Source organism: Podarcis vaucheri (genome assembly GCF_965113315.1).
Source record: "Podarcis vaucheri genome assembly, chromosome: 13".
NCBI lineage: Eukaryota > Metazoa > Chordata > Lepidosauria > Squamata > Lacertidae > Podarcis > Podarcis vaucheri.
Window position 1 is genome coordinate 39,626,543 of NC_138751.1, and position 102,555 is coordinate 39,729,097.

At 46.2% G+C, this 102,555-nt stretch overlaps 3 protein-coding genes and 1 long non-coding RNA gene across 9 annotated transcripts; 3 read left to right on the forward strand and 1 right to left on the reverse strand.

The window, feature by feature from the left end:
- Positions 1 to 9,987: 9,987 nt before the first annotated feature.
- Positions 9,988 to 25,668, forward strand: ASPDH (aspartate dehydrogenase domain containing). 4 transcript variants are annotated; one of them, XM_082194499.1, is made up of 8 exons: positions 9,988 to 10,193; positions 14,793 to 14,857; positions 16,443 to 16,587; positions 18,812 to 18,896; positions 21,930 to 22,079; positions 23,144 to 23,370; positions 23,484 to 23,623; positions 25,458 to 25,668. In XM_082194499.1, exons 1-8 carry the CDS (start codon positions 10,180 to 10,182, stop codon positions 25,493 to 25,495), a joined length of 864 nt encoding a protein of 287 aa, XP_082050625.1. In that variant the 5' UTR covers positions 9,988 to 10,179; the 3' UTR covers positions 25,496 to 25,668. The 4 variants fall into 4 exon arrangements, with proteins under 4 accessions (XP_082050625.1, XP_082050624.1, XP_082050627.1 ...); XM_082194498.1 differs by lacking the exon at positions 9,988 to 10,193 and adding an exon at positions 10,589 to 10,635; XM_082194501.1 differs by lacking the exon at positions 9,988 to 10,193 and adding an exon at positions 12,823 to 12,892.
- A 3,953-nt stretch (positions 25,669 to 29,621) lies between these two features.
- On the forward strand, positions 29,622 to 45,623 carry JOSD2 (Josephin domain containing 2). The gene is made up of 5 exons (XM_082194559.1): positions 29,622 to 29,774; positions 31,948 to 32,132; positions 35,736 to 35,861; positions 37,530 to 37,724; positions 44,099 to 45,623. Exons 2-5 carry the CDS (start codon positions 31,993 to 31,995, stop codon positions 44,199 to 44,201), a joined length of 564 nt encoding a protein of 187 aa, XP_082050685.1. The 5' UTR covers positions 29,622 to 29,774; positions 31,948 to 31,992; the 3' UTR covers positions 44,202 to 45,623.
- LOC309516085 lies at positions 35,868 to 65,464 on the reverse strand. The gene is made up of 3 exons (XR_014212758.1): positions 65,318 to 65,464; positions 50,140 to 50,478; positions 35,868 to 36,111 (listed from the first exon to the last, which is right to left on the reverse strand). It is a non-coding gene; the product is annotated as an uncharacterized lncRNA (long non-coding RNA).
- LOC309516024 (RNA binding protein fox-1 homolog 1-like) lies at positions 55,873 to 98,020 on the forward strand. Of its 3 annotated transcripts, none has more exons than XM_082194492.1 (12): positions 55,873 to 56,061; positions 70,199 to 70,420; positions 80,945 to 81,085; positions 81,990 to 82,043; positions 83,059 to 83,151; positions 85,367 to 85,427; positions 86,624 to 86,677; positions 88,499 to 88,634; positions 89,715 to 89,754; positions 90,759 to 90,829; positions 91,706 to 91,778; positions 95,175 to 98,020. In XM_082194492.1, exons 1-12 carry the CDS (start codon positions 55,975 to 55,977, stop codon positions 95,217 to 95,219), a joined length of 1,077 nt encoding a protein of 358 aa, XP_082050618.1. In that variant the 5' UTR covers positions 55,873 to 55,974; the 3' UTR covers positions 95,220 to 98,020. The 3 variants fall into 3 exon arrangements, with proteins under 3 accessions (XP_082050618.1, XP_082050617.1, XP_082050619.1); XM_082194491.1 differs by having other exon boundaries at positions 55,877 to 56,061; positions 80,942 to 81,085; XM_082194493.1 differs by lacking the exon at positions 55,873 to 56,061 and adding an exon at positions 68,959 to 69,078 and having other exon boundaries at positions 80,942 to 81,085.
- The last annotated feature ends 4,535 nt before the right edge of the window (positions 98,021 to 102,555 follow it).

Consider the following 102,555-nt stretch of genomic DNA (forward strand, 5'->3'; position numbering starts at 1 on the left):
TACCTCGGGTTCCATACGCTTCAGGTTACATACACTTCAGGTTACAGACTCCGCTAACCCAGAAATAGTGCTTCAGGTTAAGAACTTTGCTTCAGGATGAGAACAGAAATTGCGCTGCGGTGGCAGCGGGAGGCCCCATTAGCTAAAGTGGTGCTTCAGGTTCAGAACAGTTTCAGGTTAAGTACAGACCTCCAGAACGAATTAAGTACTTAACCCAAAGTACCACTGTACACAGGATAAAGGACTCTAGCAGCAGCGTACACTGGTCAGTGGTGGAGGAACCCTCTCTGGCACACGGGGTGCGGCAGCCCATACAGACTGCATGTGCCCTCGGCTGCTCTACAGCTGGGGGGAGGCAGGGGCCATCTTGTCACCCCACCAGAGTGGCACCCGGGGCGACCCGCCCCCTCTGCCCCCCACTTCCTACGCCCCTGACAGTGGTACCTCTGGTTACATACTAACTTCATTCCAGATTTCCGTTCTTAACCTGAAACCGTTCTTAACCTGAGGCACCACTTTAGCTAATGGGGCCTCCCACTGCAACTGTGCCGCCGGCACACGATTTCTGTTCTCATCCTGAGGCAAAGTTCTTAACCCGAGGTACTACCGGGTTAGTGGAGTCTGTAATCCAAAGTGTTTGTAACCCGAGGTACCACGGTACTACATTAGCAACCAGAGGAGCTTCCAAACCAGGGGCACCCCTAGCCATGCTCTGCGTTGTAAGTTACACACAAAATTGCGACTGGCTTTCCACAAATTGGTGGGTAGGGCTCTTTGGATGTGTGCGAGCATCCCACTGTTTAACCACACCAGTGAGTATAGCAGATCCATATGATCGGAGAAGGGCAATGTACCTAAGCATGCTGATAAAAATGGCACGCTCATCTTTTAAAATCATTTTTTTAAAAAAAAATAAAAACAAAACAGTGCTAAAATGGGTGTTGCCCGCATTTCTTTTATTTATTTACTTTTTAAACATTAAAATATCTTCACAATAGTACGGATTTGTGGATGATCCTAGGTTTGGCTCATTTCTTTGCAAAAGGCTGGAAGCGATTTGCCAAGGGCTGGGAGCGTACGTCCCCCAACAGTCTTCTGTTTTGCAAATGAATTAAACTAACCTGCAATCACGCAATTCAGCATGATTGCACAATTTTTTTAAAAAATGATTTATTTAAAATATAGGTGAAAAGGCATTTCGGTGCACAGTTGGAAAATGGTTTTGTTTTTGTTTTGAGAGGTAGAAAAGGGAAGGGAAATAACACACTGCTAGAATGGAAAGGAGAAGCCAAGGTGCACCAAAACGCAGAGGTGTAGCGACAGGGCCTGAAATGTGGCTACCAACAAAACCTCCTCGAAAACTGAGAACCAAGATCTGCTGATAATGTGCTGCTGCTTTGTTCTTCCCAGAACAAAATAAAAAAAAAGTCACATTTGGGGAACTCCCAAAAGAAGCAGATATACTTAGGAACACAACGAATGGGTGAAGATGGCAACATGGAAATGCCCTGGAATAAAAGTGAGTGGAGAAAAATCTGTCAGTTCCAGAGTAAACACCTAGTTTGGAATTAGCCCAGGAGACACATACATGAGCCCCAGCAGCTGCGATGCAGGAATGCTATGGAAAAGCTTCAGAGCATCTCAACTGGCAAGAGGGAAGGTCAGTCCCGGAATGTTGTTAAACAGTCCAGCTGGTGCAAAGGAAGCGAAACAGTCAGCTTGGCTGGGAAACGCATTCTTCCTCCAAAGGAAATTTACACAGGTGAATTACAAAGGGTTGTGTGCTGTTGGGAAATAAGGAGACTGAGGGCTGGGAAAGCCGAATGTGAAGGATTTGCAGAGAAAACCCTGCTTGCCTTTCTTGAGATGGGGACCCATCAAGGAGATTTACTGTCTTAAGGCAATTTTTTAAAAATGTGGTATAAACACCAACAATTGGGAAGCACTTGCCTGCGAGTGCTCCAACTGGAGAACAGCCTTTACCATAGGTGTCATGGGCTTTGAAGACGCTCGAAATCAGGATGAAAGGGAGAAACGTGCTAAGAGGAAGGAACGCTTGGCAAACCCTCACCGTGATCAACTCCTGCCAGGAAACCAATGTCCCCACTGTGAAAGGATGTGTGGATCCAGAACTGGCCTCCACAGTCACTTACGGACTCACTGTTAAAACCATGTTTATGGAAAACAATCTTACTTGGCTATGAGCGATCACCAAAGAACTAACCCAATTGCAACCAGGGCTGGATCTAGACACATTCAAAAAGCATTTCAGGAAAACGCGTTGTAAGCTTCATTATGGGAAATCACGTTGGCGAAAGACAGGACTCCACAGCGCCGTCTGGTGTCACAGTGTTATAACGCATATAAAACACTTTTTCTTTACTTATGTAGCTGAGTCCCAGTGAAGGAGTCAACCAGACTGCAGAGCTCATCACCTGATGCTTTCCTGATGACTCTTCTGCAATCTCATTGCCCACCACTGCCTTAGGCAGAACTTTAGGACAAGGCTCTCCATATTTCATTAACAGGGAGCTATTGTGGTTTACTGAAAAAAGCATCAAACGATGTAGGACACCAAAGTTCCAGTTCTTGCTCAGGCAAAACCTCAGACCGGTCCCTCTCTCCCTCAGCCTTATACTTAATGTCTCAAGTGAAACAATAAGAGGAGAAACTACTTGTGTTTTTCCATAGCCATGTGGGCTAGAAACCTTTGAAGGTTTTTGTCAGGGAACTGCCATCAGAGGGAAGAGGAGAGGAAAGTTGCTCCAGTGATGCAGGGGAGGGAACTAGCAAGGAGAGAGAGAGAGAGCTTCCACGGGGGAAAGAAATCCAGGGGACACCAGGGAGAAAGGGGAAGCTGAGAGTAAGGCGGAGGCTCGGCTCCGAGACTCTTCCAGTGAAATCAGCGGAGAGAGCACAGGACCGCCGCTTGGCACGCCCATGCTGCGCAGAAGGCTTCCACGCCGGGAATCTAGGCGGAGACTTGGAGTCAAACAACTCCTATGTTGGCGCAAATTTAGGTCCCGCCCACTGACGGCTTCTGCCAGTGACTAAGACAGTCGCGTTTCAAGGGCTGTCAAACCAGGGAATGTTTTAGGTATACGGCTAGCTTGGAGCAGTTTGCAGTTTAAGCACAAGGAACCCCAATTCCCATTACAGTTTTATTTCTTTAAATATCAATATCTCCCACCTTTGGGCCCAGAAGATTCCTAGCAGTAACCATACCCTCCAACATTTCTCCAATGAAAATAGGGACATCCTATGCCATAATTTTATTATTTCTACCCCGCCCGTCTGACAGCCACTCTGGGCTGCTTCCAACATTTATAAAACATAATAAAGCATTAAACATTTTTTAAAAACCTTCCTTATACAGGGCTGCCTTCAATGTCTTCTAAAGGTTGTCTAGTTACTTATCTCCTCCGCTTGGGGGTCAGATAACTTCATACACTCCAATATTTCTCTGATGAAAATAGAGATGACCTAAGAGATCAGAAACCAAGACGGCTTCTGTAAATCTGGGACTGTCCCTTGGAAACAGGGACGCTTGGAGGGTCTGCAAAATCAATTTTAAAAGGCTGAAGAAAATGTTGAATTAATGGAAAACTGAGGTGGCAGCAAAAGTAACAATAGGAGTCAGTCAGGTCTACATGCACAGTGAAATAAAGTAGTCTTCATCAGGCACAAAAACCCCTCTATTAGAGAGGGATGATGATGAGAAGTAACTTTAGGAGCAAGGAGTTCCCTGTTCGTGCACATGTCATATTCCCTAAAGGTGCAATCATGCCAGTATTACTTTGCTGCCTATAGCTTTTAAGCCTGTGTCTATACAGTGGTACCTCAGGTTACATATGCTTCAGGTTACAGACTCTGCTAACCCAGAAATAGTGCTTCAGGTTAAGAACTTTGCTTCAGGATGAGAACAAAAATCGTGCTCCGGCGGCACGGTGGCAGCAGGAGGCCCCATTAGCTAAAGTGATACCTCAGGTTAAGAACAGTTTCAGGTTAAGAACGGACCTCCGGAACAAATTACCGTATTTTTTGCTCTATAAGACTCACTTTTTCCCTCCTAAAAAGTAAAGGGAAATGTGTGTGCGTCTTATGGAGCGAATGCAGGCTGCACAGCTATCCCAGAAGCCAGAACAGCAAGAGGGATCGCTGCTTTCGCTGCGCAGCGATCCCTCTTGCTGTTCTGGCTTCTGGGATTCAGAATTTTTTTTTTCTTGTTTTCCTCCTCCAAAAACTAGGTGTGTCTTATGGTCTGGTGCGTCTTATAGAACGAAAAATACGGTGAGTACTTAACCCGAGGTACCACTGTATAGCTTAATCAGAGAGAAGGATTTGAGGGCTAGACAGAGCCCGCCTCGGTGCAGGAAGTTAAAATCATTCAGCAGCCTTTTGCTGCCCCTTCTAAACCTGCAATTTGAACATTTGGAGCAAAGTGACTGCTCTGGTAAGCACAGCAGCACCTCCAGAAAACTCCATCTGTTTGTTGTTTTCTGCCTGTTTAAGCTGATGAGATCATGGTTTCATGAGGCCAGGAAAAGACAATTAGCATCTTTGAGGAGCCGGCAGCCAGGGCAAGGGAGGCTGGCTCTCTGAGCCGCACCTGTTTGTCCTCTGGCCTCCCCTCCAGTGGTGCTGTGGGAATACTGGGCAACATCTGGAGACAGTTGTTGTGGGCATGGGCTGGGAGCAAGAAGGGAGACTAGAGCTCCCCCTGGTGGCGGAAGGGTCAAGGGCGGGCAGGACAGGCTAGGAGGAAGCAACTCCCAGATGCATTGCTGCAGTTGGGAGAGAGAAAAGAAGGCGACAAAACCAGTTCAGGCACCTGCAAACACTTTGCAGATTATTATTATTATTAATAATAATAATAATACCACCTCGCCCATCTGGCTGGGCTTCCCCAGCCACTCTGGGCAGCTTCCAACAGAGGACTAAAAACAGAATAAAACATCAAACATTGAAAACTTCCCTAAACAGGGCTGCCTTCAGATGTCTTCTAAAAGCCAGACAGTTGTTTATTTCCTTGACATCTGATGGGAGGGCGTTCCACAGGGCCGGCGCCACCACCGAGAAGGCCCTCTACCTGGTTCCCTGTAACTTGGCTTCTCGCAGTAAAGGAACCGCCAGAAGGCCCTCGGCGCTGGACCTCAGTATCCGGGCTGAATGATGGGGGTGGAGATGCTCCTTCAGGTATACAGGACCATGGCCATTTAGGGCTTTAAAGGTCAGCACCAACACTTTGAATTGTGCTCGGAAACTTACTGGGAGCCACATGCATCCACCCACTTGCTCGCCCAGGCTGCAAATGGGAACATGCTTATAATGCCCCGGTTCTCATAGCAATGACCAATACCTCCTCTCTCTCCCATCATCCCTGACCATTGGCCAGGATTTCAGTCAATGGGAGCTGTGGTCCAACCACATCTAGAATGCACCAAGCTGGTGAATGCTGAACAATGTTTTACGCCACTACAGGCTGTCCTGGGCCTTTTTCAAAGCCAAGAGCTTCACAGTTTTCTGGATCAAGATGAGCTTGCAAAACACAAGTGTCCTTAAAATGTGTTATCAACCGTTCCAAAATAAGCCTCAGTGGTTGCAGACCCTCTAAGTGTCCCTCCGTATTTCCCAGGGACAGTCGCATATTTACAGAAAATGTCCTGATTTCTGATTTGATCCCAGAATGTCTCGCTTTTCGTTAAGGCATTCCTATTTTCATTAGTGAAATGCTGGCGGGTATGGAGTTATTTAGGGACGCGGGTGGCGCTGTGGGTTAAACCACAGAGCCTAGGGCTTGCCAATCAGAAGGTCAGCGGTTCGAATCCCCGCCATGGGGTGAGCTCCCGTTGCTTGGTCCCTGCTCCTGCCCACCTAGCAGTTCGAAAGCACGTCAAAGTGCAAGTAGATAAATAGGTAAGGAAGGAAGGTAGGAAGGTACCTTACCGGCAGGAAGGTAAACGGTGTTTCCGTGCGCTGCTCTGGTTTGCCAGAAGCGGCTTAGTCATGCTGGCCACATGACCCGGAAGCTGTACGCCGGCTCCCTCGGCCAGTAAAGCGAGATGAGCGCCGCAACCCCAGAGTCGGCCATGACTGGACCTAATGGTCAGGGGTCCCTTTACTTTTATGGAGTTATGTGACCCCCGAGGCATGGAGATAAGTAACTAGACAACCTTCAGAAGACATCTGAAGGCAGCCCTGTATAAGGAAGTTTTGTAATGTTTAATGTTTTATTGTATATGTTGGAAGTGGCCTCGAGTGCCTGGGGCAGCCCAGTCAGATGGGCGATGTATTATTATTATTATTATTATTATTATTATTATTATTATTATTATTACTGGATAAATATTGGAGGTATGCATCACTGATCCTAATTACCCCCTTCTCTGCCCACCCTCCACAGCTAACATCCTTTACATTTTTTTTAAAAAAACGTGCTCATGAAATGCAAATATGCATTTTAACGCCAAGTCTAGTCTGGCCATGGGATCCATGCTTTTTCAAGGGAAGTGCTGACAGGAGCACTTAAGAGAGGATTATAGCTCAGCAGCCGAGCGCATGCCTTGCATGCAAAAAAGTCCCAGGTTCGGTGTCTCCCCGCACACCCCCTAGAATCTTGAAGCAGGAGATCTGCATCGTACTGTGGTTCTGGGGGTTTGAGGCAGCTGTGTCGTACCCGGCCCTAAACAAGGATGCCAGGAATTGGATTGGGGAACTTCTGCATGCAAAGCATGTGCTCTGTTGCCGAACTCTAGACCTTCCCTAAGAAGTGTGATACAGGGCTGAACAGCTGATGCAGGCACTACTCTGGCACGGAATGGGAATCACCCTGCACCTTTAATGTGGTGCAGACACAGCTTTATAGGTCTCAGTGGGCCCATTTTTCAGATACCTGTCCCTGGCAATTCAATGCTCCTCATTATCCTTAGGGTTTCTTTATGCCTCTTGGGGTTGCCTTGTTAAAAAATCTTCTCGTGTGCTTTGTGAGCACTGTTGTTCAGAGTCTTGCTCCTTCCCCTGGGTCTGTTTCAGTTAAGGAACCACTAGCCCAATCCTGTGCATCTCTCTTATCAGAATCAGAGGGGGCCTCTGGAGGGCCCCTCGTCCCCACGGCCCTCAAGCTCAAAGGCGGCCCTCAAAATTGATAAGCTTCACAACTTGTTTTTTCAGCTTGGAGCTGCCAATTTCAGCAAGGGAGCGGTGTGATTTGGCGAAACACATCATTCCTTTGTGAACCGATATAGATTTTGTCCTACAAGAGCATTTAAAACCTTCATAAATATTAATAAAAACTTATCTGTTCTGAGGGCACAAGATTAGACTGTGATGAACATGTCTTCCAAGCTGATTATATAAGCAAACCACTTGCTCTCTCTTTCTGGTGCCTTTATTTTGTTTGCTCGGGTAGCAATTTTTAATTTTTGCCATGGCTAGGGGCCTCAAAAGCTAGAAGTTGATCTGTGGCCCCTGTGGATCTTGGAGAGGGCCCGTTTAGAGGGAAGCCCCATTGTATCGCATGGGACATACTCCCAGGTCAGTGCATATAGGATTCAAGGGGGACCTGTGACTTGGCAAAAGACACTGGACTACAACTCTCATCATCCCTGGCCATTGGCTAAGTTGGCTGGGGCCAATGGGAGTTGGAGTACAAAAGGTAAAGGTAAAAGGTAAAGGACCCCTGAACGGTTAAATCTAGTCAAAGGCGACTATGGGGTTGTAGCGCTCATCTCGCTTTCAGGCCGAGGGAGCTGGCATTTGTCTGCAAACAGCTTCCCGGGTCATGAGACCAGCATGACTAAACCGCTTCTGGCACAACGGGACACCGTGATGGGAAGCAGAGCGCGCGGAAACGCCGTTTGCCTTCCTGCTGCAGTGGTACCTATTTGTCTACTTGAGCCAGTTACCTATGGGAAGACCACAAGCAGGACCCAAGTGAATACTCTGCAATATTTCTCCGATGAAAATAGGGATGCCCTATCCTATTATTCTCCTGCCAACCTACCATTTTGAAAGCACGTCAAAGTGCAAGTAGATAAATAGGTACCACTCTGGCGGGAAGGTAAACAGCGTTTCCATGCGCTGCTCTGGTTCGCCAGAAGCAGCTTAGTCATGCTGGCCACATGACCCAGAAGCTGAACGCCGGCTCCCTCGGCCAATAAAGCGAGATGAGCACCGCAACCCCAGAGTCGTTCGTGACTGGACCTAATGGTCAGGGGTCCCTTTAACATTACCTGTCCTATTATTATTATTCCCTGCCCATTTGACTAGGTTGCCCCAGCCATTCTGGGTGGTTTCCAACATATATAAAAACTTAAACATAAAAACCTCCCCTATACAGCCTTCAGATATCTTCTAAAGGTTGTGTAGTTACTTATCTCCTTGGCTCGGGAGGGGTGTGTATAACATAACTCCATACCCGCCAACATTTCTCTGGTGAAAATAGTGACATCCTAAGGAAAAGTGGGACATTCCAGGATCAAATCAGAACAGCTTCCAAAAATCCTTGGAAAATAGGGGCACTTGGAGGGTTTAGGGTTGCAGGAGGAGAGCGGAGCAATGCCACTCAATGTCAGATGTACAAAAAAGCAGAGGGGACCAGCCTTTTGATGCTTGACTGACAGCCGCTTTCTAGGGTTTCAGACCAGGGACCGACACAGTCCTACCCAGAGACACCGAGGACTGAACCTGGGACCTTCTGCGTGCAAAGGAATTGCTTCCCTGATCCTCTTCTGCTGTATTTGTGGGGAAAATCCTGTGCTCTGAAGCCAGCATGCATATTGGACAGAAAAGCCCAATTGACACCAACAGGGGATTCCACCCCTCCTTCCCATCCCATTGCAAATAACTGAACAAAATTTTCCCAGGATTGCAGCAGATGAGGAAAGGGTTAACCCCCCCCCATCTGTGATCTCAATTATTATTAGCCCACCTCTGATTATTCTAGGAAGAAAAATAACATCAGCTGTGGTTGGGTCCTCCGTTTCAAATGGCATAGACTTCCCCTGGTCCCTTGTAACTGGAGGAGAAGAGAACGGCAACGATTTCATGCCAGCATCGCAAACCTTTGGCATCACCCTGTGTTCAGGTGCCACCATTACACCTATGGAATGTAAGCCCTTTGCAAGCATTATATATTAGTGTTTCTAGCCCGCCTTTCTCCCAGCGACCCCAAGGTGGCAAACATGGTTCTCTCCTGCTTCTCTCTACTTCATCCTGCCCTGAGATATAGGCTAGGCTGAGAGACAAGGAATGGCACAAGATCACCCAGTGAGCATCATGGCCGTGTTGGGATTTGAACTCTGCTCTTCCAGGCCTTGGTCCAACACTGTAACCACTACTCCACACTGCCTGGTGCCACGTATGGAGGAGCAGGCCAAACATGCTAGCCCTGTGCCCAGTGTCCCCATGGGTACCACCTGCAAATCTGAGCTTCCCACATGGAGCTTCCCACTCTGGAGACCGCAATTTAAGAAGGATGTTGACAAGCTGGAACATGTGCAGAGGAGGGCAACCAAGATGATCAAGGGTCTGGAAACCATGCCCTATGAGGAGCGGTTGAGGGATTTTGGTATGCTTAGCCTGGAAAAGAGGAGACTGGGAGGAGATCCGATAGCCACCTTCAAATACCTTAAAGGCTGTAACATGGAAGAGGGAACCAGCTTGTTTTCTCCTGCTCTAGAGGGTAGGATTCGAACCCATGGCTTCACATTACAAGAAAGCAGATTACAACTAAACATCAGGAAGGACCTTCTGATGGTAAGATCTGTTCAACAGTGGAACAGTCTCCCTAGGGAGGTTGCAGACTCTCCTTCCTTGTGTGGGATGTGAAACACAAGAGCAGTCAAGTACAACATTCCTAGAGTGAACATGTTTACACATGGGGAGGAATGTTTGTCCAGCCAGCAGGTAAACTTCCTGTTTCCTTCTGGGCTGGGACAGACTTTCTCCTTATGTGACTAGAGGTGGGTGTGGCCTCACCTGTGCAGGTAACGACAAAAGCACAGGGCAAGGCAGCCACCTCCCTCTCTCTATGACTACTTTCCTTGAAGAAGCAACATCTGCTTAGCCAAAGATGCTCTCTTGGCCTCCAGCCAAGAGAGGACAAAGGGACTGTCTCTTTATGGGATAGTTTCCAGGTGTATGTTACTTTTCTAAGCTAAGTCTGCCTTCTGGGATCTGATGGTGAACAGAATGTGAGTAAACTCTTTTTATACTTTTATAGAAGACTGTGCCTGTTATCTTTTATGAGGGAATAAGGGGGAAATACCAGAACAGTTATTATAGAGGTTTTAGCGAACCTGAACAAACGCATCCGCTGTGTGTTTAAAATGGGGAATGTTACTCTGCTAAAATGTGAACTTGTTAACACAAGTTGGAAAGGCTATAATCAAACAATATATCCTCTCCTGCATCCCTGAACATCCCCACACCTTGGAGGTTTTTCAGCAGAGGTTGTGTGGCCATCTGTCATGGATGCTTTAGCTGAGATTCCCGCATTGCAGCGCGTTGGACTAGATGACCACTGATGTCTCATCCAACTCGACGATTCTATGACTATGGACACAGGAATAATCTTCCCTGCACTTGGGAACCTTGATATTGCATGGAGGCTCCTAAATGTATTCAGCTGAACAGGTAAATACATTCCTGCTCAATATGGCAATGGTGGAATAGGAGCTGACATGCATAGTGGAGTTGAAGGGAGAGCTGGCATGTGCTTCTCCCTACGCAGGTATCATGGGAATTGGGGTTGCTTGTGTGTAAACCTCCAGCTGTTCCCAACTGCTTGGGGTGGTTGCGTCTTTCCCCGGCTGAGCAGCCCTTATGCGCTGCTGCTCAATCGCTGGCAGAATCTGTCAGTGGGTGTCTCCTAAATTTCCTCCAGCATAAGAATTCCTTAACGGACAACCTTCGCCTCGCCTCTCTGCGCGGAAGCCTTCTGCGCAGAGTGGGCGTGCCAAGTGGTGGTCCTCCACTCTCCTCACTGACTTCGCTGGAAGAGTCTCGGAGCCTCCCCTCCGAAGTGCTCTCTGCCTCTCCCTTCTTCCTGGTGTCACCTGGACTTCTTTCCCCAGAGGACGTCCTCTCTCTTCCCTTACTCGTTCCCTCTCCTGCAGAATCTGGGAGCCTAGCCTCTTCACTCTGCTCCGATGTCAGTTCCCTGACATCAGGTTTGGGCAAGGACACCTGAATAGGGTCCTGGATTCCCCGTTAATTTGTCCACTCATTCCTTTTCTCAGAAAGTTCAGTCTGCTTGATCCCATCCCACTTTCGGAGCAAACTTTTTCCGTGTGCTGCAGCCAATTTATCGGTTGTCTGTGAGTTCACCGGGGCAAATGTGCAAATTCAGCATTTGTCAAGCGTTTGGGCGGGGGATGAACAAGCAAAAACACAAGTTTGCAAGTGTAGGAGGAAGAGGGATAAATGAAGGGGAAGAAGGCCAAGGCTTATACCAGGACAGAGAGGGACAATAGTCAACAGAAACATTATTCATCTGAACTAGCAGTCATTCCAAGCATGACCTAAAACACAACGGGAACCTCGAACGACACAATCAACATCACATCTGGTTTGTCCCTTAGCTGAAACTGGAAGCGTTTGTGGATGTGAGCGAATGCTAGGGATGGATAGACATGTCAATTTCAGTTCCACTGTTTCTTATTTTTTTCAGTCTTCAGTTCAGCTTGCCCCATGTCCACATCACTTTGCAGAAAATAAAAATCCTCATGAGAACTCACCAGTGCTTTGGTGCATGTTTTTCCAAATAAACAGCTTAGCAAGCAATTTATCTTAATATAATGCATTTTTATATGCTATGCTCACTATTTTTTAAAAATGCAAACTTTCCCCCTGATATTCATTTGTGTACATGTTGTCAGGTCCAAGAAGTGCAGATTTTGAAGAATAGCTATGTTTTGGTTCATGTATTTTTTTTTGTGTGGAACTGCCAATTGAATAGGTAAAGGGACCCCTGACCATTAGATCCAGTCACGGCCAACTCTGGGGTTGCGGCACTCATCTCACTTTATTGGCCGAGGGAGCCGGCGTACAGCTTCCGGGTCATGTGGCCAGCATGACTAAGCCGCTTCTGGCGAACCAGAGCAGCGCACGGAAACACCATTTACCTTCCTGCCGGAGCGGTACCTATTTATCTACTTGCACTTTGACGTGCTTTCGAACTGCTAGGTTGGCAGGAGCAGGGACCGAGCAATGGAAGCTCACCCCATCGCGGGGATTTGAACCGCCGACTTTCTGATCAGCAAGTCCTAGGCTCTGTGGTTTAACCCACAGCGCCACCCGCGTCCCTTTGCTAATTGAATAGGTTCGCATTAAAATGTGAAATGAATGGTACTTCTCCCCCTGTCTTTAGTGAATACACAAGAAGCTGCTCCTCTTTTATAAATATAATTTTTATAAAGCCCCTAACAAAACACAAAGCTGAAATCCTACACATACATAGCTGGGAGCAAGTCCGACTGATCTCAGTGGGACTTCTTCCGAGCAGACATGAATAAGATTGCACTGCCAGCCCTAAAGTGATGCCCCTGGAACATTGCAGTACTTGGAAGTGCAAGGAGCGTGTAATGACAACATAAAAATGCTACCTGTGGCAATTAATCTGTGACGACGCATTCACATATCCAAGTCATTATTTGATGCTATATAGCCAAGAAGCAGCTCGGCAGAGTTTACGAGGGAATTTCACTAGCTGTCTTCTAACTAATGCCTGCCTGCCAGCAACCCATTCTCTGGGGAATTGCAGGCCCCAGGCTAATAATTAACATCCTCCAGGGATTAATTGACCAAAGGGCACCAATACAAATAAGTCCTCTGTTTTGTGCTGGTATCCTGCAGTTGCCTGAGTACCAGAGAATCAGTGCAACCGACTCAGGTGAGTCAGTTCAAAAAGTGGAGGGGTTTGGGGGCCTATAGGTATGCGGCTGGTGGAAGGTGAGATATAAAGTCTATTTCGGATGGTGAGTTATTAACTAACTGGAAGGATAAGACAAAGAAATAAAGAGAGAGGAGTGGTAGCTAATACAGACATTCCTAGACTACAACACCCATCATCTATGACAACATATGGATGGCAGATGGGTAAGGATGGAAGGATTAGTCAATTTCGCTCACATTTCCAATCTTAAACTCAGTTTTTCACATTTCTGCAGCAAGTGGTGGATTTTAGTATGGATTTCTTCTGATGAACACAAGTTTGCATGCAGTTTTGACTAATTTTTGCGAGCAATTTCCTGTAATATAATGAATTTCTATATGTTGTTTTAATGAATGCATTCATTTTAAACACACTTGCCCCCTTAATATATACATTTTTGTAAACCTTGGGTGGTTAGGGAAATGCATCACAACATTCAGATAAATGCAAATTTCGAAAGATGGGGGCGTTTCGGTTCTCATATTGTTTTGGAAAGTGTGATAGATTCAGTTTTAAATGCAAAGGCAATGTTTTAATGGAAAGAAGGAGAAGTCCCAATGAAAGAAGAATGGATACAAAAACGAAAATGGCAAAACTTACTGGAAAAATAAGAACTCAAGATAACAAACTTCTTATAAAAGAATGGAAATGGTTTATTGGATATTTACAAACAAACTGTGAACAGATAAGAACAGTGGCAGGCTTAATGTAATAACCTGCAGTTTCATAAGAGTATACATTTAAAGTAGATAAATAAATGTTTAAGTTAATTTGGAATATGCAGGAAATATAAAAAATAAATTTTAGGAACCACAGGAAGAGGAGAAAGGAAGTCGAGTTTAGAAATGTTAAAACTGTTGTAAAATTATTGAAATGTATAAAATTGAAAATATATATATTTTGAAATATATATAATGAAAACTGAATTAAAAATCTGCTCTACACCAAACCATAGGTTCCTCACCCTTGATATAGAGGCAGGCGGTGTCAATGGTGGCAGAAGTGGAACAAAATGTAAAAGAGAAGAAACAGGGATGCACTATTCAAAGGATGAACAGGGAAGGAAAGACAGGCATATTTTCTCAGGGCTCCTTCACATGCATGCCTATCACGTGATGAAGCAACATCCACTGATGTCTTGCAGGCGCTATCATACCATCTCAAAACATAAATGCTTTTCAGCGGAATCCATTCACACAGATCCAGCTGCGGCCGATCAATTAAATGAGTAATGAGAAATCTAGGGGGTGTGAAGGTGAAGAATCGGCTCTTAAATTCAAATAGCTGCTCACTCTGAAGTGTCAAATGGCACAGAAGCTCTTTCTCTCTTTGTACATCTTTTTATACGTGCGCACACAGAGAGCACTGCAGGCGGATGCTTAACCTGTACAAACATGCAATCCACTTTAAAATTTACAATGGTTTTCATATTTGCTTTATGCAAATATTATTGCTACAATTAATATTTTTCGCCTTGGGAATCAAAATGAAGATGGAGCAGTGAGTGTTTTGCCCAGTGGTGAATTTGGGGTGCAATCCTGCATATCAGCGATGGCCCTCAAATATTACTGGACTACAACTCCCATCGTCCCTGACCATTGGGCATGCTGACGGGGCCTGATGGGTGTTGGGATCCAGCAATGACTGGAGGGCCAGACGTTGCTCTGCTGTGTACACTTACGTACCTTCAAGTAAATACCACTAAACTCTAGGGGCCTCAAGTTTCTAGAAGACACATATAGGATTTCACTGTTAGATCTGTGGCATAAATATGGGTAGGCAGTCAAACCCTTTCAGTCCCTGATCCATGCTTCTCTGCAGTGAACAATATCACATATCTGTTGTTTTCTTAAACCAGGACAGGCAGAATGTCCGGGGATCAAAGGAGAAGACGGGTTGGAATTGTGGGCTATGGGCATCTAGGTAGGTGGTGTTTCTTGACAATTTCCCTCCTCTGTCCATCTGATTCTTAAGATGGCTTTCCTAGGCAATGTGTTTTCTCCCTTTGTTGAGTACCTTTTCTCACTGTCCAGTCCTCTATTGTGTCTTTTATTTCAAAATAAAATTTAAAACGCACACACACAATGTGTTTCATAAAACAATTTATCCTGTCTTGGTTTCGAAAAGACCTGATGATTCTCAGAATACTTGTTATATTGCCATGTCCATGTAACATTTGGAGGTGTGGCCCACAAACTTGATGATAAGAGTCCTCTGTACCAGTGAGTTTGTGGGCCAGAGTGGCTGAGAAACTGAGAGACCTGATGGATCCTTCCACCCATGCCTCACCATTGACTAGAATCATAGAGTTGGAAGAGACCACAAGGGCCATCGAGTCTAAACCCCCTGGCTGGGGCTGATGGCAGTCCGACAACATTGGGAAGGGTGCAAGTTCCTCATTCCTGCTAAATTATTTGTTTCTCTGTGTGGCCCTGCCATTGATTTGTGCTGGAGGTGAAAGCTATTGGGGAAGTTCTCTACTTCTAAATGTACAGATACGCAGGTGGCGCTGTGGTCTAAACCACTGAGCCTCTAGGGCTTGTCAATCGGAAGGTTGGTGGTTCGAATCCCTGCAATAGGGTGAGCGCCCATTGCTCTGTCCCAGCTCCTGCCAACCTAGCAAACACCAGTGCAAGTAGATAAACAGGTACTGCTGTGGTGGGAAGGTAAATGGAGTTTCTGTGCGCTCTGGTTTCCATCATGGTGTTCTGTTGTGTCAGAAGCGGTTTAGTCATGCTGGCCACATGACCCGGTAAGCTGTCTGTGGACAAATGCCCTTGGCCTGAAAACGAGATGGGCGCTGCAACCCCATAGTCGCCTTTGACTAGAGTTAACCATCCAGGGGTCCTTTACCTTTATAGTCATACCTCGGGTTGAATGTGCTTCAGGTTGAGCACTTTTGGGTTGCGTTCCACAGCAACCCAGAAGTAACGGAGCACGTTACTTCCGGGTTTCACCACACGCGCATGCGCAGACGCTCAAAATGACGGCATGCGCGGAAGCGGCAAAATGTGACCCGCGCAGACGCGCCATCGCGTGTTACATTCTATTCAGGATGCGAATGGGGCTCTGGAACGGATCCCATTCGCATCCCGAGGTACCACTGTACTTCTGAATGTATTACTTCTTTAAGAAGAAAATAATTGCTTTGCAGAATCAGAATAATATCTTTCTGTTTTCCCACTGTGGCCAGGCAGATCTTTCTTGGCACTCACAAAACAGGGCATGGAAACTGATTCCTTTACTGGGAACTCGAAAAGATGCCACCCAAAGGACAAAAATGAGCTCTGCATCCTAAGAGAACACCATTTCTCTCTCTCACTCTCTGTCTTTGTTGTGATGTTAGTCTGTGTCAGAGTTTGAGAAATCCTGGGAAATGATGCCAGAAATTAGTAGACGGGCATTCGTGCCTCTGCAAGAAACAGATTTGACGGGGCAGCAGGTGTTTGAGACACAGAGCCAAGTTCCTGGATCTGTGATACTTTTCTGTTCCACTTTCTGTCTCCAGGCCAGTACCTGGTGAAACGGCTACAAGATGACGGACTCCGACATGGGCTGGAGCTGGCCTTTGTTTGGAACCGGGATGCCAGGAAGCTGGTGGGGACAGTGCCAGAGGAGCTGCAGCTGGGGAAGCTGACGGACTTCTTGGAGCGGTGAGCAAACAAGCGCAGCCAGGATCTGGCTGCTTTCACACATGTGTGTAATGGTGAGGATAAAGAAAATGAACCACCATGAACCATGGGTGTAGCCAAGGAGGAGGAAGGGAGGGGCAGCTGCCCCCCAATAGATAAAAATACATAGCCGAGGTTCTGCCCCCCTAACAAAAGGCCTGCCCCCCCATACAAAAATCTTGGCTATTCCCATGCCACAATACTTTGAGATAAACACTCAGCCTGCATTCCCCTGCACGCCTACCTGGGAGTAAGTCTCATCGATCTCACTGGCACTCGCACCCAAGTAAGGGGGAATTTATCTGTCAATTTCACTTTTTGCAATCTTAAATTTTGGTTCCCCCACCTTTCTGCATCAGCCTGTGATATATGTACAGCCGTACCTTGGTTGTCAAACACCTTGGAACTTGGACGTTTTGGCTCCCAAATGATCGAAACCCGGAAGTGACTGCTTTCGAACGTTCTTTTGGAAGCTGAACATCTGGCCGGGCTTCCGATCGGCTGCAGGAGCTTCCTGCAGCCAATCAGAAACCACAATATGGAAGTCAAATGCTTTGGAAGTCCAACGGACTTCCGGAACAGATTCCATTTGACTTCCAAGATACTACTGTATATGTTTTAAGTCCTCATGAAAATTCACTGGCATTTTAGTGCAATTTCTTCTAATAGACAATATAATTTTTTGCATAATATATACATTTTTGCAACGAAGCATCCCCTAATATATTTTTATATGTTATTTTCATATTTTCATACACATCACTTACCTGGAGAACTGCATTGCAAAATTCAGAGGAGTGTGAATTTCAAAGGATATATTTCAGTTCATATATCATTTTGGAAAGTGTGAATTATGTAGGTTTACCTTAAAATGTGAATTGAGTCTCATTTCTCCCCCATCTCTGCATCCAAGTAAGCAGTCCTAGGATTGCACTGACCTTTCACAATGTTGCCATAGCTCATTGACAGAGCAGATACTTTGCATGCCAAAGGTTTTGTTGTTGTTGTTTTTGTACCCCACCCATCTGACTAGGTTACCCCAGACACTGGGTGGTTTCCAACATATATAAAAAATAAAACATTTAACATTAAAAAAAACTTCCTTATACAGGGCTGCTTTCAGATATCTTCTAAAGGTCGTATAGTTACTTATCTCCCTGACATCTGATGAGAGGGTGTTCCACGGGGTGGGTGCCACTACCAAGAAGGCCCTCTGCCTGGTTCCCTGTAACTTCACTTTTTGCAGTGAGGGAACTGCCAGAAGGCCCTCGGAGCTGGACCTCAGTGTGTGGGCTGAACGATGGGGGTGAAGACGTTCCTTCAGGTTTACAGGCCCAAGGCCTTTTAGGGCTTAAAAGGTCAGTAGCAACGCTTTGAATTGTGCTCGGAAACGTGCTGGGAGCCACTGTAGATCTTTCAGGACCAGTGTTATATGGTCTCACCAGTCTCGCTGCCGCATTCTGGATTAGTTATAGTTTCCAAGTCACCTTCAAAGGTAGAGCGCATTGCAGTAGTGCAAGCAGGAGATAACCTGGGCATGCACCACCCTGGCAAGACAGTGCGCAGGCAAGTTGGGTTCAATTCCCAGCTTCTCCAGGTAGGGCTAGGAAAACTCTGGAGAGCCACTGCAAATCAGTCGTCCAAAGATGGGGGACTTCAGAGTGGGGGACATAGCTGTCAACCGTCCCTTATTTGGCGGGAAAGTCCTTTATCCTAGCGCTGTGTCCCGCTGCTGTCCCTTATTGATGATGTCCCTTAAATTTCGCGGGTTTCAAAGGAAGCAGCTCCTCTCCCTCCCTCCCTGCTGGTCAGGGAGGAGGGAGGCTCCAACTGTGTTGCTTGGCTGCGTTGCTCACCCAATAAGGAGTCTAAGAATGACTGGGGGTGTAGCTTGCATGTCCTGGGGACTCGCCTTTGCTCAGCGCTTCCCAGCGGAGTGGTGAAAGTGGTTTTCCTTGCTGCATCCCCTTTGCCGGGTTGCTGCGCTGTGGGAACCACCATTTGAGGCTTTGTTTGGCTGCTGATCCCTTATTTTCGAGTCTGCTGGTCCCTTATTTTCAAATCTGTAAGTTGACAGCTATGGTGGGGGACCAGATTGCCATTCTCCACACTTGCCACTAAGGTTTGGCTTGGACCCTCATCCAGAGTGTCCTTGGCTCAATTACAAATCCAGCCATCTTACCATGCCTCTCTCCTCTCTCCAAAGGCGGGCTGACGTCATCATTGAAGTGGCCCATCCCTGCATTGTCCAAGATCACGGGGAGTCCTTTCTGAAAGCTGCAGATTTCATGGTAAGGGCTGCAGGTGCCTTCAGAAAGAGGCATCTGGCACCAGGACACCCCCTTCAAGGTGTGGTTAGTTAGATCGTCTTTCTGACCTTGGCTTGGTTCAATGAGAATCATTGTTTTCTCTCCCCCCCCCCACTTCTACCCTGCCCCAAACACATTTTTATTCTTCCCATCAACACAATCCCCTGGGTGATATACAAAACGTGTGTCCCCCCCCCCAAGGTAGAATAGAAAATAGAATCCAAATAAAGCAAAAGCCAGTATTAAACAAATATCTCCTCCGTCAACAAAATCAGCATAAAATCCATATGACATAGCCTAAAACCCAGAATCAAAAGATCTAAATTGCATGATACAGGTAGTATTGAAAGAGCTAGGAGAATAAAAAGGGTCTTCACTTGACACAGAAAAGGTGTTATTGCAGTTGCCAGGTGAGTCAGTCTGGGGGGAGTGTTCCATAACTTTCCCCCCGCCCCAGGGGCCACCTGCATCCAGAGAAGTGCTTCTTGCCTCAATCATAGAATCACGGGATTGTACGGCTGGAAGGGACCTCTAAGGGCCATCTAGTCCAACCCTCTGCAATGCAGGAATCACAGCTAAAGAATCTCTAACAGATGCCCACCCATCATATCAGACGACACAGCGATTCTTCAAACAGCTCTTGTTTATTCACAGGTCAGAACAGAACTGAAGTGTTCAGCCAGCCTGCTTATATAGAGCTCCAGTACAATGTAACTGTAACAACTTTCTGTAACTATCCAATCACTGAACGTCACTTTCGATCCCTTATTTGCATATGTGGACCTGAACTATGTACATTATCCCCCTGCTGGCCCAGGGTGAGAACTTCAGTACATAACACAACCTATCTCAAAACTTCCAAAGGAACAGCTGGCCTGTTCAGAATGTTCTCCCTAAAGTTTTCTCGGGATCTCCCTTCTTGTCATTTTCATCCATTGGTTTGGGTCCTCCCTTCCGGAGTAGCAGAAAACAAGCTTCCTCCATCTTCCATGGGACAGCCCTTCAGATATTGGAAGGTGGCTACCATGTCGCTTCTCAATCTTCTCTTCTTCAGGCTGAACACACCCAACTCCCTCAACCATTCCTCATCAGGCTTCCAGACCCTTTATCATGTTGGCTGCCTTCCCCTGCACACTTTCCAGCTTGTCAATATCCAAGTCACCTGGAAGCAAATGAACCTAGCCAATGTGTTGGCAGCTGGCTTCATTTTTATTTATTTTTTAATGTTCTGGGCTGGCAAATTGTAAGTGAGGCTGTTCTGATGCTGTTTGTATAACATAAACTGTCCTGCAGATTTTGCCCTTTCTTTACATTTGTCAATGGTTCTGCACTGTGCAATAGTGTTGTTGTGAACCAGTTTTACTGTGACCAGCCATTGGCAGTGTGTGTGTGTGTGTGTGTGTGTGTGTGAGAGAGAGAGAGAGAGAGAGAGAGAGAGAGAGAGATTTCTCTCACCTATTTATTTTGTAAAGCTTTGTTTTGTTCTGCTAACAGCATAGTTCTGGTCTAGAGCTCAGAAATTTATAAAAATAACCACAGGAGCATTTAAACATCACACAGTGTTATTTATAGGGACCAGACAAAACACAAGAACCTCCGAACACTCCAGATGATTTCTGGTGTCCAGACAGAAGGCCTGCAATAAACAGAGACAATTTGGGCTTGTCCTATTAAGGGAACATGCGTGTTCCTTTTCATTCAGCCTCCATCCACCCCTCGCCCACGATTCAAACCTCACAAATCTAGCATCTGTCTTTCTCCGCTTCTGCCGGAAAAGTTTCTCATCTCAGCCTTGACCGTGTTATGCAAATAGATTTTTCTTTTGTCTTCCTATATGCTCTTGTGATTAAAGCCTGCACAATCCAAAAAAACCTGAACAGTTCTGCAGCTGCTCCAAATCACTTAAAAATAAACAAACCCCCCAAATTAACTTTTGGCTCAATAGATGATGTTGATGGTTCTGTTGCCCTTGGGAGATGCCTGTGAAATGGGAGGCAGGAATCGAACCACACAACAGTCGCAGGTGGTGCTTCCTTGCCTCTTCAAAAGAGAGGGTGGAGAGTGATTTCAACTAGTACGCTTTGCATGGTTGTCCATCGCTTGGATGCTGAATCTCAACAGGTGGCAAATGGACCAGATCCGAGGTCCTGAGGGCTCCCCTTCCTGCTTTACATTTTCTTTCCACACCTAGGAAGCTGCCTGATGTTTAATCAGGGCACTCACTGATTCCCCCTTGCTCAATACTAACTAAACTGGGGGTGGCTAACGTGGTGTCTTCCAGACTTTGGTTATGCCACAGAAATATCTCTGTTCCCGCCTCTCTCCTCCTAAGACCCTCCCCTTCTTAAAACCCTTGCCCCTGTCAGGAGGTCCTACACACGAGTAGGAGTCCGGCAGAGACACATGCCCGACTGGCATGTTCTCTCCCTCCTGGTCGTTCGTTCGGGAGATTCAAAAGCTTTCTCCAGCCCGAACATCACAGCGACTGATACCTAAGGGACATCAGCACACTTTAGGCTCAGCAGAGTATAGTTAGTCAGCGTTCAGATTCAGTAGCGCAGCAATTTAGCTGAACTATGTTTATTTACATATATACACTTGGAGCATCATAACCCAGCTACTTCCTCTTCAGCATCAGACAGCAAAGAGAAAGGACAAAGGACAAACGTCCTACATCACGGAAACACAGTAATGCAAACATCCTGTCTCCGTCACTTCCCACAACGTGGAATGAAAACATACACTGTCATGTGGTATAAACAATCCCATGACTGCAACATGGGAAAAGAATCCTAACAGGCCCACCCCCCCTGCTTATCCCACTGAAAATGAACTTCCAACCCCACTGCTCTTGTCAGATGCTAATCTCTCCCACATCCTGTCTGTATCCAACAAAATAAATTATTTGCCATTAAATAAATGGGGAGGAGTAGCCAGTCTTCACCCAAATCAGCATTCTTCCTCTAGCTTCCCAACACCAGCAGCTGCAAAATAAATGTTTCTACATTCTCCTAGGTGGGATCGCCAACGGCCTTGGCAGATTTAGACACCGAGCTTAAATTACGCAAAGCTTCAAGAGAGGCCGGGCACACCCTCTATATCCCCAGTGGGGCTCTATGGGGTGGACAAGACATCCAGAGGTTGGATGATGGAGGGTTACTTCAGGTAAGATCCCAGAGGGGGGCATCACATTGGCAGTGCGGGTAGGTAAATGGGAAGACTGGAAAGAGGAAGGAGTGTGTGGCAGTATATTGACTACCAGAATTGATTTGATTGATTGCAGATTTATAAACTACTTCATCAAAAAAGGTCTTCAAGCAGTGTAAAAACATACGTTTTTTGTTTACATTGTAATCCTGGCTTTATTCCATGACAGAACTAGGTGGTGATGCCCAACTGCATCACATACTCTTAAATCATGCCCTATTATGAAATATTGCTAATCCAGAATTTAGCAAATAAATAAGCAACGATTTGACTTTTAGAAGACCTCTTCAGGGAAGTTTTTAATGGGTGATACTGTAGATAGCCGTGTTGGTCTGCCGTAGTTGAAACAAAATTTAAAAAATCCTTCCAGGTAGCTGAAGAAGTGTGCATGCACACGAAAGCTCATACCAATAACAAACTTAGTTGGTCTCTAAGGTATTACTGGAAGGAATTTTTATTTATTTATTTAATGGGTGATGTTTTATTGTGCTTTTAATATTTTGTTGGAAGCTGCCCAGAGTGGCTTGGGCAACCAAGTCAGATGGGCTGCATATTACTACTACTACTACTACTACTACTACTACTACTACTACTACAGTGGTACCTCAGGTTACATACGCTTCAGGTTACATACGCTTCAGGTTACATACGCTTCAGGTTACAGACTCCGCTAACTCAGAAATAGAGCTTCAGGTTAAGAACTTTGCTTTAGGATGAGAACAGAAATTGTGCTCCGGCGGCACGGCGGCAGAGGGAGGCCCCATTAGCTAAAGTGGTCCTTCAGGTTAAGAACAGCTTCAGGTTAAGAACGGACCTCTGGAACTAATTAAGTACTTAACCCGAGGTACCAATGTATTATTATTATTATTATCCACACTGAAATGTTTAACTGTTTCTGTGAAGGTTCCTTAAATCTTCCTGTCACACTTGCCATCCTCCTCTGTCACACCACACCCCTTGAAAACCTCTGTTATAAGTGGCTGGAAGGCAAATTCTCTGACTCTTATCCTTCCATCTTCTAGGCACTGACTGTTACAATGGTGAAACACCCCAGCAGCTTCCGACTAAGTGGGCACCTGGGGGAACTTGCGAAAGGTGCCCAGCAGGAACGCGTGGTCCTCTACGATGGCCCTGTGCGGAGATTGTGTCCCTTGGCTCCCAACAACGTCAACACCATGGCAGCAGCCTGCATGGCTGCCCCCAGCCTGGGCTTTGACGGTGTGAAAGGCTGTCTTATAGCTGACCCCAAGTGAGTCCCTGGTCTCTGCCTGCCAGGTGGGTGGGAATGTTGGCAAACTGATGGCGCCTGCCACCATCCTACTTTAAAGCTCCAGTCTAACTGACTGCTCTTCCCCACCACAGCCTCCCTGATTACCATGTGGTGGAAATTGAGGCCACTGGACAAGGCGGTTTCTCCATCAGCACAAAGCGCAAGAACCCAGCTGCCTGTGGGGCCGTCACAGGGGCAGCCACTTTTGCCGCTTTCTGGAGCAGCCTGTTAGGTGAGGATGAAACCCCCTGGTCCAGCATCCTCTTCTCGGGAAGGGGAGTCAAGCGTCAACGGGAAGCTTGCAAGCGAGATCTGAGTGCAACAGCAACCTCCCCACTTCCTAATTCTCCAATATGATGGCGCCACGTTTTGCTCTGATCATGACTCTTAATGCTAACTGCATCCTTCTACCCTCCAACACTTCTCCGATGAAAATAGGGATGTCTTAATCAATAATAAAAGGGACGCAGGTGGCACTGTGGATTAAACCACAGAGCCTAGGACTTCCCGATTAGAAGGTCGGTGGTTCGAATCCCCGCAACGGGGTGAGCTCCCGTTGCTCAGTCCCTGCTCCTGCCAACCTAGCAGTTCGAAAGCATGTCAAAGTGCAAGTAGATAAGTAGGTACTGCTCCAGCAGGAAGGTAAAGGGCGTTTCTGTGCGCTGCTCTGGTTCGCCAGAAGTGGCTTTGTCATGCTGGCCACATGACCCGGAAGCTGTACGCCGGCTCCCTCGGCCAATAAAGTGAGATGAGCGCCGCAACCCGAGAGTCGGCCACGATTGGACCTAATGGTCAGGGGTCCCTTAACCTTTACTTTAATCAATAATAATAATAATAATAATTTTACTATTTACACTATTGCATACTCTCCAACATTTCTCCAGTGAAAATAGGGAAGTCATATTCAAGAATAAGAATAATACCCCGCCCATCTGACTGTGTTGCCCCAGCCACGCTGGGTGGTTTCCAACATACATAAAAACCTAATAAAACACTAAACATTTAAAACAACTTCTCTTTGGGTGGCTCGGGCGTTGCGTAACTCCATACCCTCCAACATTTCTCTGGTGCAAATAGGAAAGTCCTAAGGAAAAGCAGGACATTGTGGGATCAAATCAGAAACCGGGATGGCATCTGTACATCCAGGACTGTCCCTGGAAAATAGGGACACTTGGAGCGTCTGCTCTTAATGCCAACTGCATCCTCAATCCATTGCTGTAGCATCGTACAGAGCCAGTTTCCGGCTCTTTCCGTTGCAGAGATCTAAGGGAAAGTATGCAGGTGGTATTCTATGTCCCGGGGTGGGGATCCTGGGACCTTGGAGGCCAAATGCTTGTCTGCACACCTCACTTGGTGCTCTCCCAGCCCACACCTCCTCCCCTGGCCACAGCTTGCATTGTCCCTGCTCCACAACCTCTAGAACAGCGGTTCTCAACCTGTAGGTCCCCAGAAGTTGTTGGACTACAAATCCCATCATCCCTGAGCTCTGGCCTTGCTAGGTAGGGGTGATGGGAGTTGTAGTTCATCCACATCAGGGGACACACAGGTTGAGAAAGGCTGCTCTAGAATGTCTTCTTCAACTGTGATGACACCCCTTCCTTGCCTGGATTGGAGGGCTTTGTGTTTAGAAACAGATGACTTCTGCATGGCTGGAAAACGTTCCCCACCCCTGTTATATACGAATAGCAAACTCATTCTCCATGTTGTGAAGCTTATGTAGCCAAAGCAGAACCCTCCGTGCACAAAAAAGGGAGGTATATGCAGGCTTGGGGGAACCCCAAGATTTGCAGCACCCATCATCATCATTTTTAGTGGAGGAAAGCCCTAAGGGGGGGGGGAATTCACCCTCAAAAGCAGCCCATAGAAGACTGAGCATGGGAACAGCGAACTCCATTCACTCACCTGGAAGCAAACTCCATTGAACACAATAGGACTTACTTCTGGGTAGAAGTGTATAGAATTGCCCGGTTCATCTTGTGTTGTCTATCGTGATGTCTTGAGTGGCCCTGTTGGGCGGTGGGGTTTGGCAGTTCTTTGGGCTCTGACTTTTCTTTTCCTTTCCACAGTGTGCCAGGGCCACGGAGGCCGAGTCTATCTGTGCTGAGCTTTATTGCATCTGTTCTCTAGAGGATTCACAGACGATCTCTGTGGGTGCCAGAGGTTCAGTTGTAGGGAGCTGAGAAGGCCGGGAAAGAAGAGACATACCAGCTTCAGACCCCGCTGCATGCCTTTAATCCATCAACTCTATAAACATCCATCTATCTCTGCCTCCTTCCATTTCCAGCAGCCTTCTTGTCTCGCACCCGCCGTCCACAAGCAATCTGGATTCTGCAGTCCTGTGTACACTTACTTAGGAGCAAGTCCCATTTGGCCTATTAGAGAGATGCCCTCAAGAGTCTTTCATATGATTCAAGGGTGTTTTAGAGGAACAGGGAAGGGCTCTTCCAAGTGCCACTCACGGCAATATTGCTGCAACACTGGCGAGTTAAAATATCCCCCGGTGATTGAGGAGCAGACGGAACACATATTATTGTCAATTAGAGAAAATGGAAGAGATGTGGGGAAAGACCAGGGGAGATAATCTGACTGGCCTTCCTCAACCGTTATACTAAATATCTAATTATAAGAATATATGAGGAAAGAAGCCTCTTAACCTGGCTCGTTTCCCCCCTCTTTCTCCTTCCCTTTAAAAAATACTCATTAATACTTCAATTTTTCTCTCTCTTTTACTTGGCACTGTTTATTATTGATTAGAGGCTACAACCCAGTGTAGGACGACTTGTATTACAACTCTAAACAGGCTTACAGAGGAATAAGTCCCACTGAATTCAATGGCACTAAGTAAAATATGCTTAGGCTCACGCTGTTAATTTATTGGCAGGGTCCAGGGTATCGTCTGAAGGCACATCAAGAGACCATCTTGTTGAAGATAAGTGGGTCTGGGTTTGATCAGTGGCTGGATGGGTCACTAGCAGGGAACCACACTTACAGGATCATGGAATCTTATGCTACCTTGGGTTCCATGATTGAAAAATAGTGGGATAGAACTGCGGTTAAATAAATATTATTAATAATATGGGATGTAACCTGATTCGTCAGTTAAAACTGCCTCACATTTGTAGAAGGATGAAACATGACATCTGAAGGGAAGACACTAAAACGAATGACTGAGAATAGTCATTGAAATATACTGGCTGCCCCTGAACAGCCACATCGGGGTACACTAAATTTCAGAATGGGCCTTTAGAATGCCATTGTTAAGAGTGCATTTTGAGGAGCGCTTGGCTGAATAGCTAGGAATGATGGGAGTTGTAGTCCAAAAATCAGAGACACCGTGTTGGCTGCCCCTGCTGTAAGACATATTATTATTCTGATAATACATATGTATGTTACATGCTATGCTAATGTGTTGAAAATTAAACAAATTGCAGTTGCCTAGAATGAAGAATTGGATTAACAGAGAAGATGCCAGAGGAAAAAAGTTAACGTAAGGACCCACAAAGGAGAGAAGTCCATGGGAAGTTAAGGAATTCCCTTTTTGTTTTGGTTATGTCGGACATTGCAGTGCACAGCCAAGAAGGAATGACTGCGGAAAGTAAGAAGTGTGCCTGCTAGTTCCTTCTTGCCAAATCCACACCATATAGTTGGCAGTAATGTCAGGTGTTAGGAAGATGTGCCTCAATTTTGGCCTTTCAGAGCTCTATGAAAGTTTTAAGTGTTGCCACCTTTCCGGACAGGCGCCCACCAACAGTCAGCTTCTGCTAACAAAGGTGCAGCGATAGCATGAGCTGTACCTGTGGAACTTCTGTCTGTCAGAGCTCTTGAAAAGCATGAGATTTCTGCTAAAAGGTAAAGGGACCCGTGACCATTAGGTCCAGTCGTGACTGACTCTGGGGTTGCGGCGCTCATCTCACTTTATTGGCCGAGGGAGCCGGCATACAGCTTCCGGGTCATGTGGCCAGCATGACTAAGCCCCTTCTGGCAAACCAGAGCAGCGCACGGAAACGCCGTTTACCTTCCCGCTGGAGTGATACCTATTTATCTACTTGCACTTTGACGTGCTTTCGAACTGCTAGGTTGGCAGGAGCAGGGACCGAACAACGGGAGCTCACCTCGTCGCGGGGATTTGAACCATCAACCTTCTGATCGGCAAGTCCTAGGCTCTGTGGTTTAACCCGCAGCACCACCCGCGCCCCCGAAATTTCTGCTAGTGGGCTGGAAACTGCACAAATGAAGACTCCGTTCCAGGAACGTGTTATTAGGATGGGCAGATGGGCAGGAGGACAAGGGCTCCTAATATACCCACAGCTGCATAGAAAAGGGAATTTAAGCAGGGGAGGCTCCAAGACTGCTACTGACAAACACCTTTATCTTGGAGACCAGTGTAAGCAGATGAAAACACTAGCGGGATTGAAATAACACTTGTAATGTTGCAAGTACTATGGAGATAATGGAGTTGTATTAAATATGGTCTATTGAAAAAAATATGCAGTTGAAAAGGTTAATAATAGGACCCACAGTGGGGAAGGTGGGAAGTCCAGAGGTTTGGAGGAATCTTTTATATATATATAATTTTTATTAAGTTCTGTTTTGCATACATCCATATACATTTTCCATCCTTAATTTGAGCTACACCTAGGAATAAACAGTTACATAAGAAAAGAGATAAAGAAAAAAATGCATAGCCACTAATTATCTTTCCCACCACCCGTTCCTCATACTTATTATATTTAATTATCAAACCTTAAATATTCTAATCTTTTGGGTTCGCTTCCGTCCACCACCTCAATTTGAGTCAATTTTTCCTTTTCCTTAATTGCCTTCTTTAGATGTTTTCCACTTCTTGGTATTAGATTGTTTGGTTATAATAACTGTTTTTGTCTTTTGCAAAAATTAATCAAAGCATAATAAAGGTTTTATTTGAGAACAATGTTTTTCTAGGTAAGTTTTTATAGCACTCCCATTCCTTAGTGAACTTTTGGCTTGTTTTGTTCCTAATTGTTACTGTCAGAGGCAGGGCCGGATTTAGGTTTGATGAGGCCCTAAGCTTCTGAAGGTAATGGGCTCTATATGTCCAGCTGTCCTTTGTCAACAACAAATTGACACTGTTTTTGTGTTGAATATATGCTATAGGTATCTAAAGCCATTTTGCACATAACAAAATATGTATTTTATCAAAGTAATTGTTGAACTGTAATAGAACTACAGTAGTACCTCTGGTTAAGAACTTAATTCGTTCTGGAGGTCTGTTCTTAACCTGAAACTGTTCTTAACATGAGGTACCACTTTAGTTAATGGGGCTTCCCGTTGCCGCCGCGCTGCCGGAGCACGATTTCTGTTCTCATCCTGAAGCAAAGTTCTTAACCTGAGGTACTGTTTCTGGGTTAGCAGAGTCTGTAACCTGAAGCGTCTGTAACCCAAGGTACTACTGTAAGAAGTATATTAATAGTGAAATAATGATTAAGCTCTAACTTAAAATATTTTATTCATAACAAACTTAATAATGCAAACCCACTGGCGTTTGGCAATAACAAAAGTTCCTTTAGAAACACAATTTACAAAGACTCCTAATTTTGCAGGGGGCCCCCCAAGAGAGTGGGGCCCTAAGCTATAGCTTCTTTATCTTATACGTAAATCCGGAATCTTTAAATGTGGATTTATATGGTCGTATTAAATCAAATAAAAATTATTTCAAACCTCCCCCCGTTTTATTGTTTTTAAACAAACACAATAACCCTTAAGCACTGATCCACCACATTCCTTTTTTAAAGGGAAATTCCCTTATTCCGAATAGGATTCCTTGCAAGAAAAGGGAAAAGTTGACAGCTAAGATCCAGCAGCGCACCTGACGCTTTGCACTATCCACTGTCTCTACAGACATGCACCTGCGCAAGCTATTTCCAAATGAGGAATTTGCAAGGTAAATTCAAAGTTGCTCGTTGCAGACGAGGCAGGAGCCCTGCCCTTCTGCCCCTGACCGGGCGTTAACTCTTTCTCTTCACTCTCCTAGACTATATGATTATTTATTAATTTTTATTTTCACATTTGCTTGGCCTTATTGGCCATTCCACTGCATTGCCATCCCGTTGCCATAGCGCGCTTTGTGGCTTCTGCCTGTACCGCGCCTGCAGTTCGCCTCCGCCCACACGACGCTACGTCACCGGCGCAGATCTGGGGGAAAAAGAGGTTTCGCCGCGTTCCTTCCGGCCGGCGCCGCGAGGCATGCCGGGAGCTGAAGTCCCGCCGCCCTCGCCCGATGCTCGCCGGGAATGGTAGTTCGCCGCCCACGCCCTTTGCACTGTCAGCCTGGCCTTCAAAGGAAGCGGGTCCCGGGGATGGGCACGGGGCGGAGTTTTAGTTGCTGGAGTCCCAGCTTCGCGAGGGTAAGATGCTTTTATTGTTATTATTATTGTTATTTTTCTCCTCCTGGGAAGTCTGGGTATTGTTGGCCAGGCTATTAAGCTGGCTGGGGAAGGGGATTTAAAAACAACAAGAACAACAACAGGGGAGGGTTTCTTTTAAGACTGGGGGCTTTACGATTAACAAAAACAACTGCGCTTTAGAGCATGTACAGAGTGCTGCCAGCCTGCCAGGGAAGGATCAGCAGCACCCCCCAGTGCAGCAACCTATTAAATTGCGATTAGGGAAAGTTTTCTAGCGAAAAGGAAAGGACTGTGAGCTGTAAGCTCTCTCTCTCTCTCTCTGGTTTTTAAAAATATATATACAAAAGTAATATGGTTGTATCTATGATTGGGATTAGGAAAAATTTCCTGGTGAAATAGAAGACTGTGAGCCGCCAGCTGTCATTTGGCCGCTAGACTTTTAAATAATATGTTTATAATTGCTTTTGGAAACACACTTTGGGCATGGGGAATTACCAGTAACTCTCCTGTCCAGGCGGTTCGAGGTTGTTTGTTTGTTTTATTCGTTTAGTTAGCTAAAAATCTATACGCTGCTTGCTTTCAAAGAAAAACAGCAGCCCTCAAAGTGCTTTGCAAGAAGATCAGGCGATAAAATCCAGGCGCTTTGAAACGTAACAAAGTTAAAATGCTAAAACAGGTTCGAATTATCTCAACTTCCTATTTATTTACTAAATTTGGATGCCGTCCTTCGTTCGTAGATCTCAGGGCGGTTTACAGCATAAAAATACAGGGTGGAAACACAAAACACACAACGAAATGAACCAATATACCTCCCTTCCCCATGCTAGTCTTCACTCAGAGTAGGACCACTGGAATTAAAAGGCAGGTGTAACTTGGGGGTTCCTTAGTTTCTGCGGATCTGCTTTCTCAGTCTTAATGCAGCAGCCCTGTGTCTTTCTTCTTAGCATGTAAATTGGTAGCTACTGTATTTTAGGGGACCTTTTTAAAAAGCCAGTACAGTTGTGACATGAATTGGCATTGCTTTGCTGGCATTACCTTGCTTGCCCGGGGAACTTAGCTAGTGAGGACTCGTTTGGGCAATTATAGTTTTAGCAAATTGCAGTAGAGCTGTTCTGTTCCTGTTAAAACAAAATAAAGCAGGGTGGAAGGGGGAAAACGGTTTTGATCTTTAAACGTTAAGTGCCTTTAGTCTGCAATCCTAACACTATTTACCCAGGAGTATTGAATTCAATACGACTTACATCAGAGTAGACAGAGTTCTGCTGTATATTGTGGAGGAATGACTGTTTTAGACCTAGTGGTTCAAAACGCTTTCGGTGAAGTCAGTTTTAATGCTACAGCTACATTAGTTGTGTGAATTTTATGTGAATTTTGATCGTAACAATTGTATCATGTATTATATTTTGTTGTATGTTATTTAGTTGTCCGCTGTCCTGTGACTGCTGCATTGAAGGGCGGTATAAAAATACATCAATAAATAATAAATTTCACCAATAAATGCATCTTGGTGGTGAATTCTTTAAGCACTCTTTTTTTTTTTTTTACTGCTCTAGTGGCTAAAATATTTGATTTCTGTGTGGTTTAGTAATATGCGTTTTCATTTGTTCTCTTCCATCTCTTAGACTTTAGGAGTATTCATTTTTGTGGGGGCATGTTATTTGTTGAATTCAGATACTGCCTTTCTGCCATGGAAGTTCACATTTGTCGTTATGCACTCGTGGCTTTTGTGGTGTTGTTGATGATGGTCGAAGTCTCAGCAGTGATTGGTTGGGACTTCCCTGATGCTGGAGTCGGGTGGGAGCAGGCAGGAGAGTCGCTGACTGCCATTGGCTGAGCTGCTGTGATGCAAGAGAGGGGGTGTGGCAGGTAGGAATGCCTTGGAGATGAGTAGAAGAGAAGGCAGGTGACTTGAGAAGGTGTTAGGCCTATGGCAACTTAAAAGAGGTTCAGAGTAGGTAAAGGGGTAGCCGAGAAGACCAAAGTAAGCCGCTTGAGAGGGTAAGGGAAATGATGAGACAGAACGGGCAAAGAGGAAAGGGGCCAATGTGAGAAAGGCCAGGGAACACATAGTTGATGTGAAACTACCAGCCAGGCAGTAGCTCACTAATGCAATTACATTGATTTGCCTGCCTTCTCTGTCTTCTGTGATTTCATCATTGGACTTTCTTTGCAGGGCTGATCTCTTGCAGGAAGAACTTCTTGGACCTGTGTAGATGTGATGTCCGGGTCCGGACGAAACGAAGCTCCTGGGGTTTACCATGAGCGGCAGCGGCTGGAGCTGTGTGCCGTCCATGCCCTCAACAACGTCTTGCAGGAACGAATTTTCACGCAAGAGGCGGCGGATGAGATCTGCAAGAAGTGAGTGGCTGGAACGTCTTGTGCTTTCGCCTCTCGCTAATACCTCTGTATCTGCTTTCAAGATTCCCAGAGGAGACTTTTCTCTGCATGCAGGATCCTTTTATCAATGCCCTAACAGCCTTTCAGCTCTGTAAATGGCTTATTACAGTCGCCTTTTAAAATTCCCCGACAGTCAATTGTTTTTTCAAGGAGGGAGGGGGAGAGGAAGGCGAAGGCTGTATCTCCTTCATATTTCCTGCTGTGCCCCCCAAATCTGGCAGCCTTGAGGATTAGCACCTCCAGGCTGGCTGCTGGAGAACCCCATAGACAGCCCCCACAGTACCATGAAATGCATGTGAGCAGTGTTAGAAACTCAGATATATAAGCTAGGTGCCAAACAGCTCTTTAAACCAAAGTTACAGTTGCCATAATGGAATGTCTCATTGCCATTTTGGGGCAAGACAGCTCTAAAGTCTTATTTTTCAAATGATGGACTCACTGTGGTTGATTCTCAGTTATAGATCTGGCTAGATCAGATGACAACCTTGAGCTAGGTTAAGAGCTTTGAGAACTTAAAGAAGAAAAGTGCCTTGATGCAGGGACAGTCCACACACACACACACACACACACACATATATAAGGTAAAGGGACCCCTGACCATTAGGTCCAGTCGTGACCGACTCTGGGGTTGCGGCGCTCAACTCGCTTCATTGGCCAAGGGAGCCGGCGTACAGCTTCCAGGTCATGTGGCCAACATGACTAAGCCACTTCTGGCGAACCAGAGCAGTGCACGAAAACACCGTTTACCTTCCCACCGGAGCGGTACCTATTTATCTACTTGCACTTTGATGTGCTTTCGAACTGCTAGGTTGGCAGGAGCAGGGACCGAGCAACGGGAGCTCACCCCGTCGTGGGGATTCGAACCGCCGACCTTCGAATCAGCAAGTCCTAGGCTCTGTGGTTTAACCCACAGCGCCACCCGTGTCCCTATATATATATATATATATATATAGGCTGATTCCAACCTCTTTCTTGATGGTAACTGCTCCTGCCCAGGCTGCCCAGAAAAAGCATTTTGGTTCCAGAAATCCATTCCTTGTGCGGATAAAAAACAACTGATGGAATTCTACAGGATGGGGCATTAGTGGGTGAAAGAAACAGTCCCGATCCAATGATCCCCAGGTATGCGCCTCCAGATGGTGGACATGTCAGGCATCATCCTGGGTCCCAGGCATCTTCTCCAAGTCAAAAGTGGTCGAAAGCCATGGCTGATTTTGAACACTGCGTGTGAGGTTTGGCATAACTTGTGCTTGACTTGCTTTCAGTGAATCATCTTTAAAACACAGTTCTGCATTGGCACATGGTGGCGCATCACCCCTTCCACTTGGCATGGACCTGCCAGTGCGCCTTTAAATTCAGGAGCGCTGGACTAGGGCAGGGCACTAATTCTGCATGCCTGTCACCGAAGGGATGGTCCACCTGTGTCCTTGACAGTTGATGGATGGACTGGGCAACTCCCAGGGTGTTTTGCGGGAGATGCTGTTTCCTTTAGTCACTTAAATCCACTGGTCATCGCCGTACTTTAATTAGCACAGTGCAGATATATATCTTGCACTCGGCAGCCACTCCAGCGGATGGAACAGGTGTAAATTCAGCATCTGAAATACTGCTTCTTTTGCCGTATAGATCTGTTGATTGATTGTTCATTTTTATACAACGTTGTTCGGGGCAAGCACTCCTCCCTGGGGTATAATATTTCTCTGGAAAAGCAGAGGAGGCAGTTGAATAGAAAGAAGTACACATCCTTTATTCTCGATATATTTTGAGGGTGACTCTCTCTGGGGACAAGTTTCTACAAACTTGAAATGGGCAGAAAGAGAACAGGATGTGTGAAACGCACATATTTTATTCGGCACAAACTTAGGAGAAGCAAAAATCTTCAGGTTGAGAATAAATGAGTAAATTTGCAGGATAATAAAAAAGAAATAACAACAGCTACATAGTAACATCATTGGGTTGGTGCTTTTACAGAATAGAAGAAAGAAAGGACTATCTCTTAGAGAATACAATATAGCATCTGACAGAGGAAGATGGAAATGGGGCTGGGGGAGTTTGCAATGCAATTCAGTAATGATGTACAGTGGTACCTGGGGTTAAGTACTTAATTCGTTCCGGAGATCCGTACTTAACCTGAAACTGTTCTTAACCTGAAGCACCACTTTAGCTAATGGGGCCTCCTGCTGCCGCCGCACCGCCGGAGTACGATTTCTGTTCTCATCCTGAAGCAAAGTTCTTAACCTGAAGCACTATTTCTGGGTTAGTGGAGTCTGTAACCTGAAGCGTATGTAACCCTAGGAACCACTGTACTTAGGTTAAATCATACATACGGACTAAGGGGTTGTGCTGACCACAGAAGGTGGGTATTGAGGAGAGACAACATGATGTGGTTAAAGCCCTAAATGCCCTCAGCCCTGTATACCTGAAGGAGCATCTCCACCCCCATCGCTCAACCCAGACACTAAGGTTCAGCTTCTAAGGCCTTCTGGCGGTTCCCTCACTGAGATAAGTGAAGTTACAGGGAACCAGACAGAGGGCCTTTGTTGTAGTGGCATCTGTCCGGTCGTGCCATCAGACGTTAAGGAGTTGAGTAATTACAGTGGTACCTCGGGTTACATACACTTCAGGTTACACACTCCGCTAACCCAGAAATAGTACAGTGGTGCCCCGCAAGACGAAATTAATTCGTTCCGCAATTTTTGCCGTCTAACGAATTTTTCTTCTTGCGAAGCACGGTTTAAACGGCTTAACAAAGTCGCAACACGTTTTCGTCTTGCGAAGCAAGCGCATAGGGGAATTCGTCTTGCGAGGCAAATCGCGAATGAAAAAACCTTTCGTCTAGCGAGTTTTTTGTCTTGCGAGGCATTCGTCTTGCGGGGCACCACTGTACCTCGGTTTAAGAACTTTGCTTCAGGATGAGAACAGAAATCGTGCGGCAGCAGCGGGAGGTCCCATTAGCTAAAGTGGTGCTTCAGGTTAAGAACAGTTTCAGGTTAAGAACGGACCTCCAGAACGAATTAAGTACATAACCAGAGGTACCACTGTACAGTGGTACCTCAGGATGCGAACGGGATCCGTTCCGGAGTCCCGTTCGCATCCCAAACGGAACGTAAGACGCGTGTGCGCGGGTCGCATTTTGCCGCTTCTGCGCATGCGCGTGACATCATTTTGACTGTCTGCACATGCGCGAGCGGTGAAACCTGGAAGTAACATGCTTTGTTACTTCCGGGTCGCCATGGAGCGCAACCCAAAAGCGCTCAACCTGAAGCGTATTTATCCCGAGGTATGACTGTATATAACATTTAGGAAAGATCTGAAGGCAACCCTGTGTAGGGAAGCTTTTTGAGGTTTAATGTTTTACTATGTTTTTATATATGCTGGAAGCCGCTCAGAGCAGGTGGGGCGACCCAGTCAGATGGGTGGGGTACACATTAATAATAATTCAAAACAGTAATTCTCTGATTGGGGTCCTACACTGATCCCAAGAATTTCCCTGTGCCTTATTCTTTCACTGGTATCCAGCCCTCTGATTCTTACAGTGAGTCCCTCCTTCCTTCCCTCCAACAGGCTGGCCCCAGATGCCAGGTGGAACCCGCACCGCAGCTTTCTGGGAACCGGTAACTATGATGTCAACGTCATCATGGCAGCTCTTCAGAGTGTGGGTCTAGAAGCCATCTGGTGGGACAAACGGAGGTGAGGAGAGCAGCAACCTTTGCCTGGTGTTGTGTATCTGCTTCCCCCTGGTGCAGGCGACTTTGCAGGCTCCCCATCATCTCCCGGCTTGCCATTGCTACGGTGGCCGACTTGCCACGCTCCCGTCCTTCTCCCTCCCATCGGCAGATCTTCTTCCACCTTCCTCCTTTAGCTTCTTTCTTTATTATGTTTAAGGGATGCCTTTCTGCCAAATTGCTGGGGGCCATGACTGCCAATCTAAGGTGCAATTCTATTATATGAAAGGAAAACAGAATGAGAAGTGAAGGGAGAGGCGGGGGAAAGGGAACTAAGCAGAGTTGCATAGCATCTTCAGGTCTAATAACCGGATGGAGTGGCCACTGCAGTGAGAGCGTTTGGAGAGAAAGAGGGCAGCCAATCGGCGTCTAGTCCCAGCTGAGCTCATGGAGGGGCTCTTGCTGGCTCAAGGCGGCAGGAAGTGTCCCTGTTTCACCTCCCCATGTTACCTGTGCGCATGGAGATGAATTGCAAGCACCCGAGGTAAGTTGGTCTGCGCTGCAATGTTGAGTAAGGAAGGCCAAAGTCTCATGGAACTAGAGGCAGCCGCTGAAATCTCCCACCATTTGCTCTTTTGATATGATTGCAGTCCCCATAGGGCAGGCATGTCCAACAGGTCAATCACAATCTACCAGTTGATTGCGGGGCACCCTTGGTCTTTCTCTCCACAAAAAGCTCAACAACTTTGGTCAATTCAAAGGGTAGATCACTGCCAGTTTTGTTATAGTGGGAATAGATTGCAGTCTCTTGGGAGTTGGACATGCCTGCCATAGGGTGTTTTTGTTGTTTCCCCCTACCGTGAATTGCTCCCCTTTAAAAATTTGGACCTGGAATTTTGGAGAAAGTGGAAGTGACTTTTATTTTGCTCCCAGATACTCTCCTCCTTTCCCAAGGACTGACTGTGTTGAGACCAGGGTGGATTAAAAATAAAAAATCAAAAATCAGATTTTTAAAATTTAAATCGGATTTTTAAAATAAAATGCTTTTGGAGGAAAAATCTTTCTAAAGATAGTTTTCTATTTAAGTTACATTATAGTCCAAAGGCTATTCATCAGGAAATAAGGATATGTTTTAAGTTTTTCATATGTGCTAAAACTCAGTCTAAGTTTTTTTAAAAAATTGTTTAACCACATCAGTTAACAAACATGGATACATGTGCTATAGTGTTATTGTTTTAGTGAAATAAATCATTTACATTGTTATTAAGGAAATGATTATTTTTCTTCTTCCAATAAAGTACGGCAGAAAAGTTGTCCAAATATAAACAGTTAATTTATTAAACCTCATAATAATTTTGTAATTGTCGGTCTATGTATTTCTAATCAGTAATTTTTGATATAACTGTAAAAACTACTCTGAAAAATTATTCTTCCAAAAACGAAACCTCCATTTGGTTGTAAATATTAAGATTATAATAGCAAGAATGAGTCTTTCTGTAAAAAAAAAAAAGAAAGAAAGATTTAAATCAAGTCTTACTGACTAGTGATTTAAATCAAATCCACCCTGGTTGAGACCTGCTTTAGCTTCTTAACAGCTCAACACCGTTGAGTTTCTACGAGTCACTTGAGAAATCTGTGTGTCTCTCTAGAATCATATCCTCTTTGACAAGTCTCATCTCCCTTTGTGCCTTAGGCCCCTAGAGCAGCTCTCCCTGGAAGGGGTTCTTGGCTTCATCATCAATGTCCCGTCCAACGTGTGTCTGGGCTTCCTGTCCCTCCCAGTGAGGCGCCGCCACTGGATCGCCGTGCGCCAGCTTGATGGCACCTACTACAACCTTGACTCCAAGCTGAAGGGTCCGGCTCCAATCGGTGGTGAATCTGACCTCAGGTACTGCTCCTGTGGCTGGTTTGGGGACGACTACTGTGTAGTCCCAGGGACGCAGGTGGCGCTGTGGGTTAAACCACAGAGCCTAGGACTTGCCGATCAGAAGGTCGGCGGTTCGAATCTCTGCGACGGGGTGAGCCCCCTTTGCTCGGTCCCTGCTCTTGCCCACCTAGCAGTCCAGAAGCACGTCAAAGTGCAAGTAGATAAATAGGTACCACTCCGGTGGGAAGGTAAACAGCGTCTCCGTGCGCTGCTCTGGTTCGCCAGAAGCGGCTTAGTCATGCTGGCCACATGACCTGGAAGCTGTATGCCGGCTCCCTCGGCCAATAAAGCGAGATAAGCGCTGCAACCCCAAAGTCGGTCACGACTGGACCTAATGGTCAGGGGTCCCTTTACCTTTACTGTGTAGTCCCAGTGATTTATTTTTAAATACTTTATATCCTGCCTCCTTTATCCTCCTCGCACCTCAAAGCGAATCAGAGTTGGCTTGCACCAAAGCAGATTGTGCAGTGGAATAGAATTTATAGTGTGAGAAAGACCTCAAAGCTCATTTTGCTGATTTAAAGGAATCCACTGCCATAGCATTCCTGCTAGGTGGCTATTCGGCAATAAATAAGAAATACATTATAACCTTACTGGAAAACCAAACACTACCAGTTTTGCAGGTAAACAAGAGCATCAGAAAACTCAGTTCAAAGACTTCTGGGATAGTCTTGTCTTCTCTTTGCCAGGCGTCTAGAAGAGTATGAAGTGTTGGGTCCTGACAAGCTTTCCTTGGAAAGTTATTCATAGAATCACAGAATTGTAGAGTTGGAAAGGGACCCCAAGGGTCATGCAGTCAAACCCCCTGCAATGCAGGGAACTTGGCTAAAGCCTCCATGGCAGATGCCCAACTAACCTATGTTTAAAAACCACCAACGAAGGAGAGTCCATAGGTTGGTGCTGTTATCAAAAAAGCCTGGCTTCTAGTAGCTGTTCATGGTATGTCATTCGGTGGTGGGAGAGAGCAAAGGTGGAGATGGAGATGGATATACAGGAGGAGGAGTCTGAAGATACACGGGTCCCAAGAATACTCGAGGTGGTAAAAAGAAGTTTGTGTAGTTTTAATCTCGCCACTGCCAACATGTAAAGGAGCGTCTCCACCCCCGTTCTGCCAGGACACTGAAATCCAGCTCCAAGGGCCTTCTGGCAGTTCCCTCACTGCGAGAAGTTACAGGGAACCAGGCAGAGGGCCTTCTTGGTAGTGGCGCCCGCTCTGTGGAACGCGCTCCCATCAGATGTCAAGGAAATAAACAACTACAGCGGACGCTCGGGTTGCGAACGTGATCCATGCGGGATGCACGTTCACAACCCACAGCATTCGCAACCCGTGTCTGCTTTTGTGCGGGTTGCGATTTTGTGCTTCTGTGCATGCGCAAAGTGTGATTTTGCGCTTCTGCGCATGCACGACCACTAAAACCCAGAAGTAACCCGTTCCGGTAATTCTGGGTTTCGACGGTCCGCAACCTAAAAAAAGCAACCTGAAGTGGCTGTAACCCGAGGTATGACTATATCTGACTTTTAGAAGACATCTGAAGGCAGCCCCGTTTAGGAAAGTTTTTAATATTTGATGTTTTATCGTGCTTTTAATCTTCTGTTGGGAGCCGCCCTGAGTGGCTGGGGAAACCCAGCCAGATGGGCGAGGTAGCAATAATACATTATATAATAAATTTATCATTACTATTATGGTTTTGTTACTCTGAGCTGACAGCATGAGAGACGTATTTGAGAGAGATACATTTGGGAGATGTTATTGCCACCACCCCTGTTTCCCCCCCGTTCCTGAGCTCAGAGGAAACAGACGTTGTTCTCTGGACATCTTTGGGATTCACAAAGACACGAGCCAACCAGCCCACTCGCTGCCTTTTGAGTCTCACAAGGGAACTCGGCAGCGTGTGACAAAGCAGGCAGGTATGGGATTCAGAACCAAGTTCAATTCAAGCAGCTGTGCAAGGATAAATGTAATGCTTTATTCAGAAGGTTGCAGGTGTTCCCCCTCCCACACACACACTTATGCGGGATTTATGTTCTGGGCCCCCGCACGCATAAGTGAAATTGCATAAAGTGGGGAACCACCCCACTTCAATAGGGAGGGCGTGTGGGGAGGTGAGAGAGAAAGAGACTCATATACGCCGCTGCAGCTGTTGCCTGGAAGTCGCTCGAGGTTGCTGAGCAGCCTGTCCCAAGTCTTCCCATATTGAGGGCCGCTCAGGGCTGAGCAGCAGCCCTGAGCAAGAGAGGACCAATTAATTTATTAATTACACGGTGACCCATGTAAACATGGTTGCTTGCAAGTGGAGTGTATAACATAAGCGTAAGAACCCTTTGCCGATAAAATACAGGCTTAACAGAATATGGTGTACAGTCATACCTCGGGTTACAGCCGCTTCAGGTTGCGTTTTATTGGGTTGCGGACCACCAAAAGCCGGAAGTACCGGAACAGGTTACTTCCGGGTTTCAGTGGTCATGCATGCGCAGAAGCGCTGAATCACAACCTGCGCATGCGCAGGTGCAAGTTTCGAATGCTGCGGGTTGCGAACGTGCATCCCGCACGGATCACGTTCACAACCCGAGTGTCCGCTGCATTTGGGAATTGGGAGTACAGAATAAAAAAATGGCAAAGCCAGCTTGCCTCACGCTAATACCAACCATTAGAGTCACACACCTCACTAGTAGATTTCATCCAGGCATGCATGGTTTTTGCAGTTTATGATGCTGCAGCCAAATTGAATTTGTTAGACCCAGGCCAAAAACCAGTTTGAAAAAATAAATAAATCAAAAACTGCCTGGATACAGAAGGGTAGATTTTCTGTCAGCTTGTTGGGTCCCGGGAACATATTACACCAGCTCTGGAGGGTTATGTGCTGGAATATGTGCTCTGTGGATTTCTGCACAGTCACTGTGACCTTGATGCAGTCTTGCATCAGACACACAGGTGGCAAGATGAACTGATTCAATGAAACATCTTCCTCGATGAAGACTGCGCCCAGAATCCTGAGCAAAAAGCCATTTTAAAATGAGGCTGAAAAGTAGGGTTCCTTTGCAGGATGGGTAGGCAGAAGCCAGCCCCGAGGTACTTTGCAAAGTCTTGCTCTGGAAAGCAGTCAGGTCTCTTCCACTTCCCATTTGTGTATCTGTCTGATGATACCCTTTGCATGATGGGTTAAGCCAGAGTTATACTGGGAAAATGGACCAGAGGGACCATAATGTTGCCCCATTTTTCTATTTGCAACTACTGATGCTGCAGAAGAGGTCTTCTGTTTCTGCCACTGGAGAGGCAATGCCTGAAACCAGCTCAGAATAGCTTAGGGCCAGAGTATCTGAAGAATGCTCCACCTCCATCATTCAGCCAGGACACGGAGGTCCAGCTCTGAGGACCTTCTGGTGCTTCTCTCATTGCGAGATGTGAAGCTACAGGGAACCAGGCAGAGGGCCTTCTTGGTAGTGGCACCTGCCCTGTGGAATGCCCAACTGACTGACTTTTAGAAGACGTCTGAAGACAGCCCTACTCCCGTTCAGGGAAGTTTTTAATGGCTTTTTTGAAGTTTTAATGAAGATTTTTTGTTGGGTGCCACCCAGAGTGGCTGGGACAACCCTGTCATATGGGCAGCATATGATGATGATGATGATGATGATGATGATGATGATGAACCACCTTCTCCTGTAGGAACTTGCCCTTTCCCTGAGGTCCTGAGGCTGTTTTCCAGCTTCCAGGGAGGATAGATGGGTGGTCACTGGAGATAAATTGTCTTCATGGTAGTGCCCCAGCTTAGGGGATATTCTTTCCAGCGAGTCTTTTGGCAACCATCCTCCCAGTTTGCAGACACCGTGTTAAAACTCAGGCTGCTAAAGAGTTCTGAGGGTGAAGTCCTTTTGCGTCGTTACTTGTGAGCAGCACCATCTGAGCACAGTGTTACTCGCTTCCGAGTAAGGGGCAGGCTAGCATATGGATTCCAGTTGCTCATGAGGAAATAGCAGCAGCCCTGGAGTGCTTCGTTTCACAAGGTGATGCATGGATGTGTCACAGAGCAGGCATTTACTCTTCTCAGACAGCAGGTAATTGCTTTAAAGGTGGCATTTGCCACCCACGACTTTTATACGTATTAAAAATGGTAAAGAAAAGAAATCCGATGGAGTGGGAGCCCTTGGCTTTTCAAGAGGATAAGATGTCAGTCCAGCAGCGACTTAAAAACAATTTCGTTCTGCTGAACTTTTGACAGGTAATAATAATGTGATAGGTCGTTTGTTTCCTACCTGTTACAATCACAGGCAGTTGCCTTGCACCAAATAAGTTGCCTTGCACCAAGACTTTGAAATTAGACCACTGAAGAAGCCCGGAAAACTATCTTGGGAGTGGGCTACCTGCAAGCCCCAGTTAAAGGGCCCCATTGGGGGTGAACAGTGGCCTTTTGATTACTTGGACTGCCAGGGCGAAACAGGTGCAAAACGCCGACACCCTGTCTCTATCTACAACTCTACTAGCATCTCTCGGTATTGTGAATATCACCGAACTTACCTTTTGTTGGTATCTTCATGAACTTATTCAAAAGGCTGAGTTAAGCATTTGAAAAATCTATTGAAACCAGACATTATAAGTTCATTTTATACTGGGTAGTTCGCAAGTCTTTGTGGCTTCGTTTAATGTTCTGTATTTTTCTCAGAAGCTTGATAAAGTATGTATCATTATTGTTCTGTGCATATTAATCGCCAACGTGTTGCGTGAGTCGCACTATTTCTATCAGCAGTACAGGTTGCATTTTTCTAGCATTATTGCACCAAATAAGAGCATTGGTCTATGTAACTAAGTACAGTGGTACCTCCGGTTGCGCATGGGATCTGTTCTGGAGCTCTAGTTGGATCCCGAGGAATTCGCAACCGGAGGTGCCTGTTCTGCACATGCACATGTGCAGTAGAGCGCTTCTGCGCATGCGTGCCTGGCAAAACCTGGAAAAATACTTCTGGGTTTGCCGCGTGCATAACCCGAAGAATACGCAACCAGAGGTGTGCGTATCCAGAGGTACCACTGTATCGTCTACACCAGGAATGGGGACACCGTGACCCTCCAAAATGTTGGACTTCAACTCCCATCAACCCAGTTGTCTGGAATCATGGGAGTTGTAGTCCAGCAACAATCTGGAGGGTACAGGTTCCCCCTTCCCGGCCTCCACTGACCACCAGAAGCTCTCCAGGATTTCAGAGAGAGATCTCTTCCAGTACTTACCTGGATATTCTGGGAATTGAACCTAAAAGCCCTTCTGCAAGCAGCACATGTGTTCTGTCCCTAGGCTGTGGCGCTGCTGGCTCTGTTGCTGTGTGTTCCACTTTCAGAATGTATGTGACTGACTTTGGGTTGTAAGTTGCGTGGAAAACCTGATGGTGCAAAGGCAAGTCATTAAAGAGGAACTAAATTGAGAAAACCAGACCGACTTCTTGTAGCCAGAGATCATGCAGGCAGTTTTTTCCCCCCATTCTTTCATCGGATTCATGAAATAAGAGTGTTAAAATTGAGGTGTGCACTGAGCAAAAGGGTCATTGCAGGATCAACCAAGCTAACCACGTGAGGAGGCACAAGATGGTAGGAACATGGAGAACACAGCCTGCTCATCTGGGGGTGTGAGACATGAATGTCATCCATAATCTAAACAGCTGCTACAGCATCAAAGCATATAACCTCTTGCCCTCAAAAGCCACGGTAAGCCAGCTACTCCCCAGAGACACTGCAGTGCCTTTTGGCTTTTGATAAAGACCAGCCCAGTAACTCTCCTGGAATTTTGTTCCTCCTCTTGAAACGCTACACCCCACTTGGAAGTCTTACTGGTGCCAGGCAAAATGAGCAATTTCCTTCTGGTGTGAGCGTCCATTTCGCCTAACGTCCGCGGCAAACCCGGAAGTAACCAGCAGGTTTGCCGCCATTCGCGCATGCACAGAAGTGCCGATCGTCGTTTGCGCATGCACAGAAGCGGGCAATTGCTGCCTGCGCACAACGGCACCCCTCCCAACAACCCGTTTTGACTTCCAGATGGGCCTCCAGAACGGATTGTGGTCGTGAGTAGAGGTTCCATCACAGTTGTTTGTTTCCTTGACATCTGATAGGAGGGCATTCCACAGGGCGGGCGCCACTACCGAGAAGACCCTCTGCCTGGTTCCCTGTAATCTCACTTCTCACAGCGAGGGAACCACTAGAAGGCCCTCGGAGCTGGACCTCAGTGTCCAGGCTGAACGATGGGGGTGGAGACGCTCCTTCAGGTATAGACAGTACTGAGCTAGAGAGACCAATGGCAGTTTTCTACATTCCTGTCCGTGACCTCTTCTTCCTCCTTCCCTCTTCTTCACCACAGGGTGTTCCTGCAGGAAATACTGTCCCAGGGCCCTTGCGAGCTGCTGCTCGTCGTGCCCCATGAGTCGAGCGAAGCTGGGAACTGGCTGAGCACAGTCAGGTGACCCCTGGCGCCTATGGATCCACGTTGGAGCCTGCCCTGAAGCACTCTGCCCCACCCTGTTGTGCTGGCTGCTGCATGCATTGTGGGGGAGGAAGAAGCTGCACGTCCTCCCGTTTCTACACTGCCAGTCTGGGAGTGACAGTACGAGATCCGTCCTCCTCCCCTCTCCGGGAAATAGGAGTCCCCAGCTTCCCCCTTGCTTTTTAAAGACTTGACCTGTCCTGGGACAGTGTGGAATAAAGGATGCAGTGCCCAAATGGTGGCAGGTCTCCTGGCGCGACCAGTTAAGACCTGTGAGATGAGTCATGCTATGTCTTCCAACAGCGACCAGCCAGATCTTTGAAGGGTGTGTGTGTGTGTATATATGTGTCTAGCTTTACAGGCAGGCTATGATGGTTCTGTCCAACCCTTGTGCGTTTCCTGGCATGTGGCAGTCGACGATATAAATGTGTCTGACTACCCGGTTCTGCTTCCGGCCGCTATGGCATAGCAGACCTCTCTTCTCTGCTTATACGTGATCCCTTTCGTGAAAAGCCATTTCTGCTAGTGCATCACAATGAGTTCCTTGGGCTAAGCGAGGACTTCCTTTGCCTTTTGCCTTAAATCTGCTACCTCTTCATTTTGGGGCGAGGTGCTGGGTGCCCCCAAAGGGAGGATATTGGGAGGGGCAATTTGCAGGACATCTCGTTTTCTTTTTTCCTGCAGAAGGCCGTAGGAATGATATCTGAGGTTAAGAACTCTTGAGTTGGCTGTCTTGATGAGCAAAGTTGGGAAAGAGGGAGAAAAGGAGTGTGAAAGTGCAATTTTGCTAGCACGTCCGGGGAACCGGGGTGAAGTTGGCTAGAGGAATTATTGGGCTGGAGTCGCAGATTGGCTTGCACAGAGATGCAGGGCTGCAAGCACTTAACTCCTGGGCCCGTAATTGCTGGCTAACATAAATTCAACCAGGAAGCTTCTCCCAAAAATGTTAGGTGTTGGGGACAATCTGTCTGTTGGATTTCTACCTGTTCCAAAGCACAGGTTGGATTGGGGTAGGGGGAAGAGGTAGGTTTTTGTTTTTGTGGGTGGAGGGAGTCTTCTTAAAGGAAAAGGTGTGTTTCTCATCCTCCGGGAGGAAAATTGCAAAGGGGTACATGGCGTCCCTTGCAGTAGGTCAGAAATGAGTGGGAGCTGCGCAGCTTTTCCGCAGCGGTCAGGAAGTGAGGCTAGTACCTTGCCCAGCTCTCTCTCGCCACCCCCCACCCCCAGTAATAATCCTTCCAGTCTTTATGCTTTGTTTAGCAACGTGTGCTGTCCTTTTCCTGACAAGGAAAATATTCCCCCTCTTCCAAAACACAAGAACCTTTTTAAGTTCTCGGAAAACCGAAAAAGAAGGAAAAACTAAGTGATGCAAAACCAATAAAACGTGTGCTGGAGTTTGTGATTGTTCTGCGTGGAATGTATTTTTCTTCTTCCCTGGAATGGGCGGAGGGAGTCACACCTGCTTGCATAGGGAGAGTCAGCCTCTTGTTTTGGAAGAGTCACTGTGACTGTGTCGGGGAATGCATGAGTGGAGTGGGAAAGGTTGCCTATTGCAGGTAAGAAACCAGTTCTGTGTTGCTAATTATATTAGTGAGTGAGTGTTTCTGTGTCCCCACCGCTTCACAGATGAAAACAGAGACATTCTCTTCGTATGCTGGTGCTAGCCCTCTTTTTTCATCAAAGTATATTTATTTATTCATGTACGTTTAGGGTTGCCATATTTCAAACAGTGAAAATCCGGGCAGAAAAGTTGTTGAGCTTTTTCTTTTTCTTTTTAGGGGGCGCAAAATCACTTTTTAAAAATGCCGTTTTTGAGCTATTTTTATGGATAAATGGCAAGATCGTCACCTCAGACATATGGCAACCCTATGTATATTTATTAAAATATCTATATCACTCTTCCTCTAAGGACGTCAGGCCAGTGTTCAATACAAAAACACAAAAACGCTTAAATATAAAAAACAACAACCCCACACCCCCATTTTAAAAGACCATTGATTGTTCAATTAGCCAAATGTCTAGAAGAAGAAGAATGTTTTTGCTTGGTGCCTAAATATCAGTAATGAAGGTGGCGGGCGAGCCTCCCTGGGGAGACAATTTCACAAGCAGGGAGCCACCACAGAAAAGGCCCGTTCTCCAGACCTGTTGTGGAAGAGGCACACGAGGAAGGGCCTCAGGTGATGATCGTGGGGTCCTGGTCGCTACCATTGGCTTAGCCCGTTCCTGCCCCCCCCACCTTACCTATTGCTTTTGTTTATTAAACTGAAGAGCTACTATACAGAAGAGGTCAAAGGCTGGGTCTCTGCTTTTCCAGAAGGCAAAGGTAGGGTCACATTCATGCCATGCATTTAAAGCACTGTGATATCACTTTATAAACAGTCATGGCTTCTCCTGAAGGATTGTGGGAGCTGTAGTTTGTTAAGGATGCTGAGAGTTGTTGCGTGGCCCCTATTCCTCTTCTAGAGCTTTGATTCCCAGAGAAGAATTGATTGTTATACCACCCTGGAATTTGGAGCTCTGCCAGGGGAATAAGGGTCACCCAACAACTCTTAAAGGGTAAAGGTAAAGGGACCCCTGACCATTAGGTCCAGTCGCAGATGACTCTGGGGTTGCGGTGCTCATCTCGCTTTACTGGCCGAGGGAGCCGGCGTACAGCTTCTGGGTCATGTGGCCAGCACGACTAAACCGCTTCTGGCGAACCAAAGCAGCGCATGGAAATGCCGTTTACCTTCCCGCCAGAGTGGTACCTATTTATCTACTTGCACTTTGTGCTTTTGAACTGCTAGGTTGGCAGGAGCAGGGACCGAGCAACGGGAGCTCACCCCGTCATGGGGATTCGAACCGCTGACCTTCCGACCGGCAAGCCCTAGCCTCTGTGGTTTAGACCACAGCGCCACCCGCGTCCTAGCAACTCTTAAGCACCTTGAACAAACTACATCTCACAAATGTAGGGCCATATCTTCCAACATTCCTCAGGTGAAAATAGGGGCATTTCTCAGTCTTCTCCCCGCCTGCTCTCCAGCACCTGTTACAACCTTCCCAAGGAAGGAGGCCGGCAGCAGAGGCTGTGTAATTCCAAGATAGTCCCTGGAAAATCGTGACACTTGGAGGGTATCCTGGCATGAATGTGGCCTAGATCTTATGGGCTTAAGTTACAGGAGTGCAGATTTTGAATGACCATTGGGAGAAATGCTCTTAACTGGGAAGAGCAGTTTTACAGTGAAACGAGAGGGGTGGCTGGAGGTGTTTTGGCAAAGTCTGGGCAGCTATATGTCCAGGAGGAGGTTTCAACTGGATGGCCCCCAATAAGGATGGGGACCTTTTTGGCGTCACAGGCCAGATATTTATGAGGCTAATCTCCTTCCACTGCCTATCAATCGCCTGGTGGCATCAGGGGATTTGGTGCTTTGAAGTCCCAAAGAGGTTTTGCCTTGAAACAGCTGCGAAAGCGAAGACCCTTTTTATTTTGCTGCCTCTGAGCCGCTTTGAAGTCCAAACTCACTTTAATCCCTCGGTTTTGGTAGGATTTAGTGCAAGCCCCTTGCCGATGGAGGAAGGGGTTTGTGCTGAAACTGCTTCTGAAATGGAAAGGCGGCGGGGAGGGAACTTTGCTCTAACAGGGGTTTCCATTCCGCTTAGACCCGGGTTTGGGTTTGTGAGAGTTCCACGCTTTATGTTGAGTGCCTGGTGAGTGGGCCTGCCTTGCCCGGGACAGCCTCACTGGCCAAATTTGGTGTGAGAGGCCAGAGTTTTTCCACTTTTTAAAAAAATGTTTAAAATATATATATTTTTTTACCAACACCCAACATTCCTCATGTGCGGCTGGTACATTGGGTATACATCATCAATAATAACATATTCAAATCAACCATATGTACAATTTTATATACGTTAACACTCCTCCATCCACAAGGTTTATTTAACTTTTAACATTTTAATTGCCCCAAATTGTTCAAACCTACCCAAATAATTCAATATCTTCTCAAGCGAAACTTCCTCTTTCTCACTGACCTTAAACCCTTTCATTCTGTGTATCTTTGCAGTTAGATATTCTAAAATTATAATATTATTCAGTTTTTCCCTCCATTGGTTCACCCCTAACTCTTCTGCATTTTTCCAATTACTCACTATAACCTATCTGGCTGCAGTTACCATCAATTTTGCCCATTTACATTCCTCTTTTGTTTTTAACTCGGTACTACTCAGACTAATAAGAACCATTAATTTAGATATTCCCACCTTCCTACCCACAATTCCCGATATTTGTATACCAAGCTGCTTCCAAAATTCATTAACCAATGGACAATCCCACCACATATGACTGTATGTTCCCATCACGCCACTTAAGGCTCTATGAGGGCGCTTCCAACTCTGTTGTGGTGCAGTGGGTCAGTGGATCTGGTTGTTAACCAGAAGGTTGGTGGTTTGAGCTCACCCAGGGAGCTCAACGATTCCATGATTCTGCGGTAGCCTCTTCTGCCCTTCCTCCTCCTGTGTTGTGTAGGAGCAAGGTGACCATAACTGCATCCTAATATAGTAACACTTTAATCACTTGCTGAATCTGTTTATACACGTAATTGCAAAACGCTACAGTTCTAACATCCAGCAATATGTTAGAATTGGGGACAGATGGCTATGGCTGGCGAGGGGGTAGGGTAATTTCATTCCATTCTCGTTTAAAGGCGAACCCACCTCATTCGCCGTTTTCAAAACAAGATGTAATTTGAAACACGGCCGTCCTTCACAATGTGTGGTTTTCCAAAGTTTGCAATGCGGTTCCCCAGCCAAGTATTGTGCACACAAATACACAGAATCAGGTGCACGTGAAAATGCATCTGTTTGTGAAAGTAACATCTAAAAAGCATTCTTGCCCCAAGCTGTGCAGCAAATTAAAAAAATCGTATATTAGTCAAAATTGCATGCAGTGGTATAAAGAGAAATTCGCATGAAACTGCTTCTGAATTTTCATGAAGGTTTTTCTTTTTTTAAAAAAAAAGCAAATTGATGTGGAGAACTGAATTTAAGATTGGAAAAATGGGAAACACAGAACCTGCAAATTTACATGTTCCTCTATCATGGTGGAAGGGAGCAGATCTGTGTCCCTATGCACCAATTTACATGTGGCAAATGTTGAGAGGCCAAGGTATGTCTGCCCTCTTCCATCAGCTGCTTAACTTTTTGAAAACACAGAAGGTTGGATTCTTGACTAACTTGAATGAATGCTTGTTGTTATGTACTGAAGTTCTCACCCTGGGCCAGCAGGGGGATACTGTAGATAGTTATGCAAATGAAGGATCGAAAAGTGACGTTCTGTGATTGGATAGTTTTGTATGCAAATGAAGGATCGAAAAGTGACGTTCAGTGATTGGATAGTTTTAGAAAATGGCAACAGTTACATTGTTCTGGAGTTCTATATAAGCAGGCTGACTGAGCCCCTCAGTTTAGTTCTGTTCTGAATAAAGAAGAGCTGTTTGAAGAATCGCTGTGTCATCTGATATGTTTGCCCCACAACTTAACACTCGTGATCGTCGTTTTTGAAAAAGGAAATGATCTCTTTCAGCTTCTGCCTTCTGGAAGAAGGTATAGGGTTATAAAGGCCAGGACTAGCCGCCTGAGAAACAGTTTCTATGCAAATGCAATTCTGGTTCTAAACGCAGCATAAGGGGGTTCTATAGTATAGTGTATTTTAAAATGGGGTTTTAGAATTTTTAGAATGTTTTATGTAGTTTTTATGTAGTTTTATGTAGCTTTTCAATTTCATTGTCCTGCATAGGACAGTGACAATAAAGATATATCGTATATCATATATCGTATCTTCCCCAGAAGGCAAAATGAACAAAACTGAGAGGGATTTTTCCAGCCACAAGTATCAAGAAACAGAAACTTCCCCCTATTTATGAAAGGGTCACTTGGAGTACCTGGGTGTTTTGATTGGTGTTGTGATGCTGGTGGGGTCAGCAGGGGGTGGGCAACAAGTGCACACATTCAGAGTTTCTTACCAGGTCAAAAGAAAGGCGAATAACGCTGTTAGTGCCTTAACCTCTTCGCAGAACCGGGCCCCCAGGCTGGTAACAAGAAGGACCAAACAAACTGGAGTTTCTTCTGGTCCTCAAGGCTCTTTGGTCTTCTCCGGAGACCAGTGTTGCTAGTTTATCTTGCTCTGCACCTCGCAAAAGTGGGCCTTGGGTACTGGCAAATGTGGGCCATGGGGTATTGGGGGAAGGAGGGACATGCACAGCCACTCTTGTCAGGGTCGCCTGCAGCCGGTAAAACAAAAAGACAAAAAACAAAACCTTTCACCGATGAAGCAGTAAAGGTGCCTTCTCCTGCAAGCAATTAAGAGAAACAGGTAGGCCTCATACCCTCCAACATTTCTCCGATGAAAACGGGGACATCCTAAGGGAAAGCAGGACATTGTGGGATCAACCAGAAACTGGGATGGCTTCTGTGCATCTGGGACTGCCCCCTGGAAAATAGGGACACTTGGAGGGTCTGCTAGCTGTAGAGATCTTCAGAGGTTTTTTGACTAGATGTTTGAGGGGCAGAGAAGGACAGAGACATCTAGTTGATGTCAGCCACAAAGTCTGCATTTTTAGTCTCCATTATTAAGACTGTGAGGGATGTGGGTGGCACTGTGGGTTAAACCACAGAGCCTAGGACTTGCTGATCAGAAGGTTGGCGGTTCGAATCCCTGTGACGGGGTGAGCTGCCGTTCCTCAGTCCCTGCTCCTGCCAACCTAGCAGTTTGAAAGCACATCAAAGTGCAAATAGATAAATAGGTACCGCTCCGGCGGGAAGGTAAACAGCATTTCCGTGTGCTGCTCTGGTTCGCCAGAAGTGGTTTAGTCATGCTGGCCACATGACCCGGAAGCTGTACGCTCCCTCGGCCAATAAAGTGAGATGAGCACCGCAACCCCAGAGTCGGCCACGACTGGACCTAATGGTCAGGGGTCCCTTTACCTTTACCTTTATTAAGACTGTGATGACTCTGTGGCAGGCATAGGCAAACTCTGCCCTCTGGATGTTTTTTGGGACTACAATTCCCATCATCCCTGACCACTGGTCCTCTTAGCTAGGGATCATGGGAGTTGTAGTCCCAAAACAGCTGGAGGGCGGAGTTTGCCTATGCCTGCCTGTGACTTCAACATCACCATATTTTTCTCTCTCCTTGCCCTGCTTAGCACCCAGCATGAGGAAGAACCTGAAACCTTGCTCATTATTTTTTGACATTTTGCTTGACCCCCCCCCCCAAAAAAAGAGAGAGCACAGCTTCCTTTGCTTTCTTATGAACTTTTTAATATCCGTATTAGACTTGAGGTGGCAGCAGAGAGTCGTGCTGATTGATTTCCTGGCCACACAATTAACCACCACCTGGAGAGTGGAACAAAGGGTTAGATACAAAGATCTCTTAAGAGAAAAAGTGGAAACCTTGTACAGCTATTACGGTGTTAGCTGTCCTGAATGGCTTGTTTGTTTTAGGCAATTTTTAGCCTGCTTCTTCACTCCAACAGCTTCCCAAACGGGGTGCAATTAACAGTACAGATAAAATCAGGCAGTGATAAAACAGCAAATAAAACAATGGAGGGAAAACAGTAACAAACCCCAGACCTGGCATTAAAGCAGCAGCGATAAAGCAGATAAGAATAATGGAAAGCTTGTGGAGAGGGAGGGGAAAGCCTTAACTGTTCTCTTTCAAAAGAAGCAAACAAGCCCCCAAATCTCTCAGGAGCGCACAGAAGCATATTCAGCAGTGGCTGCCAGCATGCCAGATGGAAGATTTTCGTCACCAGATTTTAGAGTGGGAAGGTATATATATAATGAGGAGATGGACTAAAAATAAATAAAAGGGTGGGGTAGAATCAATGAGTTGGAAAGGACTTTAGAGGTCATCTTGTCCAACGCTGCCCCCATTTTATGTGGGAAATCTGCTCCTAAAGGACCCATGAGAGATGACTTTTCCAGCCTCTGATTAAAAGCCACCAACAAAGGGGAATCCGTCATCTTCTGCAAGAGCCTTTTCCACTTGCATGGCGTCCCCCATTTCTTGGATAATAAAACACACAGATACCAATATTTTGGGTTTATGGGATAAAGGTGCCAAGGTCAGTTCACTCAGCTTCTCATCCCCCCCCCCCAATCTTAAAACTGGTTCTCCACAGTTATTTATTTTTTATTTATTTGTATTTATTAAATTTGCAGACCGCCCTTCATCCAAAGATCGCAGGGCATATAAAAATACAAAAAGATACCATACAATGCATAACAGAAGAACAGAAATACAAACCTATAACCTGCCTCCCACAAACACACTTTTAAAGGCCATAGATTGTTTAGTCATCCAAACGTTCTCGCTTCTCACCTAAATATATGTAATGAAGGCGCCAGGTAAGCTTCTCTGAGGAAAGTATTCTGCAGATGGGGAGCCACTGAAGAAACATTCTGCAGCAATTTGTTGATATATTTTTTTGTAGATACTCATGAAAATTTGCTAGCATTTTAGTGTGAATTTCCCTTAAAATGCATTTTTTTACATGCAGTTTTGACTAATGCACATATCTTTGCAAGAAATTTCACCTAATATAATATATTTCAGTGACTAATCTATTCATTTTTTAATGCACATTCTCCCCTAATGTATGATTTTTTGTCAACTTTGGTTACTTGGAGAAGTGCATCACAAAATTGGCATTAGTATTTTCAATTTTTAAGGAGGGCTGTGTTTCAGTTCTCATGATGTTTTGGAAAGCGCAGATTTGATAGATTCGGTTTTAAATGCTCACTGAATCAAATTCCCACTCAGAGGTACAGTATGCCCTTCTGAGCACAGCGGTCTTTCGAATAGGGGTTCATATGTAGAATCATTCTGTATTATTTTCTATTTTATGCTTTTTGAACGTCAGTTTTGTTGTACAGCACCATGATACTTTGTATGAAGGGCGGTCTATAAATAATTCTATAAATAAATAAAACAAAAAGAATTGAGCTGTGGGTCCCAGTGATTTCAAAGGCTGACATTTATGCAAGAGTCTGAGGCTTACGTTGGAATTGGAGGGCCTTAAGCATTTTCAAGTGTCCCTATTTTCATCGGAGAAACGTTGGAGGGTATGGACTTATGTAGGGCTGCCGTATTTCAAGCTTTTTTGGCAAAGCTGTTAAGCTTTTTTGGAAAATTACAAAAAAGGCAATTTTTTACCTATTTTTTATGGAAAAGCGGTAAAAGTGGCTCTGCCAACATAGGCTGCTATATGTCGAGACATTTTTGCAGATTTACACCAGAATAGGTCTGGGAAATTACAGATGTATTGCAACCCTAATTTTATGTGACTCCCGAGCCAAGGAGATAAGTAACTAGACAACCTTTAGAAGACAACTGAAGGCAGCCCTGTATAGGGAAGTTTTTAAATGTTTAATGTTCTATTATGTTTTTATACATGTTGGAAGCCGCCCAGAGTGGCTGGGACAACCCAGTCAGATGGGAGGGGTATAAATAATAAAATTATCACCACCACCACCATCATCACCACCATGGAATAGGACCCTATTTTCATTGGAGAAATGTTGGAGGGTATGTTGTCTGAATCATGCCTTGTGGAACGCCCTCCCAGCAGATGTAAAGGCAATAAACTATTTTACTTTAAAAAAACAACTGTTCAGGGAAGTTTTTAATGTCTGATGCTGTATTGTTTTAAATATTCAGTGGAAGCCATCCAGAATGGCTGGGGAAACCCAGCCAGATGGGCGGGGTATAAATAAATTACTACTACTACTACTACTACTACTACTACTACTACTACTATAAACTGCAAATGAATCCCAATCCTTCCTCCCTCCCTTCCTTTCTTCCTCCAAGCCTTTAATAGGCATTACAGATAAAGACAATCTTAAAACATCCAAATACAGTGGTACCTCGGGTTACATACGCTTCAGGTTACATACGCTTCAGGTTACAGACTCTGCTAGCCCAGAAATAGTGCTTCAGGTTAAGAACTTTGCTTCAGGATGAGCACAGAAATCACACGGTTGCAGCAGGAGGCCCCATTAGCTAAAGTGGTGCTTCAGGTTAAGAACAGTTTCAGGTTAAGAATGGACCTCTGGAACGAATTAAGTACTTAACCTGAGGTACCACTGTATGGTGAAACCTCGTATCCTGAACGCCTCTGTTTTGAAACGTTTCAGCTCCCAAATGATGAAAACCCAGAAGTAAATGCTCCATTTTTCAAACATTTTTCGGAAGCCGAACGTCCGACGCGGCTTCCGCTTGAGTGCAGGAAGCTCCTGCAGCCAATCGGAAGCCACACCTCGGTTGTCAAACGTTTCGGAAGCTGAACGGGCTTCTGGAACGGATTAAGTTTGACAACCGAGGTTTGACTGTACAATTTTTAAAAACATATGTACAAAGAAACAGCCATATAAGATATATAGTAACAGGAGTTTTCATTGAATTGTCTTCCTGCTAAACAGTGCCACTCTAAGAGATACTATCGACAGAAACTCAGCCACCCTTGCAATTACCTCCGGGTAGAATCTGATATTTTCATTGTGCCATGGTGTTAAACTACCCAAAGTGGGGAGGGTAACATGTGTTTACGTAGCTGGTTGTACAGTGGACAGTCGAAAAGAATAGGTTCTACATCATGGGTAGGCAAACTAAGGCCCGGGGGGCGGAACTGGCCCAATCGCCTTCTAAATCAGGCAAGCGGACGGTCTGGGAATCAGCGTGCTTTTACATGAGTAGAATGTGTCCTTTAATTTAAAATGCATCTCTGGGTTATTTGTGGGGCATGGGAATTCGTTCCCTGCCCCCCCCCAAATAGTCCGGCCCCCCACAAGGTCTGAGGGACAGTGGACCGGCCCCCTGCTGAAAAGGTTTGGTGACCCCTGGCCTAAGGCATGGGTAAGCAAACTAAGGCCTGGGGTCCGGATCCGGTCCAATGGCCTTCTAAATCCAGCCCGCTGACGGTCCAGGATTCAGCGTGTTTTTACATGAGTAGAATGTGCCCTATTATTTAAAGTGCATCTCTGGGTTATTTGTGGGGCATAGGAATTTGTTCATTTCCCCCCTTCAGAATATAGTACTGCCCCCCCACAAGGTCTGAGGGACAGTGGACCGGCCCCCTGCTGAAAAAGTTTGCTGACCCCTCTTCTACAGTGTCCAGCACATCCCAAAACAGTGGTACCTCGGGTTACATACGCTCCAGGTTACATACGCTTCAGGTTATAGACTCCGCTGACCCAGAAATAGTGCTTCAGGTTAAGAACTTTGCTTCAGGATGAGAACAGAAATCATGCTCTGGCGGCGCGGCGGCAGCAGGAGGCCCCATTAGCTAAAGTGGTGCTTCAGGTTAAGAGCAGTTTCAGGTTAAGAACGGACCTCCGGAACGAATTAAGTACTTAACCCGAGGTACCACTGTACAAATGACCCATAAGCAACCCCTCAAAAACTTGACAACTTGCAGCATCGGCGTGGCTGAGCGACACATAAATGGAAAGGCCATGTTTGCCTCCGGACCTCGTGTTGACTTTGTGCCTCGTAAAATTGCACGTCCCTGGCGAGACCGTATCCCAGGGCAGATGCTTTTTGCCCAGGCAGTTTGTGACGGGAGCTTGTGTTCCCAACAGCTGTTGGCGTCTCTCAATGGCACCGTCCCATCTGCCACTCAGCACTCCCTCAGCTGGTGCCAAAGCAGTTTGGACAGAGGCGCTTTTGACTCCTTTTGGGACTGGGTGGTTGGGCCCTGACTTTATTATGTGCCATGCTCTCCCCTCCAGCTGTGGTTTTGCACCCCTACAGCCTGCCTGTCTACCCGCCGGCACCCCAGTGTTACTCCGGGCTGGTTCAGGTACGAATGTTTCTCTTCCTATCTATGCATGCGAGTGTGTTTGTGTGTGTGTGTGTGAGAGAGAGGGAAATGGAGTGAGATTTGTGTCATTGACAGGGCCCAGCTGTGGCTGGCTGGTGGTCTTGAGGGGGGACAGCTGATAAAGTCTCCCGCAACGATAAATCCCTTCGTTCCCGACGAGTTATTTTTACAGAATTGCTCAGAGAAAGAGAGAGAAGGTCCTTTCCTTGTAAGGGGAGAGATATTCACGTCTCCGTTGGGAAACGCGGAGATCAGTCCATTTTGCACCCGATTCCGTGGGTTCTGTAGAGCAGATGGACTCTGTCAGCAGGAAGGCCCTGCAAACCTAATGGGAGAAGTCTCCGCGGATTTAAATTACGTGCCGGTTTAAAATGGTGGTGTCATAAAACAGCCTCTGACTTTGGTGGACGCAGCCAGATAAATCCGAAAGGAGAGGAAGACATTACATGTGAATAAAGAGAAAGGACAAGCTCTGGCAACTGGCTCTCTCTTGGGGGCTCACTGCCTTCTGGTTATGTCCACAAGCCTTTAAGCCCCCTAAACTGACGGTGGCTTCCAGGTTCTTTATAATGTCATGCCATATCTGAGTCCTTCTGAGTGAAGGGTCATTTCTGGTACAGTGGTACCTCAGTTTAAGAACAGCCCTGTTTACGAACTCCGCAAAACTGGAAGTAGTGTCCTGGTTTGCGAACTTTACCTCGGTCTAAGAACAGAATCTGAATGGTGGAAGGGCACCGGCAGTGGGAGGCCCCATTAGGGGAAGCGCACCTCGGTTTAAGAATGGTTTTGGTTTAAGAACAGACTTCTGGAACAGATTAAGTTCGTAAACCGAGGTACCACTGTATTCTTGTAGGAAACAATTTACAGGTTAACATGAATGCTCTAATCTCCCTCATAGGCTGGGTACAGACCATACATTTAAAGCTCCCCCCCCCCACAATAATCCTGGGAACTGTAGTTTACAGAGCTACAATTCCCAGAACCCTGGATTCTTTGGGGGGCAAATGTGCTTTAAATGTGTGGTGTGTAGTAAGCAGCCAGAGACTGCTCAGGCTGAATATCTTGGAAGAAAGGTGTGAATAATAATAATAATAATAATAATAATAATAATAATAATAATAATAATTTTACTGAGCAAATGAAGTGGCATTTGCAGGCCTAGTAAAAGATATTTTGACACCTGGTTGGTTTCACCACATGGGTGTTGCCCCTTAAGATCCCACATGGTTATGCTGAGGTGCAACCACATGAACTTTGAGCTACTTCACTGGTGCCCTTAACAACATGGCTGCCCTCAGCAACTACATGCACTGCTGGGCAGGCCCTCTGTATTTTGCACACTGAGAGGAATGACACAGCCTCCATATTTTCACTTCTTCTTTCCCCTCTGTGCTTTTGATTTTTGTGTGCATTATGAACGTTGGTGCACAAGGGACAAAGGATTTAAAGGTGCGTGGCCAAAATGACAAAGCTGAGGTTCCTGCAGAATGATTTGTGGCTGACAGTTTCTCTCTGTGACCCTCATATGCTGAACAGTGCAGCCGAACTCCCAGTTTATTTTCTTAGATAATTTTTATTGAGGTTTTCAGGTTTTACATTTCCACATGAACATCTTTCATGATACACATACATTCCCTCCTTCCCCTTCCAAGGTTCTTTTAATTTACCCATAATTCCTGCATATTCTTGTATATCCATCTAAATCATTACCCCATTTTACATCCCTTTTAAATATGTTAAGCTGCTGAATTTACCTTAATACTGCCAGCGTTTTCAACTGTGTACAGTTATTTTCCACTTACTAAAAATAAAATAAAATTCCACCCCTCTTTAAATACCTGTTCTTCTTGCTCTCTTATTCTGCTAACTCTACATATTCTATCATATTAAGTTGCCAATCCTCCTTACTAGGGACCTCATTCACCCTCCATTTTTGGGCTAACAATATCCGAGCCGCTGTTGTCGTTCCTAGCAGGAATGCCTCTGTTTTTTTGGGGGGGGCACATTGTTTTAAACAATTTTTTCATCTCATTATATATCATCTCCCAATATTCTTTAACTTTTTCTGCATGTCCACCACATGTGAAAGAAGTTTAAACTCCCAAGTTTATTTTCTTTTATTTTTGTAACCAGGGGCACCAACTATAGAGGGTGGGACCCTGGCCCCCTCAATATTTTTGGGCAGGGGGCTGAGCCTCCCCCGCCACCGACAGACGGGGGCTCGTGTGCTTGAGGGGGTGGGATTCTGGGCTGCCTCAATGTGGCGTGCAAGTCGGTGCCCCTTTTTGTAACTATGCTTTTTTAGCCCACCTTTTCCACCGCAGCTGTAATAAGTGCTCAAAGTCACACACAGAAGTGACTTGTTTCGCGAGCAACCTTGAACACTAGACGGTAGTAGATTCAAACCCATGAAAAGACACAACTTAAAAAATGAGACAACAAAATTATGAGTCACGAGTCAACAAAATCAGAATATGAATGTCTCTTTGGAACAGCAGCAATGATAAACTGTGGCGCAACGGAGGCATTTTGGTGTCTGAGGCAAAACAACAACAACAACACCAAAATGGCTGATGGTAATCAATGCCACAATTGATAATTGATCAATAATTGACTACGGTAAAACCTTGGTTCCTGAACTTAATCTGTTCTGGGAGTCTATTCGACTTCTGCAATGGTTTGGGGACCAAGGCGCGGCTTCCGATTGGCTGCAGGAGCTTCCTGCAGCCAATCGGAACCCACGCCAGATGTTTGGCTTCCAAAGAACGTTCAAAAATCAGAACAATCACTTCTGGTTTTCGATTGTTCGGGAGTCGGAACGTTTGCCTCCCAATGTGTTCAGGGGCCGAGGTTCCACTGTATTTGCTGCCAGTAACCCCCCCCCCGAAAGACCTGACCTGAGAGGCCCCCTTTTCGTGTGCCATTAAAAGTTTACAAATGATCAATTGTTGCTTTAGTATAGGCAGAGGGACAGGACACCCGCTTTGAGATTTTCTGCCTCATGCATTCATAATATCTCAGACGGCCCTAATTGCCAACCGAAAAGCTGGCAGAACAGAGAATCTTGACAAGCTTTCTAAATATTTGCATCTGTCATTTCACACATATTGTGAGAGGTGCGAAAATATTCAGGGGAAAAATTGCAGGGGAAATCCTACTGAAGTATATTTGGCAAGGGATAAGCCGATACAAACATCAGTGCTCATCCGTGGCTGGAATAAAAAGTGTTCCAGATGATATGCAGGATGGGGCTTTGTCAAAAAGAAGGAAATCTAACAGCTTGGTAGAACCTCTGCACATATGGATCTGGCATGAACAAGGCATGATCACAAGTTGTAGAAATCAAAGTGGGACTGCTGTATTTATTTCTTTATTATCTTTGAAACTGCTTAACATTTCAAAAAACTTGGATTGATACACACACACACACACACACACTGAAAACCAACGACTATATCGTCAAAAGTATTAAAACACAACCTAAAACAAATTAAGACGACAATTTACAAACGCATACATATATGCTGTAAGCTGCCCAGAGTGGCTGCGGAAACCCAGCCAGTTGGGCGGGGTATGATGATGATGATGATGATGATGATGATGATGATTTCACATGAGATCATCTGCAGGAATATCTTTGCTCATTCCCTGAATTGGTGAAGCTCCTTTGACAACAATGAGAAACTGAGCCTTTAGTGTCATTGGCCCAGTCCTGTGGAACACACTGCCACTTGAAATTCAGTGGGTGCCCCCTGTGCCAACTTGTAAACACCTGCTGAAAACTTTCCTATTCTGCCAGGCCTATGCAGGCAATTAAGAGTACATCCCCTCACAGATGTCGATTGCTGTTTGCGTTTAATTTCTTTCTGCTTTTAATTTGTTCTTTTTCACTTCCTATGATTTTATTGTCTGGTTTCATGTTTTTATATTGTTGCAAACTGCTGTGATATATATATATATATATGGTATATATTTATGATACAGTGGAATAGAAGTATTTCTTATAGATAAATAAAATAAATGCAAATAAAAAGGAAACCAGAGGGTTCTAACATGTAAATCCGTGTCCAAGCCTGCCTGAGCAAAAGGGCAAGCCTTCACAAGACCTCTCAAGGAAGCAACTAATGATTGCTGCTTCATGTATAGCAAATAAAGGACTTTATGAGAACAAGACTGGTGACATCCCTTTAGCAGGGGTGCCCAAACCTTTTTCAAAGAGGGCCAGATTTGATTAAGTGAACGTGCGTGAGGGCTGACCAAAGTTGTTGAGCGTTTTTTAGGATTTGTCCCCAATAAAGAAACTGCCACAGGGGCCGGATAAAACCTACCAGGGGGCCGAATTAGCCCCCCCAAAACGGACTTTGGACATGCCTGCTTTAAGGTCTTCCATATTCCCCTGGTGTGGCTGTGAGGAACAGCTCAGAAAATTCCCCTTCTGGTTTGATTCACTGCATATTAATTCCAGAGCCTTTTTGCTGGTCAAGTTTGTCTGAAGACAAACGTTGAGTTAGTATCAGTTGGCTGAGCCCTTACTTTGTAGGCTAGCAGCCACACCAAAAGCAAGGCTACCTCTTCTCCTTCCTTTCTTAGGGCACAGAAAACATACTAAAGCCCTGAACCTCAATAGTTTGGGACCAGGTCTCTTGTAAGCTGAATAACTGAAACTGGGACAAATACTACCCTCCCCGCCACCAAATCCTGCAACTTACCATATTTGTCCATGACAGGAGTCTAAGTGGGGTTACTATAGTTTCCCCCAGGTGATTTAAGTACTGGATGGTGTGGCAAAAAAAAATTATCTCAACGTTATTTCTATGTCAGCTCCAATGTATTGGCTGGATTACTGAAATGTGCACCAGTTGTGACAGGCTCTAGTTGCAGCTAACATGTCAAGATGTGAGGAGTCACCACCCAGGTGTGTCCAGTTCTATGTCTGCAGATCCACTGCAAAAGTCATATTAAAATAACAGTAATTTTCATGTGAACATAACCTGCTGCTCCTTTTTAAAGCTGTTGACAGTTCGTGGGAGACCCTGTTCACTTTTTAGCATCACGGTACATAGGAAGATGCCTTTAGCTCAACAAATATTGTCCACTCTGACTGGCAACAGCAGCTGTCCAGGGTTTCAGAGAGAAGGGTATTTCCCATTGCCTGCTATCTGAGTCTTTTAATCAGTGGTGTTGAACCTGGGAAATTCTGCATGCAAAGTATATGCTCTGTCGCAGAGCTGTGGCCCTTTTCATAGGCCCCAAACCCATAAACCTTCTGCCATGGGGGAAAATCTTACATTTTAAGTTCCCCCTCTGGACACTGAGATCCAGCTCCAAGGGCCTTTTGGCGGTTCCCTTATTGCAATAAGTGAAGCTACAGGAAACCAGGCAGAGGGCCTTCTTGGTGGTGGCCCCTGCCCTGTGGAACGCCCTCCGATCAGATGTCAAGGAAATAAAAAAACTATCTGATTTTTAGAAGACATCTGAAGGCAGCCCTGCATAGGGAAGCCTTTTAACATGTAATGTTTTATTATGTTTTCACAGTGGTACCTCGGGTTAAGAACTTAATTCGTTCTGGAGGTCCATTCTTAACCTGAAACTGTTCTTAACCTGAGGTACCACTTTAGCTAATGGGGTCTCCTGCTGCCGCCATGCAATTTCTGTCCTCATCCTGAAGCAAAGTTATTTACCCGAGGTACTATTTCTGGGTTAGCGGAGTCTGTAACCTGAAGCGTCTGTAACCCAAGGTACCACTGTATATATGTTGGAAGCTGCCCAGAGTGGCTGGGCCAACCCAGTCAGATGGGTTGGGTACAAATAATAGCATTATCTTCCTTCTCCTCCTCCTCATTATTATTACTCTTATTTTTTATTAACTTCAGAGAAACTCAAAAGTGGCTTGCATTGTATTTGGTTCCCCGTCATTGGGATGGGGGCTAGAGGAGAAACTATCTACAGAAGTTTTTATTTTATTTTGTTTTTAAAATGCAAGGCTAACCTGGCTTCCTGCCAAAGGCACCTCAGCAATCCCTGGGCCTCAGAAAGATCCCTTGGGACTGGAGAGTAAATCTATTTATGATCCAACCCCCAATTCGGGCCCCTCTTGGGCTGTGACTGACAAGAAGGTGCTGTTTATGAAGTGGAGCTATTTATAAGACCTGGAAGTGGAGCCAGCATTGATAAGCAATGGCCTCCCGGGTGCTGCTTAAACCACCCAGTGGTGGTGACGAGTGTCTGTGATTTGCGCAGTGACGGGACAGGACGGCAGCGCATAAACCCAGGGAACAGGCTGGAAGGCTGGAAAATTTCAGCTGGTTATTTACTCCCTTTGTTTCCTAAATGAGGAAAAGAACTTCATAGGAGACAGGTGGCTTTTTAAAGCGCCTGACTCTCTCTCTCTCTCTCACACACACATGAGTAATCTGCTCCTCAGATTAGAAGCACTCTCTCTGACATGTCTTCTCATGTGCAGCTCAAGCCTTTAGCTCCGAAGGGAAGAAAAAATATTTTGCACTCAGGTTTTTAGTGAAGGGCACCCAGTCTTGGAAACTTTCACAAAACTGTCAAAAGTGTCCTAATTATTGCAATGCTAGATGGCATAGTATGCCCTAAGCTCCTTCAGCTGTGAGGAGGGGAATTCATGGCGAGGGGAGATTTCTCTCATAATAATAATAATAATAATAATAATAATAATAATAATAATAATAATAATTTATTTATACCCCGCCCATCTGGCTGGGCCTCCCCAGCCACTCTGGGCGGCTTCCATAAAAACAAAAAATACAGTAAAATATCACACGTTAAAAACTTCCCTGAACAGGGCTGCCTTAAGATGTCTTCTGAATGTCAGGTAGTTGTTTATTGCTTTGACATCTGCTGGAAGAGCGTTCCACAGGGTGGGTGCCACTACCGAGAAGGCCCTCTGCCTGGTTCCCTGTAGCTTTGCTTCTCGCAATGAGGGAACCGCCAGAAGGCCCTCGGCGCTGGACCTCACTGTCCGGGCAGAACGATGGGGGTGGAGACGCTCCTTCAGGTATACTGGGCCGAGGCCGTTTAGGGCTTTAAAGGTCAGCACCAACACTTTGAATTGTGCTCGGAAACCTACTGCTACTGAACTCTATGCTGTTCAAGGGAGCTGGACATATTCCCTCCCACTCAGTGTGTTTAAGGCAATTTTAAAACAGGGGTTGATAACTTGTCCTTCCAAGGCTGTTGGGCTCCAACTCCATCAGCCCCAACTAGCATAGCTCTACAGGTTAACCACTCCTGTTTCAAAGCATCAGCCGGGGTGGGAAAGCCTAAAACAATATCTGAAAAGTTGCCTGTGATTTTAGAATGTTAATGCAGGACGGAAAGCGAAAGAACAAAGGGAAAGTGCACTCCAAGTAATGTAAAAACTGCAGAGTTGTGGGTGTGAGAGGGGGCAAGGATTAACACACACCCTCCCCTGGCTGCTATTTACCCTACAGGAGGAAAAACATAAGATACAGGCAAGTGTAGTTTGGCCCAATAGTGATACAGCTGAGGCTCCAGTTAGTTTCTCACACAAATGGAAATTCTGGAGTCCCATCTATCTTGCAAGTTATTCCCTCTTCAGAACAGCAGAATGCTCATTTTCACCTATATTTACAGTGGTACCTCGGGTTAAGTACTTAATTCGTTCCGGAGGTCCGTTCTTAACCTGAAACTGTTCTTAACTTGAAGCACCACTTTAGCTAATGGGGCCTCCTGCTGCTGCCGCGCCGCCGGAGTACGATTTCTGTTCTCATCCTGAAGCAAAGTTCTTAACCCGAGGTACTATTTCTGGGTTAGCGGAGTGTGTAACCTGAAGCGTATGTAACCCGAGGTACCACTGTATATGGTTCTTTAATTTAGCACTTCTCCTGCACTCTTGGGCCTGGCATCTCTTTCTGAAGCTGTAACCAAAGTCCCACAAAATGCATGGGTTGGAACTTTTGTTTTCTTTTCATCTGGAGAGTATATTGCTTCGGACAATGGGCAAAGAGCCCCCCTTTTAAAAATGCCCCCCCTTCTGCTTTCTATATAACTTGTTTTATTATTACAAGATCTCTCTGATACCAAACATGCCCTCCAACATTTCTCCGATGAAGATAGGGATGCTCCATTCCTTAACGATAATGTTACTATGTATACCCCACACATTTTACTGGGTTGCCGCAGCCATTCTGGGCAGCTTCCAACTTATATAAAAACATAATAAAACATTAAACATTTTTTTTTTAAAAAACCTTCCCTATACAGTGGTGCCTCGCAAGACGAAAAGAATCCGTTCTGTGATTCTCTTCGTCTAGCGGTTTTTTCGTCTTGTGAAGCAAGCCCATTGACGGATTAGCGGATTAGCGCTATTAGCGGCTTTTAGCGGCTTATCTGCTGATTGGATCAGCTGATAAGCGGCTTAGTGGCTTAGAAAAGGGGGGCGAGGGAAAAAAACCAGCAGGAACTTGCAAGACATTGTCGTCTTGCGAAGCAAGCCCATAGGAAATTCGTTTTGCGAAGCACCTCCAAAACGGAAAACTCTTTCGTCTAGCGAGTTTTCCGTCTTGCGAGGCATTCGTCTTGCGGGGCACCACTGTACAGGATTGCCTCCAGACAGCTCATTGAGGGGGCAGGGGCTTGGATGACTCCATACCCCCCCAACATTTCCCCAAAGAAAATAGGGACATCCTAAGGAAAATTGGGACATTCCGGGATCAAATCAGAAACTGGGATGGCTTCTCTAAATCAGGGATGTCCCTGGAAAATAGCGACACTTGGAGGGTCTGATCTAAGAACATAAAAAGAATCTGTTGGATCCGGCCAATGGCTCATCAAGCCAAGCGGATGCTTGTGGGAATTTTCCATGTTACGAGTTTGGTGTATGTGTGATATGGAGGGGTGATCAGTTATTGAGTCCCCAAATGTTGTCTTCAGTGCCGCAGCACAGACCCAGATTTCCCACTCCAGTGACAACTCTTCATTTATTTGCTATATTTATGTAAGGCTGGCTAGTAACCCTGTTCTACAGATAGCTCACTAACATACAACAATAAAACGCTATCAAAATGCAATGGAATAAAATAGCAAAATCATAAAAGGATAACTTGCAGCCTAAACATTTTCAGCGGAGAGAATAAAGCCAGATGACTAAAAAAATAAATAAATTTACACGGCACATAAACCGAGGCTCAGTGCATGAAAATCACAGTTTGTTTTTAAGGCTTGGGAGAATAAAAATAGCCGTCACCTGGCAATAAGCAGCCATTCTGATTTGTTTATGAGGCGATTATGTGACAATGAGCTTTCATCCTCCATTCATCCTGATTTGCTTGTGCGGTTGTTTATACGTCTTCTTCTTAAGTCATTCATTCATTCCACATTTTTCAATGCATTTCCCCATTTCTTTCTGAGCGTCTTAAAAAGTGGATTTGCTGTGCAAGAGCAACAGAGCGCTTTAATCCACTTCAATTGTGCAAACTTAAATCACTCGGTATGCACCTCAACCCCTCCCACATGGCCCCTAGAATGACCATAAAGACGGCGAGAGCCTCTTTAAATATCTCAAGTTAAGGGTAGGTATAAGTGAGCCAAAGCAATCTTTCAGACATCCTGGCTCCAAATCAATAAGGGCTTTAAAAGCTAAGATCATCACTTTGAATTGGGCCCGGAGCCATGGAAGCTGATAAAATGTTGGTATCATCACGTGATGTAGATGTGAGCAAAGTCACTTAAATAACACAGACGGAGTCCAGCAAGCAAAGTTCAGAGGAACTGAAAAGCTGGGAGGGGAAAAAAAAACAGTGTATGTTTCAAAGGGAAAGAGAGATTTTGTCTTTCTTAGTTCAGGCCTTGTACATAGCACGAAGACATTCAACTAAACATACAGAATCCAAACCCGCCCGGAACTACATAGCCAGTCAGAGTGTGTGCTAGCTCAGTTATTATTAATAATAATAATAATAATTGAATTTACTGTATTTTTCTGTGCATAAGACTATATTTTTTCCTAAATTTTTGAAGTTTAAAATAAGGGGTCGTCTTATACACGGATAGTGCATAGTGCATTTTCTTAATTTTGAGTCCCCACAAATAAGGGGCGTCTTATACACTGAAAAATACAGTATATACCGCCCTATATACCCTATATGACAAAATCAAAATATAAAACCACAAAATATATAATCAAAATAAAAACAACAACCCAATAACCCCCTCCCCACAAAAAACCCCACATTTTAAAAGGGCATATGATGTCAATCAAATCAACCAAAGGCCTGGTTAAAAAGGAACATTTTTGCCTGGCACCTAAAGGTTTATAATGAAGGCGCCAGGCAAATTTCCCTGGGGAGAGCATTCCACAGACAGGGAGCCACTACAGAGAAGGCCCCGTTCTCGTGTTGCCACCCTCTGCACCTCTCAAGGAGGAGGCACACGAAGAAGGGCCTCAGAAGATGATCTCCGGGTCCGGGTAGGCTTCATATGGAAAGAGGCGATCCTTGAGGTATTGCGTTCCTGAGCCCAGTAAAGTTCATGTCACTCTGCCTGGTTGCTAAGCAATACTTCCACCCCTCTTGGTTAGCTGTCTTTAACACTAACATAATTAGCACTTATGTAAGAAGCTGAGTGATGCCTGCTGATGCACTTCCAACAGGAACTGGCCAGTCCAAGCAAACCATCTTGCAGCCCTATTTTGAACCACCTGACGTTTCCACACCTTTTTCGAACAGCGCATTGCAAGAAACTAAATGGGGAGTAGCGAAAGCATGGGTAATTGTGGCTAGGATCCAGTTATGGCCGTGGCTGGGCAGATCAGCAAAGGTCTCGGTTTCTTCTACACTGTCTGATAGGGCCAGCCCAAGCATGAGGCAAGGTAAGGTGACCGCCTCAGGCATCAGGATCCACAGGGGTAGCAGATCACAATGTAGATCTTTATTCCGATGTAGATCTTTATTCCCTGCACCCCCTTCCTGATGCAGATCTTCACTCACCCCTTTTTCCCTGGCAGGAAAGTGGGTGCGTTACGTGCCAAAATGCTTTGGGCCAGCCCTACTGTCTGGTAGGACATTGGCATGTTCACATAAAAGCTTCCCATCCCATCTGTTGCAAGCTCTAGCAAAGGAGATGTGTGGGAATTGAAGCTCTTGAAGATAAAGTCTGATCTGATGCAAGGATTTTGTGCTTCAGCCCTCCTCAAGCATCGTTCTTCACAGGAGAGGTAGAAAATCACGTTGGCAGACAAATCCAACCATTCACAGCATATTTAAAATATCATTTAGGAGAAAAAAACAGAAGCTTTCCTTCTGGGTTTAGTAAGGGAAGATATCCCCAAAAGTTTGAAAAATATATTCCTGTATACAACAGCAGCTGCCAGGACCTTGATCGCAAAAAATTGGAAAGGGGAACAAGCCGCAACAATAAGGGATTGGCAGAGCAAATTTTGTGAATTTATAAATATGGCAAAATTGACAGCAATTATAAGAGGAAAATCAAATCAAAAAATAAAGAAAGAATGGAGTTGTGTAAAGGAATACATGGAAAAACATTGTTTTGGTATTAAAATATTGATATGAAGTCTAAGATATCGCAAGGAGAAGTGACAGAGTAATAGGCATAACAGAAACGGTGGTATAAGATAGTACAAGAACACGACAAGTGAAGTAAAATTTAAAAGGAAAAGTCACATATAGGTGGAGGGAAGTCATTTTTACTCTTTTTATGTCATCTTAGTTTGTATTGATTATTCTATCTGATATGATGATATTTGAAAAAAAATAAATTCACAGCACATTTGCGTGTGCATTATTGCAAATTGTGCCAACAGTTGTACGACTTCCAGGGACTGTATGAGGGCATCAGGGACCCATAGTTAAAACAGAGCCACCCACCAAGGATTTTGTCAATGAATCATCTTTTTAACCAATTGAATATGTGTAAATACATTTGCATCTCACCAGAACCTCACTACAAAAGATTTCTACTTTGCAGGGGGTTGAACTAGGTGATGCTAGTGGTCCCGTCCAAATCTTCCGTTCTGTGATTCTATAAATGCCTTTTTGAGATGTTGAAAGAAATGTGAGATAACATACAAAAGCTATCTCATAACGCTTGAAGGAAATTCTACCTTCAATAGTTCCTTTTCGAATCCCAGTTGACACAGTGGTGCACCAGAACCAAAAGAGCACCATTGTGTATGTGTGTGTAGTGGCTGCTGTTTGGGACCAGAACAGGGAAGCTCTGGGTTCAAATCCCCACAGCTCTGAAGCGCGCCCTCCCACTCACTCTCACCCTATCATAATGGGGACGGGGAGAAAGATACACAAGCCCTTTGGAGAAAGGGTGGGACAAGATTAGAATGTAATATATGTGATCTTAACTCTCAACCCCGCCAGTTAATCAACTCAAGCTTTTGTTGATTAATCCTCCTAATTAAGCAAGCTGAAACACGTAGCCAGAATTAAAGCCCTTTGTGCTAACAGGAGCACTGTTTGCTTTCTTCAGTCTGAGATGCCAACACACACCCTCAGATTCCTAATACAGTACTGTATCTTCATACTACCGATGCATAAACAACCTGGTCCCTTCTAGGACTAAGCCCTTGGGCTCAGATTAATCCTTGCCCCTGCCGTTGGGACAGGTGGGGCAGGTGTGTGGGCCACAGGGGCTGAGCTTGCCTGCCAAATTGCAGATTCCAGCGAAATCTTGCAGCTGTCTTTCTTCTTTATCTGCAGCCGGGGTTTTTTTTTTTCTTCAAAAGCCCCCAAACAGCTGAAAGACAAAGAGAGACAGTCCAGCAACTCCAAATAAGGGCTGAGGAGGTGTTGATAAGAGGCTGACCAATGGGAGAGCCTGCGCCTGTCGCGATTTCTCCCCATTGGCGGAGGGGGAAGCACAAGGGATGCCTTTATAGTCCTGGGCCAGGGGGAGAGAAAGGGTGTGCGCATTTTCCCTGAGCATCTTATCCCGGCAGAGACTCTGGAAGGTGCCAAGGGATGGGGCCCGTTGGTGTAGGTGGGTGAAATCTTGCAGGCTGCCTCGCTGTCCTCATTATGATAAATTGGGGTGGGGTTTGGCTTGAGAGCCTGAGCTCCTATATAGGGGGGAAAAAGGAGTGTAATTGGTTCAGGCAAGAGCAGCTGAGAGATGAGACTCCGGGGTCCTCTGGGATGAAGGAGTGGGCTGCTTATCAGGTTAAAGGTAAAGGGACCCCTGACCATTAGGTCCAGTCGTGACCGACTCTGGGGTTGCGGCGCTCATCTCAATTTATTGGCCGAGGGAGCCGGCATACAGCTTCCGGGTCATGTGGCCAGCATGACGAAGCCACTTCTGGCGAACCAGAGCAGCACATGGAAACACTGTTTGCCTTCCCGCCAGAGCAGTACCTATTTATCTACTTGCACTTTGTGCTTTCGAACTGCTAGGTTGGCAGGAGCAGGGACTGAGCAATGGGAGCTCACCCTGTTGCGGGGATTTGAACCACCAACCTTCTGATCGGCAAGCCCTAGGCTCTGTGGTTTAGCCCACAGCGCCACCTGCGTCCCTGCTTATCAGGTTAGGGGCGGGTTAAAAATATGTCTTTATTCTTGTTTTGGAAAGAAAACTAGTCAGGATAATTGGAGGCCTGGGTTCCCTGTGAACAAGAATTGTGGAGAAAAGGATTTACTAGTGCTGGATTTTAGGGTATTGGGGATGAATGATCGGGACCTCCCTGATCCAGCTCTCACCTCCACCCATATCTTTATTGGATGACCTTAGGCATTTTTCTTTTTCTCTTTCCATTCCCTGCATGCTTTGGATTATAATAGTGTCCTACCTCACAGGGGTGTTGTAAGAGTTACTGAGACAATGTCTATAGGTCCCTGAGGAGGAGAGCTGCATACTATTCTCATACGTTGTCTTTGGGACAAAGGATACTGAAAAAGTCTGGAAAGGAGAGCAGCGTATTAGGAAGGTGGGTGGACGTGTTGTGAGAGAGGAATTGGTGTTTAGCAGTTGCGGGGATGGAGATTGGTGACTGAGCCAGCTCTATCCCCAGCCCTGCTTCATTCTGGAAAATGGCTGCGATTGCTCCCCTCTTGTTCGCTGCTCGCAGCTCCTAACTTTGTTGTCTTTCTGCTCTTCCTGCCTTTAGGGTAGTCCAGATGCAGCGGTACCGCCAGCGGATGCCATGACACAGACGTTCCCAGCTCAGTACCCTCCGCCGCCACCCCAGGCCCGGCTGCCTCCGCAGTACCATCTCCACAGCACCCCTTCAGAGTACCCATCCTCAACAGCGCCGGATCACAGCCTTCGTATCTTCCCCGAACAGGGAACGGCTGCGCCAGAGCCCCTGCCTCTGCCCCCACCGCCTGCGGTAAGTGATGGTTGAAAGTCTGGCTGGCTACACATGGGCAAATGGATGGGGAATTGTGGGTGGTTTGGGGGTACAGTATTTTTTTATTTCGAGGGGTGTGTTATGGGTATCATGCATCGTAATGGCCCTGATTGCATTTGTAGCATTCCTCCGAAATTGTTCAGGAGCTGGTTCGAGGATCTGGAGCCCCCTTTTTGTTATAGGACAAAACCTGAATGCAGGAAAGAGTTGCATTTTACTTCCATCTCTTCCTTCCTGCCTCCACATCTTGCACCCCAACAGAAGCTGTGTAGGGCAGGGCTGATTTTTCTCCAGGAGCCTCAGTTCCAGGGTTCTTTGGGAAAAGAGTGACATCTCTTGGGGGTTTGGTGTTCGGCAGGTGGATTTTCTGAAAGCAGAGGGGGATTTTGGTATTTTAGAATGAGAGTAGATTAAAGATGGGTGTGTGTTTGGCTTGCAGGACTTTGCGTGGTCATGGTTCACCACGGGGGCTGCCTTTAGCCCTTTGGGTTCTCCGGATTGAACCCTGACACCTGTGAAGCATCTCTAACCGTGTGCAGAGAGTGGCGTGTTTTTCCACCCTCACGCCATGAAACAAACCATTACCAACTCCTACATCTGAAAGGTTAGAGGGGGGGGGGGAGAATGGACTCCCAAAGCAAAGGATAAATTTTATGGGACAGGCTCAAACACTGAGGCTGTTCATTTTAGAAAATTAAACACAGAAGAGGCACCGGATTTCTACAAGAGGTTTTGTGCTTTTTTGTTTCTGTGCTCGTCAGTTTGGACTTTCCTTGGCCACAGCCCTCAAATCTTGAAATAAACAAGGAGAAGTGCCTCTTAGCATATGTAGAATGTGCTTTTGGTCAACTACTAAACAACTGCTGCTTGTTGACAGCAGAGAGAGAGAGAGAGAGATTGAGAGAGAGAGAGATATTCATGGGACCTAATAGTTATCCCCCACCCCAAAATAACCACTGCCCTTTCCTCCTTTACCTACACCAGACACCCCCAAACTCAGCCCTCCAGATGTTTTGGGACTACAACTCCCATCATCCCTAGCTAACAGGATCAGTGGTCAGGGATGATGGGAATTGTAGTCCCAAAACATCTGGAGGGCCGAGTTTGTGTCCTATCGAGACTCTACCTATGGTCCTTTCCAAACCCATTTTAGTAGCTCCTTATAGATCTGCTTTCCCTGGTTTTCTCTTGCAGCGATGCCCTTCGCCATCTTGTAAGTGCTCACTTTTTACTCCTCCCTTATGGCTGCATTGGGTCTGAGCGCAGGACTGGAATTTACCTCAGTTGGCTGAGGTTTGAGGTGGGCCTAGGCACAATGTCTTCTGCTGAGCCCCCTCTTATGTTGGTTGGCCCTGATGGTCTTATCTGATATTGGCAGCTGCCGCCAGGTGGTTTGGGGCTGCCATTTTACATTTCCCATGATGCCCCTGATGAAGCATCTTTCCAGGACATTGAGGGAAATTAAAAATGGCAGCTCCAAGCCGTCTGGGGTGGCCCTGGGCAGGTATTAGTTCAGCTAATTGTTGCCCATGTCCTGATGTTGGGCCTAAATGCCATGGAGCCTCTTCTTCCCCTCCAGATACAGAGGAGCTTCTTTCTGAAATAACAACATGTCTTTTAGGGACATCATGTGATGTAACATAGCTCTCCGACTGGAATTTCCCAAAGTTAGACTTCTGAGGAAGGACAAGATTAGCGTGAGGAAGAGAGACCAATGGATATTCCTCTTTTTTTGGTGCACCAGAGGCTTTAATAAATAAATAAAAAAGCACTTGCACACAGAGATGCTGACACAGTCATCTCTTCATCTAGATAATAATTGAGAGCAATGGAGGCTTCCCTCTGCCCCACTGTCTCTCTGATGCGACTTAGGCAAGTGTGTAGGAGTTGTGAGGTGATCATAGGGGCTAGAGACATGGACTCTCTACTGATGACTTCCATTTCTTTTCATGGCAATCTGTGCTGCAGACCAAAGTCATCATTTTCTTTCTCTGCCCCCAGTTGCGAAATCACACCATGCCTCATTGGTTTCTTACTTCTGCATACATTTAGGGTGAAAGTAATCAAATTCCAAATGTAGGGAGTTTCTTCATGGAGAGGTGTGTCACGGAGTAAGATCTTTCTGATATGGCAGAAACTCCCGAGTTTATGTTTTCAATTGCACCGTGCTGAACCTTCCTGAGATGTTTCACTAGTCTTGCCTAAACTCTCTCTTGCTTCTCTCGAAATCAGCCAGATGCCTTAGCCAAGCAGGAAACACCGTATTCACAGCAAGCTGAGGTCAAATATGGTAGCAATTTTTACTGTGATAGGAAAAACAGGAGTACAGTGGTACCTCGGGTTAAGTACTTAATTCATTACGGAGGTGCGTTCTTAACCTGAAACTGTTCTTAACCTGAAACTGTTCTTAACCTGAAACACCACTTTAGCTTATGGGGCCTCCTGCTGCCGCCGCGCTGCCAGAGCACGATTTCTGTTCTCATCCTGAAGCAAAGTTTTTAACCCAAGGTATTATTTCTGGGTTAGCGGAGTCTGTAACCTGAAGTGTATGTAACCTGAAGTGTATGTAACCCAAGGCACCACTGTATTATTCACCTGGGTACACACCACACATTCAAAGCACCTGCCGAAAGATTCCTGGGAACAGTAGCTTAACCATCACGGAGCTACAGTCACAGAACCATTAGTGAACTACAGTTCCCAGGATTCTTTGTGGAGAATAGAATTTGCTCTGCAGAGAGGGGAATATTGTGCATGGTGTGTGAGAGGAGATCACAGCTGCTTTGCTCCTCCTCATTTGATCTGATGCTATGCCACACAGAACCAAGCCAATGTTTGGCATAGCGTTCCTCTGAACCTGAACTCGTGGTTTGGCTCTCTCCAGACTAACCCCAAAATGTAACCAGGTTTTTATTGAAAAGTACAGGTCTATTATAAATTGCATCCACACCATACCTTCAAATCACTCTTATACCACTTTAACGGTCATGACGCGCCCCCCCCCCCGTATAACGGGAACCGTAGTTTGCCAAGGGAGCTCAGAGTTAACAAACTACAGTTCCCATTATCCTTTGTGGGGGAGCCATGACTGGGAGCACAACAGGGCCAGAGGGTAGCTGGATGCTGTTCAGAAGCGGTGGGGAAGGGGGTACATGGCACAACTGTTTCATATTATGTGAGCTCTCATGCTTAGTGCCCACACATAGCAGAATGCTGGACTGGCAGTCATTCTGAGGCGATAGAATGGACTCCACCACATAAGTTTATGGGGAAGGTGGGCAGAGGGGAGAGGAAAACCTACCTTTAAATAACAAAATGCCTTCCTGCAAGTAGGATATTAGCACTGTTAAAAGTTGCCGGGTCTTTTCTCTTCGATGTGCTAGGTTTCATATTTGCATGGCTTCCTTTTTAATAAAAGAGAGCACTCCAAAATGACACCCACACCCCTCAATCTGAATTAGTATGGTCCACTTTGGCACCTCAGGATTATGCCACCTTCTTCTGCTGCATGATTCTGCTCATGCAGAAATCGAGTCACACAGGCAGGACATTGTTGTGGAAGGCTTCAGATTAGAACAACTCCTGACTCTTGCTCCAAAGGAAGCAGGGTGAGACCCACTTCTCCCATCATATGCATTTGATGGATCTGCCCCTCTTTCCCCCACCCTTCAGGGCAACGGCTTCCTCCCGCCTCTCGCCTGAGCCAGTGACCCTCGAAGAGATGGCCTCTCTGCCCATATTGGGTAACACGTTTTTTCGCCGGCCAGGACAGCTGCGCCGCACCCCCTATCAGATTCCCTGTTCTCTCTCTCCCCTCCCTCCCCCCCCCCGCCCTCAACTTTCACCATCTTTGCTGGCAGCTGTTTATCTCCACATGGGAGACAAGTGGTGTGTTGCTGATAGCCTCATCTCAAGGACACTGTGCCCTCCGAGAGACTGTAAACAGAGAGGGCTCAAGACAATTTGGTGCCCGAGGCAAAAAAATAAATCCTGATGGATTCCCTTTCCATTCCCTGGTGGCAGCAGCAGTAGTAGTAGCTCTTATTGACCACCACCACCCATTGTCTAAAGTTTAGCTTCCAAATTGACAGTTGGCTGCTTTCCAATGGCACCCCAAAATCTACCACATGAGGTAAGCCTTATACTAGGGCTGGACTAACAAATGCCCTCCCTCACAGAGTCCTGTGCCGTCGCCCCCTGCCTCCACCCCCAATAAAGTTGCCATCTGTCCAGAATTTCTTTTTTTAAAAACTGGCCTCTAAACAACTGCATAAGTGCAGAAGTCAACAGGTGAAGTTTTTCCAGGGCCAAAAAACCCACCATCACCTGCTGAATCCTGCAAACCAAACTGTTGTTTAGGACGCAGCTGCTGGGGTCAATAAATTGGCAGCCCTGCTTGTCAATCCAGTGACTGGTTGGTTCATGTCCAGGCAAACCCTGATCTATGGTTCTCTCGTGCAACCTAGATTACAAATTATCCCACAAACTCTAATCCTGCTTGGCTATCTGCCTCCAGCTTCCCTCCTCGGCCACAGCTATAGGGTCCCCCCTATAGCCCTGTTCCTCTGCCTTTAACGCCAGCTGGGCATGCAGCAGCCAGCAGGTGAAGCCTGCATATTCTTTGTCACCTCCTAATGCCTGCACATCAAATCAGAGCACAACATAGAAGCCGGTAATAATAATAATCAGTGCTTTTTTCTGGGGGTACACAGGGATATGCATACCCCTAAACATTTTGTGAATCTAAATTCGGCCTCTTGAGGGGCAGTATTTCAATATAGTAGGAAAATGAGAGTACCCCTAAACATTTGTTTTTGGAAAAAAGCACTGATAATAAGAATTAATGGCTGCTTTGGTCTTTAGCCTGACAATACCTGCCTTTCAAAGGAGCCCTTAGAACAGGCACCCTCAATCTGCCGCCTTCCAGATGTTTTGGCCTACAACTCCCATGATCCCTAGCTAAGAGGACCAGTGGTCAGGGATGATGGGAACTGTAGTCCAAAACATATGGGGATGCCTGTCTTAGAACATATTTCATTATCTGATGTTGAATTATAATGTTCAATTTCACATTGCTTACTGTGTACAGCTCTGGGTTGTTACCACCCTCATGTATATGTTTTGTAGCTCACCTTACTTCAATTGCAGGTGCTTCCACTCTTCTGCTTCCAAGGTGGGCAACACAGAGGCTAAATTGGAGGAGTGGGGAGCTTTTTTTTTTTAGCTCATTCCCTAGTGGAGAGCCTTCTGGAGTGGGTGGCACAAGAGGGAGATGGGTGGGGCCAGACACAAAAGTGGGTGGAGCCAAGGCTGTGGGTCTTACCTTTGGCGCTGTGCGATTCATTCCTTCTATGCTCATGTTTCCCAAAGTGGGTAATAATGCGGCAGCTAGACTGGTGACTGGAAGTGGCCGCCGAGACCATATAACACCTGAAAGACTGACATTGGCCCCCAATACGTTTCCAAGCACAATTCAAACTGTTGGTGCTGACCTTTAAAGCCCTAAATGGTCTTTGGCCAGTATACCTGAAGGAGCGTCTCCACCTCCATCGTTCAGCCCAGACACTGAGGTCCAGCTCTGAGGGCCTTCTGGCGGTTCCATCCCCGTGAGAAGTGAAGCTACAGGGAGCCAGGCAGAGGGCCTTCTTGGTAGTGGTGCCCTCCCTGTGGAATGCCCTCCCATCAGATGTCAAGGAAATAAACAGCTATCTGACATTTAGAAGACATCTGAAGGCAGCCCTGTTTAGGGAAGTTTTTAATGTTTGATGTTTTATTCTACTTTTAATATTCTGTTGGGAGCTGCCCAGAGTGGCTGGGGAAACCCAGCCAGATGGGCGGGGTATATTATTATTATTATTATTATTATTATTATTATTATTATTATTATGCCCCCTGGGCAGCGCTGGAACCACCCAGGGGCATTTGTCACATCAGGTGCAATTGAGAAGCATTGAATAAAAATATAAGGGTGGTGGAAGCATAAAGAAGAGAAGAAATTTTTGAAAAAAAACGTTCGTATATGTTTCATTTGTTGCGTAATGACGCTTACCGCCAGTTCGGGTGTCATTGCTGGACAGTGACAGCGTCTCCCCTGGATCCGATGGTTGTGCTGGAGTCAAGGGGTTTTCGATTTGAAGCTCCAAGATGTCTTACTTACAAAACACTTACAAGGTGTCTTACTTACAAAACACTTTCTTTTGTGTTGTAGGACGTAGGTAGAAATATAGAATGCAAATATGTCACTGCGACTTTGTTTGCTTGCTTAAAGAAGTTGGATTTTAAGAGGGGGTGCTGAGTAGTGGGTTTCCCCCCTCCCCTGAAAGGAGGGTGGTAGGTGAAATAAGTTTGGCCTGCCAGTCAAAGCGGTGTCTCTCCAGCCCTCACCCTGCCAAGCAAGAGGCAGCCTCGCCCAGGACAGCCCAAAAGTACCTGTGGAGAATGTGGAGCAGGGCAGGTGAACCATGTGGTCTGGGGAGGGGAAGTGTTGTTTGGGGGGGTGCAGCCTGGGGAGATCCCCATGGGTCAAACAGAGGCTGCCACCACTACCCTATGGGCATGAGATTCCCCAGCCCTGCTTTAATGTCTGTATGTGTCTCTCTTCTCTCCCCCCCTCCCCTCCCCTCCCTTCTCTCTCTCCCTCTGCTGGAAAGCCTTTGCTAAGTGCCAACTGCCAAAGGATTCCTGGTCTGTAGCAATTCCTACCCCCCACTCAATGACTGTGTCTTTCCCGGACTAGGGCCTTTTCCTGGGGGTGTTAACAGCGACGGTTCGTGGACCTCTCCCATCAAGCTCAGGTTTTTGTCCCAGGCATCTTGGACATCCATCACGTTTCTCTTGTTCTACTCTCATTAATACATATGAATAGTTAACCTCTTACTCACTGTGCAACTGCACCTGCCTGTCTTCTCAGCCTGACACCTCCCCGCCCCTACCACTCCTGTGCATTTGACCCTTCCAGCCAAAATCGGGGAGGTTTTAATCCCTGTTGAACTTGTCTTTATGAGCAAAGAGTCTGCGTAGCATTTGATGGATGCATCCAGCTTTTTTTTGTGGGGGGGGGAATTGTGGAGCGTATTGCCGGGGGGGGGGGATGGCAGAGGGTTGTGGGTGGGGAAGAAGCAGTGGAAGATGGAGGACTGGCTACTGCCTGGTGGATTGTTTGCATTTGTGAGTGGCCGGAATCGCGTGTCTTGTTTTTTTTTACTAGCAACATGAGGGTGCTCCTTGCTGTGGGTGCGGCATGCTCAGAGGCACAGCCTGTAAGCATGCCCACACAGAGCAGGCGTATTGTAGAGCTCTCCACAGGTCCCTCATATACCACTGTTTATTTTGGAAGGGCTGTTGCAGCTCAGCGGTAGAGCATCTGTCTCATGTGCTGGTGATCCTGGGTTCGGTTCCTCCAAGCAGCACAGAGAGAGACTTCTGCCCGAGAGAGCCGTTGTCGATCAGGGTAGACATCACTGACCTAGATGCACCAATGGCTCACACTCGGTTTAAGGCTTCTTGTCCCTAAAATGCAGTGTCTGCATGTGGACAGGCTGAGGGCGTGGATCATTGCCAGCAGAGACTCCTAACTTTCGCTGGGGTGGAGAGCAGTGGGTCAGAGCGAGACACGCACGTTAGCAAAAATTGTCCCTGGGCATCGGTGTACATGCATGCTTCTTCCTCGTTGCTTCTGAAGATTGTTCCCCTCTAGCATTTTGTCTCAGAAACCAGTTGCTTTGAAAACAAAAGGAGGTTTCAGCCACAGAAGTGTGTGTCCAGGAGCAAGGGCTCAGAGGAATCTTTATCGGAGCCCAGTTCCCTCACCACCATTGATTCCCAGGGACTGTGCTCGAATGAAACTTTCCTGAGCACCACCAAGCTGGAAAGGCAGCTTGTGAGAAGCATTTCCTTAGTAGAGAGAGAAATGGAGGGGAGGCGAAAGTAGCCTCTCCTCAGCACTTTCTCCACTCAAAACGCACAGCCTCCCAGGGCTACTTTTCATTTTATTTTTAAAGGGGCTCAATTGGTATACCAAAGGTATAGGTAATGGCTGGACGCAGTCTACGTTGTGTGCCCCACATGTTCTTCCAATGCGTTGGGGGTGTCACCTGTACCCCTTTCCTGTATCTGGACTGTACCATTGTAGATGGCAGCGAGGAGCTCACATGATGGAATGCTTATGAAAACCCAACAAATCGCCACACATGGTAAGTTCGATGTTGCGAAGAAGGATCCTAGCCTTCCTTCTCCGCTGGATAGGCTAGTTTTCTTTGAGCATGAATGCATTGCTCTTAATGTGCAAGAGTGCATGCGGGAGCTTCCCATAATGTGCCGTTGACATGGCAGAGTCCAGACACAGTTTACGGCCTTATCTGCCGTTTCTAAGAACAAAGCCACAGAGCCCAGGCTTCTTTGGCGATTAGCAGGTCAACAGTGAGACTTTGTGCTCCACCAAGCCGGTTTGGACATTCCTGCCTTCCTTGTCATCACAAGCAGGTGCTAGGTGGTAGCACATGCCCCAAACAGGGCCTTCCCCCTCTTTGCCAGGCTGTAGCTGGAATTTCAAAGACAAGTTCAACTCTGTCCCCCTGCCGGATTAATTGCTTCTCTCAGGCTCTTTTCTATCTCTCCCCCCACCCTTTGGCACTTAAAAGACATTGCAAGAGAGGCTGCCCACACCTCGGCCGTGGCCTTGGAATGTTGCATCGTGGTGATTGCATCGTGAGTCGAGGGGGACCATCTGCATGGAGAAGAGGGGTGGTGGTGTCCGGTTTGGGGTCCCCCAATCTTCTCCACAAGGTTTCTGTGAATCGTGCCCTCTCTCACCTGGCCCTGCTTCTTCTCTCCACTAATGTCCTTCTGTGTGTTGGTTTGTGTCCATCCTCTCCATTAACCCAAGCCAGAATGTTTTGCTGATGCATTGGGACATCTGTTTTTCCCCTTCTGGTTGACCAGGAAAAGTTTGGGAAGAAGAAGATTGGCCCCATCTTCCTTGCAAAGAGAGTGGATCTGATTTTGGGGGGTGGGATTGGGTAGGAAACAAGGAGGGGATCTGGCCCTCTCTCTCCTGAACTTTCATGCCAACGGACGAGAAAAACGAAAAGGGCCAAATGAATTTGTGGTATTAGCAATTGTGTGAATTGTTTAAGAGTAAATATAGCAGATGGGGGAGCCCAGTCCTGAGCAGAATTCTGGCAGGGGAGCTTCAGAAATGAATTCTGCCCTTTCTCACTTGCTATTCACACAATTGCAAAATGTGTGACAGGTGTCACATTGAGTTGGCCTCCCAGTTTCACATGAATCCTTCTGCAGATAAATATACCAGCTCTTGCTGGACAGCACCACTTTAGGTTTCAAGGGCAAAGGAGTTCATGACTGACTTCCCCCCTCCACTTAAGAAAATTTATCTGCATATGCGGTGCTGGCATGCCAGGCAGAAAAGCAGCCCCCCCCAAAAAGCTTCTCTTTGATCTGCTTTCCCCTCCAAGGGGAGTTAGTCCAGTTCTTGATTTTAAACTATCTGAGAGAGCACCCATACATCTAAGAAGCTTCCACTTGAAACCTGAAATGGTGCTGTCCCAGGAAGACCGCACCATTATTATGGTTATGTATTCATCTACTATACTGCCTTTCTGCTAAAGCACTCAAGGTGGTTCCTGTTTTGAAATAATGGTATGCAAGGTAATAGACAAACAGTGCAAAAGGAAAAGAGGAACGGGGAAGGAAGCAGTAAATAAGTCAGTTTGGGGACTTCATAGTCTCTCATGATTTCTCTCTATGAGCAGATTGGCTCTTTCTTTGTCTAAAGCAACCTTTCCCAGGCTGGTGCCCTCCTCATGCTTTGAACTACAACTCCCATTAGCTTCGGCCAGCATGGCCAATGGTCAAGGATGATAGGACTCTGAACCCATTACACATCTCCTTGGCCACTGTGAGAGCAGAATGCTGGACCAGATGGGCCTTTGGTCTGATCCAGAAATGGTCCTCCTTATGTTCTGGCTGGTCAGAAGAATGGATAGTGCTAAGGCTAGACAGAGCAATAGTCTGACTCAGTGTGAGGCAGCTTCAGATGCTCAGCGTTGGGATGATGCTGGTTGCTGGCATCTGGTGTCTTGGACACCACTTTCACTACACACATATACACAGGCCACATCTGCTTGCTTTCTCCTGTACAGAGATCAGAGCAACAGAGTAAACGTGCTACGAAGATGCTGCTGAATATCCCCCCCACCCCATGGTACCCAATTTCCTCCCACCCCATCTTGGCAACAGTTAGACTCCATAGACTGACTCTACCACACTGCGAGACTCTGCACATCGTCAAGACCACTTGCACATGAACTGGAGAATGCCCATTGCTGGAACTTGCCCAGCTCTGACCACCTTGTTCTGCCCATGGCACGACTTGGGAGTGTTCTGCTCCATGCCCTCTGTGCAGGTGTTGCAAGGGGAGGGTTGCCTCAGTGGTGTTTGTGATCCTGCTTCTTTTCCTCCTTGCCCCGCCCCTCCCCACAGCAGCCGGAAGAAGCCCCTGCGCCTGAGCTGTCCCCCGAGGCAGAGGAAGCAGAAAGCAGCGAGAACAAGGCCCAGCCCAAACGCCTGCATGTGTCGAACATCCCCTTCCGCTTCCGTGACCCGGACCTGCGGCAGATGTTTGGGGTGAGTCCTCTTTCCTGCTTCCCTACAACCTGAGTCATGTCGTGTGATGCTTTTTGTACGCAGTGATCTTTAATTCATCCTCCTTGCGGGTCTCTAGAGTAGGGAAAGTTCAGGGCTTGGTCTGGAATGGGTGTGTAAGGGCCCTTCAGCATCAATGGGCTGCCCAACATTGCTGGATGTTGACACTGTGGTGCCAACCCCAGCACTTTGCTGGATTTGGAGGTCTGGGGTGGCATGGTCATATTGCAGGGGTGGCTGAATCCAGTGGCATAGCGTGGGGGAGGTTTCCCCAGGGGCGGTTTCCCCAGGTGCAAAATTGTTAGGGGCACAGAATTTCAACACCCGGTGCTGTGCTCTTCTGTTGCTGGGTTCCGTCGAAAATGGCTTCTCCATGCAAACCAGGAAGTGACCTCTTCAGACAACAGAACAGCTTTTCTTTTCTTATCTCTGCAGCTGCGATCTCCTGGGTGACGTGGATGCTGTTAGGCAGTTGAATGTGAATGCGTAGTCTGCTTCCTCCCCTCCACTGTGTGGCTTTGGGCATTGGCAACCCATGTTCTGTCACTGGCTCAATATGTAGCCCTCTAGGTACTGTTAGGCCCCGATTTCCACAAGTCCCAACTGCATGGCCAATGGCCAAGGGTGATGTGAGTTGTAGACCAACAAAATAGGGAAGGCCACAGGTTCTCCACTGTTGCCACGTGGAATGCATAAGGAGATGCAGGTGCCATATTTTTGCTCAGGGAAAAGTTATGTATCCGGCCATGCTGGAGGATGGCTGAGTTGTAGGGGAAGCACTAAGTTTTGTATTAGACACTGTCATAAATTCATTACGCACGGTTTCTAGGGCAACAGGCTGTGTATTCTCTGTGTCAAAGACTGACTTTCCCCCTTTTCCCCCTAGCAATTTGGAAAGATCCTGGACGTGGAGATCATCTTTAATGAGCGTGGCTCCAAGGTATGGAAATGCTAGTTGCCAAGAAGGGGTGGAGAGGTGTGGGGACAAGAAAGCCAGGGTCTGCTGGGCAAAGCTGAGCAATTTCTATGCCAGGGATGGGAAACCTCTGCCCCTCCAGACATTGCTGGCTCGTAAATCCCATTGTTCCTGGCCACTGGCCTTGCTGATGGGAGTTGAAGTCCAACAGCATCTTGAGGGCCACAGCTTCCCCATCCCTAGTCGATGGTCTCACAGACACACTGTACAAGTGCAGGATTTGATGTTGATCAAGTGGCCAACTTGGTGCCTATGGGAAGCCCACAAGCAAAGCTAGAATGTGGTAGCACACTGTGTTGCCCTCTCCCCATTAGCCATTCCACTCTGGTAGGGACTTTGCCGTCTTTCCATTGCTGGGCTAAAAGCATCCTGGTGGCATAATTACCTGGCAGGGGGGACACCATGATCATGAAGATCATGTCAGGATTTCAGCCTACTCTTGAGTAGGACCCTGGCAGAGACACATGCCCGACTGGCATGTTCCGTCCCTCCTGGTCGATCGTTTGGGAGGTTCATAAGCTTTCTTCAACCTGAACATCACAGTGGCCGATGCCAACCGACATTGGCACACTTAGGGATCCACAGAGTTTGCACAGCATGCGCGTGACAGACCTCAGCAACTCAGCATGTTGGCTAATCTACTTTATTTACATATAAACATACACGGAGCACTGCAACATGGCTCCCTTTCTCTCTAGCATCAGACAGCAAAGAGAAAAAGAACAAAGGACAATATTCCCATTTCATGGAACACAGTAACACAAACATCCTGTCTCCGTCACTTCCCTTCCCACTCTGTGGAGTCAAAACATACACCGTCATGTGATAGACAAAAATCCCATGATTGCAATCATGGAGCAGGAATTCTAACATTCTGGTAGGGATCTTGCTGTCTTTCCATCGCTGGCCTAAAAGCATCCTGGCGGCATATTTACCTGGCAGGGGAGACACCATGATCATGAAGAATCTTCTCTCTTAGGGCTTTGGCTTTGTCACCTTTGAAAACAGTCAGGATGCTGACCGGGCACGGGAGAAGCTGAACAGCAGCATTGTGGAAGGAAGGAAGATTGAGGTAAGAATTTACCGTGTTCTCAGCATAAATGCCTGTGGTCATTTCAGTACCCTCATGCTATGGGCTCTTGCCTGGGAGCTTAAGCTGTTGGAAGGGGAAGATGCTCAGTCCCTAAAAAAAGGAGGTCCCTTGATCAGTGAATACCATATATGCTAATACTGAACTAAATTTTCCAAGTGCTAGTACTTGTACCATCCACATACAAAAGAGAAATATCAGCGGGGGGTTTTTTTTGCAGAGGTATATATAAAAAAATACTTCTGGAGAATCCCCCACAGCCTTAGTTTTAAAAACAATTTTTTTAAAAAACCCTATCTTTAGTAGTTGTTCTTTTGTTGTGTAGTGTAGTGTTTTTAATGTTATTTTAGTCGAGTTTATGTAAACTGCCTTGGGACTCTGGCACAGTGCCAGATTTACGTATAAGGTAAACAAGCTATAGCTTAGGGCTCCACTTTCTTGGGGGCCCCCCAAAAGTGTAAAGGAAAAAAACACTGGATGTCAATTTCCAAAATAAAAGATAAAAAACAAATAAAATAAAACCTGCACACAGCAACAGTGTTTTGTGTTGTGTAGGCTCCTATGATGTAAATAATGGGCCCCATCTGCTAGCCTGCTCCCTAAAATATCACTGGTTTGCTTATTTCTATATATTGGGTGCCTACATTCTTCATGTGCAAATGGCTTTAGATACGTATTAGGTCCATAAATTACCATATAGCATATATTCAACATAAAAAACAGCGACAATTTGTTGTTGGCAAAGGACAGCTGGACATATAAAGGGCCCCATTACCTGTAGTAGCTTAGGGCCTCATCAAACCTAAATCCAGCCCTGCTCATGCGGAAGGCAACTCCTTAAATAAATAAGGACTCAGCATGCTCAGTGCACGTGGAGGGACCAGAAAAAAACAAGTGAGGGGTAGAATGGAGTGCTTGGAACAGAAGCACCCCACGCGGCAGCAGTTTGCATGTTCAGACCCAGAGACCTCCCCCCTAAATAAATTTACACATTACTCAAATTTTAGTTTTGGTTTTTGGCAGAATTTGGGCCAGAACTTTATTGAGTGGTTGCAGGCAGCGCTGACCCAGGGTACCAGCATAGGTCAGCCAAGGGTGAACACCTGGGAAGGTGAAAAGCTGGGTACAGACTCTGTTCACCACCCAGATGCCCCCCTGGACTCAGGTACGGGCACAACCCTCTCTCAGGGGTTGACCAAACCACCGAGTCCCTGGATTCCTTTAACGGAATACCCTTCACATAGGGATGGCGAGAGCGTTCCCCCATCCCTATCACCTGAACCAGTGCCTATCCGCAACCTTACAAGTTGCGACGATTTGCTACGCGGCAGGAGAAACCCAAATGGCAACAGCCAATCAGCCAAGTGGGGAAATTCCTGCCGTGCCCCTGTCCCAACGACAGATGACAGCATAGCAAGGTCAATCGCACAAAGCCCTAAAATTAGGGAGAGGTGGGCGGGTGTTCCGAATGCACGAGCCGAAAGAGGAAGCTCTGGGTCACGTTCATGGGTATAAATAGGTCCCTTGATCCATTTGGACTGCGCCCCATTGGTCAGATTGAACCCAACATTGAGGGAACTACCAATCGGGTGTTGTGGCTGACCTATCTAACCCACCCACAACACAGGAGGTCAGTCTCCAGGTCTCACCGTAACATGTGCCCTCTTTTAGGGTGGACACAATTCGTCATGGGCCCTGCTCTTCTTGTTTGCCCACCAGGCAGGATCCTGTATAACTACGTGTGAATGTGCATATGTGCACATGTGAGGAATAGCTGGGGTGCTCAGATATTGGACAAGCCTTACCTGCCCGAATCCCCTCTTCTGCACAATGATCAAAGGTGAAGAATCCCTGACCTCACTTGCCTTTCGGCGTGCCAGGAACACCACACAGGCACAAATAGGCTCTGTTTAGGGAAGCTTTTAATGTTTGATGTATTACAGTATTTTAATATTTTTTTGGAAGCCGCCCAGAGTGGCTGGGGAAGCCCAGCCAGATGGACGGGGTATAAATAATAAATTATTACACACACACACACATGAATCCACCTTAACTCAAAGCCCTTAAGAGCCTTGTCAAAATCATCACTGTGTGGCTATCTATTTACTTGTCCCACTTCTTTGGAGAAAAAGAAGAAGAAGCTAACAGCAACTTGTTATGCATATGGCCTCACTTCCTGCTTCCTTTTCCCATCCAGGTCAACAACGCCACAGCCCGTTTAGTCACCAAGAAACCACCGGCGGCACCAGTGGTGAATGGTAGGTAGAAGCTGGAATAAAAATAGCAACAATACATTTAGTTTATGATTCACTTGCCACATAGTAATTCTCCAAACAGCTCACATATTTTTAAGAGCATTTTAAAAACAAAAAACCCCCACCAATACATAGGGGTAAGTACTATACAATAATCAGAGCCGTCTTTCCTATTGGGCTTACTGGCGCGTTGCGCCAGGGTGTTGGCCTGTCAGGGGCGCCCCAGCGAGTGGGGGAGCTGCGCGGCTTTGCCGGCGGCCTCCCCTTTCCCTGCACGCCCGCCAGCTGTGCCCTGTCAACCATATGGCTGGTGGGTGTGCAGCTTGCCCCCCAAGCCTCCGTGGGAGGAGAGCAACTCTGGAAAATGGAGGGCGGGGGCCCGGAGGGGTCTTTGAACCATGGCGCCAGATATGCTTAAGGCAGCTCTGACAATAATCAAAATGCAGGATGCGGGTGGTGCTGTGGTCTAAACCTCTTGGGCTTGTCAGACAGAAGGTTGGCGGTTCGAATCTGCACAATGGGGTGAGCTCCCGTTGCTCTGTCCCAGCTCCGTTTGGAAGCACACCAGTGCAAGTAGATAAATAGGTACCACTGCAGTGGGAAGGTAAACGGAGTTTCTGTGTGCTCTGGCTTCCGTTGTTCTGTTGCACCCAAAGCAGTTTAGTCATGCTGGCCACATGACCCAGAAAGCTGTCTGTGGACAAACGCCAGCTCCCTCGGCCTGAAAGCGAGATGAGCACCACAACCCCATAGTTGCCTTTGACTGGACTTAACCATCCAGGGGTCCTTTACCTTTTACCTTTACAATAATCAAACAACAGACAATAAAACAACAGCAAAACATATACAGTGGTACCTTGGGTTAAGAACTTAATTTGTTCTGGAGGTCCGTTCTTAACACGAAACTGTTCTTAACTTAAGGTACCACTTTAGCTAATGGGGCCTCCCGCTGCTGCTGCGCCGCGGAGACGATTTCTATTCTCACCCTGAAGCAAATTTCTTAGCCCAAGGTACTATTTCTGGGTTAGCGGAGTCTGTAACCTGAAGCATCTGTAACCCGAGGTACCACTGTAACTTGTAAACAGCAAAATCATCATAACTGCTTCGTTAAGGATAGGGGCATGACTACCTGAAAATAGTAATGAAGATGGGACAAGTTTTTTCTCTGAGCCTTTCCTTGTTTTTCTGTGTCCATTTAGGATGGAAGATCAATCCTATGGTTGGCGCTGTCTATGCCCCTGACCTGTACACAGGTAAATCCCCATCTCTTTGCTATTACTTTCCCCTCCTAAACTTCCACCAAGTTCCACATTTCTGCCTTCCTTTCTCATTCACCACCTACCAAAGACCCCAAATCCTGTACGGATTTATTTAGGGCATTTGCTTGGAATAAAATAAGTTCTATTTTATGATCCCATTTACTTACAATCCCACACTGGACTAGCCCTTCCATGACTTAGAATGAGATTTCTGTGATCATTATAAAGCAATACTAAACAGTCATATGTATAATAATAACAATAATAATAGTGTCAGATGTATGCACCATTTGCCTCAGACTCCAAAATTTTGTGGGTTGGCTCTGTGCCTGTTCAGTGGACTTATCTAGCACCAAACCAGAATACAAGGTTTAGCATTTCTACCCCTGGAATTTTCTCGTTCGTTTGGGGCTCAAGGGGCTGAAGAGCAGAGAGTTGTTTGGCTCTCCCATCCTGATTTGTGCACAGTGCTTCGCTGCTGTTTATTGTACCTCTAGGGAGGCTTCCCAGCTGAGTTGAAGCAGTCTGTGTTGTCAGGCTGACAGAGATCCAGCTGGAACATGCTGGGTTTGGTCTTTTTTTTTGAACGTGTATGTGTATAATTTCCTAAGGCCTCAGGAGTATCAAGACTAGCATTCCTGAGGCGTCCCTCAGCTAGGGATGTGGGGAAAGCTCATCAAAAACAGGAGCATCAATTGCTGCAGTTTGCTTGTTTGTGCAAGGTGAGGCGCTAAAATCATGCAAGAAGAATCATGCAACAATTCTTGGCTATCTTTTTTTCTTTTTAGTCTGTAAACGTCAGTGTTTTTGACATTCTCCTTTCATTGAAATCAGCTGCTTAATTCATTGTGCTAGTTACAACCTCAGTGGAGAACGAGGGAATTGTTGGAAGAAGCGGAACCGTAGAGGAAGAGGAACAGCCCCAATTGTGGCGAAAACAGGATGGGACAGAAATGGTTGCCTCCTTATATCCTTAGATCCAACGCTGGCTGAACATCTCAGTCGTGGCTGAAATTCTTTGGTGGCTTCTCAGAATCCTGTTCTAGGGCTTCCTCTCTCTCTCTCTCCTTATTTGAAAAGTGCTTTGGGCCACCCACTCCTCCTTTAAGTCACCCAGTTCCACTGAGCTCATGATCAAGTTTGCCTCCACCATTTCTGCCCCTAGTGGAATATGCACCCTCCATTATGGACAGAGCAAGCTCCAGCTGCCTAGACGCACTCCCTGGCCTTGGGGACATCTCTTTCTTATTAGGCAAAGTCCATAGAAGGCAAAGGGATGTGGGTGGCGCTGTGGGTTAAACCACAGAGCCTAGGGCTTGCTGATCGGAAGGTTGGCGGTTTGAATCCCTGCGGCGGGGTGAGCTCCTGTTGCTCTGCCCCAGCTCCTGCCAGCCTAGCAGTTTGAAAGCACAAAGTGCAAGTAAATAAATAGGTACCACTCCAGCGGGAAGGTAAACGGCGTTTCCGTGCGCTGCTCTGAAGTGGCTTAGTCATGCTGGCCACATGACCTGGAAGCTGTACGCTGCCTCCCTCAGCCAGCAAAGCGAGATGAGCACTGAAACCCCAGAGTCATCCACGACTGGACCTAATGGTCAGGGGTCCCTTTACCTTTACCTTAGAAGGCCAAGAATGAGGGCAGGAAGTGCCACCTGAATAATCCTGGCACCACGTCATTTCCATTCCTGCTACCCGACTTGAATGTGACTTTTATTGTGGAGAATAATTAGCAAGCTGCTTTGAGAGCCTCCCGGGGCTATAAAGTGGGATATAAGTATTGGAAATAAATGCATTGATATCCTTCTCCATCCCATCTAGTGGCGAGCATCCCTTACCCCATGATGGCACCAGCTGCCCTGGCATATCGTGGGGCTCTGCGAGGGCGTGGCCGAGCTGCCATCTATAACCCCATTCGAGCAGCTCCTGCCCCTTCTCCAGTTCCAGCCTACGGCAGGTGAGAGGCGGAGACTGGGGGACAGCTTCTATAGCCCTAAAAATAGGTCCTGAAGTCTGGAGGTTTTGCTAAAAGTCCCCCTAAAAATCTTTGCAACAAGCAAATATGTTTTTATTAAATTGGCACAAAGAAAGAGAGAAATGAGCCCAAGTCACTTGGGGACCAGGCCATTGCTGGTATTCGGCCCCTAGCAGATTACACCCGAGAGAATGTGGCCCTTAACAAGGAAAAAAGCTTTATTTCTTTCCTCTGTTCATTTGGAATATCTTAAACTGCTCTTTATCATAATCAGTCTCACAGTGGAATATAAAACCTCAATCAAGTAAAACAGATGCAAATATAACAATCCACTGAATGCAGGCATGGCCAAACTTGGCCCTCCAGCTGTTTTGGGACTACAACTCCCATCATCCCTAGCTAACAGAACCAGTAGTCAGGGATGATGGGAATTGTAGTCCCAAAACAGCTGGAGGGCCAAGTTTGGCCATGCCTGACTTAATGGCAACAATGGGTAAAATGGACTTCTTGCAGTTAGGAAAGTAACTGGGAAATGCATTGAAAAGTGTGGAATTAATGGCTTAACAGGAAGACATATAAATATCCCATGAAGAAATCTGAATGAATGCAGGCCGAATGCTCGTTGTCATTTAACCTTCTCCTAAAAAAATTGGAAAGTACTTCTCCAAATTTCCTAATCCAGTTTGTCAATAAATCAATCAGTAAAAATTGAGGGAAATTTTATTAAGTTAATTATTAAGGGGAAGTTTGCACATAAATGTGTACGTTACTGAAAGTAATATCCAAAAAATGCCTTATATTAGCAGAAACGGCTTGGAAAAATGCATACCATATATTAGTCACAAATGTGTGTATTAGGAGAAATGTGCTTGAAAACACTTTTTTGAGTAGGTGCATTTTTTTAATGCATGAGAATATGCAGAAATGGGGCAAACTGAATTTAAGAATAGAACAATAAGAAACTAAGAAAAACCCAGATTGACAGATTTATCACCCCCCGTTGATAAGATGGCCAAGGTAGAGGACCATCTGTGCTGATTTCCTTTTTCTTTTCCCACCTAGTGTGCTCTATCCAGACAGTCTGTATGGCTCTGACCTCTACGTAAGTCTTTACCTGGGTTTCTTTGGGTTTTAGGGTTCAAAGGTCCTGGGTATGTGCTGGCGCCAGTTACCTGAGAGTAGAGAAAACAGAGTGGGTTGGGGACTGGCTTCATGGGTTTTGCAAGGCAAAGGTCAATGTTGTTCTTTGGGGGTGCATCTCTCAGGGCAGGTGAGCTAGCAAAATAGTGCTGCAAAACTGGCAGGACCCACAAAATTGGGTAGAACGAAGGATTGCCTTGAAAACAAGATGGCATGAGAAATGAGGAACATGAGGATCTTCCTTTTAGAGGCAAGAGCTTTGGTCCATCTGCTGTCTACTGGCAGTGGTTCTCCAAGGTTTCAGGCAGGGGAACTTGGCACCTCTGCGTACAAAACAGATGGTTTCCCCCTGAGCTACAGCTCTTCCTCTAAGGCTGGGGCAGTGGGGAGGTATGGGTGGGATGAAGGAAAAGGGCATTGAGCCACGTGCAAGTCTGGGTGATCCAGCATGAGAATTGCTCCTGATTTGGGGGGTTTCATGTGGGCCTGAAAGAGTGGGACTCCATCCTTTAAGACTGTATTTTATCTATTGAAGAGCCGTCCAGAGACTGCATCTTGTTGGGTGGCCATGCACGTGTAGTTAATAAATTAACAGTAATAACAAATAGAGTGTCATGTACTGTAGAGGTTTTGTGAACTAACATCACGCATAAGACTGTGTGCACAGCGTAGACCTCGTGCAAACATCTGGTGGCTAGGCAGGTCTCTGAAATGCAAAATCAGTGCACTAGTGGATGGCCCAGGGGCAAAGTTCTTGCGTAAGAAGAAGCAGAAAAGGGGCATGGGTTCTCTGTGGGTCAAACTGCGAGGTGAGTTCCAGTGGCCGCTCTTTATCACGATTCAGAAAGGGGGGAAGAAGGTGCCTGGAGGAAGACTTTTGTTTTCTTTTGAAGAACTGGAGACGGGGCGGCCTTCAAGAATCATGCACGATGGACTATTGAATTGAATTGAATCTTTGAATTGCAGGGTTATCCTGCAGCTTACAGAGTCGCCCAGACGCCTGCAGCTGCAGCAACAGCAACAGCTTATAGCGATGGGTAAGTTTGAGACAGATTGTGTGCCTTGTCCAATCACCCTAGAGCATGGGTAGGCAAACTAAGGCCCAGGGCCGGAGCCGGCCCAATCACCTTCTCAATCCGGCCTGCAGACGGTCCGGGAATCAGCATGTTTTTACATGAGTAGTTATCTCCAGCTTGGACTACTGCAATGCGCTCTTTGTGGGGCTACCTTTGAAGGTGACCCAGAAACTACAACTAATCCAGAATGCAGCAGCTAGACTGGTGACTGAGACCACATAACACCGGTCTAGAAAGACCTACATTGGCTCCCAGTACGTTTCCGAGCACAGTTCAAAATGTTGGTGTTGACATTTAAAGCCCGAAACGGCCTCGGCCCAGTATACCTGAAGGAGCGTCTCCACATCCATTGCTCTGCCCGGACGCTGAGGTCCAGCTCCGAGGGCCTTCTGGCGGTTCCCTCACTGCCAGGAGCAAAGCTACAGGGAACCAGGCAGAGGGCCTTCTCGGTAGTGGCGTCCGCCCTGTGGAACGCCCTCCCACCAGATACCAAAGAGAAAAACTACCACCTGACATTTAGAAGGCATCTGAAGGCAGCCCTGTTCAGGGAAGTTTTTAATTTGTGACATTTTAATGTATTTGTAATCTTTGTTGGAAGCCACCCAGAGTGGCTGGGGAAACCCAGCCAGATGGGCGGGGTACAAATAAATCATCATCATTATCATCTCTGGGTTATTTGTGGGGCATAGGAATTTGTTCATTTCCCCCCAAAAAATATAGTCCAGCCTCCCACAAGGTCTGAGGGACAGTGGACCGGTCCCCTGCTGAAAAGGTTTGCTGACCCCTGTCTTAGAGGCTTATCTGATTATCTCCTTTCTCGGGTCTTTTGCTTCACAGGTATGGACGGGTCTACACTACCGCCGACCCCTATCACCACACCGTGACCCCCGCCTATGGAGTCGGTGCTATGGTGAGTCACTGCGTTAATGGCCAGGCGTATCGCATCCCCATCACAGAATCACAAAGCATGGAAGACCATGTGTGCGCAATCACCTGCTGCAAGGCAGGAGCAGCTCAGGCGATTTAGTTCCCAGCAATGTAAGCTTTGAGCAGGCAGAGTGGAGGAAGTTGCTTCAAAAGCAGCAGTTTAGCTTCAGAAGATAAATGCAAGTGAGGCATTTATCCTGTGGGGCTGAGCTGGCTTTTTGGTGGCTCCTTCATAAAAAGGTTGGGAAATGTCTGCCTGTTTGGAGTGAGGGCTGTGCTTTCTGAATTGGCTTTATTTGCCCTTGATGATGTCAGCCTGCAGCCAAACTGGTTATGCAGAATTGCAGTATTGTTCCATTTACTGCCTGTACTGTGATTCAGTCGTTGCCCATGTGACTGACAGAGGACAAGGAGGAAGACGTAGTGATTAGAAGATTGTGTCTAGCTGCAACAGGGTAAATAATGAGCTGGATCCATGTTTGTTGCGGGTAGTTCCTGATGAAATCTGTGGGACTTTGAAGTCATGACTAACTAGTCCCACTGATGTCAATGGGGCCAAATTTAAGCAATAGGAGTTAAAGTTCTGTGCTCACTTACTTGGGAGTAAGTCCCACTGAACTGTATGGGATATATTTCTGAATACACATATAGGATTGCTCTGTCAGAATGGATTCAACCCAATGTCTGCAAACATGAGCATGAGCAGTAATTTCAGCTTTAAAATCATAGTGGGGGACGATTTGGCTTGGCTCTTTTTATATATATAAAAAAAGAGGAGGAAGGAATACACAAACAAACAAACAAACAAACAAACAAACAAACAAACGGCTGTTTAATGAACTACCATAATGTAATCATAGATCAAAAGAATATAGCTGTTCGTACAAGGGACTAGGACAGCAGTAGGTTTTCCATGAAGGATCAGAAACAGAAAAGCAAAAGTCATTAAAACCAAACTCTGGTGTGCTTTTTAAAGCGAGGATCATCATAGATATGTGAAAATTCTCATCGCAATACTGGGTGTAGCTTGACTGCGTCCCTGAAAAATGCCCAGCAGATGGCAGTGTTTACCTGTCTATTAAGGGTCTTCTACTTTTTCAAATGCCAACCTAGCAGTTCGAAAGCACCCCCGGGTGCAAGTAGATAAATAGGGACCGCTTACAAGCGGGAAGGTAAACGGCGTTTCCGTGTGCGGCTCTGGTTCGCCAGAGCAGCGATGTCACGCTGGCCACGTGACCCGGAAGTGTCTTCGGACAGCGCTGGCCCCCGGCCTCTTGAGTGAGATGGGCGCACAACCCTAGAGTCTGGCAAGACTGGCCCGTACGGGCAGGGGTACCTTTACCTTTACCTTACTTTTTCAAATAACAAGCATGTACAATCCCTGTTCCTTTTGCTTCTGTGTGGGATTCGTTTCGATGCTTTGTTTGGCAGCTTAAAAAGTTCTGACGGAAACGAAACAGTGCGTTGAGCTTGTGCATAACGTTGTAAATTAGAAATGTCACCGTGTCTGATTTAGCCCAAACTTCTGACCTGAGGACAGCCATGCAACCCCCCAAAGTAGGGTGGTTGGTGGGAGTTCTATATTGCATGTGAAGGGGAAGCCTAGACAGACAGGAAGCATGGGTCTCTTGGGCTTCCTGTCCTCTGTATCTTCCTTTCAAATAATCTAGAGCTGCAGGCATCTTATTCGTTGGGGAAGACAGCCCCCAAGAGGAATTCTGGGGAATGGAAAGGAAGAGGGTAGGACAGTTCTTCCTATCTGGCTCAACTTTCTGTTACCCACCCAAGGCTTTTTTTTAAAAACCCAACAACTTGAGGGTGCCATGGCGCTCACATAAGGTGTATTCTTGATTTATGTGGATTTATGAGGGATGAATTGTGAGAATGTTCCTATTTTTAGGCAGAGAGCTAAAATAGATTATGATGGTGATCCTATACACCAGTAGGGCATGCTTTCAATAAAGATCCATCTTTAGTTAAAACAGTGCCATCCATGCAGAAGAGGGAAGGTACTGAATGGTTTAGAGAGGGACCCCAAAGTTTGTAGAAATGCAACACACACATGGATAGGAGATAATTAGGACTTAGCAGGTTCAGTGGCCATGGAAAACTGACTGGGAGAGAGTGTAGAAAACTGTTGGTGGTGGTGGAAGAAGAATGGAATAACCTGGGGAAAGGGGCATGGATGGAATACTGAACAGAAGTGCTCTACACTGCAACATTTTGTTGCGGATCCTATGTAATTTCTACAATGCAGACACCTGCACTTTATTTTACTACTACTACTATTACTATATTATTTATACCACGCCCATCTGGCTGGGCCTCCCCAGCCACTCTGGGCAGCTCCCCACGGAATATTAAAAACACGATAAAACATCAAACATTAAGAACTTCCCTAAACAGGGCTGCCTTCAGATGTCTTCTAAAAGTCAGATAGTTGCTTATCTCCTTGACATCTGATGGGAGGCCGTTCCACAGGGAGGGCACCACTACCAAGAAGGCCCTCTGCCTGGTTCTCTGTAACCGCATATCTTGCAGTGAGGGAACCGCCAAAAGGCCCTTGGAACTGGACCTGAGTGTCCAGGCTGAACGATGGGGGTGGAGATGCTCCTTCAGATATACTGGGCCATTTAGGACTTTAAAGGTCAACACCAACACTTTGAATTGTGCTCAGAAATGTAATGCTTGTAAATAGACAAGTCCCCGCAGAGTTCCCAGTTTAAACAGGTCTTGAAAGACCTACACTGGCTCCCAGTACGTTTCCGAGCACAATTCAAAGTGTTGGTGTTGACCTTTAAAGCCCTAAACGGCCTCGGCCCAGTATACCTGAAGGAGCATCTCCACCCCCATCGTTCAGCCTGGACATTGAGGTCCAGCACCGAGGGCCTTCTGGCGGTTCCCTCGCTGCAAGAAGCCAGGTTACAAGGAACCAAGCAGAGGGCCTTCTCAGTAGTGGCACCCGTCCTGTGGAATGCCCTCCCACCAGATGTCAAAGAGAAGAACAACTACCAGACTTTTAGAAGACATCTGAAGGCAGCCCTGTTTAGGGAAGCTTTTAAAGTTTAATAGACTATTGTATTTTAATATTCTGTTGGAAGCCGCCCAGAGTGGCTGGAGAAACCCAGACAGATGGGCGGGCTATAAATAATAAATTATTATTAATATTAAATTATTATAATAAAACTGTAGGAGGTACCAGAGGAGGAGGAGAAGATAGCAAGAGGGATTCCGTGACATATAGGCTTTGCTACAGGAGGTGATGAGGATTAAGAAGTCAACATAGCTTTGTTTTGCTAACTCCTTCTTGTCTTATTATTTTGACGTTTCCTCCTGTACAACTTTCCCCTCACACGCCTGCTCCCTCTCTTTCCGGCAGGCCAGCTTGTACCGAGGTGGATGCAACCGTTTCACTCCGTACTGAGGGACCAAGCCCTGGCGCTGAGCATCTTGGAGGCACCTGTGAGCTGATGGCACAGGTGGTGGGACCTGGCGCTGAGAACCTTGCGTGTGTTTGTGTGTGTGGTGTATATGTGTGCGAGAGGAAGGCAGGCAGGTGATCAGTGAAGATACCTCTCAACCAGCAGGACACTAATTCTGGGTGACAGTCAAATGACGACAGCTCAGGTGTTTCCTCCAGTCTCTTCAAAGCCTTTGTCGTTACTCACAAACTCTGGCCTCTCCTGTGTTTTGCTGTTGGGCAGAGGCCAGCGGTTGGATGGTCGACACAATTCAGATGCAGGGCAAACTGAAAACGGGCTACCACAGCTAGGTTACAGGATTGGCAAGGTGCATAGGATGAAATCCAGTTCACTTTGCGGCAGTGGGGCAAGTAGGGCCTAGGCAAAAGCCATTCCCTGGAGTTCTCTGTGATAGATCAGATCTCCTTTGTGTCCTTCCACCACAACCATAAACCAGTTTCAAAGCAGTTTAAATAGTTATGGCGCCTGATTATGGAATCTTGAGGAGGATTGGAGATTCAAAGATAGAATAGCGTATTTCTTCAACCAAGGAGATTCAGGCCCTTCGATTTTGGCAGATGGACTGGGGAACTGTGAGAACAAAAACGGATTCCAGACTAGTTTTGGATTTCAATTCGCCTTCACTACAACACGTGCATCAGTTATGGCTTCCCTACGAATCCTGGGAAGTGTAGTTTTGAAAATGCTGAGAATTCTCTGCTTGTGGTTCCTAAGCCCGTCCCAGGCCACAATTCCCAGGGTTCCTGGGGTATAGTCCTCTCCCCCACCCCGTGTTATAGATCTGCCATATGGTTTAGCCAGCAGAGGTTCAGAATCATCGGTGCAAGGGGTGGACTTTGGTAGTCTTTCATAATATGGCATCCTGTGCAAGGCCAAAAAATGGCACCCCCAAATTGATCTTCTCAGTTCTGGATCTTCTCAGTTTTGCACCCCCTTGGCTTGGCAGGGGATCTGACTGTACCACCCTAAATCTGGCGCTGATCTGTCTCTATCTGTCTCTGGAGTTCTCCCCTTCCTTCTCTCATTCCCTGTCCTTTCCCTCTTCTTTGGTTGCTCTTTTATAAATATATATTTTCTTCATGCTGCACTCATACTGTATTCTTTTGTGCTCTCCTGCACTTCTGATCTGCTTTGGGTATCAGCTCATGATAGGATAGCGGCTCAAGCCAGCCTCTTACTTTTCTGTGAAAACTTTGAGACTATTTTTTTTATCAGAGCCAGGGGTAAATCACAGTATATTTTTATAAATATTGCTTCCCTATTTTTTATTCTTTTGTGTATCTATCTACAGTGGAATCTCCGGATACGAACTTAATTCGTTCTGGGGGTCTGTATGTACCCCGAAAAGTCCGCATCTAGAGGTGCTGCCTCTGCGCATGCGCGCAGAGTGCTTCTGTGCATGCGCAAAGCACACAGAGTATACACTTCCGGGTTTGCCACGTTCACAACCTGAAAGTTAAGTTACCTGAAGGTAACGTAACGCGAGGGTCCACTGTATATCTAATGGCCATGATGCAGCAAAATGGCTTTGTGTGCAGGGCTTAGTAGCACAGGTTTTCCTTGCACAGAAAAAAACAAATGAACTCAAGCAGGGCTTCTATGCCATGTGTTGAACCTGTTCAACAATCAGGCGCTGTTTTGAAGGACCCTCCAGTGCACATCATATTGTGCAAGAGTTTTGCATATCTGTGCATAGAGAAGGATGTGCGCGCACACCCATGTATGTATATATTCACACATTCTTCTGGATCTCAGCCAATTCTGCGTCAAATATCAAACTTAGGTTAGACACTATTCCAAGTCCCATTGATCTGAATGTGCTCAATGGTTTCCCATTCAAATCCTTAGGACTTTATAAAAGTACCTAATTTTGCCTGGATTTCCCCCTAAAAAATAAAATAAAAAGTTTTTTTCCCCCCGGGGCTGGGGTTTTGACTCATTCATTTTTTAAAAAAACCAAACCAAGCTGGGAATGTTTATAGCTGGAAAAGAAATTCTGATATTATTTTAAAAACACAAAAGAGACAATCCAAAAAGAAGTCCTAGAAACTGATGACACAAGGAGTTTCCGATGAAGCAAAAGGGCATTAAAGAACTCAGTGCAGAGTGGAAGCCTAAGGAATGTTAAAGCTAAAGATAAAGGGACCCCTGACCATTAGGTCCAGTCGTGGCCGACTCTGGGGTTGCGGCGCTCATCTCGCTTTATTGGCCGAGGGAGCCGGCATACAGCTTCCGGGTCATGTGGCCAGCATGACTAACCTGCTTCTGGCGAACCAGAGAAGCACATCAAAATGCCGTTTACCTTCCCGCCAGAGTGGCACCTATTAATCTACTTGCACTTTAATGTGCTTTCGAACTGCTAGGTTGGCAGGAGCAGGGACCGAGCAACGGGAGCTCACCCTGTCACGGGGATTCGAACCGCCGACATTCTGATCGGCAAGTCCTAGGCTTTGTGGTTTAACCCACAGCGCCACCCAAGGAATGTTACGAGGCAGTTTAAAAACAGAACAAAGACAAAACTGGAGTGCATCTCAGCAGCTAATTCCTTTCCCTTTGAAGCATGCTGAACCCAAAGCAGAAGCCATTTCTGTTTCTAGCAATTTGCTTTCCACGTATTTCTGGGCTTAGGTGTCTGGCAGTGCCTGTTCACAGTGCAATATCTCAGGGAAACCTTTCTATATAGATGCTTGTTCTTTTTTTCACTGTTTCCTTGTTACTGTAATAAAATCCTGATTCTGGCTAATTTCTTTTACTCTGCCTCTTTTACTTCCTTCTCCTTCTCCTCCTCCTCTTCCTCCTCTGTTGCTGTTGCTGCCTACTTCCTCTTGTCCGGAATGAAGGCCACATCCAAACCAAACATTTAAACCTTTTTAAGAGTTGTGGCTTCCCCCAAAGAATCCTAGGAACTGTAGTTTATTAAGGAGAGTTGTTTGAAGCCCCCCCCCCAACAAACTACAGTTCCCAAAATTCTTTGGGTGGGTGAAGCATGACTCTTATACGACTTTAAGAGTGCTTTAAATGTATGTTAAGGATGTGACTGAAGACTTGCTTGCTTTCAGCTCCTTACTGGCAAGGGTGTTTAGTGAAGGACAGGAGCAAAGCAAGGCTGGAGGTAACTGAAAAGCACTGCTGTTGGTGTCTTCATCCTACCCTTTGCCTCTGGTTAAACAGGCCTGGTAGGTTTTTTTTAAAACCCTGCCAAACCTGTTTGTTCACAGGTGACAGTGGAACAAAAGAAACTTGCATACACCATAGAAAGCAATTCCTCTCTCAGAACTACTTTGAATTGTTTTAAGCGTGTTTTGCCTGCCTTGAGCCTAAGAATAGTTGATTACAGGGGTTGAGCATGGAACACAGGATTGTGAACTTCCCTGCTGGTCTTTGGAGAGGGATAATCTGGGTCATCCAACCCCAATGGTGAAACGGAACGAGGTTGGTTGCATTTTTATAACTTGCAGTACTGTGGAGCCTGGACAGAGTGGTTTGTATGTTGCCCTGGGCAAGTGCTGAGGCTCAGCATTCAGCACCCTAAACTTTTGCTTCTTAAGAACCAAGTTCCACGCCCTTCTGACTGTGACGCTTGAATGCATGTTAGCAGTGCCTGTTGAAATTGCAAAAAGCAGAGACAGGATCTGAGAAAAGTACAGCCGTACGTTGGATCTCAAACAATTTGGCTCCCGAACAAATTGGCTCCCAAACGATAGAAACCTGGAAGTGAGTGTTCTGGTTTTCGAACAATTTTCAGAAGCCAAACGTCCGACGTGGCTTCCGCAGCTTCCAATTGGCTGCAGGAACTTTCTGCAGCCAATCAGAAGACGCGCTTTGGTTTCCGAACATTTTGGAAGTCGAACGGACTTCCAGAACAGATTCCATTCGACTTCCAGGGTACGACTGTAGGCCTAGGGTGGGATTCTGGTACTCTTCCCCAGTTCCTTGTCCCAAGACTCATTTTTTTAACACACACACACACACACACACACACACACACACGGCACACGGCACACATCCTCCTTATTATAGCCTTTAATGAGGGCTTAATCTGAGTTTCTTTAGTGGGCAGAACAGGTGGCCTGAAATGATGCGGTTTTAATGGGGAAGCTATCCAATGCATAGCTTCTCATAAACTTAACAGTTTGATTTGCCTTTTCAAGGAAGGAAGAGAAATGGCTCCATAGTACTTTGTCAGAATGGGGGCTTCCTCAGTGCCTTGCTTCCTGCTGCTTACTCTTTCTCTGCTCATTCACCCCACAATTCCCTCCTCCTGTCACCTTTCAGAATCGCTGCCCCAGATCTTGCTGGAAAGTCAAGCTAAAGGGTCCTGGGCCACAAAAGACTTGGTCTGGTTCAACATACGCAGCTGGATGAAGAGGTTGGGTGGTGTGGTAGGGCCTGGACTACAGCTGGGGGATACCGAAAGTTGCCCTTTCAAAAATAAAAGCTAAATCCTGCATCTAGAAAACCAAAATACGAGGAAGAAAGATTCTAGCCTAGCCCTTTGCTTACTGTGGCACATCTCTGCATTTTCCTTCCGCTTGGCTTTTCTGCCTCCTTGGCCACTTACTCTGACGCTCCTTTGCTTGTCTGCTCTCCCTCGAACCCCTATCGCTTGCTCGCAAACGCTCCTTTCTCCTTTCCTATCCTGCTCCCTGTTTCTCTCTTGCATTCTGTCCTGCATGCGATCTCCATTTTGCTTCTGTCCTCTTTTTATTGCTTAAGGTAAAGGTAAAGGTACCCCTGACCATTAGGTCCAGTCATGGCCGACTCTGGGACGCTCATCTCGCTTTACTGGCCGAGGGAGCCAGCGTACAGCTTCCGGGTCATGTGGCCAGCATGACTAAGCCGCTTCTGGCGAACCAGAGCAACGCACAGAAACGCCGTTTACCTTCCTACCGGAGCAGTACCTATTTATCTACTTGCACTCTTGACGTGCTTTCGAACTGCTAGGTGTTAGGCACCCTTTATTTCTGGTTAAAATTAGATGTGATATGTGAGGAAATATGTGAGGAAATGGGAGGGAGGGAATGCCTTAACCCTGTTTCATCTGCCTCCCACCCCCTTTTTTTGCTTGAAATCACTCCCCTCTGTTTGTCCACTCAGTGGGGGATATACTATTTTTCCCCCCTGCAGGGAGAAAAGCAATTTGAAGGTGGGTGATTTCTGATCAGAGTAATAGTCTGGAGGGAAACAGATTAAGCAGTCCTCGCACGACGCCATTGCCATCCATTTCTCCACTCACAGCCTCCCAAGGTCACCTTTATATATTTAAAATACTGGGGGGAAGACAAGTGGGGCAGCTAGGGCTTGACCTTAGGGCCAAAGCCCAGGGGACCTCCAGATGACCACCTGAGAATGGGAGAAGATGGGGAGAGAAGGAAGGAAGACTGGTATCGGCACCTGAGCAAGCATGGACTTGCCAGGGCCCATCAAGGCTGATAGTGGTCTCCCTGTCATCCGTTCTTCTTATTTATTTTTTTAATATGCTATAGTCAAAGTGGTGGACCGGGCATGTACATGGTCACAGATGCCCATTTTTATTACTACATTTACTTCAAAAATATACCGTATTTATGCAAATCTAATGTGCCATCAAATCTAATGCGTGCCTTAATTTTCAAAACCTTGAAACCCCAAAACATATTTGCTGGCAAATGTAAATGCACCATCAAATCTAATGTGCACCCTAATTCAATCAATCAATCATTTATTTATTTATTTATTGTGTTTGGCTAAAAGCCATTACAAATTCAATTACAGATCTGGCAAGTCCATTAAAAGCTGTTAAAAGAAATCCAGAGGTATACATCCACTTACAATAAGTCAATATGAATGAATCACCTGCACAGTCTACAGCATTGACTTTTATACAGCTAGCACAAATACTTTGGGGAGCTTTAGCAACTAGGGCTGTTTTGTATGCAACAAGCGGATCACAGTCTTTTTTGCGACATTATTTAGCCCCAAAAAGTGTGCATTACATTTGAGTAAATTCGGTATTATCCTTTTCTACAGCAAAATTGTGCCCATTCCCAAATATTTAGCAGTAGAAGCAAACTCCATTTATTTATTTGTTTAGTGATGATGTTGCTATGATTTAAGTCAGTTAAAATTGTGAAACTGCACATTTTCAAGATTATATTTTTACTTTAAAAAACCAGAGTGGGCAAACTTTTTGTTGTTGTTCTTCTAATTTATCGGGAATGTAGGAGGCGCTGCAAAGCCTGGGAATGGGGGCGGGGAAGAGGCAAGAGAAATTAAGGCTTCGTCCCTCCCCAACACCTGTAAGACCTGGAAATCCAGCATCTAAAATTAACTATGCATTGCTTCTGAATTGACCATCAGCATCTTGGCATTTCATTTGCTCTTGTCTTCCCTTCTCTGCCCCCTGCATTGACTCTCTCTCTCTCTTTCTCTTTCTCTCTCTCTCTCTCTCTCTCTCTCTCTCTCTCTCTCTCTCTCTGTTGCTCTCTCTGCTTTGGCTCACATCGCCTTTGCTTTCTTTCCTACTGCTTTTGTGTCTTTGCCTTCCTACCCTTGCTTGGTGACTCTCATTTCTTCTGTCGCTTTATTACAACTCTCTTCGTCTGTTGTATCAGCTGAGGATTTCTCATAGTTTATTGTCCCGTGATACCACGCACGCCATCACATGAAAGGGTGAGACCATAGCCTGCTCCCCTCCTACAATCAGGCACCATTGGTTGCTCCTCTTGTCGTCAAGAGCTCTCCTGGTCCTGGCGAATGACAGGAATGGGGTCTTCTCGTTTCCTGCAATTCAGAAGAAAGGGCCGCCGACTGAAAGTGATGGCAAGAAGTCACCTTGCAGTGAGCGGCTTTGCTGAAACAAAAATGAACGTGGGAATTTAACATTAGCATGAATCTTGCTCTCTCATCTACTTTGCTCTCTAGCCTTCTTCTCCCTTTACCTCCTTCTCTACGGTCTCTACATTTCTGTTGCTTTGCATCCTCTCTCTCTCTCTCTCTCTCTCTCTCTCTCTCTCTCTCTCTCTCTCCCCCCCCTCTCTCCCTCTCTCTCTGTGTCTTTCTGCCACCCCTCACCTTTCTTGTCTAATCCAATTCCTCTTCTGTACTTGCCCTCTGTGGGTGCTTCCTGGTGGGAACTTAACAGTTCAAGCACTGTATTCACATAGTGTGTACAATAGTGGTGGGTTTTGTTGTTTTTTTAAAAAAAACCCAAAACAAAACCCAAAGTCAGATTTTCCCCAGGAAAGGGCAAATCCAGATTATATGGGGGAAACAATAAAGGCTGACATTCTGGTCCCA

What these genes read in the sequence shown, in the direction of transcription:
- JOSD2 (XM_082194559.1), top strand. Translation starts at nt 31,993, where the DNA reads ATGTCCGGGTCCGGACGAAACGAAGCTCCTGGGGTTTACCATGAGCGG. An exon ending in ATCTGGTGGGACAAACGGAG is followed by an intron (nt 35,862 to 37,529) that starts GTGAGGAGAGCA and finishes TTTGTGCCTTAG; the next exon opens with GCCCCTAGAGCAGCTCTCCC. An exon ending in GGTGGTGAATCTGACCTCAG is followed by an intron (nt 37,725 to 44,098) that starts GTACTGCTCCTG and finishes TCTTCACCACAG; the next exon opens with GGTGTTCCTGCAGGAAATAC.
- ASPDH (XM_082194498.1), top strand. Translation starts at nt 10,604, where the DNA reads ATGGAGGCTCCTAAATGTATTCAGCTGAACAG. An exon ending in AAATGTATTCAGCTGAACAG is followed by an intron (nt 10,636 to 14,792) that starts GTAAATACATTC and finishes TTCTTAAACCAG; the next exon opens with GACAGGCAGAATGTCCGGGG. An exon ending in TGTCTTATAGCTGACCCCAA is followed by an intron (nt 23,371 to 23,483) that starts GTGAGTCCCTGG and finishes TCCCCACCACAG; the next exon opens with CCTCCCTGATTACCATGTGG.
- LOC309516024 (XM_082194491.1), top strand. Translation starts at nt 55,975, where the DNA reads ATGCTCTCCCCTCCAGCTGTGGTTTTGCACCCCTACAGCCTGCCTGTC. An exon ending in GTTACTCCGGGCTGGTTCAG is followed by an intron (nt 56,062 to 70,198) that starts GTACGAATGTTT and finishes TCCTGCCTTTAG; the next exon opens with GGTAGTCCAGATGCAGCGGT. An exon ending in TGTATGGCTCTGACCTCTAC is followed by an intron (nt 89,755 to 90,758) that starts GTAAGTCTTTAC and finishes TTTGAATTGCAG; the next exon opens with GGTTATCCTGCAGCTTACAG.